Genomic DNA, 102428 nt, shown 5'->3' on the forward strand with positions numbered 1-102428 from the left:
GTTTAAGGACTATTTGAACTCTGACTGGACATGTCCTTGTACTGAACGACACTGCTAATGAATTGGTTGATGCAATTTGATGTTTGTTTTAAATCTGTTACTTGTCTCTTTTATGTGAAATGTGTATGCTGTTACTAACTGTTTGCTGTTTTGCAGCTTAAACAGGTCTCTTAGTAGACAGGACAATTGAGACAAGATCTGGGGGAGATGAGGTCTGCAGCACATGGTGTGGTGGAAAAATCCTATACCCGCTTTGTGTGAGTCTTTTATGCTGAAATAAAGAAAACTGAAAGATCTTTTAAATTAAGACCTGTAACCAATATTTAAAATTAAACCAAGCCTTCATTATATGATTTAGTTTTGACAGTGTTTTGGAAAGCACTGGCAATCAATGTCATCCTTCCAATGTACTCTTTTTTTTCACAGATGGCTAATTGTCACATTGTCTCCCTGGGAAACTTGAAAAGAACAGAGTCATTGTTAATGTTAATCTGGCAGACATCATGTGCATTACACAAACAACAAATGCATAATCAAAGTGGGATGTGATGGTGTACACAAGCCATGTTCAGCCTCTTGCATGTGTGTCTTGTGTTTTGCAAATAACACAACCGTAATGTTATTTTTTTATTGAGGTTGTCAGAAAAGTGCAGTTCACCTCGTCGATGTCCAACTTCGAAATTTCTGAGGTGCATTGAAGACCAATGGCCATTTGTTGATGTTCAGGGCCAAACTCCTCTCTACAGAATATAGCAGTCCACATTAACTATCAATCGCAGCTTATACATTGAACTTACTAGTGTAGCACTAAGCTACATTTTCAACAAGCTTCACTAGCCAGGGAACTACTAATCAATTTCAGGTCTCACCAACTTAATTGGACGTCACACACAAGTGTGGAGTAGTCCTCTCTGCAAAATGATCAAAACATTTCTGGAGATCTTGGCCTATATTTTTGCCATTTCGGGGTGGGTGCTGGTGTCTTCTACCTTGCCGACAGACTACTGGAAGATATATTCACTTGATGGACCAGTCGCCGCCACAGTTACCAACTACTCCAATCTGTGGAAGATCTGTGTCACTGATTTAACTGGAGTCTCTAACTGCAAAGACTTTCCCTCGATGCTGGCACTGGAGGGTCAGCTCGTTGTTCCCTTTCTTGTTTGTTTATTTAGCTAATGGGCACATGTAAAAGCTTTGAAGGCTTGTTGTAGTTTCTCTTTTTGCCTAATTGTCCATATTTAGACTAGTGCTAATTCATCTTCAGTTTCCAAGTGCCTGTTAGGTGGTCAGCTCCTCCAACAAAATTCAAGTTGAAATTCATTGCTACTCAGGACTGATAGATACCCTAAGGCCTTATGCAAGTTTTCAAGGAACAACTCATTTACCTCCAAATGTGTCAATGTTTAGCCTGTGTTCTCAGAGCATGAACGCTATAATGGAGATTTACTACAAACCTCAGGCGTTTTTTTTCCGACGGATGACTAGTTTCAGGGGTTAACTTTCAAGATAATATTTGCCACAAAATCACATCTGAATGGGACATTTTATACCAAGATAGTCCCTACACTACTACGAAGTGCCTAAAAACAATTAGGGTTAATCGTGACAAATTGTTTATGTGTAAAATGGTCACAAGCTCACAAACCCATTGACCTTGTGGTGTGCAGATGGAAGACTACAGGGAATGCAAAACCACAGAATGGAGCCCGAGAGAGTAACACTCTCTTGATTGCGTATAAGTTGACCTCTATTTTACATTTGCAGGCTACATTCATGCATGCAGGGGATTGATGATTGCAGCTGTCTGTCTGGGGTTTTTTGGCTCTATATTTGCCCTTGTTGGAATGAAATGCACAAAAATTGTCGGAGGCGACAAAAACAAAGCCAAGATTGCTTGCTTTGCAGGTGTAAATTTCATTCTTAGTGGTAAGTACTGTCAAATTATCTCTAAAATATCTGCAAATATCTATGTGGGCTAATTACATTGACTTTTTTCTTGTTCTTCTCAGGCCTCTGCTCACTTTCAGCGTGCTCCCTCTATGCACACAGGATAACAACAGAGTTTTTTGACCCAATGTTTGTTGATATGAAGTAAGCACTGTCTGACTGAAGAGCCACAATGTTTTAATTTGATTCAACTAATTGAAAATAAATGATCATGAAGTATTGGTCTTTGTCTGTAGGTATGATCTGGGAGCTGCTCTCTTTATCGGCTGGTCAGGTTCTTTCTTGTGTATCCTCAGAGGCAGCATGCTCTGCTTCTCCATCGTGGGTTCTTTTACCAAAAGATTTGTTTAAGTTACATTTACTATGTTTATGTTTTACAGAAGATACATGTATTAATAAATGATATTGAATCATACAGATGTTTGATTTATCAAGACAAATCTGTGTTCTGTCTCTTTCCAACCACAGTCAGGCAAATTATATCTACAACGGTGCTGCCTCACATTCTCATATCTCCTTCTCCCCGAGAGAGAAGGCAAAGACTGTAAACCAGAGGCCGCCTCCAGACAGCAGCAACTCCTCCAGGACGCAGCCCTTTGATAAGAATGTATGTGTGTGAGGGATGTGAATATTAAGCACTGAATATTGCATTGTATGAAACTTGGTCATGTCTAATAGCAGCACAATTTGTTGGTATTAATTCGTAATTCGTAGCGCTCTGCATTGAATTTTAGGATTATGTATGTATTATAATCAAACAACAAAATTAGAAAATATTTGGTCCCAAATGCCTTGTGCCTTGTGTCGTGTATGTAGGCAAAGTATGTATTTTCTATTCCATATGTTGATTGTATCTTTGTAACTAATCTAAATCTAAAACACTTTTTGGTCTGTCTGACCTAATCAGGTATATGATCAGCACCATTACTAGATTACTAGAATATATATATATATATGTATCTATAAAGACACACATACAGGAGCTGCCTCAATCAACCAAATACTGATGATCACCCTCAATTTACTCAAATCATGTACGTCATCTGTCAGACAATAACATTAAACAGTGTAAAAAATATACAAAGTAACTCATTATAATGGTACTAATAAATCCTAAATAACTTTCATGTAATCTAAGATCTCTCCAAAAGTAAAAAAAGAAGATCGACAGGAACAAGTGAATCTAAGAGATATTATACTAATAGATCGCACAGTGTCATCAAACATATTTAAAGGGAAGATTAAAAGTCTTAATCTGTCACAGAGCATTTTCAGTGTCATTATACATTAAATATTACCCTCCCGCTATTAGCATTAAATAGTCACAAGTCAAACATAATGAATCTCATAAATTAATAAATAAATAAATAGCATCATTGCCCATTCGTCAGTACATTTTTACAGTGACATCCATAGAATTTGAATAATACAAGAAGCATTCTAAAGGCTAGGGATATAAATTGGGAGGACCAATAGACTAAAACAATACATATGTTTTTTTTCTAAATATTTTGCCTAATTTAATTGAAGTACGAGGATTGCTAAGGTTAACTCTTGGTCTTTTTGGTGTACTTACATTTGTGAAGTGGATAAAAACCAAGGACAAACTGCTTCTTGCCGGAGCAAAGTTACATATTAATGGCAATGAATACAAAACATACACATTTACTCTGTAAATGACAGAAATGTTTTGCCTTCATTATTTCCTGATATCAATTGTACCAACGCAATTTACAGTATGTCCAAAGTACGCTGTTATTTCAGCTTGAACTAATTCAAGGAATGACTAGTGGGCTTTTTTCATCACTCTAGGGTCTGTGTTTTATGCTGTGAAAAGCAATCTGCCCTCATTATTTCTTAATAAAAATATTGTCTCTATTTAATGTAGTGTATTACTCAGTCATTTTACCAATGATAGTTCTCGCCTTTTTGCACCAGCATATTCTCAGTTCAAACCTTTTACACAAATATGAGTGTATTATGCTTCTGTCAACATTATCAATGTGTAACAAAATAGTTTCATCATTTATAAATCCTTTAACATTCGAGGATGTAATAAAATAAAAGTTTGATGTGTTTGCCATTGCCTTGTTTGCATGTTTCGACTGTAACACAGCATCTGCAGTAAGAGCTGAATGGTACATAAGACCTAACCCATGCTGGTAGGCTCATGTGTATTATACCAACAACAAACACATCACCAAAGTGAGCATCACAAAACAGTGGAATTACAGTTCAAGGCAAAACATGTGATGATGTACACAAACCAAGTTTTGCCTCTCGTGGGTGTGTTTCCTGTGGGGCCCCAGTTTGTGTTCAGGAGCCGTTGGATATTATTTTTCTCTGGATAGAGGCTCAACTTCAAGGCAAGCATGAGTTACAGGACTGTGGTGATGTACATGGAGATCGGCTGCTTTGTTGTCTGTGTATCAGGATGGATCCTGGTGTGCTCCACAATGCCCACAGAGATCTGGACATGGTCTGAGGTAGGCAGCATAGTGTTGACCACCTCAAACTACTTCTCCAACCTGTGGAAGGATTGTATATCCGATTCAACTGGAGTATCTGACTGCAAGGGAATTCCATCAATGCTTGCTCTGAACTGTAAGTAAATGTGTTTCAGCACAAGGCATGATGATGAATAAAAACAAGATCCTTAGTATTTTTTACTACACCTTCTAATGTATGCTGTGTATTATTACTTTGCTGTTCTTCGGCAGGGGACATTCACATGTGCCGTGCTCTCATCATCATCGCTATTATCCTGGCTTTCTTTGGATCAGTTCTGGTCTTAGTGGGAATGAAGTGCACTAAGATTGGTGGATCAGAGATTGTTAATGCAAGAGTAACCTTTGCTGGGGGCATGAACTACCTTATTGGAGGTAAGACATTACACAGACTTATTTGAAATAAGTCACATACACTATAAAATTCATGTTAACATCAATATGTTGTTATTATTTTAGGGTTGTGTTCTATGATCGCTTTCTCCTACTATGGAAACAAAATTAGAGCAGAATTTCAAGACCCTAACTTCAAACCTCAAAAGTACGTATAATTTTCAAGTGACATGGATAAAATATACAACAAACTCCTCTTATATCATGCATCAACATTTACCAGATTACTCTATCAAGGAAGAATTGTACATTTATGTATTATTCTTGTTTTTATTGCCAGATTTGAAATAGGGGTTGGCGTCTTTATCGGCTGGGGAGGCTCCACCTTACTTGTTGTTGGAGGCCTTATTTACAGTATCTTTGCAGGGAGGGAAGGGTGCCAGTCAAGGTAATGTTCTGCCACTGTCACTGATATTTTTTTCCAGTATTTCTATTATCTACAGAAAAGTAACCACCCATTTCTTGACTTTGAACCTCACAGCTCAAAAAGATACCCCGACTATCAGTTCCCCGATGCCTACACGGTTGTTCCGACAAATAAAAGCATTGTTTCTGTAGCTCGCACAGTGACTAGTGAGAGCAGAAAATCAGGGACCGCCAGTGGCAGCAGAGACAGCAGCGTCTCTGGAATCACCACAACTACCAAGACGACAGCTACAGATGCATATGTGTGACCGCTTTTCAATATTCTGTGTCTCTGTCCCTTGTCCATGAAATATATGTGTGGCTTTATTTCCATGATCATTTAATATTAAAATCCATATTTGAGCTTTAATATCCTAGTTAGAAATGGCCTTTTTCCACAGCAGACATATTAACTTGTCATAGAAGGAAAAGCATTGGATCTGGGCTATTGAAGTCCCAAAACATGTGTAATTATTTAGATTTTTTGCTGTTGTTGTTGTTGTTACCACTAATAATTAGTTAAAAGAAATGTAGATAATAATTACTTTATCTATGTATAAATAGAACTATATGTATGAAACATGCACACAGATGTAACTACTGTAATAATGCTTGGACTTTATGTTGACTGTAATGTCGCTTTACGGAATTTTTTTCTAAATGGACCTCGTAGAATTTTGACGGGTACCATTTTGCATAAAGAGTCATTTTACATTTATTTTAACAACACGTTTCTGTACTTTTACTTAAAGGGCCTGTGTGTAGGATTTGGCGGCATCTAGTGGTGAGGATGCATATTGCGACACAAGTTAAACTTGTTCTCCCAAGTGTTTAGGTGAACTACATGGCAGTCAATGCAAAAAAGTGAATGACCCTCTTTAGAGCCAGCGTTTCTCCGTTCTGGGCTCCTGGAGAAACATGGTGGTGCAACACTGTGAAGAGGACCCGCTCCATATGTAGATATTAACGGCTAATTCTAAGGTAACACAAACACAATGAATCTTATTTTCAGGTGATTACAAACAAGGGAAAACGTAGTAATATCATATTCCATTCCTGTAAATATATCCCCCTGAATGGTACACTCTGGCCTTTTAAGTACAATTTTGAATGTAGGACTTTTACTTGTAAAATGTATGTTAATGAGTGCGTTTACAGTAAAATTGCTCATTCATCTGAATATTTCCACCATTGCTGAATATCTGCTCCCTAATTTACCGATCTCATGAGAACCATATGTCCCAGTATACTATTTACCACCAACTCAGTTGCGTAGCATTAATAAAATATATTGTATCTTGAAAGTATCTTGTATTTTGTATATAAACTTGACACCAGAATCATATCTTTTACACAGTATTTTGTGATAAATGTAATGTGACAAGAGGATTTTAATATTCTTTCCAACACTTATTCTCACGCATACAAGAACTGTTTTTTTTTCTCTCAAGAAATCTGGTGTGCCCAGATGTGCCAGTGTCTAAATCTTAAACTGCCATGCCCAGCATAATCATAAACAATGTATGAGTAGCAGGGCTTTCTATATGCACCGGCTGCCAACCAAATAGTGGACTACTCATTTAAGTCCAGCCTGCTTTATTCTATAATTCATGTTATAACCACTGGCCTCTGCTTCAAAACAATGTGCATGATGATAGAGGAAATCTGTCTGTATCAGCCCCCTCCAACCTCTACAGCTTTACTATAGCGTAGGAAAACAACAAATAATTCAGCTTTAACTGGAATAGTGGCACTAGTATGCCAGAGGCCCTCACATTTGAGGTTTTACCTGTAAGTTTTACGGCCCAAATTGTTCCCCACCACTAGCTCACTTTGTTCTTGCACACTTTATGTCCCACAGGCCAGCATAAATTAACATATTGGGGTACATGGTTGTTTTCTGAGGACCAGCACCTTGTTCCCCTCAAAGCCATTGGACCCCACACCGTGTGGTTCCCCAAAATATAGAAAAACAAATCCACACACACACACACACACACACACACACACAGACACACACAGACACGACGATGACAGGTCTTGTGCTGCCGTGGCTCCTCTCTGTTGAACCAACGGAGGTGGGCGGTGGTTTCTGAACAATCCAGCCAATCACAGTCACACACGACCGGGCCGCTGGAGTACGCTGGTCCGCTGTGACTGGGGAAAGAGGAGCAATGCTGGATAAATAGCGGTGAACACATGGGACTGTTGAGAATTAAGCGAAACATTAGTAAAGAATAACACCGGGCTGAAGTGAGTGAGACAACGTGAGATTGGACCTGTCTGATGCAAGTCGAACCATGGTTTCCATCGACCATGTCGCTCACAGATTGCTGACTTACATCCCATATGTTCTTGTTTTGATTGACATGAGATATGAAGGTAAGAAGCCGACTATACTTAACTTGGCAAGCGTTGGCGATAGCAAGCTAATTAACGTCACCATTAAACCACCGTTGAAGTTTGAGTACGATTCAGACAGCCTGCTTGTAGTTTGATGGCTAACGTCAACGGTTACGTTAGTTAGCTTAGTTGATGACAGTTGGCTAACGTTAAGCTGGCTATAATCACTAATGTAACTTATATCGTTGGTATCTCATTAGTGAAAGTTACTATAGCGAGTTATAGTTTGGGCTACACGTGTACTGCCACTTTGGTAACGTTAGCTTCGCGTAAGCTTCACCAACCTAACTTTAAATATCAATCGTTAGCGTTATATGACAGCTAGCGTTAGCTAACCTATGCCAAAGTACTCTCTCTCTTATTGTTACTGACATGCTGCCTCCTGTCACTGCCTCCTGTCATTGTCAACAGTTAACTAATTAATGGGAATACGTCTAGAGAGGAGTACTGTAACGTAATGGTGCTACTAGTACTAGTTTATTAACGTTAACGTTGTTTGTTTCAGGAGTGAAATGTGGCCGGGATGGGAGTGTGGACAGTCATTTGGAGATGGGGAAGAAACTGCTCGCTGCTGGCCAGCTAGCTGATGCTCTCTCTCATTTCCATGCTGCTGTGGGTAAGTGCTGCAGGCTGAGGTTTAAAAAAATAAAAATGTTTTACCTTAGTTTTTACTTTAAGAGATTCAATTCGAAACCTGTATATTTATGTTTACTGTGTCCTTGTGTCAGATGGAGATCCCAAGAACTACATGTCCTACTACAGGAGAGCTACAGTGTTTCTAGCAATGGGGAAGTCAAAGTCTGCACTGCCAGATTTAAGCAGAGTTATTGAACTCAAACCAGACTTCACATCTGTGAGTTTCTTTTACATCGGTCTGAATCATTTTTTTGCACCCGGTTGTATGTCCTACTGCACAGAATTATGTGAGAAGCTCACATCAACAAATAATAATAGAACAAAACCCGGTTTATTTGTCGATAACGATACCTGTGCAAACATTTAAATCAGCCCCGGGCACAGCTGGTCAACCAACCGGTTGGTGATGCCATCTGTGTCAGTGAGTCTACAGAATATTTGTAATCTCTCTCTCTCTCTCTCTTTACAGGCACGCCTCCAGAGAGGAAATCTCCTTCTGAAGCAGGGGGGACTAGATGAAGCAGAGAGTGACTATAAGAAGGTGGTAAGTATTGGAATAGCCACCTACAGACTTAAGAAATCACTTATTTTGTTCGAGAAGCAGAGATCACCAGGAGGTGTCAGTGTTGATCTGTAAGCCTGGTATTACAGTTTAAAAACAGATACTCACGGCCACATAAGACCTTAGAGAACAGGGACACCCTGCACCCATAAGCCATCGTGAAAGATGTAGATGATAATGAAATTGGCAGGGAACCTTAAGGGATCGTTTTAAGGTAGCTTGCTAATGCATTTTCCATTAGAATTACTGTTTTACTGAGACACTGCCAGAAGACACGAATGCCCGTGTTGTATCTGCTATTAGTCCTTAGATTCCATTTAAGCTGCTCGACTCTCAGGGGAGGCAGTTCTTCTTTTTATATGGGGATTGCATGTGAATCATCATGCGGCGGGCCTGCAGCCTCATTAACCTGAAAACCACAAAAAACGAGTAAACTTTTGATGAGCTTTATTCTATTTAGGCTGACGCTCAGTGGTTATCAGACTGTAATCTAAAGCCTCAGGTTGAAAGAGTTATCAACGTGTTCAGGCTGCTAAACTGTATGATTTGTAGTTTTTAAATACTAAAAGTGAAACGGTCACTTTCTGAGTGTCTATCTGAGCGTGTGCAGTTTTACGAGGGCAACGTTTTGCGGGTATAAAGTTGAAGGATCTGGCCAGAGGTGCGTGCTGTCCTGCTGCTTCAGCGGTCCACCACGTTGTATAAGTGTTGCTCTTCAGAAATGTAAGAACTCATGTTGGAATGGATACTATTCTCTGCTTTAATCACGACCATAAGCATGCCATCTAATGTGGTGCCTCACAATGTTCCAGCTGAAATCCAACCCCAGCGACAAAGACGAGAGGGAAGCCCAGAGTCAGCTGACGAAGGCGGATGAAATTCAGCGACTGGTGGCTCAGGCGCGCAGCAGCTTCAGCAGCCAGGATTATGTGACAGCTGCTGCCCAGCTGGACACTATCATTGAGGTAAGAAATCTACCTCCTCAGCATTGCGAGCATGACATTGTCCATGTTAATCACCGCAGAGTTGACGGAGCGTTCGTATAATTTCTAGTGCTGCCGTTTGTGTAAGAGGTATATTTTCTGCCGGTTCCAGACTTGCGTTTGGGACGTGGCCTCTCGTGAGATGCGAGCAGAGTGCTTTATTGTAATGGGAGAGATGGGGAAAGCCATTAGTGACCTGAAAGCTGCATCCAAGTTAAAGAATGACAATACCCAGGCTTTCTACAAACTCAGCACCATCTACTATAATCTCGGAGACCACGAGATGTCCCTCAGGTAAGACTTCGCTTGCAGACGTACATCAGGTAAGATGTCGAATCGTCCTGTTCTGACCGTCCACCTCGTCTCGTGTGATCTGCAGTGAGGTTCGCGAGTGCCTGAAGCTTGATCCGGATCACAAGCAGTGTTACAGCCATTACAAGCAGGTCAAGAAGCTCAACAAACAGATCCGGTCCGCAGAGGAACTCATCCAAGAGCAGAGGTGTGTGTGTGTGTGTTCAGGCAATTCTCTCCTCCAAGCACTCTGACTTTCTGATCTCATAAACTGGCACGCAAAACGCATCCTAATTTGAATGGATTATACTTGACACACACACAAGATATCGTACTCTCAAGATTAAACAAAGCAAGTAGCAGGGCGGCATGTCTGTGGGCGCAATGATCCATATTGCTATCGGCCGTATTGACTGTTCCCTCTGCTCTAGGTACGAAGACGCAGTGAGCAAATACGAGGCGGTGATGAAGACCGAGCCCAATGTGCACCAGATCGCTCTCCTTGCCAAGGAGCGCATGTGCCATGCGTTAGCTCATGTAAGCCCCCTCACTGCTACCATGGGATGCAATAACTCACTCTTTGACCTGCAATGCATCTAATTGTTTATTATGTGTGTGTGTGTGTGAGCAGGGCCAGCAGGCTAGCAGAGCTGTGTCGGTGTGTGGCGAAGTCCTCCGGTCTGATCCGGAGAACGTGAACGTGCTGAAGGACAGAGCGGAGGCTTATGTCCAAGAGGAACAGTATGAGGAAGGTGAGCCTGTCAGGTGTAGCTGTAGGTTGTTAAGATCTATTTATATTTTCATTTCATTTTCCACACTCTGAGCCTGGATCACACTAAAATGCTGTTGAGCGGGTCTACCAACCTCCACTTGGAATTAATTAACTTCAGTTGAGAAAGTCCATTTTAGTTCGGAGTACTAAATCAACTGGTGGGTGTATGTTGTAATAATATTAACTCTATTGCTGTACACTGGTGTCACACACACACACACACACACACACACACACAGGGGGTCCTTGTAACATGAAAGAAAAAATACACAGTGAAAGTAAAATATGAATGAAATATCATATAAGCATCTTACCATCTGATTTTGTTTGTTGGAATGTGTTTATGTCTACTGGAAAAGTAAAAATATACAGATTTAATGTTCAATGCTGTCAGGCAGCATAAAGAACAGTGATGCTCTCATCCAATCCCATTTAGCCTCATTTAACACAATGTTTCTCTTCATCACCAAGCCCACTCTGAGTTTAACTAAATAGAATAAATGTAGATAAATACAGCCGTGTCCACATCTAATTGTGTTAAAGCGTATAATCACTATGTTTAAAGCATAAAAAAAGACAAACGGCATGTGTTAGAACATGTATCCATACAGTATAATTAGAATGTTTAGAAGTATAACCTGCAAAATGCTGCGCTGCACTGCTGGCTGAAATTATGCAGAATTACTTGTTAATCAAGCCTGAAGCCATTCTTCAGTGGCAGTGCCAACACACACACACACACACACACACACCGAGAAACACACACACAGCACTTACTATCTCCATAGAGCCTTCACTAGCAGAGGAGGAATTAGGCTGAAACAGCGCTCTCTCCTCTCTGTTGTCAAATTGTAGAACGTCCAGTCACAGATGGTGAAATCCTCCGGTATAGTTCTTGTCTCAGCCATCGTTCTACCCGTCGCCTGATGTTCTGCAAGCAGCCCATCGGTGTTTTTGTGAAAATCTCTTTCTATATTTTATGTTCATCTATCTTAAAATGTATGTTAATCCATCCCACACAGCTCAGGGCCAATTCAATGTCCCATCCTGGTTCCTATAGAATCATTTTCATATACATTATACCCGGACGCATCATTTTAATGGTAATTTAGCAGGTAAAGGAGAGCAGCCATTTTTACACTGCTCAATCGGTGGGGTCTCCCCTGGGGACCCGATGTGGGAGTGACTGAGGGCCCCTCAGGCTTTAAGAGGAATAAAATAAGTTTAGGATTGATATCGGTAGACACTCAAAGTTGTGGAAACATGGTGGAGGCCTGGCCAGTCTTTTCATTCTCTATCTTCTCAATTTTCATAAAAATTTGAACTGTTTCCATCGCGTCAGGCTCCAATAATCCTATTGATTTGTATTACATCAGCTAAACATTTTTATCTAATACCCGAGCCTTCCATATGGCTGAACAGGCAGTTCATCCGACAAAAAGAGATGCTGTCATGCAGTACATGGGAGATCCTAGTAAGAATTGGGCATTATTTGTTTATTGCCACAAGTGCACATTCCCAAACAAAATGTCAGTATTTTTTTTGGGACAGTTTTTCCTTTTTATTTTGATATTATGTAGATTATCTAAGCAACAAACTGCCTTAAATTCATCCATAATGTTCCAGTTAACCGCATGGTTTATAACTCAAAAATATGGTTGCTTTTATTTAAAATAAGAGGATCAAACAACATGTCATATTTAAAAAAAACGGTCAGCAGCGTAGTAATACCGTACTGAGCTGTATATGTTGTGGTCAACATGGCATGAACACATCAGCCGTACCTGATACGAGCTGTTAAACTGTCACACTCTCCGGGGGTTAAATCGGCCCCAGTGCGCCGCCTCACAGGGTAAACAAGCCTCAGAGCACACAAACAGCCTGGAGCGGCCGCAACACCATCTGAAGGTGATGGGGAATAAAATGGCTTCTTTAGTAGCATGAGATCAAGCATGTTCAGAGATGGGATCGCTAAGGACACCGGTCAAACACTTTTTATCTTGGTCATAAATAATGTTTGTAATAAACTTGGTAATACCAATGATTCTGGCAATGTTTTATAAATGTCCGAACTATTTTCAATCTGGGCTTTTTCTGTACATGTTTTTTGATCATGACTGTTGATTTTGTTTATAATGACATCACTAACTTTACTACTACTGATGATCTTTTAAAATATGATATTCAGAGCATTAATATTGCAGCAAACAACTACTTGCGATGTAAAGAAACACTGGAGTAAACACTGGTTGCGTGGTTCATCGTCTAGTTGGAGGCTCGGACACGTGACCTTACCGTGTGCCTTGCTCAAAGACACTTCAGCAGGGTGGCTGCTTTCCACTACGAGGCCTTGAGGTCCTGTGTTTCCCTCTACTGCCTTTTAAATACTGTACTTCACTTCCTATAGGCTGCTTTGGATGACTAAGCGATACTGATTTTTTTTTTTTTATTTTCCAGCTGTTCAGGACTATGAGACGGCGGCGCAACACAGTGAGAACGACCGTGAGATAAAAGAAGGCCTGGAGAGAGCTCAGCGACTCCTCAAACAGTCTCTCAAGAGGGATTATTATAAGATCCTGGGAGTGAAGAGGTGGGCACTGATCGCTGGAGTTGTTTTATTTACTTCTGTTTTGTAGGAGTATTTTAGAGGGGAAGTATTGGGGTACTTTTTAATTTTATTATAAATGGTTTACTTTACAAGACTGCATTAGAAAGCTTTTTGTCTTTTGTTTACCTTTTGTCGCAGAACTGCCCAGAAAAAGGAGATCATCAAAGCCTACAGGAACCTGGCCAAACGGTGGCACCCGGACAACTTCCAGGATCCAGAGGAGAAGAAGAAGGCCGAGAAGAAGTTCATAGACATCGCTCAGGCTAAAGAGGTTCTCACCGACCCGGGTAAGACGTTTTCCGGTTGTTACTGTCGGTCTCTCAGAAAATGCCAGGCCTCTGAGGGGCTGCTGAGAACAGCTCACTGCTTTAAGGATAAATCAGTCATTATGCAAGGTCCCTTAAGCCCCAACTTCACTGTCCCATATTTACCCCAACTCATGTTCATTTCCTAATTGGACTAATATAACGTTTTGGGATTGATATCTAGTTCAAAAGCTATCCTTAAATATATAAGCTGCTCTTTACTGACGTGTGATATCTTTCTTAGAGATGAGAACCAAGTTCGACCAAGGGGAGGATCCCATGGATCCGGAGAGCCAGCAGGGTCGACAGCATCATCAGCACTTCCACCAGGGCTATCAGGGTTTCAACCCGTTTGGCTCCGGACCCTTCAACTTTAAATTCAACTACAACTGAGGAAGCTCATGTTCAGCACAGCTGGAGCACACTGTGTATCTTCCTCCCTATTTTAAAAGGGAGATCGCTGGCATGAGGAATGTCTCGCAAATTGTGACTTTAATTCAGTGACCTTAATTAAATATGCATCTTTGTTGTTGAAGAATACAACTTTTGAGTTCCGTTCAGGGGAAGGTCTGTTGCTATGCTAACAAATATGTGCCATGTGTGGAGCAGCTTTTAGCAGTCATTCTGACACTTCGCATCCTTTCCAAGTATTGTACTCTACAATTAATATCCATTCGTAAGATTTAATTTGTACATAGGTACAGTACTATTTTTATATGAATGGAGTTTATTGAAATGTAAATAAAGACCTATTTATGTACCTTTTTTAAATGAAAGTGAGGGGACCGAGTATTGCTGTATGGAGCGGTTGGAGGGTGACTTTGCTACACTTTTAGAAATGCTAAATCTTCATTATTACATCAAACGGTTTATTGTGAGGAACCAATTCCTTCATTGTAGACCTTTCACATCAATCACACAACATTCACTGATTTTGTAATGACTTTTGTGGCAAGATTTATTTTTTATTACCAGACAGTAATACAAACATTTGACACAGTGAAAGATGGGCGTCCTGAGGTCAGTACCCTTTTTTTTTTTTGTAACTTAAGACGGGAATAAAAACTACAGCTGGCCTCGGTTGAGCAGCAAAACCTGTTATTCCTGAGACAAAACAACACTGGTTCATTGTGGAATATGAATATAGAAAAATCAAAAGACGTAATACAATGAAGCTGAATGTATGCAAGATGTAAACATACTGTAATAAGTTAAAATCCATAAACCATGACCTTTAGTGTGCAAATGAAGATTCTTTGATCCACTTAATAACAAAGTCATCTAACATGTAGCGTCACATGACTTTGTAGAGACAAGATGATTTGCTGAGTGCTCCTTAGTGCTCCTTAGTTACAGATGGACGGTTTCTGTTCAGGGGCTGGTTCACAAACCGTAACTTGTCTGTTCTAAGGGACAGCAGGGAAATTATTGGAGCGGGGACTTATTTATTGAGCTAAACCTTCTACTTGACTTAAAAAAAAATAAATGCAATCCCCCCCCCCCAAGATATATAAAAAAGCTACTACATAAATCATTTTGTGGCCGGTCTGGGACTGCTAAAGGACTCGAGAATGACTACATATAAGATTCATTAGCCTGTATGAGATCAAATATCTGATATGTGTGTTGGAAGAAGGAGCAATATTCTTCACTAGTATAGGGGGGGGGGGGGGAGGGGGGGGGGGGGGGGGGGGGCAGTCATCTACCACATCACAGAGGATCAGAACCTTGGACAGTGATCATCAAAGTGTACAGAATGTTATTAAAAACCCTCGTGTAAAGCAAGAGGCTGCTGAGCTAAACTGATATTCTTCAAACTTTTATAACTATTTCTACGACAGCCTCGCGCTCCCAATAGTAAAACTTTGTATTCATTACATTTGATGGGGTTGCCTGAGATAACGTGATGTTCCCGAGTAGCAGCGGGAGACTCCCAAGCAATTTTAAATATCAAATATCAAAAAACAAGTTTATCACTGCGTTCAGATGTATTTGTGGACTGAAGGAAACGTGTGTGCAGAACTGATCCTACCGTACCTTTAAGATCTTTTGATGTAAACATTTGATCCCATTTCTGTAAAATAAATGTCACGAGGGAAGGCTGAACTAAAATAGACTTGAAACAAATTGTTCCCGAGACAATCCTTCCTTCAGCAAAAATAAAAATGCCACCCAATAATAGTCATACAGTCCCCAAGGTGAAATGTAACAACTTTGCTGCCTGTTATGAAATTTTAAAACAGACGAGCTTTATGTCTTTGGTTTGGGCATTTTAGTCAACTTCAAATTAAGAGCACCTAAATGCATCAGCTTTTGGAAAGTTTTCCATAATAACAAACATTAAACTTTGAGATTAGATTCTCAGAGATGTGCCTTCACGATTAGATTCTTTGCATACATTATCAGTGCAATAAATTTCAACTATGTATTTTTAAACATACCTAATAAGAGCGCTTTGACTGACCTCACCCCACTATTCTGTGTTCACTTCATTCTCCCGTAACCACAAACTAACCGAGCCCTGATTGTAAGTGCTGATAGCACAAGTTCACAGTTAACACTTACACCACGTGTTCATTTTGTAAGACGTATATCGACTGCAGACGCAGATATGGCATCTCTGAAAATATCCTTCTGAGGCTGGGGATGCAACGCTCCACGGCTATGTTTAGAAGGGTTCGTCTGTCTCCGAGCTTCACAGGAAGGTCCTTCCCTCTGCACAACGATGCTGGCAGCCATTAAAGTTCATCACGTCTGTCCTCTACTGTGCAGAGAATGAGGAGAATGAGCACAGTGGAGAGAGAGATAAACATATGGCCAACAAGAGAAGTGGATTATACAAAAAGGTACATTTTTACTTTTCTGTCTCATAAAATGGGACGTAAATAGTGTTTCTTTAGTGACCTGTTTTATGTTGCGAGGGAGGAGGAGTGTGTTTCTGTGTCGCTGTGTCTTGCTGTTCCTGTTCCTGTTCCTGTCCCAGTAGCTGTTTTATCTCGTTGTCGTATTCAACCCACTCGGGCACGATCCTCGCGGCGGCCGTTAGCTTGGGCTCCTTGGTCTTTGGGTTATTGCACTGCAGCAAAAAAAGAAAAAGAAGCACAGACACAGCACATCATTTGCACCACCAGTGCCACTTTCTCCCAGCAAGTCATATTGTCATTCCCATCACAGTCTGTGGCGAGCATTTTAACCCTAATTTGATTTCTAATTCTGTTAAAAGGACATTAGCCAATGTCTTGTGTCTGAATTACCAAGTGGTGTCCTATACCACGAGGAGACAATAATTCCTATTGCAGTCTGCTGGAGCCCGTCCAGTCGTCTTATGAATTAGTTTAGGAGACTACAGGATTGCTCCACCGTTGTCTTCTAAATGCCAAGTGCCTCATGGACGTTAGTGTTTGGGAATGGGCCTCGGCCTTTTAGTGCTGCAGCAGCTGCACTTCACTATTATAACCAAGAAATCTGCAACCGTGGTGGAAAAAAGTGGTTTGTAAAAACATTTTTCAACACAAAAGATTAAAAAAAAGAAGACAAAAATGATTTTATTATCTAAATAAAAAGGAAAAAAAATGATTTGATGAAGAATTATGTAGCACTTCCAGAGTTAGCTTTGCCAACCACATTGGTGTAGGTCTAGTGGCTCTGGGACTCACCAGGTCTATCGTCTTAGCTGAGACTTTGGAGGTGTCATCACACCACGTCTCACACCACAACCACTCCTGTGGAAGAGACTTGATGGCAACCTGGTGGATCATGTTGTTGGGAAGGTCCTACAAATAGCAGAAAGCAAACGTAAAGGTTCATTATAACAAAGAAGACAGTACAACAGGTGCCTGGAGATCAAACTGCATCATGTAAGAGTTACAGACCTGGTCCAGGTTGGAGAGGCTGTTGGGGTCTTGGCTCAGGGCTTGGTACTGGCCTCGTAATCTGTCTCCAGCTGCAATCTTTCGAAACTTCTTTAAATCTACTACATACAGAGCGCTGGTTGAAATATATGAGGGGGGGGGGGGGGGGGGGAGAAGACATAATAAGCAGGTGTGAGAAAACCATTTCCTAAAAGGGAAAGCCCACAGGAATGCCTTCATAAAAACAAAAAAATAATGACTCAATAAAGAGAAAGACCCCAGGCACACTCCGGTAATTGTATCTGACGTGGCATATTAATAAACCCAACCGCGTAGACTGTGTACTTTCACTTTTTAGATTTAAGTGTGCCAGAGGAGGTTCACTACCGTGCGTTCTCCCTCACTGATGCACATTATACACCCTTTCTGCTTTTGTCCCGCCCCACAGAGCCAAGCAGCACACTGGCATCCAATCAAATCACTGGCATCCAATCAAATCACTGGCATCCAATCAAATCACTGGCATCCAATCAAATCACTGGCAGTGAAGCGTCGAGTTCTGCACTCTCTGTTCAGCACATTGAGGGAGAACTCAGCGCCACACGCTTTCAGACCTATTGCTTGATGCACTACGGCAGATTTACAGTTTACAGGTGTCTGATGCTCAATAAAAATAGCCACAAGAACTGCAACTATAAGTGGTGAGCTCCAATCACCATGGAAACTGGATGAACACCGTACTGTAGTTTATTGCAGCCACAATTTCGTCGTTTTTTTTCCTAATGGTGTGTGTTTAAGTTGATTTCAGCTTGCTCAAAGGAATCTTGGAAATTTCACTTGTCGGACAAATAAAAGAAATGTTCAAATTGGTTCTTATGGAGCCAACTTGTGACGAGTACGGTGAGATTAGTGGTAACTCCGATCATTCTGCTTTGCAAAGGACAGAAACAAGTCATGAGCGTCTACAACTAGACACACTGAGTGAATGACCTCCGAGAAAGAAGGTGGCTGCAGAGGCACAGTGTTCAGAATGGTGATATTTCATATTCTGCATATCTTGCCAGAAGTAGTGTGCTGCTATGTTCCCCTTCACAGTTTTTTAAAGAGGTATACCTGATGTGGTATTTCCTGTGTCCTAGATGCGAGGCCCAGTAGCCGCTTTTCCAGAAGCGATAGCCTTCCATCTCTCTGCGGCTATCACAGAATGGCGTGTAGCCATAAGGAGCGCCCTCCAGGTCGAAATCCCTCAAGTCCTTCAGATCAGCCCGAACTATCTGTGAGAGAGCGGGAACATCGGTAAGCACTGACGCCACTTCATCCGTGCTGTCATCCAATCTTCACACCGTCGCCGGGACCGACATATAGGCGAGTCTCTCACTTTCAGACACACACACACACACACACACACACACACACACACACTTACACACACAGCTCTTAGCTCTGTCGCTTCGATTTGATCCTCACCTGATCGGCGTCCACGAAGATGATCTTGTCCACAGCCAAGGGGAACAGAACATCCAGGAAGAGGATCTTGTACCCCCAGATAACGCGCTGCTTCTCAGTCTGCTGGTGGAGCCACCGGGGCCACTTGTACTGAACCAATTCATACTGAAAGCCATACTTCTCTGCCATGTGAGCGATGGTCTCCTAACCGCACCAAAGGTAACACACCAGGGGTTCATTAAATCAAACACAAGAGCACATGTTGGGCAACTAAACATTACACACTGCTAAATGATGCCCAGTAGACAACAGATGCTGGTTAGTTTGTGTGGCCAACATTGATAGCCAGCTAAGACGTTAAGTTAGTTAGTGAATTCACAATGCAAGGCTAAAGCTAACAGTGGTGTAATATACATAGTGCAAGACATCTGGACTTACTATATAAATAAACGTGTATCCACTAAAGATGTCATTAACATAACTCATGCAAACTGCTTTTCTTTCATTTTGTGCAACTCGATAAGCGTCACAGAGGCCGTGGTGTAGATGATCCTTTATAGAACATTGAACACACACCACTACAAAGGAGGGAACTACCCACAGATACATCCTTTGATTGGTGGAGATGAAGCTCAGAAGAACGGCAGATGAAGTTATTTATGAACAAGCAGATGGAAAACAAGAACGCTTGTATGGAGCCATGGCGAGAGGGGGGTACCTTGAAAGATGGAGAGAGGTAGTTCTTGAGGAACCAGAACTTGACGGGCGTTTTGGTGTGCCGGAGGACGGACAGCATCATTATTCTGAAACGTAGAAAAACAGTGAAGGACCGGGGCTAAAAGGAATGAAAAGTAGGCGTGCTTGTGAGGTGACAGTGAGCTAACCTCAGGAAGCGCTCGTACAGATGACCCGAGGCCACAGAAAATATGTTGAGAACGTCCTCCTTCGCTCTCTCTCCATCCTCCTTCTTGGAGCCACCGCCTGTGATGCTGCGAAGGAGACCATAATACATGAGTCCTGAGAAACACAGTATCGTCCTATAGTATTGTATGTTGTTTCAACAAACCATGCAACATTGTGCAGCAAACTGAGGTGCCCTTATTTAAATGAAACTATGATAACACAAAGACGTGATTTAGACGTGATTTGACAGAAGTTCTCCTGCAGAGAACATAAACATTTATTGTATTAGAGCGGACCATTGTGTGAATAAAGCTACAGCGTGTGCTGGACCGGGAGTAACTGGGGCTGGAAATTGCAGAAAAATGCATTGTCATACAGTATAGTTAACTGTGTTATGAGCTCCTCTCGCCCCCTTTAAACAGCCCCCCACACACACACACACACACACACACACACGCTGATCGTTTGGTAACGGTGCAGAAAGTCCAGAGGAGCTTTTCCTGAGATTAGTATTCTCAGGTGGGACGTGCAGCGTTAGTTAAGGCACAGAAGCACATTCGGTTTATTTTTAATTCATATTCAGTACTGTACTAGTAACATATAAAGGTTAAAGAAAAATATAGTGGATGATGTGGTGATGTGGTTGCATAGTTTAACCAAAAGATTTATGAATAATCATGACTGGTCTTACACATCCCGCCGCAATTAAAAATGTGACGCTTCAGGCGCCATTTTGCCTGACCCCCTACCACACACTGCTGTTACACACTGCTGTTGGATGAAGATACAGAGAATGGATCCCCCTGAGGGAGTTAAGTTATTAGGAGAGAGAAAAGTTTGAAACTGTCTACAGTGTTTCATGTAACTGAATGAACGGTGTGTGTGTGTGTGTGTGTGCGCGTCTCCAACCCGGTTCATTTGCACTGCATGAACTAGTGAAGAAATCCTAATTTGATACTTCCAGTTCCTCCAATGGGCAAACAAGGAAAACGTCTTAAAGAGGGGGTTGTGTGATTGAGTTGTACGGGAGCATTATTTGGGTGCTTTTCGTTAATTACAGTGACGAAAATAGCACACGACATGGTGTTCTTCTGACACGGTCCAAACACACATCAGCAGACATCTACATCATGCTGGTAATTGTAGAGCCTCTCCGTCTCCTCTCACTTTGGTGTAAGGCGAGCCACGCGAAAGATGGTGCCTATCAAATCAGTTCATTAACTTTCAGAATACATTCATGTCAGTAAGTAAGTAAGACATTTGAAAATACCAACTCGTTTTATGGAAATGGTTTTGTGTTGAGATACAGAAAGTTTAAAGCACACTCTCCACACACTCTCCACTACTGAGCGGTGGCTCGTGATGCGAGGCACATTTAGCGGACAGAAATCAGGACTTGTGCTGGAGGGTTGATGTGTCTGCAGTCAAACTGTGTGTCCTTGTCGGTAACAGACTGCTGATGAGGTGTCTCTCCCACACTCACATCACAACGAAGAAAAAGAGGAGAGAGCGAGAGCGAGAGAGAGAGCGAGAGCGAGAGCGAGAGCGAGAGCGAGAGCGAGAGCGAGAGAGAATACTGTCCGACTCTGTGTGTCCTCTAAAACCAGCTCTGACATGCACATACCAGAGAGACATCCATACAACACAGACTCAATGGCCGCCCACAGACCACCGTAGTCTGTGCTGCAGTGTTGTCCGTCCGTCTGAAAACATTTGGTGAATTTCTCTCTCTCTTCCCAGTTGGCTTTTGGGGAGTCACCATACACACATCTGCAGCGTGTGGGGATGCCGACTGTCTGCCATGGCTAAGCCAGCCGTAGAGTGCCCCCCCCCCCCGATAAGCAGCTTTGGAGGGTCAGGTGAGAGCCTGTTTGGCTGACTCACTCGAGATAATCTGGACCTCTGGAAGGATCCACAAAGCTCTGAGTAAATCCTGAGCAGCGGACAGCACCAACTAGACAGAATTCTACTTCTGTCCCCAAAACAGTCACAAAGCCAGAACAAACCACCAGAATAAACTCTATTAGGAGACAACCTTTGGGGACAGTAGCGATCATGGCATGCAGTCTACAGTGTGAAGTCATAAGAAAACAAACGTTAAGTCACAAAAGTCATAAATGAGTCAGCTCCACTGAGAGCAACTGATGAGACTCTGTGAGATATTGTTGGTTAATATTTAGTAGCCCAAAAAAATGTTGCCAAGAAAGAAGACCCGCTACACTGCATGTAAATCATTTTTAAAAACTCACCCGTTCATTCCTTCCCCATACTGTAACCATCAACACATCTACAAACTCTTAATGCAGACAGCATTAGTTGGATTTAATCTGGAAAAAACATGAGCGGCCAAGGCCCCATCTAACACTCTCCAAGGCCTCATGACTACTAGTGGAGCGCTGCTTCAGCTGAAAACCTAAATAAGTCCCTCAGGTAGTAACACAGCTGCTGAAGCTCTCTCTCACCCTGTGTGGCCCCAGAGTTTCTGATCTCAGCGCAGCATAAAAAAAGACATTAAACCCTCAAAGTTCCCCCGGCTGAAAGTAAAAAAAAAAAAACCTCCCTTCATCTTCCTCCCAGACAAAGAAGAGAGCAAGAGAGAGAATGCTCAAAAGACGAAAGATCACAAAACAAAGGAGCGACTCAGAAAGAAAGAATAGGAAAAACAATCTATTCTCACTCATTATTACTCTACAGAGAGAATAAAAGTCTCTTTAAAAGATGAGAGAATGTGTAACAACTCTGTCACTTAGACTTGCTACTGCACGGATCCACCTCACTAATGCTTTAGAGATCAATGCAGTCCCGTTACAACAAAGGTGCCACATGAAGTACTACTACAATACTACGACAAAGACATCTTTACTTTGTACGCTCACCAGTCATGGTTTACACAACGGATGCTTTACTTTGGCAAAGCCTGCCACTATTATGTTGTGCAAACATTTTTAATATATCATTATGAGTCTACTAACGTGTTCGTCTGAAACCAGCTGCTTTCACTGGATGGTGGGAACGTTACGGTTATACTCTGGAGCATGACAAAGAATATTTGGGCACAGTGTGGCATTTACTGCACGGTTAAAGTCTCTCTCGCTTTTGCAAGTGGCTTCTAAGTCTTGAGATTCATGTACCCTCGTTCTGAAAGGAGGACATAATGGAATCGTGCCGTAATAAAGTTCACTCCTTTCTCCAAATGCAGACAAATCTGAGTACATCTTAGATACATCCATCACCGGCACTCAAGGAGCAGTTATGTTTCTTGAAACCATTCTCTTCAACCGTCTATTTAACCTTCTAATGTTTAAGAGTATTTTCATTACTCAAAAGCGAACATGCCATGGGAAAGATTACATTCAATCATAAATCTATTTCTCCGCCCGTTTATAGCACTTTCAGCTCCGTTTTGGCTCCTCGGTCGTGGCAGAGACGGGTTATAGAGGGGAGCCCAAATGTCGTCCACGCCAACCACGATGTTAGTGAGAATCATGTGAATAAATCAGATCACATCTCCGTAGTTATGGTCTTGAAATAGAATCCGGAGTCCTCTTTGTCTGAGACCGAGACATGACATATATGTATGACCACATAAATAAATGAATGAATCCAAAAAGGAAAACGTGAAAATGTAACATATTTAAACACAGCGCTACATTATTACCACATCCTGTTAGAATATCTCACTGAGCCTAAAGAAAGCATCAAAAACCACTGCATGCTAATGAAGATGAAGATGTTTTAGGTGTTAAACACGGCCTACCTTTTCTCAAAAGTGCTCCAAACACTTCACACAGCAGGCGTTTAGTGAGGAGACAGGATCACACAGTTAGGGAATGTTGGGGAAACACACACACACACACACACACACACACACACACACACAAACACACACATACCTACAGAAGCACATATTTTTTGCAAGACTAGCTCTTACAGCATAATAATGCAGTCTGGATCGAGGGGAGGAATACGATCTCCTGAAACCACAACGTGTAATTGATGAACAGGAAGCACATTCAGCAAACCCACCAATCAATGAGCTCACAGCCGTTACTGCCAGTGAGCTGAGGGAGGGTTTTAAAACCTCCTGAAACCAATCACATTGCGACTGTATGCGAGCGCCGATTACTCACCTTGCTATAGAGTCCCATATGCCTTTGCTTTCACTGTTTTCACTTAAAAGATCCTCGTTCATCTTCTCCGCCTTTTTCTGCACCTACAATGAGGAAGTAGACACAAAACAGTCAGTGATTTCATGATAAACTGTGTACATTTAAACCCAACATCCTCAACTCGTGACCTGCTGAAGAGCATTGAGCTGTACGCTGAACGATGTCCAGTGCTATGAGGAATACAATATAAAAAACTAACTCACTCTGACTTTGATGATTTTACTGTGGAAACTGTTCAGGACAACAAGGACGTCACCGGCATCTGCAGGGGAATCCGTTCCATCATGCCTGAAAAAGTGGATCAAGAGTGTGAAAGTGATTGCTTAAGACTCAAAGAGAGGTACCGATTAGTCTTTATATTAAATCCAGATATAAGACTAAGCCACAGACACTGTGTGGAGCTGGAAGACTAAATAATGTCTTGTTAAGTATCTTTAGAACAAGAAATCAGTCGTAGATTTAATGAAGCCATTTCATTGGCTATGGAGCATCTAAAACCGACTGATGCTGATATTTGCAGGCGAGTTTTTAGATGTTTCAGTGTGACACAGCTGACCATCCCCCTTTAGGCCAATCGCTGCAGTACGTACATTACTGCAAATATCTATATCACCACTTAATTAAACGCTTGTAGGCTACATTATTATATAAGCACTCAACCAATCAGTGTCAGATTTCCGTTTCAATAGCGTACTTGGGTGAAACACAATATTTGTGTGAGTGACTTGAGTTTGGTTCACATGTTTTAGCCATGACAGCAGCGCAGGACGAATACGCCGCATCGGCTCCTTCCGCAGCTGATGGACGGACCACTGACAGACCCTGGGCCAGCTGCCACTGATCACCGTGATTATCATCATCATTAACTATCACCGTACCATTATTTGATCTACTTTGCAGCCACGCTGTATATATACTGGCAGATCTAATGACAAACTGTGTACAATATTGATGGCACAACACTGGCCTTTCACTGGAATTGTTTTAGGACTGATCCGCTCAGTGGAGAATGTCTTTCGGGAGGCAGGATCTGCGGGGTCTCATGGTGAAAACCCCCCGAGACAAACTTCATGGAAGAGATGAGCAATAGGCTGTGATGCACAGCGAGCCATTACGACCCCAGTGCTTACTAAAGGCAAAAAAAAACCCCTGACCTTATCACTGTGATAAATGCTCCCTCCTCATTGGGCCCAAAGTGCCGCTTGTGTTTTCTGCCCCCCTCCCCCCCCTCCTCTGCTGTCCCTGGTGCACACGTAGCCTTTAGGGCTCGTGTTAGAAAAGCACCAGAGATCAATCTGTATCCCTGCTCTGAGAAGAAGAGAGCTGGCCGTCTCATTCATCGCTGTCAGGGCGAGACAGCGCTGGGCTGGAAGAGGGGGAAAAAAAATGCCGGCTCTGGAAACGGAGAGCGCGGGCACTCCCACTAGACTCTGATCGCCCACCTAACCGGAGTAGAGTGCCGCTAACCACAAGAATAATGACACTGCCAAGGTGAAAAATGACATCACCTCTTAGCTTCACCTGGAGGATTGGGGAATAAATCTTACTTGTCTGATATGATTCCAGAGGAACCGAGGGGCTGCATGTGTCCTAAATCTTGTGTGAGGATAGCCAGAGAGGACAATACCTGTGATTGTAGGGACAACTAATACGATGTACTACAGCTGATCATGCACACTCGCATAGATGGTTGGGATTGGAGCCATTATTCAGACTTGTTTGAAAGGGATTGTTATGTTAAGTAGAAATGATTTGATGAGCTCGGAGTTCCTTTGTGAAATAAGGATTTCATTTGTTTTAGATCAAAGTAGGAAGTGCCACAATACATTTTAATTGAAGTATAAGTGCGGAATTAAAAGAATACAAGGCAAGACATTTTTTATTTTGTTTGAAAACGCATCAAAGCAACAAAAAGCACCACACTGTTTCTCTTTGTCCGGGGAAATTAGACAACGCCAACGTACTCTGTCTGGTATACGGAGCCTCTGACACCTACGCCGTCCAAACTCAAACACATTCTGCTGCTGATATGTTGCTGTCTGGGTTGGATGGCATTGCAGGTGACCAGCTGAATCATCCCTCCACTCCGTCTTCTCTTTGAGAGCGCCCCTCTCTCCTCCTACCTGTCTCTCTCTCTCTCTCTCTCTCTCTCTCTCTCCCCTCTGTAGCGAGCAGAACTCCCTGTACTCATCAAAACCTTGAACTGCAACGGTGTCAGCAGCTCTCCATGTTACCATAGTGATGGGTTTCACAGCTACCCGTGTGAAACGGAGAGGTAGCAGAAAACAACCTTCATCCTGAGCTACCGGTGAAACCGTCTAATTAGCATCATTACCTCAAAAAGATATTAAGGAATGAGTTGGGAAACGACAACAATTGCATTAAAAATGGTTTGTAGAACTCACGTGAGAACCTGATAGATCTCCTCCGATCTGCCTTTACGTAATTTTAGGATCCAGGCACCGGGATTGGCTTTCAGCTGGAAATATCCCTGTTGTGGTTGAAACAGAAGGAGTCTGAGTGTTTACTGTGAGCCTTAAATTCACACAACCCTGGCACCAGTGCAAATAAAACACTAGCAGCTCTAGTATTAATGAAGCTGCTGACCAGGTTAGCCATGACGATGGTGTCGTACATGAGCGGGTCCCGACTCATGCCCAGGGTGAACTGCAGTCCCCGGGGAGGCTGGCCCGTTGACAGGTCAAAGCAGTGGCCCTCCAGCAGAAGGTGCTCCAGCTCATACTCTGCGGCCACAACCCCGCTCACCTGGAGGGAAACCACACATTACAGGAGAACACAAAACACAGGGGAGGGATCGCTGGAATGCTCCACCGCCCTAATTAAGAGGGGGGGGGGGGGGGGATGATTAAGACCGCTAGTAGCAGGGAGTAAGAAGCGAGATACCTCCTGCAGGTGGATGTTATCCAAGTCGTGGGGGCTGCGGACAGCCTGCACCATCCAGCTCTCTGGTGTGATCATAATGAGGGTGAGAAGAGGAGATTCTGGGAGCTCCATGAACCGGGCGACTGGTCCCGGAGACACTGTGTCGTTGGCCAAGAAATTCACATCGGACTCCAAGACGAAGCGGTAAAAGCTGGGAAGACAGACCAACGGGAATGATCACAATGTGTGTGTACTTGCGCTACAAATAACTACAAATTAATACAAAAGATAATTTGTAAGCCCTGAGGAGGTGGATATCCTGCAGGACTTTTTGCCACTGGAGTCAACAATTCCACCCAACAAACGCAGTCCTCTTGACAAGCATGACATGTTGTGCAATAGTCTCCTTTCTAGGACAGGAGAGATGGGCTCTGTTGTGACAGCTGGGTATATACAATCTCCTCAAAGTAAAGAATCTAATACTATTACTGCCGGTGCTCCTGCTTGGCCAATAATAGAAATATGTGTGCTGGTCTGTGCACCAGAAATGTCCCGTTTCTTTGTCTTTACTCAGAGTTGTCACAGACCTAATTGCTTTTCCTAAGGGTGCCTGTTGACACCGAGGAGTCATAATAGGACGTACAAATTAAATGAAATTGAGAATCAAAAAGAAAACGAGTGTAATACATAGATATGCCCACAGACTGTAGGTGTAACTGGCAAATAGCCATAAACCAACCTCCACAAGGAGAGATTGTAATTATCTGTAAACTCATATCTCATATTCATGGGCAACTTTATTGCCTTTGTACAAGCCCAGTAAAGAAAGAAAACGAAGGTTGAATATCCTGTAAAAAATTGAATTGGCTGGCAAAATATGTACTCAAATAGTAATTTTTAAGACCGCCTGTTTCTAAAGCATTTAAAAGTAAACTGGAGGTTGCCGTATGCCTCAAAGTGAGGGTAAACTTCCTGGAAGTGTTCTGTCGTACCAACACTACAATTGACTCAACCCATTATGGAACAAATAAAAAAAGAAAACATCCCAAATTACATAATGATAATGAATTCACTCAGTGGTGTGAATGTTAATGGGCAATTTAAACCTTTCATTTGTTGTTTTTATTAATCTTTTTTTCCTCTATGTCTTGAACCGCAACAATGCAAGCTGTAAGCAATTTGCCTAGAGATGCAAGGGGAGGCCCAAAGCAATAAGGTGGTGTTATTAAGCAGATCGCATCTGTGCAGTTATAATCTTACACAGGGAAAGAGCACGGCAGAGATGCTAAGTCTGCAGCGGTCAGAGGATACACAAACAAAGCAAAAGAGGAAAATGTAATTACTGCTGGAGCGGGAGCTTACCTCTTGAGGGGCATCTCGGACAACTTGGCCCTGCAATTCATAAACACCTGCAGTCTCACATTGACCACTTGACTGAGCACCTGCAGGAGGCGCAGAGGAAGAGACCCAGTTATAGAAAACAGGAGCAGAGTAGAGCCCAGCAGATACACGAGAGCCTTCCACTGAACTAAAGGACGGAAGGCAGCTCATAGTTTCACTGTCTCTTACTCTTATCAAGTGACGAAGCACATTCATCTGTAAAGCATTCGATTTGTTTTAAAGGTGCTACTAAAGTAAAACTTGATTGATTGATATATCCTTACACGACATCGTTCGTGATGTAATAGTGGCGAAAACATAATAAGCCAGTGGTAATGACCACATTGCCTTCCTTAAAATCACCTATGATGCTGTCATCTTAATTTCTACCGCATACCACAGTACACTACTGGAAAAGTGTACACTGAAGACAACAGCCGCCTCCTGCAAGATGCAGGAGGCGGAAATCCAGTCAAAAAATCCAGTCAAAGTTAGCCCACGAAGGAAACTGTTTCTAAATAACCGGAAATAAATAAGCATGTGAGGATAGAACGTTTTGTGTTTCTGTACAAGTGTCCCTGTTGTATTCGTAGTGGATGGAGAAGCTTACGATCAGTAGAGGGGACATCTTCTGAGCCTCCCTCGTGAGCGGGTCAACGACGGCCACGACATCATAGAAAACCTCGTTTTCACGCGGGGAGAGACGGAGCACGCTGAGGAGGAGAACAGCAACACAAGGTTACACAACCCTTATTCAGCAGACTCTGCAGTGCTCGACATGACGGTGGAGCAAATTTTCAGATCTATGATAACAAAAGGAAAAGTAAACAGCGGAGCCAATAGGAGGGTAAACAGAGGAAAGAACGCGGCCCACCTGTGGCTGTCTTTGGCAAAGTGGACGTCCCTCCTGACCTCTCCTTTGGGGGCTGCAGTGAGGAGGGCATCAACTTTCATGACTAAGTCACTGGCGCTAAGGGGAAAAGAGGCGTGTCCGGGTCAGTCCATCATTTATTAATGCTGCGTATTGGGAAAGATGTCAAACAGAGGAGCTAACATGAAGTGATGTCAGGCTGTTAACAAGGCAGCCTCATAAATCAATTAAGGCTACTGGAACTAGAAACTGAGATTTATTACAGAACACTTGATGTGGCTGATGATTGAAAGTTGCAGATTTTTGTTGCTGGAACCTTTTAAACAAGACGGAATTGTCACAAATAGGAAAGTGTAAACACGTTATAATAACTATTGTCATTATCATGTAACCAGGGATGGCTAATAAGGTTCATCACAGACGATGAAAGAAAGGGGCAGATTCTCTCACATATAAAGAGAGAAATATACAAACATACTGCTTTGCTTTCATCCCCATCAGTTTAACTTTGGCTTTGACGTTCTCTGCAGAACCGCTCAGTGTAATCTTCTCCAGCAGCTGGAAATCCTCCACAGTGAATTCTTCCTGCTCGTCGAATGGACCGAGGATCTAAAATAAAGACAATAAATGCAGTCACAACACGACTGTTCCCATTCTAATCTCAGCATGTATTACATGGTTTACTACTTGTGTCAAATGCTCTGCGATTGTAACAGTGTTTTATTCACTTTAAGTCATGGCTTTCTTTGACGGGGCCTGTGTGTGTGTGTTTTCCCCCCTTTCTATTTTGGGAGTCTTGCCACTGCAGCAGAGGGATGTGAAATTGTATTAATTGTTACTGCCATCTCAGAGGCTGGCCTCTTTCGTCCGTGGCTGTCAGCATCACTGCTGCTGAGACATCATTCATCAGCTCTGTACACACAGACAGACACTCGACCAGTGCAGTTTGTGCCACCTTCTGACCTTTAAGAAACATTCGTGCTGATTTGAAGGTACAAAAGGGAGCTCTCTGAAAAAACAAAAAAGGGGCAAATCCTCCAAAGTGCAGCTGCTTAGAGGAGCCTACTCCACTGTACCAAAGAAAAGCAGCAACATTCAACCAAGGCGTTACCTTTCTGACGACATATCGTGGTCAGTTCTAACTTTTTATGCCTATGGATCAATAGTCTGAAATAACGTTGACGCCCACTTACCCTGCCGTTGCTGATCACCGCCTGCTGTCCAGGACTCAGTTTCAGGACATCTCGACAAAACAGCTGCTGACTACGGATGAAATCCACTTCCAGGGTGTTGAACTTTTTCTCAAAGGCATCTCTGTCCATGCCCTGGAACCAAATAGCACACGTTTGTTTAGGATGTTGGATAAATTGATTGCATTGTTGGCTCATATTTTTGAATTTGTGCTGCACAGCGAGATCCGATAGACCTTTCTCCCTTTACAGCCTGTCCAAAAACAAAAATCAGAGTGATGCATTGCTGTAAGGAATGATGTATGCGAGGCAAACAAATTATCCACAACATCATTGACGCCTCGCGTCAGCGCAATCACTGCAGTTCTCAAACATGAAATATTTCAGCCAGAGGACCGAGCTGTCGGAAATGCACGTGTGGAAATGAGATTAATCAATTTGTAATTAATACACCAAACTCTTAATTAAGCCTCCACTATTTTTGTCTATAACAAATTAGGTGTGGGAGTGTGGAGAGTTTGTGGAGTCAGGTTATTAGTTTCTCCAACATCTCTCCTCAGGAGAACAGGTGAAATAGCAATAATGTCAGCACAATCCAGTCAGCAAGTCTGGCAGCCAATAATAAACTCATATCCCTCGACTCTGGGTCTCAACTCACACAGCCCCCTCTTACCCATCTTCCCGTTGCTATTTCCAGCCCATTCTCTCACCATTGTTTAAGGTTGGCATAATTGAAGGGCAGTTAGTTACGGTTCACCAGTCCCACATGGAACCGGTGCCGTATGACTTATTCCTGACGGAAGAGACGGGAGCTCTCCCCGTCAGCTAATTTGTTGATTAGCACCTGAGAATTAGTTTTCTCTGTGTGTAATGCTGAGTGGGCGGATACGGCACACTACAGGATGGAGAACACTAGTTGGCCGTAGACTGCTTTACAGAAGCAGAGTGATGGTCGGGCTTGGCTGAACACATGTGGCTTTTGCACAACCATGAACGGTGAAGCAAGGAGCTCGACTATATATCGGGTGCTGGAGACCAGCTATCCACCGGCTCTTTTAAGTTAAAGATTCAGCGTGTGGAGCCCGCCTACTGCTGGCCTCTGTGACGGATCAAGTGGAACCGACAAGTGAGTAGGCCGCTTGCCTTGGCATCCACAGGCTGTGGAGCATCATGCGTGCTCGAAATCTATTCGGTTTGTTGATGTTCAGGAGGGGGAACGAGAAGATGGGCTCATCAATCACCGGTTTCCCCGCCCCCCCCCCCCCCCCCCCCCGACTCTGCACTTGAATCACGAAAGCGGGGACAGACAGATCTTTTTTCTTTGCCATTATGTTCATCAAATCTGCCTAAAAAGTTATCAATTATATCAGTGTTGAATAACTTTAAAAACAAATCAAACCCCAAACAATGCATTTCTTTCTTTCAACACAATGACACTCATTCTGTAGCCCTGCATATCTTTTAGGGTTGGCTGATATGATGCAAAATGAATTGGTACTAGCTGTAAGCTTTTGACATACTGTTTGTATTTAGGGAGCTATCCCTTTAATATCTCTGGTTGTATTAGTCCGTGGCAGGCAGTGTTGCAAATCAGTGAGGATGACTGTTTTATGGCAGTATTGGATTTACAAGATTTTGCAGCAGTGTGATGAAGTACCTCAGGTACTGTACTATGCCGGTTCAGCCAAAAACAGATATTTCAGTCTGTTTAAATAATTCATCAATTGATTACAGAAGATGAACTATTCCACAATATATATATTACTATTGAAACATAAAATTACACATACCATGACAGAAGACCGTATCCACATTGCCCTCAATGTCTTTAAATAACTGTCATGGAATCTCACTTGTTAAGAGTTTTTGTGTCACACAAACTATGCTTTTGAGTTGCTCATATGTTCATACTTTGCTGGCCGTGGGTGTTCTGCCACGTTCCTGTCAGAATAAACAAGATATGGGATTTATTCACCACCTCAGCTCAGAGGCATTCGTGTGTTTAACACAGCAGATAATAAACTGTAATTGTCTAATCAGATTCGACCGCTGGAATCAAAGAACGTCTCTGCTGGAAGGAGTCAACACACGCATGAAACAAATTGTGGTGGCAGGTAGGAGGTATCTTATATCCGACTCATTATGATGAGCATGTAAACCGTTCCTTTCTTTCAGTCAGGAGGTGGATCACAGATGCTATAAAAAAAAAAAATCCATTATCATCTTGGTTACACTAATCTCTTATTAGTTCGCATTGGTTAAAATAACATTACACCACAGCATGCTCATGGCTCAGAGCATGAATAACTTAATAAAAGGCTAAATAAGTCTCACTGCAGTGTAATTGTTATTGTGTGACATGTGATGGCCGTGCTTAAAGGATTTTTGGGGTTTGACTTTTGTTGCGTACCAAATATCTCATTATTGATATAAAAGTATATCAATATGATACTACATTAGAGATGACTATTGGTGCTTTGAGAACATATTCAAACAAGGTTATTGTAAGAAATTAAACTATAACTAATATTGATATGATGGACAAAAAAATATACTTTATTTAAATACTTACTTTGTCTTTATCTGACCAGACATTTGATGCCAGTTTTCAGTTAATACTCGGAGCAACTGGTCAGCACATTGGTCAGTATCAAAGAAGAATTAAGGTTGTGTAACCGTTATGTAGCCTTGAAGACAGGCAAACATGTATGTCCCAATACAATAATGACTAGACCTCCTCTAGTCTCATATCACAATATAATCAGCAAATCAATATACTGCAAAGCTGTACCTTAAACACAGGACACACACTACGTTGATGTAATGTCAAAAGAATACAGAATCTAAATGGCTTCCATTTGCTTGAAACGTTAAAAAAAAAAAAACTGCATTCCTTAATCGCTCCTTTACCTGCATCAGTAAGTCCTTCATCTTGGTCCCCTTTTGGAGGAGCTGGCTACTCTCCTCTCTCAGGAGCTTTTGCACAAACTCGGCTGCAGCCTTATTCTTCTGGGTGAGGAGCGAGGCCCAGATAGCCCTGTACAGCACAGTGTTATCTTCGTTTGGCTTTCCGCTGGGGTTATCTATCACCCCCACACGCACTCCGGGGCTGGCCTTCTGCTTCCACACACACACCATCACACACACACACACACACACACACACACACACAGACACAGCAATGATATAATTCACACTAATATCACACAGTCACATATTTCGACAGACTGCAGGTGTCACTCACAGAGAGCACTGAGAGAGGAGAGTGTTGATTGCTTAAAAGTAACAGGAAAGGTTTTTCATTTTCTGCTTATTCTACCAGCAATGAATCTTTTTTTATGACAAAAAAAAAAAAATGCCTGCCTGCTGTATCACACTTAATTCATCTGTAGTGTACTAACAGTGAATATATCATTTTAGAGGCATCTGTGTAGATGCTTTTTGGGAGGGCAAACATGCAGAGAATTCATTTTCATATTAAATGTGCTTATTTTTAGGTCATACGGGCCTGCCCTAATCAGAAAAACAGTATCTCAATGTACTAACATCCATTCTGCCCTGATGTCATATACAGCTGTACAGCTTAGTAGCTGCAGTTACACCAGCTGCAAGATTTGTGTCAAAGACAGGCAAACATGGAAAATGTTATTGATCGAGTGAACATTCATTCCCCATAAAAAAGAAAGTAGCACAGAGTAGATGATACTCACCACGCGTTTCAGAGCACTGAGTAACAGTTTTCTTCCCGAGACCTTCTCAAAATCTCCGGCTATCCACACGGTCACGCCACTCATCCCATCCTCATCTACGGTAAAAGAGCAATGACTCTGTTGTACTCTAAACTCTACACACATGTCACATGTCCATTTCAATTTCCAGCATTAAAATACATTATGGTTTCCTGACATTTGTACAATAAACTGTTAAAGTAGTGGTGGAGGGCAAATGTATTTTTGAGTAGTTTTCTATCTAAAAAAATCTCAACCTAAATTATTTACGTGGCACTTAGTAAGAGCTGCTAATCCTCTGAAGGGCGACGATAATCGGATGAAAGTGAGATGTAAGATTAGGTTTAGCGAATGTTTAGTTTGTGTGTAAGAAGGGAGAGAGACTGAGACATCTGGCACAGAGCTCGGTGTATTAGTCGAGAATTGGGCCACCTGTCATCGTTACACCCCCCCCCCCCCCAAGTGAGTTAGTGAGTCAGTCAGTCAACTAGTCCAGCCTCCTCAGCCTCAGTGAGACAGCTACACTCCAGGCCTGAGCAGCCAAATGCAGCTCTGACGACCAGTTAGACTGTTGGCCGAAAGCCAGTCAGCAGATCCAGCAATTATCTTGCCAGAGGCGCAGCCTGTCTGCTTTAACAAAGGTCAATTTCACACATTCATAGATCAGTAGAGCAGTGGAGGATTGATTCTGTTGAGATACTGCTCATCTCACACATTTTCAACAAGTGAATGCAGAACGGTTGCTCCAGTTGTACATGACAGAATGCAGATGCTCGAATAAGTGATTGAGATTGTTGCAAGTCATTTTGTTACTGAAAATGAAATGGTGAAATTGTGTTGTTTAGGAAACCAAAGGCATATTTTAATACTACGTGATATCTTACCAGTATTTGTAAAGTACTTCATTCTCTTCGCCATCACAGCGGTTTTGTCTCTGGAGTCATAGTATGAAAACATAGTCGTGTCCTCCCAATCATCTACAACTGCAAAGCAAGGAAGATGAAACAAATATGAGGAATACAGGGAGCGAATCAATAATGTAGAAGTTTAAGATGAGCAGCACAGGTCACCTGGTTTGGCAGTGAAGTCGAGGTACTTCCGGTCAGTGCTGAGAATAAGAGGGTTCATCCTGGGAACCACATTTGCCTGCTCCATGAGATAGTCCACCACATTTGAGCCCTCAGTCAACTGACCCTGTAGGCAATGGATCAAACAGATGAGGGCAAGTCTATAAGGGAACTCTGGATTTAAACATATACTCTGCTATTGCAATAAACCTAATATCAAGCTTATAACAACCTCAGGCTAGTATATAAGATAGTCCTTGTATGAATACTAAAAAGCACGGTGTCTGTGTATGTGTATGTGTGTATATATATATATATATATATATATATATATATATTCATCTGAAGGTTCTACTCCTGGCAAGAATAAAGGGGTAGATTTGTGAGGTTGAACATGAAGCACGAGTGTCTTATGCCGTACCATAAAGACAGCTCTCTGGAAGGTGGTGGTGGTGTCCATTATGCGCTGCAGGATGATGGTTTCCAGCTCGTCTGGGTCCATCTCATCAGGGCTCAGAGGGACTCCGTTAAATAAAGCCAGTGGTAAGGCACCAAGGCCGCTCTTTTTGTAGAACAGGGCACCGTCCTGGAACACACAAAACATGGATTGGATTCTTGGATGCTCCTATTAATTATCTTTTTCAAGTAATTATTTTAACTTCCGATAAACGGAAAGAAGCTATTTGATTTTCTTACCTTTCTTTTGTCATCATACTCGGATTCTACGCCAAGAATCCTTTCAGCATTGGCTTTGGGGAATTTTCTCTTCAGGTAAGCAGATATCGCATCAACAGACAGCGTCTCCCCTGCATCTACTTTGTTGTACATCTGCAAGAGAGTGGTCAGATCGGATTTGATCACCGTCTTCAGATCTCGCCGACTGTCAATAATTCTCAAGTCTGTTTGAAAAAGCTGATACCGGAGGCAAAATCCCACCGACTCATGTAGTTCAATAATGTCTCAAACCATGGGGACACGAGGCACAATGAAAGACCCGACTTCTGAGGCACGAATAGATATGAGCTGGCGAGGAGCGCGCTTTAGTTATTCTTAAAGAAGTGCTTTCTAAAACAACAGAGATTTATGAATGTAATATACTTACTGAGACAATGGACATCAGAGCCTGGGATAAATCATACTCGTCTGCAATGTAATTCAGCAGTCTGAAAAATCCAACCCCTGCGTCTGAGGAGCCATCAATCTCATCTTTGGTGTTGACAACAAACACAAAGCCAATTCTATAGAAAGGGGGCCAAAACAAGTATTCAATTTGCAGCTGAATTGACAATCACTAACTGGTTAAGAGTCTAAATGCTAAGAGCGGCCCATGCAAACGGACGTGGGGGGTGATTTTAGCGATAACGGCACCAACCTCAGGGGGATCTTGTGCTTGTAGAAAAGCTCTGCTAGTTTCACCAGCTCAACACTTTCTTCCCGTACTGGATCTAGGAACAGCACCTATCAACGAAAAAAGCACCGTCATCAAATCTGAATCGTAATACAATTGGAAAAACTCATTCCTCACGGATGGATCGGCGTTTGGCAGATACAACAATACACCCAGACAGTTCTGATAATTAGAGGAAGTGTTAAGTATTCAAATATACTCAGTGATCTCTTCTGTGATCGTGTATCTGACTGTGGAACCTGAAATGATTACAAACACCCCGCAATTTGACAAAAAAGTGTTTTATCTAGAGAAGAGTCAGAAGCATCCAACGAGTTTCACATTTCTACAGCAATTTCTCAACTCCATTCCCTTTATCATCGCGGCCCTGCAGCATTTCTGGCCTTCAGGAGACTCACCAGGTTGAAGAGATTGCGTCGGATCTGCCGAATGACTCCAGGAAACGTGGCTCTGAGGAGCTCCTGTACACCCATTGGCCAGCTGCGGTACACGAGGTCATTCTCTACGTCATTTATCCACTGGAAAGCAGAAAAACAATGATGTTCACAAGTTAAGTACAAGCAGCTGAAGAGCAACCCTGGAAAAAGGTAGAGAATAAGGACCTCACTCAAGGACGTTTTTTCAAAAGAAATACTTGGCAGGTGATTGGATGAACCATCTGTCAATCTAACTCCTGTCGAAACATGTCAGTAGAAGAGGGAAAAGGCATTTTCCTCAGAGAAAAGCCTTGTGCTGTGCTCTGGCTAACCGGATACAAATGCAATACTTGAAGCCTGACAAGATAGATTCTCGTGTGACATGTGATCACACGAGAATCGTGACATGGCAAGAATCAAGCTGCCGTGCAAGGTAATACTGGTATCAAAGATAAAGATATACCATACTGTTTCACACTATGCATCTGTAACCTCCACTTTGAACAAGACATTGACCAATGCTACATTAGTTAACTTTTGAAAGAATCGCTTTCCTGCTAACTGCTTTACAACTGAACTATTTATTCATAAGGTGGAGAATGTTCATTAAAACAGGTAATCACAGGCATGGAAATAAAGCTGTTTTAAGGCATGTAAGCGAACAGTTCTGTGGACAGAAATATGCTGGATCTGATGTGAACATTAACATGTACATTTGTTATAAAGCTCTACCGCCCACCATCAGTGAGCTTCTGGAAATGGCTTTTTATGATAAATGACCATAATCATAGTTGCAAAGTGATCCATTATTGCTGGCCAATCTGGCACTAACGGTGGTCTTTCTCGCTTTCAGTGACTTACCGTACAAGCCTCCCCACATGTTCTCAGTAACTAGAAGGGGGGATGCAAGCTGAAATGACAGACCTCTTGCTTGAATATGGAAAGGCTTAAATTCTTAATTTCTTTAGCATTTTTATCGTACCTAGAATATTATAATGGCCACAGGAGTGCAAATGAAGTCTTTCATTTGAGAGCTATTCTTGGCCGAGTCCCAATTAATACCTGAAGTTTGTGGCAGGCTCGAGACTGTTGCAATGGCCTGATGACGGATGCACTTAGTTCACACCCTGGTACATAAAAAAATAAAATAAAAAAAAAAACACACCTGCATTATGGGCCAGAAGAATAATGCCTTTGGACAGAACTCACCATTATAGCTGGATGTCTGATATCTAAGGCATAGCTGTCATCCACAGCGTTCACGGGTAACCTCAGCAGCTTGCCTTGATGTTCTCCTTTAATGCCGAGGTTATGAAGCCCTTCTAAGACCCTGGCCTCTCCTCTGAGGATGTCTAAAATACTGTAAATATAAAATCAAAAAGGTTAATGTCTTATACATATTGGCTGTGCGGCAGTCGCTTTGCAGATCAATAAACTCTGATCTTGTTGCAACAGGATTACTGAGCCAAAGCGTAGGTCTGCGGCGTCCTGGGGAGAGCACAGGCGGACTACTGCGCCCTCCTGCTGGGCTCCTACCTGAACGGGTTGTGAATGTCCAGATCAATGTGCAGTCCGTTGATGAAGAGCTCTCCGTCTCCCGGGTGTACACCGATGGACTCACCGAGCCGCTGAAAGAAAAAGCTCAAAGTTTTCAGTCGGATGCAAGAAAACCCCTAAATGAGCGACTCTACCTTTGATGTTGGTTCTTTTGACGAGAAACGACGTGCGCACTGAGACAGCAGCAGGAAGTTAAATTAATAAAGTGTGTGCAAAGACGAGGAGAAAATAAAATGTATCATTTGATGTTGTTATGGAATTTATTCCAGACACAGATTAGAAACAGATTGTCTGGAAAAACAAAACTGCAACGACGTGTGGAAAGGCTGCTTATCATACCACACCTTTTGGTTCTCCTCAATTTCTTTTCTCATTTCCGGCTTTACAGCCACTCTTGTCAGTGATCTGTGGGAACAGTAAAACATGTACAGTCACCATCAGCTTTTACCACATCCCAAGCCGGCAGTAAAATGCCAGTTTTAATCTCCAAAAACATACGGGCCCTCAGAATGGTACGTCAGCTCCCCACAAACAGCTGACGCTTACTCAGCATTTTTTGGTGTTATTACAAGTTGTCTGAGACTAAATAAGCAGACATCAAAAAGCTGATTAGCTCTCTGTATCAAAAGCTGTATTTAATGGATGATGCTTAAACAAATGGGTTTATAAAACACAGATTGCATGCGCACTTTAATAACAGCGCTTGTTGTGCCTGGATTCACACGTTGTAACACAGAGAGGGGCTCCTGAAAATATGGATTTTCTGGAACGGTACCAAACGCGTTGACCAGTCAGCCAGAAAGAGAAAATAAGACAAATTGTCTGACCTGGCTTTGCTCGGAAAGTTCTGACTGAGGTCTCGCATGAGCTTCAAAGCATCAAACTTTGGCACCGACATGATTCTGGCAGCTGCCTGGAAACTAAGATCTGTGGAGATGAAATAATGAAATCATCAGCATCTATATCTACCAATGCACATGTTTGGACAAATGGAATTCATGCAAAGCAGTGAAATGAGATTACATTTAATATGCTGATAAACTTGGTAAGTGTTAGTCAAAGACGACAATTCAAAACGAAAGCATCTCCAGCCACAAATGGTAGAAAATGCATTAACCCGACAGATAAAACAACTCAATGCCTCACTGCAGTAATTATACATTTCCCTCATGATCATTGAACTGAAATAGAGAACCCATACCTTGCATTTCCCACACTTTGAGCGGGACCATGTCATTTGTACTCTCGAGGAGATGTTTGCGAAGCTCGACCAGTTGCTCCTGGAGTTCAGGGTGAGATTTCCTTAAAAAGGGGAGAATTAAAAAAAGAAGATAGAAATACAATCAAGGATTTCTTTTCATCTCTTTATAAAGTCACACAAAGCACAGGATGACCAGCAGCCAAAAGTCAGTTTAAAAAAATCTTTACTTACTTTAATTTTCCAAAAACGAACCCTTGGACTTCATCGTTGTTGTCTTCCTCCGCGTTTGCACCCGATTCTACAAAAGCACAAGATTTGTGTTTTATTGCCTCGGTCACAGCGACGTCCAGCACACAAAATGTTTGAGAAGTCACAAGCTGACCTTTTACTTTGGTGTCATCCACAGCTTTGTATTCTGTGCTTTTGATAGCCAGCTCGACACCATACCCAGATAAAAGCATCTTTTGAGGCTTCGGATCCTGCAAGCGGTGGGAGGCAGAGTGGCGGCTTTAATGTTAAAACGGTCTAGAGTTTTAATACTTGTACATTTCTTTCAAAAGTACTGTGATAATAATCATCAACACTGCAGATACGTTCCATAGGAAATGCTTTATGCCTAAAAAGATGTACAATTTAAAGCCAAAATGAGGTGGACACCCATTCTAATTAGTGCATTTAGCTAGCAAACTAAACCAGGCACAAACATTGACAGTAGAGTGGGTCACACAGTGGAGAGACTTAGAGCGTGGCAATGTGACAGGATGCCATCTTCCCAATAAGTTAATCAGATGTCTGGTCTGCTAGATATTGCCACAGTACACTGTAAGTTCTCTAATTGTGAAACGGAAACGCCTAGGAGCAACAACAGCTTAGGCTGAATGCCGACTCCCGAAAAATTATCTTTACTTGCGAGTTGCAGCAGCCGCTACCAAGTTCCAAAAAGGCCTCGGGACGCAACGTAAATATGCGATCAGGTTTTTAGTAACTTCAGGATATGGGTCTCCATACGTCACCAAGTGCAATGGCAAGGGATGGCCAGAGTGGCGTAACGTACACCGCCATTGGGATGTTCACACTCGACTGACCTGTTTACTACAGAGTCAGTGGAAGTTACAATCTATAATGTGTTTCACCAGAAGGAACAGGAACCACATGGGCCCCCACAAGCAGCAGCAGATTCACCGACATTCCACTTTGTCACTTATGTGACTGAGAGTCAAAGCTCTGCTTCGTGCTTTCAGAAGTCGTTCACGCCCACACTCTGCTTTTCAAAACAGACACTTTTTACACCATCAAAAGGCATCAGGATCGTGGTTAGTTTTTGAGTTTTCAGTTAGATTTCGAGGAATATACTAAAAGGAATAATATGTCACTGTTGTGTCACTCATAGGCAAAATGACCAAATTCAATAAATACGATAAATAGTCGTAAAAACACACTGAGTTCCTAATTATATTAGGAACCTTATTGCAAAATAAACATTTCATAGTTTCAAGCTAAATTATAAGGAAAAAATAATAATTATTGTTGTTATAGGCCCAGCCGTTTCTGCATGATGTGCACTCTCAGAGCGAAGTAAAGCGCCTAACTGACGTAAAATCACAATATAAGCTATATAGAAGAACGTTATATATATATATATATATATATATATTATATTGACGACATATATCTTCATATCACCCAGCCCCAACTGCAATAGTGCCATCACTTAAAGTAAAGATGAAAGAGTTCTATGGCACAGAGGAACATGCTGTGTTAGGATTTGGCTACACAGACAATATTTGTCAATTGGATTGATTGTTTGTTTTGATCTTGACATGAAAATGATAGAATATCACAATCCTTATCTTTTAAAACAGAGTTCCTCAGTGTGAAAACCAAAAGATTGAAAAAGACTGATGAGGAAGATACAACCACAAGTTAGATACTAGACGACTTTTCACTGAGACTGACTGGAAACCACATTATTTATCAAAAACATTTCATCAGTGGAACATTACTTTGCTACTCACCGCTACAAAATGCCGCAGCACATATACAAGTGTGCCCTCTCCGGCCTTCTCCGACAGCACCTTATGGAACGAGGTGAACTTCTTGGTTCCAATCTCAGCATAGAGGATCACGACTGGCACGTCGGTTTTATTGACCCCTGGATACGTGTGGTCATTCTTGTGTAGATACGGTTTTGGCCTGCAGACATTTGAAAATGTTGTTGAAGACATAAAACACTCTCTGTGTTCATTACAGGCACAATGGAGTCAGTAGAGGCAACAATGTTTTTAACAAAACAACTGTAGAAACTTTTCACATTGTTCTGCGTTAGGGATTTGAGATTATCCACAGAGGGGAAGAAAGCGCCATTCTGTGTTACCTGCCTGCAGCTGCCTTCAGGAGCTTCTTGATGTCTTTGGTGCTGCAGCTATGTTGACCATGGATGGAGACGAAGGCAGGGCAAGCCTCGGGCGGAGGCTCATCACTGGCTATCTGTTAGAGAACATGGAGGAGTGAAGGAATGTTCTTGAGCCACAACATGACGCCAACAATGCCACGATCTGGTGAAGACCCCTCACTCTTTAATCAAAGTTTATCACAGATAAATAAGTTATGCAATTGATATATTCTCAATATTCTACAGAAATCATCACAACAATGTCCACTGTGCAGCACAACACCAAAAGGGCATTATTCATTCAACTTCATCAACCAGTGCATCGCTATATATACTTAGGTATACTAGGCATAAACCAAAGTATCGGACATAATTACATTTTGACCAGATGATTGCGCTAGATGACAAGTCAGGAGGAAGGTACTGATATTATTCATCCTGTGGGAACCATAAATATCTGAACGTGCATGTTGATAAATGCATCTGAGAGCGATACAAAAAGCAGTCCCATGGATTAATTACAGACAATTAACCTTATCCACATTTGAATTCTGTGAGAAACCACAGGGAAATACAAATACAGTTGTGAGAAAACTAATCATTGATGTGGAGTATTTAACACGCTAGTTTGAGAATAATTGAAACTGTAAGTAAGGCCTGCAGAGGTCAACAATCGGATAAACAGTGGAACAGACTCCAACATGGAATGAACCCGGCTCTCTTGCATAGCGTACTATGAAATAGTCGTACTTATATGATCACAACATACCTGCTGAGACGCTTGAACAGCTGGTGAGTATGACCGTAGGGCCAGAGCAAATTTCAGGAGATTAACTTGAAGATCCGTAAGAAACTGGCCAGCCTTCTTCAGGATCAAGTTGTAGTACGAGCGCACAGATTCTGTGAGATACATCCACATTAGTAATTGTGAGGTTTCTTTAGCAGAGAAGCTCAAGGTCTCAAAGTTTGTAAAATATATTTGGGTTTAGATCAACGCACCTCCTTGCTTGTATACAGTGAGCTCTTTCACGGTGTCAACAAACTGCCAGAATTTCTCATTCCCATCTTCACCAATAAACTCACTACATAGGAGTAAAAGAAAATATTAAACAGCATTATTCAGCAACCACAGTATGTTACAAACAACAAACTAAAGCTACAGACCACATGATCATTTTATATTTTCTGTTAAAAATTCTGCCCAGCCTTGGTTTCATCATTTTCACAGTGAAGTATCACACAGAAGAATAAAATCATATGTTGTTGACCAAAGGTTGTAGTAACACCATAAAAGAGAGCTTTATACGCTAAGTCATAATCAGTGTCAACATCTAAATTACTTTTGGCTGCTATTTAAGTCCATTGTGTATGAATACTAAAGATACACACTAAATATACTAGAATATATACAGTTTCTAAAACCTGCAGTTGTTCCCAGTCACTAGAATAAAAGGTAACTAAAAAGAAACAATAGTATATTTTCTGTATTTCTTCTTAAGGCCCATCCAGGTCACTGAGGTTGTGTTATCTGTATTTTAGTGGAAATGTCAATGTTTGAACAACCTAGGAGAGAGTTTACATTCAATCATTAACAACGTACACGCTGTTGCTATTTTATAGGTCAACTCCAGAGTTAGACACAGTATATTTAGATTAGACTACGTTTAAGATAAGACAGGATTCCATATCCTGGATTTTACTTTGAAAAGGCCTCTAGACCTATCTGCTAGGAAACTGAATTCAGGGTAAATATAACTGAGCAATTAGCTAACTAAATGAAATAGTTTGAGGGGTATAGACTGCGTTAAGGGTGCTTTAACTCATGACTTCGACCGTTAAATCCTGTTTATTGCAGATTTGTGTGAGTGCAAGATGCCCGGTGTGCACGTCCAAGCGTGGGTACCTTGTCTCCAGAAGGAAAGGCGTCATGCTCCACTTTGCTGATAGACTGGCAGTGACGCCTTTGGGTGCTGATGTGACATGCTGTATGTTCAGCAGCAGCAGCAGTGAGAGCACAATAACGTTCCTCATTACTTCCCGGTGCGACGTAACATGAACCTACAGTGGCAGAGAGCAAAACACCAACGACCATCAGTACGTTTCCCTCTGAGACGTGCCAGTAGGTGCCACGTAGCGTTTAGTTACTCCAAGTAAACACACCGGTGACACTCGACGCTAAATATCTAACACTCAGAAACTCAAGAGTACACGGTTGCAGAAGATGCTAGCTAACGTTACATGTGGAAGTATTTGTTAGCTAGACGTCCACAGGGGTCAGTCAGAGCAGACTAAACTTAGCAGTAGCATAAAGTAGTTAAACAGCCTTGTCCTGAATGAAAACGGTAACGTTACACCGGCGTGATTGAACAAACTAAGTCCACAAAGAACATGTAACGTACATTAAAAATACACAACCACTGGTCACTGTGTTGCCAATAATATATCCTTCCCCCCGTTAGTGATGCTGGCCATTTCCATACAGAGCAAAGGGCTTCGCGTCGGTATTTTGGGCAGTTAACAACGGGCACAGCTAGCTAGTTGCCGGGGTAGCCGCGTATTGTGGTGGCTCGCGCTGACCGTTAATCGTGTCTGAAACAACCGTGACGTAAAAAAATAATTGTGTTTTATTATCGTCTTAGGCATAATATGACACATTGTTTAGTTGGACACAATTAGTGACAGTGAGTGTAGAGTATAAAGAAACTGTTGGTAAAGTTGGAATTCATTCGGGCACAGCGGTAGACAGCTAAAGAGGCAGCCGCTGAAGCTCAAACACTTCCCCACCAAACATTAGAGCATGTTGCAGATACACTACAACGTACTCTGTGTGTGCGTGTGTGTGTGTGTGTGTGTGTGTGTGTGTGTGTGTGTGTGTGTGTGTGTGCGTGTGTGCGTGTGTGTGTGTGCGTGTAGCCAGGCAGTTACAGCTGTATGGGATGCTTCCCCCCCATTCTCATATAAATATATTAAATAATTACAATGTAACTTAACTTTATGAAGCGTTAATTTTAAGATGCACCACATATAACTTGCACAGTAGTATAACTTAACAAATTACATTATTATAACTTTAGGCTAATCATAGTTATTATAGGTTAAATGATTTGCATATTACTCTATCAATCAATCAATCAAATATGAAAGGAGCTGAGCTGCAATTTAGTATCAGACTTCCATAAAGTTGGTGTATGTGTGAGGAAGAAAAGGCCTAAATTAATGCACCAGAATTTGAGATAATTTATAATTTGTATAACTTAAAAACGCTAGATCCTATTCCAAATGGTCCAACTCCATAGCATCTTTTATTAGACCCTTCCTGCCTGGTAAATGCTCACTTCTTTGGATCTCCACGCACCCATCTTAAAGCAGGCCTTTTCAAAGATTTAATTTTCTAAGCCCAAGCCAAGATGGTAACTTCACAGGGTATCATTTTTGGAAAGCTCCTTCCAGAGCCACAGAAGACATCATACTGTTTTCACAGGGGTGAGTAGCGCTTCCTCCCATGACCAGTGAACTGATCCTTGTGTGTAAAAGAGTTCTTATAGTTAAACTCAATTTTGGTATCACTTTGCAGGATCATTTAAAGCCTTCTCCATTTCAAATGGCAACATTGGGCATGTTGTCCACTAGTGTCATATGACCGATCAATTGATCAAAACTGAACTCATAAAAATAAATAGAAAATCCATACTGCTTAATTAAGTCTAAGGAGCTGTAATGAAAGAAGAACACATCTTGAAATAAAAAAGATTTAGATATTGATGGCTGGATAGATAGATAGATAGATAGATAGAGAGTTCATTCACAATTTGCATATGTTAATTGAGCACAAGTCTGCAAATGCCTGCATGACATGCCAGTAAAGTAATGCACCAGTATTTTATGGTTCAAAAGGATGTGTGACCATTACTGCTGCAGAGAAAGCAGCTGTTTCACTTTTAATTGGCTCTCCTACCAGTAGTCTGTCTTATTAGCAGATATTACACTTTAAATTGGGCTATTTAAAAAGAAAAGAAAGACTGTATCCCTACCCTTGCAACGGTACAGCACAGAGCATTGTCTATAATCATCAAAGGTCACACTCGGATGAATGCGCTTAAAGAAAATTAAAAAAAGTTACAACGAATTTGATATATGTGCGGATACATTTCCATGTTGTCTTAGTTCAGTGTCCGTGTGGGCTTCTGGCTTTTTCCCTGTGTAAAATAGGATTATGGGATGGACGGGTAGGATGTAGCCCCAACCACGGAGAGAGCATAACGCATATTGTGTCGGCTCGGATGCAGCAGCATCCTCTCAAAAGCATTACAGCACAGTCAGTCAGACCGCAGAGGATGCTGCCGGAGGATCCAGTCCCGACAGTCCGAGCCGCGGCGCATTCCTGCTGAAGTCAGTCCATCACCGAAATGAACCGTACTGCGCTTTAGACTGGGGGGGTCAGCACGAGGAGAGAAGAATAACAACTAAAAACTCTAATCAAGTGCCTCATTTTGAACTTGATACCGGAGTATATGGGAGTCGCCCGCACGGATGCAGCTCTATACGCCGGCTTTAGAAGTTGGACAGCCGGAGATTTGAATGCCATGACTCTCGACTTTGGACAAGAATTGCAGCGCAGTGCAGACGAAACGAAGAGGTGCACTTCCAGCTTACCGGAGGGTGTTATCTGATCAACATGTGGCACGTAAACAATAGGCACCTTTCGTCTTTCTGAGGCATGGACCATTAGGATATTGATCTCCCCGAAGAACCCACGGGTGCTGCTTATTATTCACAGTAATGGAATGAAGACATTATCTTGATATAATGGATGATAGGTCCAGTAAGCTCATCTTGGTGCCTATTTTAGCTGTCCTTTTTGTTATGATAGGTTACCAGTACATCTGTCCCGCTGGCAGCAATTCGTGCTACTTTAAGGCTGGGGAGAAATTAGGAGGGGTGAGCCTACTTTCCAGCCCGTACCAGGACAGCGATGATTTCTACAGAGATCAAGACCTGGAGGACGACAGCCCCCCGAAGCAACCGTCACAATTCAACTTCACCGAACGAGACCTCGACAGACACGTGGAGTTCAACATCAAAGGGGACGACGTGATAGTGTTTTTGCACATCCAGAAGACCGGAGGAACCACTTTCGGGAGACACTTGGTGAGGAATATTCGCTTGGAGCAGCCGTGCGACTGCAAGCCGGGGCAGAAGAAATGCACATGTCACCGACCGGGGAAAGAGGAGTCCTGGCTCTTCTCCCGGTTCTCTACCGGCTGGAGCTGCGGGCTGCATGCAGACTGGACCGAGCTAACGAACTGTGTACCTGTCATTATGGATAAGAAGGAGGCCCAGAGGAATAAAAGGTATATGTCTGATTTCCCTTGTGTGTGTGTGTGTGTGTGTGTGTGTGTGTGTGTGTGTGTGTGTGTGTGTGTGTGTGTTTATTTTGTGAATGCAGGTTTGCTGAAATAAGCTCTGTGGCTCCCAAACCACCAGGGTCCCAGAGCAATGTGTACAAACAGGCATGCAAGACACATGCACTGGAGTCTCCATAATGAATTTAGAAGTTTAATTTTGTCCTGGTTTTAATTAGCAACGCCTTCAGTCTAGAACAGTGACGTGAGTAATGAAAGATGGGATGGTGTTCCCACTGGAGTGATATTTTAGTCAGGAAGTCAGGAACAATACCTGTACGCTTATTATCAAAGGGCAAATAATCACAACCAACTCTCCCAGCATTCAGCTCACTTTGCAGGAGGAGGGTGTACACGCACTAGTCTGTGAGAGATGGGGACAATAGTATGAACTGCTAGAACAACATTTACGAGTCTTTTACTTTGCTTGACCTTCAGACGTATACATCTTTTGTGTTTGTGTTTGTCTTTGTCATCACGTCAGTTGCTCACAGTGATTGTGTTCCTGCCCAGCTGTGCCAGTGCTTTAATTGACTGAGAGTTTTATGAAAACATGCACCATTAAGGTTAAGTTAAAGGGTTAGTGATTGACTTTGTTTCATCCCCTGTGAATGAGGGTATCCGTCTCTGCTGTCCAAAGCTGGGGTGTGTCATACTCAAACTCAACCACATCCACCAGAACACACTGCATTCTTGGTCTTAGTGTCTTGTTCGATAATCCTCTTCGTGGTGTTAGTCAGTCATATATCCTCAAAGATACTTTTTTTAGAGAAGTATGCACTGACCAAACGTGTCATACAAGAATTCCATTCTCTGTTTTTGAAAAAATACAATCTTCCACTTAAGTACATGAGCACATGAGTTATTCCTGCTGTGCCAAGTGTTTCCTTTACTTAGGAAAGTGCTCACTGGATGCGACAGCTCTTCATTTCACAGCTGCAGCATCTACTCTGCACTTACTAGTCCTCCCATCCCTTGTTCTTCAGCGGGCACCCACAGCATCTATTCTGAGATAATTCTGCCCGCGACCAAGACTGTTGGCAGACACACTACGTTAGACCCCTTCACTACCGAGCCACTGCACACGGCACACTTATAAGTGAGATGACTAACAAGTATTATGCAAATTTCAATCGTTAATTGAAGCATCTTAAATGGCACAAGGTCACAGTAAAGCAGCACCCCTTGTACAGTAAAATGCATACTACGTAATAAATAGTCCACTTGTTCCAAAAATCTGAACTCCACCCTGAGGGTGCAGTGGGAAGTACCAATCATTCATCACTGCCAAATTCAGATGGCATACCCTTGTTTTGCGGCTGAGAGCCTCTCAGATTGAGTGGCTGTCTTTCGGCGGCGGGCCCGGGCATTCACCTTGCCAGCTCTTCAGATAGCAGCAAAGGGGGGGTGGCCGAGGTGAGGGGGGTGGCCGAGGTGAGCGGCGGTGGCGGCGGCGGCGGCGCCTGCGTGGCATTGCGTGGCCTTTTCAGGCAGAGCAGGGCACTCTGCACAGTGAGCCCCGCCGTGCTGCCCAGGAAAGGTCAGGCATGTCAGACCGGATCAGTGTGTGTGTCCTCCGGCACGGCTCCTCTGGAGTGCGCCGTCAGTCAGGGGAGAAGTGGAGCGGGCGAGCCTGCCTCTCTTCGGGGGCTTTTTTTTTGTTGGGGGGGGGGGGAAACATACCTCTAAGTGCTGTCCTCTCAAGTTGCTTTGTGGAGAGCGTCGTGGCATTACCTTGTCTGCTGTATGAAGACGGCTCGTTGAGCAGGTTGTTTTCCTCTCAGGCACTTTCAGAGGCCTGCGCTGAGGAATTATTCCTGATTGTTACGCGTCCCTTGCCTAACTGTTTTGTCTGGGGTTGCTCAGGTAGATATATACAATGTGACACTGGGTCACGAAACATGGAGCTGATTTTCAGCCTGTATACTTGCATGAAGCACGGACTGAGTTCATTGTGTCTTCAGAATTGTTTTGCCTTTGTACTAAACGGTTGTATCGGAGAGATATTTGATGTTGCTTTCCATCAAAATGAAAATGAGCAAATTCAGTTTCTAACTGCAATATTATTTTCCATCCTGGTGCAGTCAGAATGTCTTTCATAGAGATTAAAAAACGATAACAACAACAACACAGCTTTATTGTTACGGCTACAGGTCTGGGGGTGAGGAAATGTGATTATCAAACATACAGCCTGAAGTACAGTGCAGCACACATTATACATCTTGAATAAAGCAGCAGTGTTCGACTGAATGCTCTCTGTGTATGTGCGCTGTTATTTTACTTGAATCAGTTTGAGCAAATACCAGCAAAACTTATTTTAAAGGTCCCCTGCAGATGATATAATATTGAATATTGAATATGTCGCATTGTTATTCATACATTAGCTGAGGCTGACAACACTCTCTTAGAGCCCAGAGTGTGAGTTTGCTTTGTTTTTAAATTAAAATCCAGAGAAGACAAACAATTTACCGCTGATTCTGAGTTTCTCATTTATTGCACATTCTTTAGCTTTCCTTCATTAAAATGGGGTTTAACCCAAACCCCATGTATTTAACACACAGGGATACCGACCGTGGTCCTACTGTAAGAAACAGCCACCATAGTCAAATGTAAACTTATTTAATCTCATTATTAGTTTTGTATTTAATGTCATCTGAAGGACACATTACTATGATTTTAGAAAAGTTGCATGATGTGTCTGTCTCCTTCAAAATGACCGACAGAGCGTCCCCTACCCCCCTGATAGTGTTTTTATTTTTTTTATAGTCTTTATATTAGGACCCATATCAAACATGTTTTCTATCTACTCTACTTTATTGATTAAAACTCAATAGGCTGCAATGAGTGCTTTTGACTGGTGTCGCTCACAACCCTAAAACATTTGTATTTTAACGCATTGTTTAAAAAGCACATTATAAAACAGCAATACCAAATTGGTAGGATGAGGGTTAATAGCAAATTAAAGCCTATATTTCATAGGTGGTTGACGTGCAAAAAACAACAACTATCCTTTGGTGTGAGTAGGGTCACCATAACTCCTGAACTGTTAGGTAGAGAACCAAACATGTTTTCTTCCTGGATTTCTTCATTCTGTTCAGTTCCATTCAATGCAACCTCTATTTACCTGCAAGCAATTATACGCAGCAGCCCAGCACCGAGGTCAACAAGTACTCGAATAGTAAATAACGGAGAAGCACGGTTAATCAAGCAAAATAAAATCAACTGCTATCAAACTCTGTGTGAATATCTGGTAAAAAGCACACGCCTACCTAAATAGGCCTCTCCCATTTCCACCTTGCAGAATTTGTGCGAGAGTGCATATATCTAGTTTTCTAGGTGCAAACAAGCAAATAATCCTTGTTTCTGTGCCCTCAGCTCTCTTCGAAAACACACCTTGCAACTCTGTGTTGCTAGAAATTCAAGTTGGGTTTGGGAATACAAACAAAATTGACTTTAGCACGGAGTTAACATTTGATGCTTTTTTGTGTCCCTACGGGTTTATTGCCTCATCCACTTGGCAGGTACAGGAATTTATGATTTGGATAAAGGCCATAAAAATAAAAGTTTGACCGTTGAAATGAATATACATTTTCTTTAAAGTCTTTAAAGTATTTGACAGTATTAACAGCTCCCCCCCCCCCCCTCTCTGTTTCATTTCATGTTAGGCTAGTTGTTCCCCTTTTAACTGTGGCCTCATGGTAATTTTATGCACATGCTGATGTAGTACTTTTTATCAATTATAAAATCTTCATTAGCAGCTTTCTTGTTGCTTATGCATAATGAATGCTCAGTTCAGAAGTACAAAGAGACCAAAGCCCAAACATGAGAACAGTATGGTCGCTCTTCGATATACTCTCCTTTGATGAAGCAAAGAGAGAGAGAGAGAGAGAGAGAGAGAGAGAGAGAGAGAGAGAGAGAGAGAGAGAGAGAGAGAGAGAGAGAGATGTGCCAATGTAAGACAATGGATGTCCTCTGCTGTGATTCTGGATAATGAAGTTTAGATGACTGTGTCCTCGAGGTTTTCATGTTATGTGCACTGAAAAGCTGTCTTGAAAGTAGTGTAGTAGAACAAAAATTGGCAACTACTTTAATTTGATTTGTGGGTGTTTTTTTTTTGGTGTGTGAATTCTTTGCTTCCTTAATGATATTACTAATGAAGGGTGTTTGTTTTAACAGTTTTGATATAGCCTCGCTGTACTTGTTCCTTTACAGTGATCTTATACTTAATCAGTGTCATTCTTGTGGAAGGTGATGAAAAAGCCCTGTGGGCATTATGAGCTGTTGTTGTTCTGTTCCAGTCTGCTGTATGTCACCGTGATCACCATTAATGGTCACTTTAGCTCAGTTTTGAATAGTACCCAATGAATGGCGGGTAATTCAAAATGATCAAAACTCCAGCCGACAGCATGTTTTATCCACCATAAAAAAATAACATATTCACATTCCCTTAGATTCTACAACAGTCCTAGAGGAGCAGTAATAGACTGTTATTACTTACACGGTACACCAATGACGGGCCCCGGTCCTTTTCAGAATAACACCACACATCATATTTTATTCATATGTGATGCAGAGAGGGCTGCAATTACTGCGTGGTCGCGACCACTTACAGCTCGGATCATTGAACCATGCATGTTTCATTCTATCTACTACACTTTTTTTTTTGTAATTGGTAATTGGGATCACACAAAGGGATAAGTTACATACGTGATCAAATATAACGCGTGACACACTTCATGACAAGACATTGACCACAAAACAATCTCTTCAAGTGCCAAGGTGTGCATCTCTTTCATCTGAGGTCCTTTGTTCTTTTTCTTTTCAGTTCAGCTACAATTTGTTTGAACCCCGCATCACTAGAGATGGTGACATGGTGAAGGCCGACTGCACACATTGTCTTCCAAATGTTTGCTACTATCCAATAAAATTCTTGTTGCAACTCTGTCTATCAATGTGACAAACCTACAGAGAATTATCATCTGAATCTGCATCTTCCTTCGCCCATATAAAGCGGTAGAGTGACGTTCAGCTCATTGTTTAGCTTTTCTGTTTTGGTTCACAACAAGCGGCAACCTCCGAGGCCGAAAAACGAAGCCAGCGTGAAAGTGCCAAAACCTGCAGTTCATCGAATGGCCACTTGAGGCTGGTGCCAAAAGCGAGACGACCCCTATAGACCCCCCGTTAACATGCCCAACTTTACAGCAGAAATAAACATGTTCACAGACTGGTACAAGGTTTGGTCTCACTAGCTAATTTCCTCATTCATGATAACTGTAGGGGGGGGGGGGGGGGGGGGGGGGGGGGGGGGGGGGGGGGGGGGGGGGGGCAAAGATGCTCTAATTAACCCGCCGTACACGAGCTGTTCAGCACCAAACACAACAAACAGTGGAGCATTTTGCAGCTAAAGACCCAGAAGTTTCCCTCAGGAGTAGGTCGAGAACAAAAACAGAGCACAAGAGAGTCAATATTGGACTTATAATCATCCGGTGGACACAAACACGACTCCGATCGAATAATAATTTTTTGCTAACACTAACGCCATATCAACTCAAAAGGTGACGACATGCTCCAAAGTGGCCCAAAAGATTGGTTATTGCTGGTTTAAGGCATTAAAGTATTGCAAGTATTAATAGTTGGACGGGTTTTTGTGACGATATCTAATGTCTACTGAACAACCGCATTTAAAACTTCAATTTAATACAGTAATACCAGTAAATTGATGATTTTTCTGGCTGCATAGACTTTTCTTCTATCTATTCTGAAGCCTCTCGCCGAGTGAAAGAGAGAAAGCGCCCAACCTCCATGAGACACGGTGAAGCAGCAGGGTAACGGATGCCCTCCAGACACAGATGAACTCCGAGGAGGAAAGTTGAGCAGATTTACAGTTCTGGTCGTATCTTTAGATATTGGAGGCAAAGTGCTCATCACAATGATAGGCTGTTTATTATGTGTGGAGGTGTGGTTGCCCTGCAGGCCCAGGGCTTCCAGGGCACTGGGGATTGCTTTTCATGTGTCATTAATTCAAGTCGTCATTGCTTGCAAGCCTGAGCAGTAATCCAGTTGGTTTGATAATTAAGTGTTACTTATGCATAGAGTACTACAGCATATGTCAAGCACTTGTTCGCCGCCATGACAAAGAAAATGCAAAAGAAAAAATTCAATAGAAACGTCTTAATTCTTCCGTGCAGAAAGACTTAGTTTCCATGAGGACATTGCCAAGTAAAGCAAAGCAGCCTGTATTCATTTCAAATTAATAAAGTTGACTAATCATTTTCCAATTCCTTAAGTTTTAGTCATTGTCATTCCGAACATCCAATACAAAATATTCGTATCTAAAATGATTATATTCACTGATGCTGGCCATAATCATGCGATACTGATATATTTCTGCAAGCGAGAGAGGTGAGGCCCTGACCAAGCATCACAGATTGTTGGTCAGGGCTCAGACGTTTCTGCTTGACAAGATGATTTATACTCAGTGGAGCAGTTATCAGCTAAAGAGCTAGATACATCCCTCAGAGGTTGAGACCAAAAACAGAGCTAAAAGAAAGTTGAATATTGGTCATACATTCATCAGCTGGCTCGAAATACGTCCCAAAATAAATGCAAATGTGTGTCCGTATCTGCTGGATGTGTAAGTAGCCAACTTTTTGCTGTCACATTCATCATCTTAACTTCATAATGTCAATGTTGTGTCCACGGCTTGTTGCACCTCCCCCACGGGGCCAAAAATCAACGACTGCAGGTACAAACAAATAGTGTAAAAAAAGGGGAAGTAATACAGAAAGTTAGCAGTAGACGTTCAAAGTATAATATTGGTTAGATTTTTAGGATAAAAGGATAAATATTTTCACTGCAATCTTTAATACAGCTTCAGAAAAAAAGGAGGACATTATATACGAGTTTTGACTACAATCTCTGGGGTCTTCTAAATCTTATTTTATCACTTTTTTTAATATACTTTTTTATGCTTATATCTTAGTAAAGATGTATAGTACTTTGTGTGAGTGTGCACCCAGTTTTCAGAAGTTTTTAATCACTTTTAGGAAGATTATAATTTTTGATATGCCTCCTCTATTGGAACGAGGATTAGTGTCCCAGTTCTTTGCGGAAATCTGCTGCTTGATACATGATGCACCAAACAGGGAGGCCTGGCTTCTCCTCACACTTTATCGTACAATATATATTGATTGAATAACTGAGCACTTATAGGCCACTGCGATATTAGTATTTGGAGAAAATGAAAAACTTTGGATGTGTTTAAATTGTTACGGATATTCGTCATTGTCCGTTTGGCTTGTAACTGTTTGAGATATAGTACGGAGGGAGCTAACCGTCTTTCTCTAAAAGCCACTCTAGGTAATGAAAGCCATGCAGCTTGCCAGGGCAGTCTTGTAGCTTCTCTGATGCTGCTGTCAAATATTTGCTGGTTCGGCAAATATGAATCTCCAATTGTCTGATTCAGCTTTTATAGAGTGATTAAAGGGTGGCATTTGGTCAAATTGCTGGCAAGGAAACCTCGTTTCCTGGAAGCCGGTTTGTAAGACTTGGGTAGACTTAGATCCTCCCGCGGTAGGAAATGTGGAATCACTGCAATGTAGCACATTTTTTATTATTCCTCACTGAAAGCAATGACACGGATGATTCAGCTTGAAAACTGTTTTGGCTCCAGTCAGAAATGGTGTTTTCTTAATTTGATCCATCGCATAAGATGAATACCTTGTTCTGACTCTGAACAGAGTGCCTTTAGGAGCTCTCAGATCCCAGGCATGCTGTCGCGGAGCTGAACTCCTGCTTCCTGGTCAGCTTCTGATGAGCCTGAGATCACACCCTATACTGTAGTAAAAAAAAAAAGACGAGAAGCAAAGCACCTCCTCTGATTTATTTGAATGTACTCTTCAGTGTGATGAGAATGAGTCAGCTGGTGCAGCGACTCAGAGATTCGGTCTTTAATGTCCCCAAGAATCCGGCTCAAATGCTCCAATTATCAGAGGGGCAATTAACTTTGTTCCTCTTTCCTTTCCCCTCTAATTTAGAAAAGCACATTCTAGTTTCGACTACAAACAGTGTAAGCAAAAAGTAATTGTGTAAAACTTGTATATATTTTACCATAAATTCCTCTCGTGTTTGCTGATCAAGAGCTGTCTGATCAGCAAGTTCATGAATATTGCTTTGAAGACACTGGTTGTTGGCTTTTGGTGCCGTGTTGCAAAAAATATTTGGCTTGTTATTTGAACCAGTTTAGCTTTATGTGTCACCATTTATTTTTATTATGCAAGACCCAATAAAAGCTTACTTTGTATATTTGGAAGAATCACTGCAAGAGAAAAATGTTCCAACACCCACATAAACAAGGCAGGCATTATTAGCCTCCTTGATAATTCATAAGACATCTCCCTTGCCTGTGTGTGCATGTGTTTTGTTCACCCTCGCGTCTTTACGTGACGGATAGACGTATCCAGCATGAGGAAAATGTCAGAAGAGGTGCCGGGCTGTGTTATTTCTCAATTGATACCTGTAAGGCATGACGAGAGGACCGAGCCAGGAATAGCCGCCTCTGGAGTTGATTTATTATAACAACGTGGAGAAAGGTCATCTGTCCTTATCTGGGGCGAGCTGGTGACAGGTAAGTTATACTGCCTCACACCGCTCCCCAATTTGAATTCAGAGGTTTAGTGGGCACCTGGCACACTTAAAGTGTAAGCACAGGTAGAGTCACCTTCACACGGCCTAATCTCTTCTTGCGAGAGTGCAGGAACCCCACCGTCTTTTGGACGAAGCTCTCGGATGTTTTTTGGGCTGTGTTGGCCGGCGATGTGGTGATATATGTGAGAATTTAAACACCTCAGAATGGTTTCACGACAGGGAGAAAGGTGCATGGAGGTAAAGATATACCTAAATCAGCCATGACACGTATGTGTGTAAAAAAAAAATTGTAATCCATAAAATCTTCACGGCTGCATCGTCCCTGTGCTGCAGCATCAGTCAGACGCGCTGTGAGGGAGATTTGAATAATCTCACTGAACAGATTGCGGTCCAGATTGCCTCTTAAATTTGTGCATTTATAAATAGGTGCTTGGTCCTGCTTTATTTTGCAAAATGATTATAGATATGTAATCAGCAGGGCGCATTGATCATTAATCACATTAACCAACAGTGCAATGCTGATTAGACAGACATGTGTTTTATTAATGTTCAATATATAATTGAATTTAAAAAAAATCGATTCAAACAATATTAATGACATAATAAAACAAGTCTTAAGAGGAATCCTGTCTATCTTTAATTATGCTTGACTTGACTATTATGTTATGTATTTTAACATCTTCTACTATTTGATTAGGTGGAGAACTTCACATATGATGTGTATTGTTGTATGTTATGCTAACTGAACCATCGCTTATTTCGCATTGGAAAAGAATTTCCCTCTTTAATTCAATTTCTTTTCACAAGCCCCCTACAGTATTGCAGTCTAAATTGGGTCCCGGGCCACAGTATAATACGTATGGATTGAAAAATCGGTCCCAACAACAGCACGGCACTGGAGAGTAGAGTAACATCTTGTGGCATCACGGAGTGCTGGTGTGGAACAAATAGCATTATGTCCCCGGCACATGTTGTGATACAGCACATCAACCTCATCATAGGAATCCGATGTCCCTCAATGCAAGTCATTCCTCTCGAGATGCCAGACGAATTGCTACAAAACAGAGCTTTAAATCCCACTCGCAAATCCAGGGATCACTTAACTTCTCATCAGTCCCCATTCTGCTCTGGATACTGGACTTTGCTTCATTCATCATTCCGTGTCAGCCTCCCCCCCCCCCCCCCTCTCATGTAGGGAATCGGAGCTGAGCATTTGTTTACTTTCTTTTCAAGGGTGGTGAGAAGAAATTGTCCAAATACTAGAGGCACTTGCTTCACTTGTAATGCCAGGCATGTCTGTGAATCATAACCAGTTACGGAGGGAGGAACAATATTAAGTGTCTTTGAGTGGTTCCTTTTGAACCGTATGTATGAGTTACCAGCAAATGGCTTTTCCCTCTCGCTGTCATCAAGAAGCAGATTATGCCTTTGTTAAATATTTCAAGATGCAGTGTTAACCAATGCATATTTATGCCATATGACGCACTTTAGCGTTTCTTTTTTTTTTTTTTTTACACCTATAAGTGTGCTGCAAAAGCCAATTTGGGTGTGTTGAGAGCTTTTAGCAACAATGTGCAGAGAAGTCGCAGGGTTGTTTCAGGCCTGGGAATGCAACGCAGGGTGCCAACATGACTAATGGGCCTAACCTGGATCCTCTATCGACTTGCACAGAAATACTCAGGGATTGATTTGACTGCTTGTGCCACTGCCATAATCTCCCTTCCAATGATATGGTTTCACGGCTATTGCAAAACTGCTGCCGCAGCTTTTTTTTTTTTTAAATGTCGGTTGTAATATCCAATCTGATCATGTCGGCTGCTCAGTGTGTAGCCACGTGTCGAGTTACTCTTTTAAATTCAGCCTGCCTTGTCAGCTCAGCGTTACAAGAGTGGACGGATGTATTCTTTCCCTGGAAGGCACCCTGGGAGTAGCTGCAAAGAGAATGATGGGGTTCGGTATTTAATTGTTTTTACTGAAATAACAAACATTCACGCTTATAAGATATCGGATGTTATGGTTTCTGAGAATACAGCCTTATTTGATTTTCAAAGGTCTTATACTGTATCTGTTTGACCGGACAGTTAAGAGGAAAGCACCTTTAAAAAAGATTGAATCTGAAGACAAGCAAAAACATAAAGGCCAAGGTAAAACAGATATGCAAGTTTCCAAATTCAAAGGCCCACTGGGATGTCTTGTAGTGATTTCTAATTGCATTTTATTATTTTCTAGTAAATATCATTGTTCAGGTTATTTCCCTTTTTCATGGAACTTCCTCAGCACCAGACACAACCAGTCTTTTAAAGCAGAACTACAGGACGATTTACCTGAACATTTTACATTTACAATTAGATTGAACACATTTTTTAAATTGTGTATATAATTGTTTTTGTTTGTTTTACAGAAGGCTTTGTAGTTCAATGAATTACATCTATAATAGTTCATAGATAACATTCTAATCTAACAATCTATAGCTTTTACAATCAGCATATGTTTAAAACAAACTAACATCTTCCGAAGACATTTCTCCTGTGTTGTTCTTTCACATAACTAAAAACAACATGCTACGTCAGATTATCCCTCGGGACATACATGAGGGGGTCCCCGGTATATATTCTCTATCTTGTAAGGGCCGGGGTCCTTGGTTTAAAAAAATAGAGAACCTCTGTCCCTAAAGTTTGAAAGGAGCGCGCTGAGCTCTAAGCAGCTGTTCCAGGACTGTGGCCTTTCCATGTAGATGATTGATTCAGGCGCGGTGAGGAGGGAGAGGAGGGATCAGGCTCTGGGCTGTGTCCGTTAATCACACTGTATTACCACACAGGAGGCATTTATCACCAAACACCAAAGGCTTCAGTCCACGGGGAACACTGAAACCAATCTCAGCGCTTACATGCAATCCATCCAGGTCCACGAAAAGCAGCCTGGTTGAGCGCTACCACATCCATTTTCCCTGTAAGAGGGGTCTGTTCCGCAGAAAAGTAAGAAGCAAAGAACGAAGGGGAAAGGAGGGGTTTGAAGACACTTTGGGATAAGTTCTTGGGAAGCCCTTTGTGTTTTGTTTTTGTTTTTTTTATCTCATCCAACGTCACAGTCTTGTGTGATGACTTCGCCACGTCATGGAGTGCAAGCATGTAGCTTCTAAAACAGCGCTCCGCTAAAACAAGTGGTTATTCTTTAGTGGTGGGCTTGTTGTCTCACGCACAGGTGAAACCATAAAATCTGTTTCGTAAAGTTTTCGTTGCTTCAAAGGTGAATCTACCAGTAATGTGTGCTTGCACCCGCTCTTGATTGGCCAAGGCACTCTGCCTTGCTGGATAACGTTGGATTGTGTTGCAGAAAAAAAACGTTGAGCCAGCTTCAAACTTTTTGCAGACAACCCATCTTTTCATGCCAGAGCCCTCTGCGCATTGTGATGAATGTGGGAGATGAAGTTTGTCACAGAGGGCTGTTGTCTGACGGCCTCAGGCTTTGGATAGCGCCCGTAGACGCGTTTGGTGTCAAAGCCAAAGCCATGCTCGTTTTTTGGGGTGGTACAGCGGCCTGTCTGGCTGCCAGTCACGATTATTTTCGTTCGGCAAATTATTTTTGATGATTTAAATCACATACCAGGTGGGGATAGGCAGTGCTGACTCTTTATCTGTTATCCCCAGTTAACTTAGGAGTTATTTTTTCCAGACTGTGCACAGGGTTTTAAACTTTTTAAACTTTTAAACTCCAGATAACATTCTCCCTGATTACTGGACCCTAGGATCCACATGCACAGGCTGCACTCACACCCTCTAACAACTGACATTAGCCATAATAATGGTTTTCCTAGTAGGGGGTTGTGTTTAAAGGCTGTGAAATAATGTGCCATTGTGCAGCAGAGCACTAATGTGGTCCTGAGCGAAAGCTAAAGTAAAAGCTTGTACACTAAAAGCTACAATTACTGAAGAGATGTTAAGTTGGAAAATGCTCAGCAGCAGATGATATTTGTATAATTGTTTGTGTTTATTAGCATCACTTTATGCCTGTTGTGTTCTTTCTATCTAATCGTTTGCATCGTTAGGTGTGGTATGAGTGTAACATGAAAAGCTAGACTGCAGACAACGAGTTTGTCCACAGGAAGTCTTTGCACAAGATGTATCAGTCTGACATTTATATTGAAATGGAAAGTGTGACCGAGTGAGGTTACATGTCTCACTCCTGGTGTAATTGTTTAAATGCAAAGGCATAAAGCCACACTCCCTCAGGACCTTAGCACTGATGCTTGATAAGTTAGAGCAAACAGACGCCTGTTTATGCGCGGCTTTGATGAGCGGCTGTGTTTGTCACATTAAGAAGAAAAACAACGTTTAAAGGCTGCTGTTTTTAATTAACGCACCGCACTTGCAATCACAGCGATAAATTTGTCTGCTTTGTTGTCTGGTGAAGTAGATCAAAGTCAAATCAGTGCCAACAGTGTGCATTTGAGGTGAGCTTTTGCATCTTCTTCTTTTTTTTTTAATCCGAGAGCTACAGGGAAATATACAGTGCAGCTTTCTTTTAATGTCCCCTAGCATTTGGAGGCCTCAGCTCAGTGGAACGGTAGAATGAAATTCCACTTGTATTGACAAGATTGGCAGGCCGTCCAGAAATTTATATTCATGGCTGCAAATGGAAATGGAACAACCAAGAGAGGTTGTCCTGCAGTGCCAGAGCCAGTCATTGATGTGCAGCGGAGGGGAGAGAGAGTGACATTTAACGGCAAGAGGATGAGCGGCCTCTGAACATCTTGAATGCTATGCAGCAGATGACCTTGCACATATACAGTAAAATCAGGATACAGTATAGGGACTGAGGGGAACTGAGAGGAATGGACCTCAGAGCTGAGGGAGTCATTTCAGCCAGCCTCCACCTTGCCGCAGTCAGGAGAGACAAACAGGAGAATCAATACTCACACTCAGGACAGTTCACTACAAGGGCCTTTCTCAGCGCCGCTATCTGTCAGAGTCAGTCCCTCAAGCGAGATGGGATGGGAACCGCTGACAAGGAAGGTGTCGGGGGCACACTGATCACACTGTTAGAGAGCGACTGAAGTCTTGTTCAGCACTGCGGACAGCTCCAGACAGACAGAGACAGAGGGCTCGGGCAAAATGTTGTGTCCCATGTTCATCCACCCTTCTTTACTCCTTCAAAACATTGCATTTCTGGGAGCTTGAAATTAGTGATTTGTCATATTACCATCTTTTCTGTGTGATGATTTTTTTCTTCTAAATAGCCTTTGCACGTCATGACCTTAGAATTATATGGTTCAATCTGAATTTTCAGTCACGGCCCTCTGACATTTCAGCTAAATACACACCACCTGCTTCTCTTAAGCAAACAAGCTAAACACCAGATTTAGCCAGTCAGCTCTCGTTAGCTAGAGCAACAACAACAATGTCAAAGTCATTCCGAATCAACAAACTAGAGGCTGCTGCAGTAAATAAACATATACAGTCTATGAAATAAACACTCTACACTTTACAAACTACTTTTATTTAGCATCATAAGGCTGCAATACCTAGCAAGCCAGCTAACTAGCTAAGTTGTCACGTGAGTTACTATTATTACTCAGCATCAAAGCGAAAAGCCAGTCTTAACGACAGCAGCTAATCTTAGCTGATTAATTTAGCGTTACCTCAGCCATGCATTGAATCTACAAATGATATTTACAGAAATAGAAACTCTGTGGTTGATATCACCACCAAGAGCTAGCTCTCATCGCTAACCCTGGCTCTTCACTTTGAGGCTAGTTAGTGGGTTCATGTAAATATGTAATACAGATTATTTTAGGAAATGAGTCCATATTTATTTATTTGATAGTGAATAAGTTAGGGTTGGATATGCACAGTGTTTTTGAAAAAAATGATTTTTAACAGGTGTTTGATTTGGTGGCCAAGTTTTTGAAGCTCAATAGAGGTGCTAGAGGCAAAGCATCGGAAATCTGAACACACAACTAGCTTTTTTTCATACGTCCATCCATTCATGTAGCCCGTGGGCAGGAGAAGAGTCACGTTTTATCCTCAGTATTTTTGCTGTGTGTGTGTGGAGAAAGAGGGGGGGATCAGTGAGTGCTGCCAATGGTAATGAAGCCACCACTATAAATGGGCTAGTCATTCATGATTAACTGGCGTGTCATGCCTGAAGTAATTGCCTTAATTAGCTATTGAACAGGTTTCAGGGTTAATGGGACAACAGGTTGGCAGTGAACCTGATTTACTGTTGGAAGTTAATGATTTTACTCTCATCTTCTCCTCATTCCTCGAAATGATTTGATTAACAGTAAGGGAGAAACAGATCCCCTTGTTTGTTAATACAAAATCAATTTCATGGCTGGCTGAGCTATCTCTGACTCTGACAGTGTTTTTGTTGGGCGAGCAAGGTCTTCAGTCAGCCACTGGAGACAGGACAAACACAGAGAGGCCTGTGGAAGAGCGCAGACGGTAAATCTGCCTCTCTGAGTGCAGTGCATGTTTGGAAGCTGGCAGCTCTCCCATCCCACAAATTTACCTCCACTAAGCTTTTCTGCCATGACTAGCAGCCAATCCGGTGTGCTTTCCCGGAGACTGTGTCAGAGGAATAAGCCTATGCGAGTAATTGGTAAGCAGGTACCATAAAGTCTCCCCTGTGAGGCAAGATCAATCTGTTTGGGAGTGTGTGTCGTGAGGAATGCCAGGGGGGGGGGGGGGGTTGAAAGTGTAAAGATATTGTCCTCAAATTGGCTAAGCCTCGGCCTGTTATTGAATAGAGGTCAAAATATAACAGCCTTTTTACGGTTAACCTCTATTTTTCCTCATTGAAAACAGTTTAGACAAACAATTTGGCTCTGCTTCTTTATGGCACATTGTCCCCGCAGCATGGCTCGGGCATTTTGGCAGAGCTCGCACGCTACTCTCAGAGCAGTAGCAGGAATATTACAGCCTTTGATTTTCTTTTCTTTCTGTGTCACAGATTGCTTTAGCTTATAAATACCCGTGATTAGAATAGGTTGGTGGCTGCAGTATGCGTCCTAGCCAGCTGTGGTTTAACAGTGTTGCAGCAAATCAGTTCACTTTGTCTCACTATTATACAGTTCACAATGAAAACACACAGGGATTGGAAACAGTCGTTTGTTGACAACTGTATTGAAATGTGTAAACCTCCATATTATTTCTTCTGTGAGACGTGAAATTATTTTAGTGAGAGATGCGTTCTACAAACACTTTAAGTTGCTCAATTTGTTATGTTGTAGACCTGCAACTAATGATCATTTTCCATTAGAGATGCAACAATTAGTCTTAATTAGTTAGTCAATCGACAAAGAAAATTACTATTCAGATATTCAATTCATCATTTTTTCAAGCAGAAATGCCAAAATAATGCACTTTTAAAATGTGATGATTTGTAGCCTGTCTGTTCCATATCATAGTGAATTGAATATTTGTTTTTTGCACTGTTTTCTGACAATCCATAGACCAAATGGTTAATTGATTAGTCAAGAAAAGAATCCCTGAATTAATAAATTCTGGAACAAAATGTTGGCTTGTAGCCCCTTTTTCATTAATTAATTCATAAATTGTATCTTCAAATAATCGTAACAAAATGTAATACAATGTTTACAAAATATTCAATAATAATTAGAACATAGTTTCCTAGAAACTCTCAAGGTGTCTTGTTTTGTCCAAAAGTTCAAAACCCAAAGATATTGTTATATAAATGATATAAAACAGAGAAAAGCAGGAAATCCACTTGTGCGAGAAGCAGGAACTGGAGCTTTTGCTTGAAAAATCCCTTATTGGATTAGTAGATTCGCAAATAGTTACAGACAATAGATACAGACTAATACAATTAGATGACTAATCCTTTCAGCTCTTATGTGTTGGGTATATGTAATGCCAGGACACAGCAATTTCACAAATTCAATTCCAGGCATTTGCACTCTTAAAACTGCCTGTGCAGTTTTGAGTATTCTAATTAGGTTTCATGAACTTATTCAGAAAGCTTTGCTGTGGTGAATAGTACATTGACATTTGCTGATACAGCTCTGGTCCATATGGATTAAAGGCAAATACAATATGGAGCAGTAAAATGCAGGAAAGTTTCTGCTGAGCTGCAAAGAAACGCAACTTTGCAATGCCCGATGAGAGTCTCAAAGGTGCCGCCACAGTAGAGTAAATGAAGTGCGAGTGTATTCCATAGCTGTACTCGCGTTGGAGATGAACAAGGAGGAACAGGGAGGTCGAGGAGTCATTGCTGTGTTGTGTTTCCTCAAGTGCACTGTCATGAGAACAGCAACAAAGATTATTTCATGCCCCCTTCACAGCATTGTATCAGCGGGGCTGTTTGTTCGGCACACTTGAATAGTTACGACTCTGCACACATCAGACTTTGAGCAGTCTTTGCTTCACAAGAACTGAAGGAGAGATTTTCAGAGTTGACATGCGGTGTAATTGAGACAGCAGTGTGAAGGAAAGGAGGGATTTCCTCGCGGGGGAAAGAACATAACCAGAGTGTCAGTGTTCCCCAGTTGCTCCCGAAGACGGCAAGTCCTGCATTACTTGCTCCTGACGAAGTTTCATCATCAGCAGAGCAACAGCGAGAGGATCCGACACTAGTGAACAACAAAGATATTATATAGACATGTCAGTCTCCTTCTTTCTCTCTCTCTCACCCTCTCTCTCTCTCTCTCTTTGTTTCTTTCTCTGTGTCTGCTCCTGCCTTTTTCTTCTCCCTGCAGCCCTGTGATCAGCTTGCCTGCGCTGCCGACGCCTTTGTTCATTGCACAAATCATTCTACTCGTGGTGTCAATGAAACTTTGTGTCTGTGAGCCAGCGAAAGTCCCACTCATCTGACACAGCAGTTACACTCTGCCTTTGGATGAGGCGCATAATGGAGGGGAGGTCCTGTTTTCAACTATTCATGTGCAATGTCAAATATTGGATGTGTGTTGAGCAGGTAGAAGGCAGGGCAGCACAAATTTCTAGGCGTACATTTTGACCTGAACTTTAATTGAACCCGCCATGTTGGTATATGGGCCCACAACTCAAAGCCTGCCTTGTTATTGGGCAAAATATGCAGCAAGGGTTTGGTTATTAAGTGGTATAGATGTAACTGGCAAAGGTTGCAGATTGACTGAAGACATGAAGGACCAGGTAAATTGCAGGAGTTGGCCTTTACCTACATGCAATACTAAAATACACATCTTTCACTGATCTGTGTGAAAGTGTTCTCAAAGGTGGCAAACAAAGCAGAGAGTGTTTGTGAGGCTGCAGGTTTTGTAAAGCGGGTTGATCACAGCAGTTTGTGAAATAGTCACAGAATTTGATCTGGGTTTCGTGCTCAGCGACATAAATTGTCCATTTTTTTTTTTCATGGAGCTCCGCAAGACTTCTTTTTCTGTCAGTGGGGAGGATATTACACTGCAAGACAAAACGTATAGGTTTAGGCAACAAAGCCACTTAGTTACGTTTGGGAAAACCGCCACGAACGCGCCACTTCACAACAACACTCTAGGGCTAGCGTTGTCGACACCGGCCTTGTGGTTGAAAATCCTTTGTTTGTTTGACCCATCCACCCACCCACTCGCCCACCATAAGTTGTCTTTTGCATTGTTTAATCCTACATCACTTGCTTCAACCACTGCGTATTCACTTGAATGCATTTAATTTGTCTGAATACCACAAAAGAGGATCATATTGACTTTCTATTGCCATGGTTTTTATGCAGAACGGCAAGGAAAAAATTGACAATTATAGTCTCATGTACACGAAACCATTAGTTTGCATTTCATGACTATTTCACAGACTGCCATGAGACTGGGCTGACAATAGGGTTGTATGCTGTTGTGTTGTGGTTGGGGTAATCAAAGGCAATCTTGGTAATGCTTTCTTATTTTAGAATGTGTGTATTACTTGAGTTTGTTTGTGGCTTGAATACAGGGTTGAGTGTGTCAGGGAGTTAAAAATATTGGTTTGATTTAAAGTCAATGGTACAAGCCTGTGCACATAAAAAGGATAAGTCAACTACGACACCCAAGGTGCTTTTTGATATGAAGCATCCAATCACAGAGCTTTAAACTCTGTTACATGCTCCATTAACTCATGGGTTCATGGGTATTTGACTATTTAGATCAATCCGTTGTGCCAAACTGATGGTCCAACAAAACTGAGTTGAAACTATAAATTGTATAAATAAAACTCATTTGATACACCACAAAGTATTGTTGCTATTTTTTTCTTTTGTCGAATAATGTAAAGGCTTGAATAACAAAGCCTCAAGCTCCAACTTGAGGCCCTCCGTGGTATCCCCTTTACACAGTAGTTCATGTTACATGTCGGGGATGCTCTTTAAAGCTCACCCTGTAATCAGAGCTGATCGGGCAGCAACAAAAGCCAAAGGAGCTGTGGGTCTGTGAAACCCAGGGCCCGGCTGCTGTCTCCCACTACACATTATTAAAGCAGCATGACAGGAAGAAGATAAATCATGGATGTTATCAAGTTAGGATCCGGGGCAACGTTGGCGCTCTATCGCGATCGGCAAAGTTGAACAGCTCTGCTCCTCAGAGATGCCGTAAGCTGATAGCTATAAACTCACTGTGGGGCACTGAGCTAAAGCAGCTATCAAATGCCACAAGGCATGACTGAGCCCTGGCTGCATTTGTCTGTTAATGATGGTCAGACACCCCTATTTCTCCAGTCGCTCTCGGCGGATGCCAACTATCCTCACCAGGGTGGGGAGCGAGATGCAGGAGGAGGATCTGACACCGGCATCGCTCCAAATAGTAAGAGCTGTGAGAGAGAGAGAGAGAGAGAGATTCGTCTGACCCTGTCAGAGCCCCTCGACATACTCCACAGCTCCACTGCACTAACAAGCATCATAGCTCTCAAAACAAAGTAGGATCCATTTTTGGCTGTTGTGTGCCGTGCTGAAGGTGTCAGACATCTGCTGAGCATCGCAGCACGCTCCGCTTCTTTCAGTTTTATTGTCTTGTCATATGTGAGGTGACGACGAATCTGTGATTTACTGGCAAATGAAGATCTAATTTGGGGATTTTTGGACGGAGGGATATGATAGACTGAAGCATGACGTGCTGGCTGCCGACTGAGCCGATGGACTAATAGAGCGTCGCTGTGTCCATCTGTGGGTCCATCTGGTGTGACGGGGAACGAAAGCGACGCTAAGAGCTGCCGTATAATTGAGGACACAGAACCCAAAATCAAGAATATGCGTACGACATGACCTAACATGATACAACACAGAAAAGCACACATTGGTATAACTTCGTTGGAAGTGTGACAGATTTAATTTCAGGACAGTTTAAGGAGCGTTATGTGTGGCAGATATGTGGTTTCTCAGTCTGTCTTTGAAGTCAAATGAACAGCAGAAAGGTTGAAGTCTTTTGTGAATAAGTTTAGGTTTTGTTAGTGGTTGGAAGTGTGTTTTCATATGTGTATTGGCTAACCAAGCACACTGCAGAAGCCCGATGTCTCCATACTCTTGTTTCTGTGGATAAAATGTCAGTATTGATTGAACAGTGAGGGGACGCTTGACTGTTTGTGAAGTATGATCTTTCTTATAGTGTTGCATGATGAGATCGATTATAGCTATACACATTATATCCATTAAGCACACTGTTTATTTTCCTCCTTTGGTATTGATCTTGTATCGTTTCAAGACAAAGTAGTGAAATGAACCAGTATGAGGATTTTTTAATCTGGGAGACGTTACGTGGGTCGATGAAGATTGACTTACAATATTATATTTCATCTTTAACCAGACATTTCAGAATGCCTTTCTTTGGCTCTGTTTTTATGAAATGGCGCCGTAGCAGTGCACAGGTGAACACTTTTGTTTGCTTCAGCTGATAACAAATAAAAAGTGCCAATTAGAGCGGTCCCTGTGAGTCGTGGAGAAAGGTCATTTTGACAGTCTCATATTTCCACAAGCTGGAGAGCAAATCTTCTCACAGCAAGGGCGAAGCATGACGACATTTAGTTCAGACTAACAGAGTGAAAGGATGGTTGTCAGTATCCGACAAACCTGCATGCGCTGATAACAACACGAGTTGTTAAGCAGCAGATTATATTGGTTGCATTTAGTAACGCTGTAATTAACACAGACACAACAACAGAGCAACACAGCCGGTGTGTGAAGACTTCCACCTTTATGTACAAAAGAATGAAACACTCTCTGGTTTATGGGCTTCTATGTCAAAGCTTCTGCAACTTTTCTTTAGATAAAGATGAATTGGCCACACTGATTTTGCTTCACCTGAATATTTTGCAGGTGTACACGTCGGCCCGTAAGGAAAATCAAATTGCAGTCACATAAATGCCAATTGTTAATCAGCCTCAAAGAGCCAAATAGCCCATCAGTTGGGTTTTCTTACATGACTCAGTGTATATGTCCGGGTATGAACATATGTGCGTATATGTGGTACAGTAAGGCCTGTCCAGCGTGTACCCTGCCTTCGCCCAATGTCAGCTGGGATCGGCTCCAGCCCCCAACCGGAATAAGATGAGTGGTTAAAGAAAATCGATGGACGGATAGATGGTACAGTAAGAGATGAATGTGAATGTTTTAGTTTCTTTATTGTTGGAGAAGAGAGGAAGTAGTTTACAAGTTACAATTTGTGCTGTTTATGATAAATAATTAGATATCTTTTTTTAGCTTGAAATAATATTGTACGATAATGTAGGATATTGAGATTTTACCCGTGTCTACTTCCCCCTTCAGTGATCTTCACTGTGCAACCAACCATCCTTGATGTGATCTTTCACAACCCCTTTCTATCAACTGTCGCCCCTCTCTGCACCCGCGTGTTATGTTCTGGCTCGATATTCTTGATCAATATTTCGGGTTACATTTCCATCTATCTGGTAAAGGTCATGTGAGGTCAGGGAATATGTTGTAGAATAACCGTACGAGACCTCATATAAACTGTTACTTCGAACCCAGCATGTATAAACATGGTTAAAAGATAAACAGAACTTTGCCCAGACCAGACAAATATCAGTTGACCTGCCATGAGAGTCAACCTGACCCGGACAGGAGAAGGAGGGCATGACATGATGAGAGGTCGAGATGTGTTTTCTATTGGTTCAATCGAAGGGATTTGATTGGTGGACTGTGACGTAAGGTACAGTCCACCAAAGTCAGACGTTAGAAGTCACTTGGGATTCGTTGTGAACTGTCCTTAAAATAAACGGTTTCCGCTGGTTGCTACTCCAACTACTACGTCTCTTCTCTTCCTTTCTGCCCCAACAATACATGCTGGGTACAGAGTAACAGTTCATATGAGGTCTCATACGGTTATTCTACAACAACAGGAATCAGACAACTGAGTAATGCCCTTCACTTACCAGCCACACTTCATTGTCCCTGCCATGTAAATCGTTCTGTCCTATGTTCAGATATTAAGGGGACGGACATGCATATAGACCTATACAATTATACAAACACTACTGTATATACTGGATATACATTTTTGTCTTGCTGTAAACAAACTGGATTATATAGTCTTTCACATGGCACGGCATGACTTTTTTCGTACCAATGGTTGTGTTAATCATAAGAGTCTACAGTCGTGCGAGCGACTCTGTGTGTCTATACTTCCAGAAGAATCAGGGGATCATCACCAACATCAGCAGGATGCATCCTCTGGGGACCATTAATGTGCATACCTAAATACACGGCAATCGATCCAATAGTTGTTAAGACATTTCAGTCCAGACCAAAATGGTAGACCGACCTTGTGTCTAAAGACTGACATTGCCATCCCAAGAGCCAAGCTTTGCTCGCGTAGCGAAAATGATGGAACAATAAATAGAAGAACATTTTCCTTTGACCTTTCACCTCAACAGCTTTACATTTTTATTAAAAGTCGTACCTGGAAACATAATCAGCATCCTTAAGAAGAAGAAAATGTGACTGTTTTACAGGTGATGGCTGTAGAACGGATTACTCACTGCCTGAAGGAAATTACATTGCTATTCATCAGTGTTTTTTTTCATTTTTCTTATTCTATTACATTTCATTTTCTCCCCTTTGTGTTTCTTCTTAAGCTTTTATATTCATTCAAGTCATGGTTAAAAATATCTAATTTGCATAGATTTTAATAAAGAAAGATAGCAGATACACACCAGTTCAAAGGGATTTCGACCCAAATCAAAACTTGCCTGAAAGAACTCATGAGATCTTTGCGCTTACTCTGCAGAAGACAGATATTTAATAATATGTCTTACATCCTGCATTTAGCTCAGTTTCCCCAAGCTGAAGCGTTTTTAACTGGACACCGAGAATCCACGAAGAAGCATCCAGTCAGTAAGATTGATTCGAAAATAAATTATATATCAAGTTCCGAAAGAATGAAAGTAACACTTTGTATTGAGCCTTTATCTCCGCTGTAAGCTTTTATAATGGGTATTTTATGATCTCTTATCCCAAAAGTCATAAAGCATGATCATACTTTTCGTAGTTAAGTGCCACAGTTACCCATCACGCCGTCCATTTAGCATAAAAGGTCATAAGGTTTTATTTCAGTAATGGTGCTTCCTGTTGCTGTAATGAAGGGAAAATGTGCTTGCCATAACACATTAATGGCAGCTCATTGACTGCTTCAAGTTGAGTAAGGGTCTATTGATATACACCGGACGTACCACGGAGCTCAGACATATCACCATTAGACTGTCCGTTGATCCCAGATCCCACCTTTGCAACACTATAGGGAGCAATGCAGACATTCATATTGGAAGTGTGGCAGCACAGAGCGAAGACGCATTGCTGCAGCCTTGTTAAAGGAAGATCTCTAATTAATTGAGCAGGACCCAGACACAACATTTTATAATGTTTCATAACAGGCATCAGCATACAGCTCTTATGACTGGCTTCTAGTTTGACTCCTTCCTCCATTCATCCAAGTTTAAACAGACTAAATACATATTCAAGAAGATGCATTGATGTATTGCATCTTTTTCTTTTCGTAAAATAATAAATAGCAGAGTAATTTATACAGTATTGGCCTTTACTTTATTTAAAGCAGAGAGTGGGGCTGCTATAAAGGAGTAACATAATGCAACTAATTATTTTTTATATATATAAAAGGTCAAACAATAGTTAAAAATGCCTCTCTCTTTTTCAAAGAGCCCAAGGTTGCGTCTTCACATTTCTTGTTTTGTCCAACCAACAGTCTAAAACCCCAAACTATTTAACAACTCAAATGACTGAGGTGAGGTGAAGAAAAGTCACACGCCCACTACCTTCTGCCTTTTCTTCTTTATGACCGCATCATAACTGACATACGGTCCGTTGTATGTTGCCATAAAATAAGCCTCTACTGATGTGATTATGTTGAATGCCATTTTGCTGCTCAGTGGCGCTTTAATGACAATGTGAACTGCAGCTGCTGCATCATATAAGGACAGAGACGAGCCGAAGCCCAGCTGCTGTTCACAGCTATGTGTGAGGCTTTGAGAAAAGTTCAACGCTGAATAGAAATTGTTGAGTCAGAAAATACAAATACAAATAGGGACAAATCTCTGGGTTGTGATTATCCTGGCCATTAATCTGCCTTTTGTTTGTATTGTATTTTGGCGCCTCGTATCGTGGCTCACTCCGTTTCCAGGCAGAGTGTATTGAGCTCCGGAGAGGGACCAGTGGACTACATCCAGAGTGTTGAACACAGGCGGGGGTTATTTCTGCGTAAGTTCAGCTCCCTCCCAGCTATAGCTGGGACACGGTCCCTGTGGGTCAAAAGAAACCAAAACTCATTTTTTTCCCCCGATCCAACAGGGGGGGCAAAGCAACAGGACGTTTTGGGTTAGTTCAGTCAACAAGCAATAAGCATGCCATTGAATAGAAGTATTGAACACACAGCAGCAGCATTGCAGCTTCAGTGAATATTCCACTATAATACATAATGATCTCTCATGAATGTGTTTTATTTTTGTTCCGATCCCCGCCTCTAAGGCCCAGTTTTTGCTATTCTGTGCTGCGGAGCTGGTAGACCAAGCTGGTGAAATCCTCTACACAGAGCTCTCCCCAGACTCAATCAGCACCGGTCTCCTCCACAGTGTTGGGGGGTTCATGGCAGTAGGATATCAGCGATGGGCATTTGATATCGCCTCTGCAGAAACAGAGTCACATAATCCAGTTTGTGGCCCAAAAAAGAATAAAAATGTTAATTCAACTGCGGCCGAATAATCCCCTGAAATAACAGGCTTAAAAGCTAAAACCCTCCATAATTTTATCTGGAATCTTCCAAACACTGACACCACAATGACATCAAAGCAGGACAGGAAATGCATGGCGAACAAATCAATAGACAGAAGAGTCGCATTAAGGCTTAATTCGTGGCAAAGTGGAGCTTTAGGAAAGCTGTGGGGTTCAGCTTGGCCCGAGTAGGATACAGAGAGAGACTGAATCAGAGATATCTAGCCTGCTCTGCCACTCACCATTGTGGTCTGGGACTTGAAGCTGTACGTCAGAGCAAAGTAGTTTCACCCTTCTACTGTCGCTGTTTTGTTTCCTCTTCAATGTTAGGAGTCAGAGAGGGTAAAAGCATGCTAACAATGCTAAGCTAAGATTGGTAAGAGTGGTAAACATCGATGAAAACACAACCAGTACCACACATACTGGGTTATAAATACTTTATTAGTTCAGAAACAAATATTGACTGTAGACTGTAGTTCTCACATCTCTCTAGCTGCAGTTTTCACACCTTTGCTTACTCAACTTTTCATTTGATATCATGAAATCTCCCAAGTGACTGAACATAATGGGCTTTCTGCTCACACCATCCTCACATAAATAAAATATGGAATACTGCCACACACACTTTCATGCTCACAACATGTTTAACCATTCTTAGATTGCAAATACCTTTAATTTGATGCCATCCTCTGGTCAATTACTACGTCCCTTCACTATAACTGTTAAGATCAAAGCCACTCGCAAATACTAAGGTAGCCTACAGCCATATAGCTAGCTTAGCATAAATGTTAGAAACAGGGGGAACAGACCAGAATACACAAATAAGACTTAATATGTAAATTAGTCAGCTTTTTAACTCTTAAGTTGATGATTTGTTATCCCTGGTTCCAGTCTGTATGCTAAGCTAAGCTATGCTAATCAGCTGCTAGCTGTAGCCTTGTATTTACTGGACAGATAGAAATGTGGTATCAATCTTTTATCGCTGTATTTCCCAAAATGTTGAACTATGAATTTGGCCAAAACATAACAATGAATAAATTCAGTCATGCTTTAGCCTCTGCGAGCGAATATTGTCAGAAAAACAAATGAAATACATTTATTTACGGATACATTTAGCTTAACGCTTTGTGATTTCATACTTTAATGCTACTAAAAGGAACTTTCATTTTGAGTTGATTTGTGGGGGTCCCTGTGGACGAATGTGGTGAGGGTGCTGCAGTCCGCCGGGCTCCGTCCTGCTTCTCTCTTGCCTAACTTCCCTCCAAGGGGCTCAGCAATACGGCCTGGGCCCCCGGCAGCGTGGTGTTGCTGTTGAGTCCCAGCAGAGGACAGGCAGAGCAGCGAGGCGAAGCTCTGCTCCGGGCCGGTGGAGGAGGGGACGTTGTTGCTGGGCGCAGAGCTCTCAAACCCCCCACTGGAGTGTACGCCTGCAGGTCGAAGGAGGCACCGAATCCGTATCTGGGTATGTCCGCTATGGGCTGGTTGCTGCCGGAGGCCCCTCTGGAGTCACCAGAAATCATGCAGGTTTCTGGTGGACCTGCATGATTTCATCTGATTTCTTGACTCAAAATAAGCATAAAGATTAACTATATAGAAATTGCTAATCTTCCAGCTGATGGTCTCATTTACTTATGTGGGTCCTTAAGAGGTATCAGTATTACATTGAGACTGTTTCATAACCAGTTAAAGGTTCCTCACTGCACCTTTAATTAACGTTTCCTCATTTAGTTGATAGTAAACGTAAACTGTCCAACATTCCTTTAAAATGTCTTTGCTTTTGCAAATTAGTAGTAGCATTTATAATCATACATTTTAGGTGACGGGGTTATAACCCTGTTATCCAACTCAAAATTGTATCAGGATACAATCTCACTGAAACAAATGGTCCCTGGGTTATTTATTACCCGATAGTGGTGTTTTTACCTTTTGAATGTGTCAGTGTTTGTGCTGATATCTCAGCATTTTGCGAAGAGAAGTGTCAAACAGAGCAGCATGGTCTCAATGTGGTAATTAGCGATGGGGAGCTGTAACCCTGCCTCACTCAAGGACACTCACAGTACCACCTGCTCTCTCTTTCCAACTTTACAAACGCCTCCATTGCTCTCCCTGGCTGTTGCCTGTGGGACATTGTTGTTGAATGGAGCTTCATTATTAGATTTTTATCTGAATGCTACATCAGTCCATATTGGATCTGTTTGTAGGCGCTGCAGCACGGAGGAAATGAGTGATACATTACAGTAGGTCGTTTCATCCGTCGCCACATCCCTCCTTATGTCCCATTTTGCTAAATATACATATTCAAAGCACATGCAGAAATGGCTTTTGAGGCTGAAAGCAGGAAAACAGAGGGAGATTGTGTAAGATTAATGTGGAGAAATTCATGCATTCTCATGAATACGGTGAAAACTTCTCTCGCCAGGAAAGATGTGGTGAGATACGGTGTGCAGCACATACATCAAAAAAGGATCCAAATTTTTCTTATTTTGCATCTGGTCCGCGGAGGACTGCTCTAATAAGATTGAGCATTCGGCACTTTGAGCTCCAGGTAGTCGGAGGAGAAGATGAGGCATGAGGAGATGGATTAGCTGGATGTTCAGTTACACAAGAAAGTCTTGTAAGTCTGAGCCACGTCTGGCAGGGACCTCACATCCTCCCAGAGATTGCAGTGTTATACAGCGCAAGTAATAATTGGCTGAGATATACTAGGTGGCAGGGCGGGCTGAGGTGAAAAGAAAGGCAACATGGTAATAAGTCAATGCTATTATTCCAATCTCATTAGTCCCTTACCTCCAGTCCTGCGGAGTCAACTTGTACAGTCAAAGAGAATATGTCAACTATTGGTCGAAACAGCTTTGCTCATTAGGCCTTAGATTCCAAGTTTCATGTATTTTGTGGAGAAATAAATATTTAAAAGGTTGAATTCAATGTAATTGTTTGTTGTATTGTGTGAGAAACGATTCAGAGCAATTGACATCAAAACTGCATTTAAGTTTGCAAATGCATGCTCTAATTTCTCCAATCTCAAAACTCTTCATACAATCAGCAAAAATCACATTATGGTGTCGACAAAGAAAGTGCTGTGTACATTTCTTTTTTTTTAAAACTCACTCACCACCACACCAAAAAATGAACACATTGAAATGTGTGTCACACATTACCCCAATCATTTGTTGGATTCAACAGAAAAACGAATAAGTGGACATTGAGTTAGAATTATTTTGAGCGATGTTCACAATCTTGTTCCTTGAAGTGAAAGCTGCTCCAAAAAAATACAACAGTGAAGCATTGCACTGTGTGTGTAAAGTAAGTAAGTGATTCTTTTTTTTCAAGGTGTCTGAGCAGGGACAATGTGGATGAAAATGTCTCTCAATAACTGCATTAAATAGTTTGTTATTTTTAGTTTAATTTTTCTTTATCAGCAATAAATAATTTCATGTAATTTATAAAGAAAAAAAAAACATTTAAACACCATTATGGTGCTGACATGTTGGCTTCTGAGAACACAACACTAACTGGCATTTGCTGTTTAGCTGTTTGAGTCACGTATTCTCAAAACTTTTGTTTCTAAAATCGTAACAATAGAAGATTACTGTATTTTTGATTTACAATGTATTTATATTATAGGTACTACATGAGGCCGAAGTTGCAATTATGCCTTTTTATTTGACATTCAAGAACCAACCAGACACCAGCTAAACCCCACGAATTCAATACTGATACATTTGACAGTCAATGAAAGGCAGAGGCAAGTTATAGCTATTTTATAATTTAATATTTTTTCTTAAATACACTACATGTATTATAATTTCTAAAAATATTTTTCCCATTATCTTATTTTCTCATTGCACAGCTACTGTCTTCCTCAGTTGCTCTGCTTCCAGTGCAGCTTGTTTTAAGTAGAGCTGTTATCCAATCAGATTTCACCTCTGTGTCTCTAGGTAAGAAGAGAGGCCCCAGGCCTGCAGACTCACAAGTGAATCCCTTTGCAGTTTAAGTGAATGGGGACGATATTGTTGATTGACATAGTGTTCAACCAATCAGATCTTTAGTTTGACATGTTGGGCGTATTCTTTGACGTGCCAGAGCCTGCTAGCTGGCCTACATGTACGTGATTGGTCAGTGGGCTAGCGTGACATGTTGGGTGGTGACAATCCCAATATCTGCTGCCTCTGTGGAGCGGACATTTTCAGCCCTCAAACGCATTAAAACGTATTCAAGAAATACAACTGGGGAGGCTCGACTGTCTTCACTGGTGTTCATGAATCGAGAAGGACTTCTTACTGGAACTAAAACACACGGATGTACTGAACAACCGTGAGATTAAACTCTTTGTTAACAAAGAAAGGAGGAACAGCAGCTAAATAGTGAACAGCAGCTCTGGTAAGTTAAATGCATTTGTTTTTACATCTGCAGTAGCTTTAATATGCTCGTTTATATATTATTATTTGTATGAAGATGGATTTTTGTTTGTCTGGCGACTTTCCAAACCCTCATGGCGACTTTTTTTGTCAAAAGCTACTAGTGACAAATCTAGCGACTTTTTCTGGTGTTATGAAAGACTTTTCTGGTGACTCTGAAGTTAAAGCACGTACGTTCTGCACTGTTGTGAACGAGCAGCGGGAGCTGCCGTGAGCCCCTCCGCTGCCCCAAAGCACACACAGGCGCCTCGCGCTGCAGTCAGAGCAGAGAGGAGGCGCACTCTATCTATAGGTGTTGGCTATATTTTGACACAAAACAAATAATAATCGTAACCGTGTTTCAGCTGCAGGACAGCAGTGAAGGCCCAGGTGTAAAATGCACGGCCCGCCACTGCCACATACTCTAAACAATGAGACTCTTGGTGTGAAATGAAACCAGGAAAAATCTGGCTGCTTATTTCCCAGTGGTGGCTTAGAAGGGGCATTTTCACTGCTAGTCACATATATCTTGACATTTATATTTAAAAAAAAAGATTTTAATCCGAATGAAATTACCTACAGTATATTATGGTGTTCCTCCTGGTCAGACACCTACAGTAATTGGATCAAATTAACAGGATGTTACAAAGTCAGCCTTTATATTACTGCAAAGAATCCTCACTTTCATTGAGAATGTCAGAAGATGAACCATATTCTGAACCCGCTGCACAGATAACCAATCTGGTACATTCGTCAGGGGCTTTGTGCCTCTGCATGTGTTCACACTGAGAACGAGCTGACACAGCAGGAGCAGATTTCTCATCATTGAGATAAAACTTGAGAATATTGTCTTCAGATGACTCAATTTAAAAAATCTCCAATCAGAGTCTGCCCTGCACTCAAGGTAAATGCTCTGCAGAGTGTGATTTTCTTTGTGATTGCCTTCTGTGAAAAGAAAAATAGCTATAATAAAAAGCTTTAATAGGGCATTTACAAGATTAGAACAATGCTGAACAATGAAGAAAATGTGTCTTTATACAAATAAATAGCCAAACAACAAGATCAGGGCACAGTGTCTACACAGCAATATGGCTTGCTCAAGGGTACTTTGACATTAATGGTGGCTAAGTAAACAAGTTACAGCAGGATTAGTGCCCCGTGTTGAGTTTCAGGATTAAGGAAACAGCTCTGTCAGTGGTCAGCCTCACTGCATCTACAACACGCCAGAGGGAGATCATCTAGCAAGCCTTGAAGTAACCTAAAGAGCATATTTCCTGGTAAAGAATCCACCCTTAATGAATCTGTTCTGTTATTATGTATTCCATAGCACTGAGCTATGGGGGCGACTGGCTGAGTGGAGAGCAGGGCCGTCGTTCAATCCGAGGGTTGGTGGTTCAAACCCTCTGGCACCACTAGTTGCAAGTCGATGCGTCCTTGAGCAAGACACTTAACCCCGAAAATTGCTCCCGTAGCTGTACCTACGGTATGATAGCATCTGAAATGTAAGTCGCTTTGGATCAAAGCGTCAGCTAAATGACTGTAATGTAATGTAATGAGCAGAGGGGGGAAATATCCTTCAACACAATTTCAGGTAAATAGCTGGAGGAAAATAAGGTAATATGCAGACATTAAATATGTATTCTGTCATTCATCCATGCTCATCAGTCTAAATGCAACGCAATGAAGACAGAACAATCTTCATTTCCCCGAGAGGAGCCTAAATAATTGAAACAGTAGTTATTTGTGTCAATCTGGCCTCTACTTTCTCAATTTAACTCTGGGAAATGTGCTGTGACAGACACGTAGATCACATCTCTTGTAAACTGATAGCACGGCAGAGCTATCTTTGTAACATCAATAATACAGCTAGAATCAGGTCTTCATAGGCTTATTGGACTCATTAACTGCGATATTGGGATGTAATGGAAAATCTTGTACCAAGGTTGCTCTCTTGATCTTATTTCTCAATACCTGCTGTAATATTGGATTTGGAGAGACAAGCATGAAAGTTTAAAAGTAATTTCAAGATTTCATTTTGATGATGTTTTTTTATGCAGATTGGAGTTCAGGCAGGATTTTTTTTTTAATCTTTTTTTTTTTGTGTGTGATTAAACTGAGCTTTAGATGACATCCAGTCTTTGAGTTGAGCCAATATAGTGTTGTAGTCAAGTAAAGGCACATTTATGTGGGCTGCAGGTAGAACCTCTAATAGTTTTTGTAAACGCTCTGAAATACACAACACTAATGTCAAAGACCAGTGTGTCAAGATGCTGTTGAAACTCCCAAAACAGAGCAGTTTGATAGGTTTTCCAACCCTGTGGCATTTGATCGTGATGCGGCCATGTTCCCCTGACCCAGACCAGCCCTGGAAAAACACCCAGCAGAACCAAGAGGTGGAAACTTTGGCTTTGTTTTGTTGTTGTGACAGCAGAGTCAACCCAATGAAGAGGAGATCAGCCAGACAGGGTTTACAGCTTGAAACCAAGAACAACTCCACGAACAAGATTGGTAACACTTAATTACAATGTCACAAAATTGTGAGCAGTTAGTAAAGAACAAGTGAGAAGGTCGTAACGACTTACTAATTACACAAGTTACTATTTTATTCCCTCTCAAGAAAAGCAATGCATCATACTGTGTGAATGGTCCCTCATTACTCCATGATTAACTGACCATACTTTCCCGTTTTAGTATGTAAAGCATTATTTAAAAAAATAAAATGTAATGAATACTGAGTGTTTACTGGAGAAGAGGCTCTTTAATAACGAACCAGAAATTCATCATAATATTCAGAGGACATTAGATTTCACATCAACATGTCACTGTAGACTATAAAGACGAGATGCTGAGCTGACTTCCAAGCATATTTCTTATTTATGAACGTTATTGGACATACATGTTAACTTCATCTTATTAAAGAGACAGTTCAGTCCAGCCAAATGACAAAAACAATTTGTTCACTTTACTTTATACGTTCAGTGGTGTCTTGTGCCATTTTGGGTGTATTTGTTGTTTGAGATATGGGTTTTTATGCTTCCACCCCAACATAATGGAGAATAGTGGAATGTTGTTTGTGGTGCTCACAGCTTTGAAAAATATTATTTTGAAGAAAAGTATTTTAATAAGAGCAACTTTGTCCTGAAGAGACAGTTCTTGTGAAAACTGTTGACAGCACACTCTGTTTATTATCCAGACTAATGGGGGGAAATGTGATTTTTCCCCTGCAACTTTATTATTCTCCTTCAATTTATTGGAATGGAAATTCCACATTTGTACATTTGAAATACAATGAATCTGTGAGTGCAGATGAAGTTTCTGTTTTTGGCGGCATTTGTACGACAGACTGAGATGAATTTTTCTCATTTACCCTCATTGGACCGCGGGCGCTCATATCCGCAGAGATCTCGTGTGCTAATTATGAGTTGAACAGGCCGCAATGTGCAACTCCTGTATTTGTTGATGAAGGCATTTTCCTTGGTATTGACTCCTAATAATACCCGGGATCTTGATGATAATGAGTAAAAATTGACTGTGGCACATATTGATTTCAGGGGCTTCATTTCACAATTGCAGACTCTTGAAAAAGCTCTGAGGCCGAGGAACAGATAGAGAAGCCATTTAAAGCCCTGATAACACTTTTCTTACAATCAATAGAATTCCATTTACAAAACAAGAGGTCAGTGGTGCCGTTAATTTCAACATGGAAGTACCATCTTCAGTTGTCTGCCGCTGTGACAAAATAAACCTATGTGGTTATAATACCCAGAATACCTGCACATTACACACAGGATTGCATGCCCATTAGCCCAAAAAATGATGCTCATCAATCAAGTCTCACTCGTACCACTGATCATTTTTGACACTTTTTATTCATGTAATAGTAATTAAAAGCTGAAACTAGGGTCCACCTTGCAATAGGATCATACCAGCTGCGACGCCAGGGGTGTAAAGTGTGTGTGGGGGGGGGGGGGGGGCCTACCTCACTTCCTGTGCCCTTGCTCGAACGACACCCATCTTGGAACTCAACTACACACCTGCAAAGGTTCGTGACTGCATCCCACACAGTTGTGACGCTATCGCCCCTCGACAAAATCTTTTCACAGACATACAGACAGACACTGAAAACTGCCTCTGTGGTAGTTCCTTGGACAGTAGGTGTCTCCAGGAACACCTTAAGCCGTGATGACTCACACACAGACCTACGAGGTGAAAATAATACCAGCTTTAATGTCGCAGATGGTAAACAGAAAGCTGGCAGAATGTAGTCCAACATGCTTAAACATTAGCAAGAGGTACAAAGTCACGGATTATGGTTAGCAGGGAACTAAAACAGTTATTGATTTTAAGAGCAGTTTTAAGCACCTGACTTTCATTTCTAATGATACACTCTTCTCCCCATAAATGAAACAAGCAGCACTGCAGGAGACGAGACTCATTAAAGATACAGAAATGTCTGCAGGCCAAATTATTTTTCTCATTTTGCCATGTTTTTAGACGAGTACAAACTCACTGCAGCATTATTGAAACAAAAGTCTGAAACAAATATTTTTGTCTTGGTTTATGTATGTTGATATAGTTTCCACTTTGTACAAGTAGCCTTAACCTCAACAAGCACCTTTTTTTTTGGGTACTCGAAAAAATACGTAGGCCTGTCTAATTGTTGAAACATTTCCTGATCTCGTCTAAAAGTGAACTCTTTGGAGTTTATCAAAATGTCAGATCTGGTCTAAATGATACTGAACAAATTGAAATATAAATGTAAAAACATAAGTTTGTGTTTGTGTTAGCATGCTCAATTTGCAACTAAGCACTACACACAACAGATCTGTGTCCAATACTTTGGTCATGAATCAAAGTCTTGGACACGTTAAGTTTTTGACCTGATGATGTCGCTAAATGGAAAAGTCAGAGCATCACTAAAGTGATGACAATTCATCCCGAGGAGGACTTGAGTGTGTGTAGCAAATGTCATGGAAATCCATCCAATAGTTTGAGCTTGGTGTGTACTAGTGGTACTAGTATGCGTGTCCATGCATACATGCGGGCCAATCACGAGTCAAAGCTTCCAAACAATAACAAACAAAGTCATTTGCATGTAATCGTTTCTTAAAAATGAATGATATGTCCATATTAGATGTTTCTCATGTTACAAAGAAAATGAAACATTGGGGCTTAATAAGCAGAACAGTATTCTACTTGTGAGCCGCAAAGGATTGGCAGTAAGACGGGTGGTGAAGCAGTCCGGAGCTATGGTTGACTGCAGCTCAGTGGTTTTGGGCTGATGGAGTCAGTGGAGCAAAGAGGAGCGTTGAGTCTGCCCGGCCGTCAGTCTGACACCGCACATCAAAGCCTTTATGAATAATTGCCTAATGTGGCATAACCGCAGCACTGACAAACACGCTGTCTTCCAGACGAGATCAGTGTTTTCTGCCTTTACCGGCATCATTTAATAATGAACAAATTGAGAAGTAGTCAAAACTGTTCTTTCGCTGTACCACTTTCTTTGCGAATAATGCTGACATGGTGATTATTTTACTCATAGTCAGAGGCCAAGTGTATCGAAAAAAACCTTCTTCGACCTCACTGAAATAAACCTGTTGAATATTTCATTAGATACAGACAGTTATTTCCACTTCATCCTCTTGCTTTTCCATTTTATTCAGTACTTTGCATATTGCAACGATCAGGAAGTCTTAACAGTATTCTCATCACTGTGAACATTGTGCGTTACATGGTTTTGCTGTTCTTTGGTGTTTTCTGTGTTGTTTTATAGCTCTCTAAGACTGGCTGCTAAATAAGCCCCGAGGTCTAAATCACGAGCTTGTAATTATAAGATTCATACGTTTGGTTGAAAAGGAAAGTATTCATCATAGAAAGTCGCTTCAGTCTGTTTTTAATTATAATATTTGGAGGGTTATTTTATGTGTGTTAAATAAAATGAATGTCTTTGATTCTCAGCTTTTAAAGTCTTTGCTCGCAAAAGGCCTTGCCCTTGCGCAAATGCTTCTCATACCTACTTCAGCCAATCACACTTAGAGATTGCTAGAACCCATTCTGCTGATAACTCATGAGGATTCTTGAGCCGGTATAATCATCAAAATGACTCAATTCCAACCAAAGAAAGAAGCCTATTTCCTTCCATTGAAGAGACACACAGCAACTTGCAAGCAGACACACCCACCGTGCCACCACCTTGATAATGAACACTGCCAGCTCGCTTCAGAAAGTCTGTCACTGTTGTGAATAATTTATTCTTCTCCATCTCAGATCCAAATAACTGTCTGTTGTTTGATTAACCCGCTGGTCTGACGGACTGAGGAAGAGTTTGGTGTCTGTAAATACAGGCCTAAGGTCGCTGCTCTGCACAGGATGAGAGTCTCAGCTTGTACGTCCTGCTCGCTCAGTGCCAAGGAGAACTCAAGTGGACAGCTGGGCACAAAGCCATAACCAAGCTTTTGTAGATTTCGTGTCACTATACGATACTGATTTAATTAATCCCTGGTGTTGAATTCCGAAAGTTGTTTAATCTGCAGAGTAAAGTGAAGAGTTTCAAGGCAGGACTTTCTGCTATCGTGGTGGACGACATGTTAGCCAACATGTTAGCTTTGTGCGAAGCCTGGAGATGTGGGGCCGCAGTTAGCTTCTATCTTAGCTTGGCCTAACTCAAATGTAGTCTTATGTAGGCGACATGTTTTGTCTTGTGAGCTGGCTAGCTAGTCGCCACATTCAGGAGTCACCTGGTTTTTAAAGGTGTATGAACCCTGGATAATACCTAAATGGGACTTCAGGAGTGCTGTGTGCAGTTAGCGGCGCTAAGCTAGTACTGGTAGTGCTAGTACTATTAATACGCATTACTGTAGAACGGCTGCTCGATAAAACAATGTTTCCTTCAGTTTCTACACGTACTGAATATGTGTATACCAGTATGTGGCTTCTGAGATGTTAAACACGCCTTTAATGAGCACTAATTACCAATGTATATTAGTATTGTTTAATGTTTATATTGATATCAAGTGACTTGTACTACTTGGTTGTAGACGTAGATCTTGTTTATCTCAGTTTTTCAAATGGCAGGTTTACAATGAATTCATGAAATGCTGCAATGTTATGATGGCATGTTTAACAAGATGACGTCTTCCCCGTTCTCTTCCTTGAGGACATTTTTTGCATACAACTCAGTAACTACATCTACTTAAGTAACTCAGCTGTTGGGAATGCACCGTGAATTATTCCTTGTGAAGGACGACCCACATCACTGCACATGCAGTTAATAGAAAAACCCATCTCATTACTATTTCAAGTTGTCATGTCACAAAAAGACCGGGCGTTAACATGATGGCTTACTGTATGGAATAAATAAGTTTACACGGGTTTCCTCGCTGGAATGATCAAAGGCTTTTCCAGAGTTGGCTGACAGAAAGCATCACTATTTGATCACAGCTATGGTTCCTTAAACATGAGAGCAGTGATCGCTTATGAATAATTTACTCTGCAGTTATCATATTAGTGATGAAAGCAAGGTCTGAGCCATGAGACTAAATCCTGAGTCTGCGATAGTATTGCACAGACACAGTGGCGAGAATGCAGCCCCACGATATCATTGAACACAGTGCTCATTACACTAATAAGTAGCTATATCGACGTGTGCTGAACAAAGCAGGCAGAGCTTCTGTCCTCCATTTAACTCTGACAGATACTAAGTTTGTCGTATATCTATCTATCTATCAACCTATTTATCTAGTATCTATCTATCTAGTATCTATCTATCTAGTATCTATCTAATATCTATATATCTATCTATCTATCTATCTTCTATCTATCTATCTACCTATACCTATTTAATAATATACAGTATATAACAACTTCTCCTAAGAAGACATTTTATATCATTACAACTGTGTTTTACAATATTGTAATTTATTATCTGGTTATACATTAGTCTCTATTCATGTATGCCCATAGGAGGATAGCTAAATGCATTAATAAACACATATGTATATCTACATTACAGTGTGTTATAAACTATTTATTTAACGTTTATATACTGCTTATAAAAGGTAAATGGGAACTCAATCGCAGATTAATCTGTTGATTATTTTCATGTCTGTTAAATTGCAGAAAATAAGCAATAGTCAAAACCCCCAAAATGATCAGTCTACTGTCACAGACAAATAAAAAGCTGCTGCCATATGAGAAGTTTTGTTCTGTTTTTAGTTTTTTTGTGTGTATTTTATAGGCCTATCTACTGACGGCTATACATGCCATGCATGGGTCATGCTATAAACTCCCTATAAGAGTAAACATTAAATAATGAATAAATAAGAGTCTTTGGCTTTTTTACTTGAAAAAGGACTTCATCATTTTTTTTATCAAATCTCTGAATTGACAACAGAACCGTTTTTTTCTACTCAGCATCTTTTCCTCTCTGGTCCGTTTCCCAGTCTGTCACACATACACACACACACACATACACACACACACACACACATACTCTCTCTTTCTCTCTCTCTCCCTCTCTCAGCAGGGCAGGGATTATAGCCATGGTTAAAACCTTTCCAGTGCCGCTGGCTTAATCCTCTGTGCCAAGCAGAGACTAAAATGAGCTTCAGAAAGTGAGATAATCTGCCTCATCTACGTGACTCTCTCAGCTACACTAATATTTAAGAGGCACTCAATGTACAACTTCAGGAACCACCTGGGGAGACCAAATCTCAAAGACAATATTAAGTTAAGATGTTGGAAATCTGTATTTCTTTATAAGTCCTGTGTCCAAAGTAGTAGCTTGTGGGAGATGCAAGTATCCATTAAATAAAATGGAAGAATCAAGCAAAAGTAGAGCCAATTCAATATCAGGCCTCTTTAGTGCTGGGAATCGTTTCCACACCAATTTTCCTCCAATTTGCTCAACATGGCCGACAGCTAAATTGGCGAAAGAGTCTGTCCATTAGAAATGTCCATTAAAGGAAATTAAAACTTTTCTGTATCATTATTACAGGCACTCAATAACTTGGAAGAACCACATTAAAGTAGTTATTGAAAGAGCAAGTTGTATTGATCGTAACATTATGGTATTTGTGAGAATGACATGAAAGTATTTATTCCTCCTCACAGAGGTCACAAAGCGAAGCGCTCGGCCGGTGCAGCTCTAATAAAACAGACCAGCCAGTCAATAGAGGTAAGATAATATGATCGGAGAATCAATATCAGCGCCATTGTTCTTGATTAAATGTATTCATTATAACTTAGTCTGGCTCATTAAGCATTTCAATTAAAAGCACTTCAGATTGTGGAATTTACCAACATTGTCACACATTCCACTACGTCTTAGATAGTTTTAATCCTGCCTGCCTGTTTCTCTAACTCTCCTGTCATTTCAGGTCCTGAAATCACTCATTCCTCTCACCTGGTCTTCCACTAGTCCTTCACTATTTAGATCCGCTCACTTGCACTTGATACCTGCCAGATTGTCTTGTGTGTTACTGCCGAGCTCTCCAGCCTTATCCTGGTTTCTATATCTGATCTGCCCCCTTTTTGGATTTTTGGATGCCCGAGTTACTGATCTCCCGGTTTTGACCCTGCCTGCACACTAAGTCAATTTAACTCTTTGTAACTCTGTCTCTGTGTCGTGCTTTTGGGGTTCCGGTGCGCAACTACTAGTAATATTTCAGAAGTGGTGGACAGACAGACTGACATTTCCAAACCTAAGCCAGGCCTTCAAACAGTGTGTCGAGATCCAGCAACAGGAGCCAACAAGAAGTAGTATCACCAGATTTGTATGTCAGGGCTTTTGGATAGTTGATGGTATCATTAATAATTCCCTCTCCCTCCTACCTTTTATTCGCCCAAAGGGAGAGCTTTGTATTGCTCCGACAATGATGGTGATGGTGATGGTGGTGACGATGATAATGAAATTCCATAAAGAGGATAAAAAATCTATTACTGCTGCATTTAAATGAGATTTTGAGATGTTGAATGACTGCACTGAGCGGATGAAAAAAAGATGAAGTTGTATGCGTGAAAGTATCAGAGAGACTTAAGACTCTGGTGGCGGCATGCAAAGCTCTCAGTGTCTCCAGCTCTGTGTTATGTGATGTGACATGTACTGTGGTTTCCACTGCCAGCCTGTGTACTTGCGTCTCTCCTCTGGCTTTATAATTAATTCATAGACCGTGCGAGTACACGCCTTGTCTCCTCCTCTGCTGTCTCTTGGAGAGATCTTTGAGAGAGCAAGATTAAAAGGAGGGCATAATTAGACAGGAGGATTCTCACTATCAATATAATTGAAGCTGTGCTGTCATATTGCAACGTCTAATTGGTCTAAAATTAAGGAAACGCATTCACGACAGCAGGGACTCACTTACCAATGTAGAAGGACAGTCCGATTTCCTGTCCAACCTATACTTCTTGTTTAGTTATTGTGCAGTCATTTCCCCCCCCCCCCCCCCCCCCCGTAGACACACTTGTATCCAATCACGCCACTGAGAAGTGGCAGTAAATAGAGTTACATCTGTGCATTTCAACTATACCGCGACGTTAGGAAGTAGCATACGAGATCTATGATGATTGTTGCACATGTTATGGAGCTGTATCAATACCACTTAAGTGCCACTTAAATCTTTGTCCCCTGCTGCCTGAGAAGCAGAGGAGGTCAAACAGGTGCCGTCCCAGGATCTGAAAGGAGATGACAGATCTCATTAAAGATACACAGCCATTCAGATTTGAGTGAAGATGGTGCCGTCCCGCAGCCGCATCCTCAGCCGCATCCTCTAGAGGTGCATTCATCCTTCCCAAAGCATACAGCTTGTAATTTAGGTGTTGCCCCTGGTAAAGACTTTTCTTTTCCCTCCCTGCTCTTTTATGCTGCTGCTCATTGCGGCAAGGTCACATGTTTGTGTTTGTGAATCAGAACTTTGTGCCAGACTGCGGGGCTGCATTAACATCACAGAGAGCACAAAAGGCAAAGAGGCCTGTGATGACCCGGCTTGCCGTGTATTTTCATATCTGAACAGGGTGTGCGGATTTCACCTCCAAATACATTTCGTTCGGATACAGCAGTCGGTTACCTGAGACTTCACTCCACACTCAGGCGGTACATGTTTCTGTTTACCATCGCCACAATAACGGAAGTGGTTTCTTGTGTCTCAGCTCAGGGAGATTTTTTCTGTGAGCTGCTGCATTGTTGTCTTAGCTTCAGGAAGTCCTTCAGTCATAGAAATAGGTGATTGTAGGCATTGCACTTTCTATTTTAATCAACAGAGATTTGGATGCGTTGTGCTTGTGGCTGCTATCCTCAAGTGGCATGTGTCCCCCCCCTGATATCTGATTTGATATTAGAATATTTGTTAAAGTTGTTTATTTGCTAGTCATCTATTACAATGAATAAACAATATACGACTGTGCTGGTTTCTATGTTTTCAAAGTAGCATCTGGACCCAAGCAGGTGATGAGAAGCGGGCTGGTAAACTCACTTGTTCCTAACTCCACACTCACAGATATGTTTTCATTTTCAAACGAGTCGTCTTCTCACTGACGTCACTTGACTTTGCGCAGCTCCCTCTGGAGCCACAAAAAGCTTGCTGCAGTACTCCCCCAAACCTATAAACAGACTGATGTGTAAAATCAGCACATCGTGTTACGGGTCTTTAATGACTATTGGTGGGAGAAATGTTCACAGCCATTTATTAAATGAGCCCTTCCCTTTCATATGTGGCATTTTCCATTCATCTTGTTTCTGTCATATAAAAGACAAGACTGAAATGTTTCCCTTTTGAAGGGCAATTTCTCCCCTTGTTGTTTCCGCCGCTCCCGGTACAAGCACTCTTTGTATGCACATCATGTCAAGTGCTAGCAATGCCAGCTTCCTGACAAGGAAATGAAAGGTCCCATCGTTCTTCTTGTGTCTTCCCAGGTGACACCCACTGTCCCCATTCCGTCACCATCAAAAAGTCGAACAAGACGCCGAGAACCTCAAAAACGGTCCATTATGCGCCGCCATGGGGAGCGCAGACACCATTAAGGAACGGTATCGGTTACAAATAATGCATGTCTCCGGTCTCGTTCTCATCCTGTCTGAGAGAAACGGGACAGCGCAGAGATGCAGAGATGCACCGCGGAGACCTTGCATGCGGAGTAACGCGCTAGCTTTCACAGACCAAGGACATCTCCTCACCAGAGAGATGGCGAAGAGAGGATTCAGACAAGAGCCCACATCTTGTCCCACTCTGAAGACATTAAACAACAGCAGGAACAACTGAAACAAAATCTACGGCATTGACGTTCAAAGCTCACCACACTTGTGCGCACCGTTTATCACAGCATATTGTGATTGTTTTTTTATTGTTCTGCTTTGGGAATGTTGCCGTTCATAAAGTGGACCGATGAAGGAGGGTTCCTCGTACGTCTCAATCGTCTTACCGCCGGTAATATTAATGTTCCTTTAATGAAGTTAAAGACCATGGGGATGGAGGAAGTCATTACCCAGAGAAGTCATTTCTCTTTAAATATCTTATCACATGATGCAGCACTCGTGTTTCTTTTCACACGGTTAAGCACATAACACTTACTGTAGCATCTCTAAAGTGGTAAAAGATGCACGGATCAAGATGAATTATAATCAAATGCGTTTGTTAATGCTTCCTGTACACACGTGAGAAGCCGGCCTGTTCAGAGGACTCGTCCTTTACGAAGCTTGCACTGAACTGCATTATCTCCCTGTGACAGATTTTATAATGAAAGGGGCAGATAACAAAACGTAACATGCTGGTTTGTGGTTGATTGAGATTGCAATGATACAGGTTGACCTCCTCTGCGTTTTTTTACATTATATCTGTGCAGACACGATTAAGAGTTAGAAAGTGATTGTTGCAAAACAAAAGCTTTTGCCAAACACCTCACACAACGTCTGAATGCTACGGAACTTCACAGATAAATAGCTGGATGACAGCACGCTTGGGTTCCTTCAAACAGCGAAGAAAGCCAACGCTGAGCCGATACCAGGCCGTCCACTTTTAGCCTGTGACAATCTCAAGATGCAATCGCACAACTCTAAAGGCTCACTCTTTTACTGTGAGATGCCATTAAGTTCTGAGGTGTTTATGTCTTTTTAATGAGAGTGCTAAATTGCCTTCATACGCATTGGTTTTTGTGCAAATGAAAGCAGACTGTGAATGTCAAGTAGCCGACTAAATGTTCCCCGGCACATTGTGGGGCCACGGGCAGCAGCGTCGGGATTCGCACTGACGACCACGTGACGGAGCCCAGCAGTACTCTCTGCTGGAGAATATTTAAATTGTAATGAACAAGATGCAGAAGTGCGTGTCACAAAAAGGATCTGAGTGACAAAAATGTGCTTCAGTGCAACACTTAGACTCTACCAAATATTCATCCTGCGGGATTCTTTTGATCAAGAATGACTAGACACTGCTGAAGAGACCTGATGATCCCTTTGGTGCAAGTAATATCAGAAACATTTGTGACAGTTACAGCAATAGCAGTTGTTTAATACTGGCACATATCCCCAAATCCCCTCTCTCAACATGTATTCCCCTTGTGATAAATGGCTGCTTATTGTGGGCGAACAGATTCTATGATATGACAAAGTGATCTTAACTCAAGAGCCACTTACTAGTGAATGGAGTTTGTTCAGTTGTTGAGTGTTGAACTGAGGTTAAGTTTTCTTAGTCAACGTGAGTTGATGAAGATTTTGATATTTGGACATATTTGAAATATCTCATGAGTTTATAGTGCATGTTGTTCATTCTTTGCAGCAGCGCCACATCACACACAGGCGTTGTTACGGGGGCGTACGTCTAAAGGACCTTACAGCATGCGGGATCTGCTGTTTGTATACAGCACACGTAAACGGCAACGCTTTCATCCCAGCAATGGAGAATGCCTCAAAACATTTTAGAGGCACAAAAGCCAAGGACAAGCGAAGAAACCCTCAAACACTTTCTTTTTCACACAATGTGGGGCGTCATAATTAGCTGCTGAATAGATTAGAAACATTCATCTATTCCAAAGCAATTTCCTTTTTCTTCATGTAGGTTTGGGCGCATATACAGAAACCAAGGTCAATCTTTGTCAGATTGACCGTGAGGTCTATTGTGCTTTCATTTGCATCACGTCATGTTTGCCACAATAAGCGTCATGGTTTGTAGGGTTGTACGTTAATTGTTAAGAGTGTGGAGAGTTGGAGTGAGGGGATTCATTTACGCAATCAGGTATTTTAAGGCAGTGTTTGACACTATTTTATGTTTAATCTTTATTAGATCAGACGAAATGATTGTCTATTTATTTTTGTGATTTATCAGTAAATAATGACTCAAAAGTATATTATTGTGTTGTTTGATAGACTGGATGAGAGACTCGTCCAGATCAGAGTCTTACTTTGCAGAAGCTCTATATTGGGATGTGTTGTATCTTTTGCAAAAAGGTTTATTACAAGACCTTAAATATTACTAAACCAAAAGAAAAAATATGTTTTGTGTTGGGAATTCTTTTAAAGAGGAAGTTATTTTGTGGACATTGCTGCTCTAAAAAAAAGATAAGAGCTAAGTCTGAGCATTTGTCCTTGGCACTACAGTGGGCAGATATGAACTATGAATAAAACACAATAAAAGGATCGCAGCATTTGGTAGGTGACACATTACCTTTAAAGGTTATTCTTTCTTTTTCAGGAAGCTGCAAATTGAAACCTCCTTTAGAGACCTGATTGTGTCCTTTGCCTCTGACTGGTTATGCTTTTCCCTACAGAACAAAGGGTTCAGTGCCATTGGGTATATTAGATCTTAAAATACACAATCAGATGTGGGCATACGCCATTTGGGAAGGCTTTTCAGCTATTTGCTGATGGAATAAATGGTTACGGCTTTGGCATGCCGGTGAATGTAACAATTATTCTCACTCTGCTTAGTATTGTCACTTTCTCACTTGCTGGTTCTGAATAGGAGCAGTATATTCATAGTGCTTCACCCCAGACTACATGGCCACACTGATGGTAAAACCATAACATCCTACCTTCAATCCTGGCAGAGCAAAAAGCACTTTAGCAGTTCCTCAAATGTAGCGTAAAGGTCACATATTGTAAGAAATGAGAACATGTTCATGTCTTTTTTTTTTATTTATAAAGCAGGTCTAAATACTGTGAAAGTATCAAAATGCTCAATCAATGGAGACATACACACAGAAACTGTGCCTTCAAACAAGCCATCAGGATTTCAATCATGTAAATCTTATAAACATCAGCTGACAGGAAGTAAACATGGACCTCACTAAGAGCTGAGGTAGGTCGTTCCACTAGCATACCCATATTCCTGTTCTGTCCTGCTGTTGACTACATCAACATGACTCTGATGTACGGCTCGGGTCATGTTTGAGGGCTGTGGGGCAAAAGAACCAGATACTACCCGTTGGAGACTTTACGCCATATGGTTTAACCCTCTCTCCTGAGAACTACATTTATAGAGTGGTAAACACGTTTTTTGTGAATGAAGTGCTACCTATATCTGCCTCTAAGGAGGTGGTCAGATTTAGGCAACAAAAGCACTTTGGTTTAAAGTTAGGAAAGATTATGGCTTTTGTTAAAGAGATATTTTTCACCCAAAGACAATGTAAATTGTATGTAGTACTCACCTCTCTAGGCTACTATGGTCCCAGAAAAAAAGGTTTATTTCGAGTGGCGTGAAGGACAGCGGAGCGCCCCAAAAAATGAAAGCATTTCAAGTGCAAACAGACATCAATGGAGTCAGAACGAAAGACAGCAAAAAAGGTATAATAAAACGTTAGATAGATAGAAAACTTGGGACCGTAAAGCCCAAGGTGAGTATAGAATATATATTCATATTGTTTTAAATTAACATTTAATTCAATTCATTTCAGACTATTTCTGCATTAAACCAGTGCTTACCCAAGTGCTGTGAATGCCTAAACCATTAAAAAACATTTAAAAAGTCCCATAATGTCACTACGAGAGGATACTGTACTTCAAGATCAGATTGTCTGAAACAAATAAAAAACGATTTTTGCGTCTTGCCAGATACTGTATGTTAATTAACAACATTACCTCATTATGTCAATAGAAATCATGATTAAACTGTGCTATTGTTGAGACAAGGTTGATAAAGTTATATAAACTGTCTCAGTGCACTCAGTCGCCTTGTTTTGTAACACACTTCATGGTCACCATGGTTTTAAATAAAAATCCTTCAGAAGCAGCTTGCAACATGTTCCCCTCTGTGATTTCACCTGAAATTGTTTGATGAGATACAATCAGACGTCACCATGTTGCCTTCCTCTCTCATAAACTTTCATCATTGCCATGATTTACCTGAATGAGGAGTCGCTGTAAAAAAAAAACGTGGTGTGAAGAAGGAGAGTGACGGTTGTTTATATGCAGTGTCTGAAGTGGAGGGCAGTGAGGAGAGATGATGCACAGCATAGCGAGAGATAAACACAGGAGATGGAGAGGGAGATTGACGAGTGAAATCAGCAGCATGATTAATGTGACAACCTTTAAGCAAAGGTTATGGATCCGGAGGGAACACTAATGTCTAACACTAATGTAGGACATGGAGGAGAAGCAGAGTGGGGAAAAGGTCAGGAGTCAAGTGAGGTGCAAAATTACAGGAATGCCTCGTTCTCCTGGTGTCCTTTACTCTGTGCTTCTAGAAGCATTCATCTCAACCCTTTGGTTTATTTTTTTTTCTCTTTAGCGATGATACTGAATGTAGAATTCATATTTTGTGACCAATGCGACATACTTGCAATTCTACATACTTCTGTGCTAGTTGTATCAGATATACAGTAAAGTGGACCTGGAAATGAATTAGAATAGAATTGAATAGAATTATTTAACAGCAATACTTGTTAACATGGACTTGTTTGAAGGGTAACTGTTTTTCTCTTTAAAGCCCCTGAAACATCAAGTCATAAGTATTTATCTTCAATGTTCAATATTCATTAGAGCAATAATGTCAGTTATATAATGAGGTTAAAGTGTGGGAGAAAAACATCCTCAGGTATTTATTATTAACACTGAAATCTAGCCTGACAATCCGACTGCATTTTTATTTAATTTCTCCTTATTCATTTAGCCTGACATTGTGTTCATGTTAGCTGATTACTGGGCTTGTTTTGTTTAGTTTAGCCCTTGTTTTGCCGTCACAAACATGTGACGTATTGTTTGCAGAGATTTCCTCTTCGGTTGACACAGAAACTATGGTAGTGGTTGGATCAGTCCACGCTTTTTGCACAAAGCTTTAAGAAATACGAGTTAATTTTTCTGTGAGTCAACTCGTACAACTGCGTCAATCCTCATCCATTCTTGTAACTATTTTTTTCTGTTTCTATTCTTGAGGTAGCTGCAGCAGTTGGCTATAGCCAGCTATGTAGGAAGGCGAAATCCCCTTTTATCTGATCAGTTGACTGTTTTTCTAACCAGTGGAAACAGACGTCAATGAGCGACATACCAAACCTGCTGAATCATGATTAATGTACACACATGTGGCACCTCTTTCCAACTGAACTAGTCAAAGCAGTGAGACAAGCACAGACAGGACAACACAGTCATGTGTAATACCCAAAACACTGAAAATGTAGTGTTCATGTAGCACTCCATCGCCCGTAGTAAAAAGCTAACTGAGATGATTTGTCTTCACTGCCTTTAATGAGTCTAAATGGCCTTAATTGTAAAATCCTTGGGGTGTTACGGTGGCTTCGTGGTCTAAGACGCACGGCACATAACTGTAATGTCTCTTGCTTGAATCTGGTCAGGGGACCTCTGTTGCATGTTACGCTGCAAAAATGGCACAAAAAAAAGAAAAGAAAATGTCTATTAAAAAAAGAAGAAGAACAAAGGAATTTATAATGCTAAGAGCCTCAAAAAGCCATTAGGAGGATAAACAAAACAGTGTTTACTGTAGGGACAGTCACAACAGTAAGACCTTTAGCATAAAAGAGAAACAGCAACAACTGAACATAATTAAATAGACTTTAAAAGCTTTCTATGAATAGATAGATGCACATGAATATACTGCGTATGAATCAGGTTTAGTCAGCGTACCATGTAGCTGTGATGTTATCTGTCATCCACAGTGATGCCCGTCTCCCGCGACTGTGACTGTTCTACTCTATAAAGGCAATAAGCTCAAGAGAATGACAGTAAAAAGGTGTTTAAAAAATAGTTTTCCCTTAATGCTCCACGGGCTGCAGAGGAGCAATGGAGAGAGATCAAGGCTCTTACATTGTGAGGATAAATCAGAGAAGTCAGCAGACTGTACACAGGTAGAAGTTTTACATTACACAAAAGCAGCTGCTTCAAACTCTGACAACACACACACACACACACACCGTGTCTACCACACTACATCCCAACAACATCAGTCAGTTCCACTGTCGTACTTTACTTATTTACTGCTCTCTGTGTTAGCCTTTGCTCTCAACAACTTTCTGCCCGGCTCACACGAGAGATATTGTTCTGCTTGTCCCTGTTGTCTGGCCCACCCGCAAGCACCTGCAAGGATATCCAACTCCCACACATGAAAGTCTTGATGAGTGAATTCAGTTCGTCTGCTTCCAAACACCATACACTCAGGCTGAAAGTACAATGACCCTTATAGCAGCATGCAATCAGCGAGAAGCAGTGGGCTGAAATTGTGTCATTGAAGTTAATTACAGGCAATTAAGACCCAGTTGTCTGTTGCTCTGACATTGGCTGTGGGATAAAACCGTCCCTTTATGGGTTTAGGGGCTGTTATAGTGACAACATTCACAGGGAGCTGGTTGTGTTTTAGCCTCACAAGGCTCCAGGGATGGAAATCTCCATCTTCTTATTGGTCTGTCCATAAATACATTAAAACAAACAAAACAAACCTTAAAATCAATATATTTCTTTCTCATGGTCACATATTTATCAAACTCTGTCCATATCCACGAACTACATCAATTTAGATGACACTAACCTTCCGTATTCAGCGTCATAATTGTCTGCAGCAGCTCCGTCCTCTGCTCCCCTCACCATTGCTTGCTTTGGTTTCCAATTTGTATCCACACTTTTGAATTCCTCTTCGATCTCCGCTCAATGGCCCCCGTTTAGTTTGTGCTCCAGTGATATCGTTCTGCTGGTGCTGCTACATTAGAGACGAGTATTCTCGGGTGGAATGAGCTCCAATATGTCTCCTATCCAATATTGATCCATGATTACCGAGAGTTCAGCAGGGTTCTTGATTCCAACCAAGCATGTAATTGCAGTATGGGACAGGGGGTCAAATCCTCTGCCCCCAAATATTTGTAATGACCATTTACTAAATACCTCCAAAAGGTAGAAGAAAGCTTTTCCCCCTCCACCCGCCGCATGTCCGGTGTTCCCGTCAACCAGTAACAATGAGCACAACGGCCTTGCACAACTCACCAGTTGAAGTTTTTGGTTCTGTATCCTCCACGTACCATGCACATCACAGCATCACTGATCGCATGTTAAATATGAACCAGAGTGTTACTGCTGGTGTTGATATACACATCTGCTCAGATATTTCCTTTTGAAAATTCGTTCTGCAGTTGATTTTTTTTACTCAACTGTGTAATAACTGACCAGGTTATCGTGTACTTTTGCTCAAAATGTACACACACGCAGTTGGCAATTCTTAAAACATGCATGTGAATTGTCTTTGGCACCCGGACCTTATCGCTCTGTACACGTTAGTTCTGTTTTACTGATCCATCCTTCATTTAGCTGTTGAAGACGGGATACAGAACATACTGAGACACAGTGTTTGAGAAATGTGTCTCTTCGGGTTGGGTTGGTCCAACCCCCAAAGTCTGACTGAAGATTTCACACTTGACCCCAACACAAATAAATATTCTGGGGAATACATTACAGTATATATTTAAGATGTCTAATTCTAGCTGCTTCCTACAGTGCAGCAGTGAAACATGTGTTCACAGTACTTTTTGTTATTGACTTTGAATTGACTGTAAGAGTGGTACTGATGATAACACAGGCCAGCAGTACGAGAAGCCTGATGGCTCTCCCCCACACCCCCCTCACCTTTGACAGCCATCTGTATCACTCAGGGAAAGCCTCCTCGAGACAGCTCTGCAGACCCACTGATCCTGATGCATTCTGACACTGATGGTGCATACAACTGACCTTTGGGATGTCGGGTGCACTCAAACAACACTTGCTGCATGTGTTTATGTCCCAGAGACAGTCTAATGAGGATGTATCTGCAGCCAGCCAACTCCAGGAGCAAGTGCCAGGATGCAGCTAGTGCCACCAGGGCTGTAGTCACAGCTTCTTGCCTGACTCACGTCGGGTAACTTTGTCAGAGGCGACGATTCCTACGGCCCTGTTAAGACAACTCTTCCCCAGATAAACGCAAGACATATTTTTGGCATTCTTGTGGTTTGTTCAGTCAGAAACAAGAAAGTTGCGATTCATACACTCAAACATTCTCCTGTATTCAGCCCACAACAACTCAAACGTTTGGAATTGAACCTGCTTTGCCAGAATTGAAAGTAAGTCCATATCTCACCTCAACGTCTTTTCCACACTGGGACTTGCGCCTCATAGTCTTGTTTCACTTGTGAATAAATCAAATAGCTTCTCTCAATGTTACACATGATTGATATGAGAAGAGGTTCCCCCTCTAAAATTTACACCACACACAGCATATTTTTCTGCACGGAGGAAGTGCTGATAATTTACAGCCTGTCGTCACCTGTCATGGCAGCAATAAAACACAAATTTGCTTGAATTTTAATATCTTGATGATTTGGAAACTGATGAGAACACTTAATAAAGTAATCCTTTTTCTTGTCAGGCTTCAAGTCATGCGTTTGTGTCCGGTAAGCCAGTGCACGGACTAATCCGCATCCTCTGGGGAACTACTGGCAGCTACGGCCGTGGCTTAAGTGTGTGTGTGTGTGTGTGAGTGTGAGTGTGTGTGTGTGTCGACACAGAGAGTCGACTGTTCGCCCTAAACAACAATAGTGGCTTGAGGTTAGCCTAGATGCTGCAATAGCACTGGTTATATCAGAACTGAAGAATATTTCTTCAACGGAAGAAGAGCAAAGAGTAGAACTGAAAGCGTTTCTCGATGGAAAGATGTATTTGCTCTTCTCCTGACTGACTTTGGCAAGAGTTTGATCGACAGATCCGATCACCTGCCCTTTATCAAACAGTTTCAAATGGTTCTGTGTAACAAGCCATCTGGCGGGTAAGGTGACCAGCGGTTGGGAACCCGAAGATATGCGGTGAACAACAACTATACAGCAATAATACGCGTGAAATCCTCAAGTTGGAGAAGATAAAAAAGAGAGAATGTTTGGAAAAAGAATTAATCCATTATCCGAAAGGTTGGCGATTAAATCAACAGTGTAATTGTTTCAGCTCTAGAACAGACTCCCGAAGCAGACTCAGACTCTGATAATGGCCATGATGTAATCTCAGCGTTGGAGCTGATTTAGCAGAACTGGTAAGGACAATAACACAATAAGTAGTTGTGAAAGAAACACATTACAGTCCAAGCAAACAGTAATAGCCTGTATGAAGTTTGGGCAACACGTTCCAGTGTGAATCCAACCCTGAAGGACAAGAAAGTGTAAGCACATAGGAGACTGTTTGTGTAGCTCTTTTACTTCCACTCCTGGGAGAGACTGTGTGGATGTGTGTGTTGTGCTGAAAGAAGTGAAGCAGCACCGAGAGCAGCTTTGGAGTCAGTGTGAAATCACAGCGCCACACTCCACTTTATCTGCCCTCACTGTTCTCTGGGGAGGGGGGTTACGTCATTAAATATTCACCTTGCACTCACAGGACATCACCTTAGGAAAGGTTTACCTGGCCAACACCTGTCCAATATTTGTTTTCCATCAGAGTGCACTTTGACATACCTGCGGTTCAGCAGAGTGGATCTCCTTGGCGGTCTTCAACCGTGGCATTAAGGGCAGATGAAACCCCCTGTGTGTGGGCTGTCACTCCCAAGCAAAATACCAACTCCATAATCAAATGTGATTGTACCCACGCAGCAATATTTGACATTTTGCTTTTTGTGTTAAGCACTTTGTGACTTTTGGCTGTGAAAAGCGTTATATAAATACATTTTACTTACTTTTACTTCACATGTTACTCTCTTTGAATGTCCCTTTGTTGACACTGCCAAAAAACGCATTAATCTATTTTAATGTTTTCTATATCTATTACGCTTCCTCGTTCAGTGACTGTCCTTTTGAAATGATTGAGGACGCACTTTGTTTAAAAAAGACATTACCGCCAAAATGCCAGCTCAAAGTGTTTTCTCCTCTGACCGCTGTGATTGGGGGACAAATGATTGATAGGATACCCAGTTAAAAGTGCAACAAATTTAAGGCACCTTTGCTGAAACCTCGTTATTTTGAAACAGTGACATGTTTTGGATTTAGTTGGGTCAGTTTGACTCACTTTCTGTGTGTCCATGGATTCCCAATATGTCTTGATTCCCAATTATTCTCCATGTTGGCAGGTGGGGGAAATCTGTGGAATGGAAACGCGTCTAGTTCAATTCTGTAAAATCTTTATTCCGGTGCAATTTTCCAGCAACATATAGAAACTGTAATGATCTCATTAGTGAGAATTTTTAGTTTGCCAATTAGCATTCGACCTTGAAGTTTTCACACACAGACAAAAGTCACCGTCTGTCAGCACAACGCAGGGCAGCCCTCTGTGATGATGACGTGCTCACAGCTCTCTAACTGTGTTTCTTTTGGCTGCAGGAACTTCTACTACATCACCATGCTGCGAGACCCAGTCTCCCGCTACCTGAGCGAGTGGAAGCACGTCCAGCGCGGGGCCACGTGGAAGACCGCCCTCCATATGTGCGACGGACGCTCGCCCACCCAGGACGAGCTGCCCACCTGCTACAATGGGGACGACTGGTCCGGCGTTACCCTGATAGACTTCATGAACTGCCCGTCCAACCTCGCCAACAACCGGCAGGTCCGCATGCTGGCTGACCTGAGCCTGGTGGGCTGCTACAACCTGTCCTCCATGAACGAGAGCCAGCGTAACCACATCCTCCTGAGCAGCGCCATGAGCAACCTGAAGAACATGGCTTTCTACGGCCTGACCGAGTTTCAACGCAAGACGCAGTACCTGTTCGAGCGGACGTTCAGCCTGCGCTTCATCGCCGCTTTCACGCAGATCAACAGCACGCGAGCTGCCAACGTGGACCTGAGCGAGCCCGTGCGCAGACGCATCGAGGAGCTCAACTATTTGGACGTGCAGCTGTACGAGTACGCCAAGGACCTGTTCCTCCAGCGTTTCCAGTTCACCCGCCAGAGGGAGCACCAGGAGGTGCGCTTGAAGAGGCGCGAGGAGCGGCGTTGGCTGAGGGAGCAAAAAGAGCAGGGCAGGCCGTGGTCGCCCAAACACAGAGGGGGAGGAAATGGAGGTGGGAGGAGGGGAGGAGGGCTGGAGAAAGGGAGTGAGGGGGACTTCCCCGCCACCACTGAGGACTACACAAGCCAAGTGGCTCGTTGGTGAGGCTCTGGTCTTCAGAGAGAGGCGCAAGAGAGAGAGAGAGAGAGAGATTCCTCACAGACTTTATTTAAACCTTTGACTCTCTCTCTCTCTCTGGCACATCCTCTGTCTCTCTCCTTCTGCCTCACCATTAATCTGTCTCCTGCATCTGTCCGTTTCTCAGCTTCAGTGTGATCCGAGTGCTCTGCTGTTTCTTTATGAAAACTGCCAAGTCTGTGAGTCTCACAAGCAGCTCTGCCTTGGAGTGCCCTTTGGTGTCTTAAATCTTTCAATGCTGTTTATACATTTTTTTTCGTCATTTAATTTTGGCCTTGGTTATTCCTCGTTGGCGGAATAAGACAGCAAACTGAGGCGAAAGAAGAAGAAGAAGATCAAAAACCATCAAAAGACTGCATTGCTTTTAATTTTGACATTCAAAGCAAACGCGATGAACGTCATTGAAGCCTTTGTTGCAACTGGTAGAGAACCATTTGAATGATGTAGTTTGTAGAGGAACTGGTGGTTGCATGTCACACGTTAACATTATAGTGCAATTTGGGAGAGCGATTTCCAAAAGCTGCACTGTACTGAAAGCCAAAGTCAATGAGACAAATTGAATTCAATGAGAATGAAACCCGCTCCGCAGACCATGCCTGTATGCATGCATGTTTTAAACCAAATTACAGACGACTATTTGACGGTGTGAAGGTTACAGTCCAGTATATATTATTTTCTGAAATGCAATACTTTGCAGACTTTAACACGTCTCCCAAAGATAACATGTACACACGAAAGCCAATCGCACGGTCACAACGAGTGCAAAATAACTTGAAAAAAAGGGGAGACAAGTTCTCCGTGATGAGAAAAGCATATTTTGTGAGCAATTCATTTTTTGAAGTAGCGGGGGTTGCGGAGATAAAGAAAGTTGGTAAATAGTACAGGTGATGAAATGTGTCAGTGTGGCTGGTGTGTGTGTGTGGCCTGACTGTGAATGGGATGATCAGCATTCAGCTCCCACGCCCCTCCCCGTCACACCGGCTGCTTTTACATGTTTGTAGAGCTGACGGCACCTGCACTGTGGGCAGCGAGAGCGCTTTAATGCCAGCAGAGCACCAGCCAACAAAACACCAGCCTCAAAGCAGTCAGAAAAAACGTGTCTGTCATTCCTTTTTGCCCGACAGCTTCCAGTCCTTCAAATCCAATCAGCGTGGCGATACGTGAAGATGAAAGAGGGCTTGTTTTTTCATCTGCTTAAATAGGCTTCAGTGATGCTTTTCATGCCTCTTATCTCTCATTCACCCCAAAATCCCTGCTTATCAAATTAAATGTTTACTAAAATGTCAACACTGAAGTGGTACTGCTGCTACTATTCTAACAGTCATTTCTCATTTCTCTCCTGTGATTGCAGTTACTTCTAAAATACCTCAGAGGGCACAGTTTTATTTCAATCTCGAAGATTCGCGAAATGTGTCGTCTTGTTTGAATGATTCATCGCGCTCGTGCGGTGAACGCGTCGAATGAATTCAGGTTTAAGCTGTCAAGAGTTGTATCGGTGCACTCGTCTGTACGGATGCACTTAGTCTGAGTTCAGCGAATGGATGAGAACAAAGACTCGGTGTATAGCACATTGATCAAACCCCAAGTGTTTCAAGAGGAGCTAGCTTTGAATATTTAATCGTTTTTGTGTAGAATTCATCAAGTTTGTGTCGTAGCAGTGAAAAAGATTGGTGACAAGTTATTTTAAAGATGTCATGGCAAATTAAAAAGGGTCCTTTAGGATTATTTTTGTCTCCATTTGATTCTACTTTATACATTCCAAAGGCCTTTTAAACTCCACTATATTCATTTGACAGCTATCGTTGCCAGTTACATTGCAAATACATGCAACGTGAAAAATGATACTTATGTGTTGATCATTAACAATAATCCAATTATATAAAATAAATTGTATATATATATATTCTGCTTAGTGCTAAATCATGCCATATAACATTAAATATGTATGACTAAATCAACAACAACCAACG

The 102428-nt window shown here is 41.8% G+C and overlaps 5 protein-coding genes across 5 annotated transcripts; 4 read left to right on the plus strand and 1 right to left on the minus strand.

Annotated features, from left to right (window-relative positions):
• Positions 1-918: 918 nt before the first annotated feature.
• Positions 919-2569, plus strand: LOC306704046 (claudin-10-like; the record flags this gene model as incomplete). The annotated part of the gene is made up of 5 exons (XM_079170257.1): positions 919-1138; positions 1768-1929; positions 2013-2094; positions 2187-2271; positions 2369-2569. 5 exons carry the CDS (start codon positions 919-921, stop codon positions 2567-2569), a joined length of 750 nt encoding a protein of 249 aa, XP_079026383.1.
• A 1753-nt stretch (positions 2570-4322) lies between these two features.
• Positions 4323-6458, plus strand: LOC306704167 (claudin-10-like; the record flags this gene model as incomplete). The annotated part of the gene is made up of 5 exons (XM_079170397.1): positions 4323-4554; positions 4671-4832; positions 4917-4998; positions 5131-5238; positions 5332-6458. 5 exons carry the CDS (start codon positions 4323-4325, stop codon positions 5522-5524), a joined length of 777 nt encoding a protein of 258 aa, XP_079026523.1. The 3' UTR covers positions 5525-6458.
• A 957-nt stretch (positions 6459-7415) lies between these two features.
• On the plus strand, positions 7416-15015 carry dnajc3a (DnaJ (Hsp40) homolog, subfamily C, member 3a). The gene is made up of 12 exons (XM_079170153.1): positions 7416-7637; positions 8164-8274; positions 8387-8511; positions 8764-8838; positions 9669-9821; positions 9952-10133; positions 10219-10338; positions 10562-10667; positions 10762-10882; positions 13360-13492; positions 13649-13797; positions 14060-15015. Exons 1-12 carry the CDS (start codon positions 7556-7558, stop codon positions 14206-14208), a joined length of 1506 nt encoding a protein of 501 aa, XP_079026279.1. The 5' UTR covers positions 7416-7555; the 3' UTR covers positions 14209-15015.
• On the minus strand, positions 14818-44308 carry uggt2 (UDP-glucose glycoprotein glucosyltransferase 2; the record flags this gene model as incomplete). The annotated part of the gene is made up of 40 exons (XM_079170154.1): positions 14818-16576; positions 16720-16891; positions 17472-17588; positions 17688-17802; positions 18780-18940; positions 19134-19316; positions 19831-19915; positions 19997-20101; positions 23773-23796; positions 24146-24228; positions 24388-24472; positions 26590-26675; positions 26792-26950; positions 27089-27278; positions 28430-28509; positions 29058-29160; positions 29322-29417; positions 29797-29927; positions 30512-30643; positions 33419-33625; positions 34219-34313; positions 35121-35219; positions 35307-35430; positions 35725-35889; positions 36000-36131; positions 36406-36541; positions 36676-36761; positions 37110-37229; positions 38337-38487; positions 38664-38755; positions 39029-39089; positions 39512-39611; positions 39886-39986; positions 40117-40183; positions 40268-40364; positions 41901-42078; positions 42260-42372; positions 43047-43177; positions 43277-43359; positions 44181-44308. 40 exons carry the CDS (start codon positions 44306-44308, stop codon positions 16554-16556), a joined length of 4596 nt encoding a protein of 1531 aa, XP_079026280.1. The 3' UTR covers positions 14818-16553.
• Positions 44309-47083: 2775 nt separating this feature from the next.
• Positions 47084-100425, plus strand: hs6st3b (heparan sulfate 6-O-sulfotransferase 3b; the record flags this gene model as incomplete). Its single annotated transcript, XM_079170760.1, has 2 exons — positions 47084-47628; positions 99657-100425. The coding sequence occupies 2 exons, from the start codon at positions 47084-47086 to the stop codon at positions 100423-100425; spliced, it is 1314 nt and encodes a 437-aa protein (XP_079026886.1).
• Between the last annotated feature and the right edge of the window lie 2003 nt (positions 100426-102428).

Source organism: Pholis gunnellus, assembly GCF_910591455.1.
Source record: "Pholis gunnellus genome assembly, chromosome: 12".
NCBI lineage: Eukaryota > Metazoa > Chordata > Actinopteri > Perciformes > Pholidae > Pholis > Pholis gunnellus.

Excerpts from the sequence above, each read along its gene's own strand:
- dnajc3a (XM_079170153.1), top strand. The coding sequence starts at position 7,556 with ATGGTTTCCATCGACCATGTCGCTCACAGATTGCTGACTTACATCCCA. Across the intron at positions 8,275-8,386 it reads TCATTTCCATGCTGCTGTGG|ATGGAGATCCCAAGAACTAC; the intron begins GTAAGTGCTGCA and ends TCCTTGTGTCAG. Across the intron at positions 9,822-9,951 it reads AGCTGGACACTATCATTGAG|ACTTGCGTTTGGGACGTGGC; the intron begins GTAAGAAATCTA and ends TGCCGGTTCCAG.